Source organism: Quercus robur, chromosome 11 (assembly GCF_932294415.1).
Source record: "Quercus robur chromosome 11, dhQueRobu3.1, whole genome shotgun sequence".
In the NCBI taxonomy this organism is placed as follows: domain Eukaryota; kingdom Viridiplantae; phylum Streptophyta; class Magnoliopsida; order Fagales; family Fagaceae; genus Quercus; species Quercus robur.
The window spans coordinates 2,861,021-2,965,284 of record NC_065544.1 but is presented as its reverse complement, the minus strand read 5'-3'; the positions used below and the strand labels follow the sequence as shown (position 1 = coordinate 2,965,284).

At 33.3% G+C, this 104,264-nt stretch overlaps 5 protein-coding genes across 8 annotated transcripts; 3 read left to right on the top strand and 2 right to left on the bottom strand.

Annotated features, from left to right (window-relative positions):
• The first annotated feature begins 256 nt into the window (after positions 1–256).
• LOC126705971 (phosphoinositide phosphatase SAC3-like) lies at positions 257–19,881 on the top strand. The gene is made up of 16 exons (XM_050405210.1): positions 257–1,154; positions 3,894–4,098; positions 4,183–4,348; positions 4,941–5,163; positions 5,748–5,824; positions 6,330–6,517; positions 6,592–6,689; positions 6,950–7,083; positions 7,209–7,337; positions 7,467–7,842; positions 9,382–9,503; positions 10,229–10,342; positions 11,231–11,422; positions 12,646–12,822; positions 13,661–13,772; positions 19,173–19,881. Exons 1-16 carry the CDS (start codon positions 1,029–1,031, stop codon positions 19,245–19,247), a joined length of 2,514 nt encoding a protein of 837 aa, XP_050261167.1. The 5' UTR covers positions 257–1,028; the 3' UTR covers positions 19,248–19,881.
• A 747-nt stretch (positions 19,882–20,628) lies between these two features.
• LOC126705973 (eukaryotic translation initiation factor 3 subunit K) lies at positions 20,629–23,867 on the bottom strand. Its single transcript, XM_050405211.1, has 8 exons — positions 23,539–23,867; positions 23,347–23,403; positions 23,137–23,187; positions 22,944–23,006; positions 22,557–22,607; positions 22,416–22,482; positions 21,516–21,598; positions 20,629–21,057 (listed from the first exon to the last, which is right to left on the bottom strand). The coding sequence occupies exons 1-8, from the start codon at positions 23,668–23,670 to the stop codon at positions 20,854–20,856; spliced, it is 708 nt and encodes a 235-aa protein (XP_050261168.1). The 5' UTR covers positions 23,671–23,867; the 3' UTR covers positions 20,629–20,853.
• A 2,584-nt stretch (positions 23,868–26,451) lies between these two features.
• LOC126705846 (kinesin-like protein NACK2) lies at positions 26,452–34,821 on the bottom strand. Of its 2 annotated transcripts, XM_050405064.1 has the most exons (16): positions 34,589–34,821; positions 33,900–34,151; positions 33,571–33,660; positions 33,381–33,481; positions 33,142–33,255; positions 32,955–33,039; positions 32,293–32,360; positions 31,696–31,755; positions 31,485–31,609; positions 30,838–31,036; positions 29,810–29,947; positions 29,176–29,265; positions 28,203–29,087; positions 27,105–27,409; positions 26,868–26,948; positions 26,664–26,824 (listed from the first exon to the last, which is right to left on the bottom strand). In XM_050405064.1, exons 2-16 carry the CDS (start codon positions 34,129–34,131, stop codon positions 26,812–26,814), a joined length of 2,586 nt encoding a protein of 861 aa, XP_050261021.1. In that variant the 5' UTR covers positions 34,132–34,151; positions 34,589–34,821; the 3' UTR covers positions 26,664–26,811. The 2 variants fall into 2 exon arrangements, with proteins under 2 accessions (XP_050261020.1, XP_050261021.1); XM_050405063.1 differs by having other exon boundaries at positions 26,452–26,948; positions 34,589–34,820.
• An 18,907-nt stretch (positions 34,822–53,728) lies between these two features.
• On the top strand, positions 53,729–60,499 carry LOC126706280 (sucrose synthase). 3 transcript variants are annotated; one of them, XM_050405682.1, is made up of 14 exons: positions 53,729–53,871; positions 56,106–56,238; positions 56,422–56,548; positions 56,675–56,826; positions 57,040–57,232; positions 57,378–57,713; positions 57,825–57,920; positions 58,023–58,196; positions 58,320–58,436; positions 58,549–58,715; positions 58,802–59,026; positions 59,117–59,680; positions 59,770–59,908; positions 60,229–60,499. In XM_050405682.1, the coding sequence occupies exons 2-14, from the start codon at positions 56,141–56,143 to the stop codon at positions 60,259–60,261; spliced, it is 2,421 nt and encodes an 806-aa protein (XP_050261639.1). In that variant the 5' UTR covers positions 53,729–53,871; positions 56,106–56,140; the 3' UTR covers positions 60,262–60,499. The 3 variants fall into 3 exon arrangements, with proteins under 3 accessions (XP_050261639.1, XP_050261640.1, XP_050261638.1); XM_050405681.1 differs by lacking the exon at positions 53,729–53,871 and adding an exon at positions 55,181–55,300; XM_050405683.1 differs by lacking the exons at positions 53,729–53,871; positions 59,770–59,908; positions 60,229–60,499 and adding an exon at positions 55,180–55,300 and having other exon boundaries at positions 59,117–59,684.
• A 13,833-nt stretch (positions 60,500–74,332) lies between these two features.
• Positions 74,333–81,269, top strand: LOC126705374 (sucrose synthase-like). Its single transcript, XM_050404351.1, has 14 exons — positions 74,333–74,464; positions 74,605–74,686; positions 74,782–74,893; positions 75,434–75,591; positions 75,690–75,879; positions 77,980–78,315; positions 78,423–78,518; positions 78,698–78,871; positions 78,968–79,084; positions 79,197–79,360; positions 79,447–79,671; positions 79,926–80,489; positions 80,709–80,841; positions 81,004–81,269. Exons 2-14 carry the CDS (start codon positions 74,625–74,627, stop codon positions 81,034–81,036), a joined length of 2,364 nt encoding a protein of 787 aa, XP_050260308.1. The 5' UTR covers positions 74,333–74,464; positions 74,605–74,624; the 3' UTR covers positions 81,037–81,269.
• The last annotated feature ends 22,995 nt before the right edge of the window (positions 81,270–104,264 follow it).

The window sequence follows — 104,264 nt, the reverse complement described above, 5'->3', positions numbered from 1 at the left end:
GAAAATAAAGAGTTATTATCATAAGTAAATGCCATAAGTTGAAGCTTTTTAATAAAATTATCTAAGTGTGGCCTTTTATTTTATTTTATTTTTTCATAAGTAAATATATATATATATATATATATTTGAATAATTACATATACTATTATAAAAAGGTACTAATATTTATTGATATTAATAAATAAATAAAAACGAATATTATTATATGTGGATGGAGCGGTGACCGAAGTTGTGGTTTTGATTTGATTACTACGGACTACACTCTCTCTCTACATCTTCTGGATCTAGAGCTTCTTCTTTTCTCTGTTTGTCTCTGTTATCTTTGAAAAACAACAACAACACAAACACAGACTCCTTATATATAAAAATTAACATCACCAATTATTAGCTTTCTTTCCTCTCTCTCATTTCTCTGGTTTCAAACTCTCTCTCCTCTCTCGAACCTCCCAAAGCCATCAATTTGTTGCTCGATCTTTCTCTTCCAAAAAAAAAAGCTTCAATTTCCAAACCTCTCTTCCTCCTCTCTGATCTGTAAAATAATAACAACAATATTCGATCTCTCAATTCAAGTTTTTCCTTTTTTTTTTTTTTTTTTTTTTTTTTTTTAAATATTCGATCAGAAAGCTCTCTCTTGCTTGCTTTGTGTCTCAACAAAACCAGATAGAATAGAAGAAGCATTTGGCTGTGAATGGAAAAAGAGAAAAAGTTTGTTATATTGAAATTATTATTATAGTTTGTGGTAATAGTAATAATAATTTCAATATTTTTCCAAAAATATACAAACAAAAAAAGAAAAAAGAAAAAGAGTGAAGGTCACGGACCATGTTGTATTTGAAGCAACCAAGCTCCATTGTATGCAAAGGAATCTCGAAGCTCAAGCTGTGGTTATTTCTAGAAGACTGTTAATCGTTATCATCATATTCGGAGAAGATTGAATGCAATTACGATACTAATCCCTGAGCTCGACTCAGCTCAGGGTTTTTGAAGTTTAATTTTTTGTCTCTCTCTCTTTCTCTGTATCCGTATCAATGGCGGCGTGGTGCTTAGAGAACAACGGAGTCTCTTCTTCACAGTCCTCCATCACTGAAGAGCCTCTCGCCGCTCCTTCCTTCAATGCTTGTATGCAGAAATTCAGGCTCTACGAGACTCGATCGGTAATCGCATTTCTTTCATTTCTCATTTTTCTATATATATAAGATCTCTTCGTTTTTCCCGCAATTTCAATTCATGACTTTCGCTCAAAATTGAGTCGATTTAGATCAGTGTGTCCTCAGCTTCGCTTTCTGTGTTCTAGTTCAATTGCCAAGTTTCACTTTCACTACGCAAGATCACAAAAAATGAACTAATTCAAGTTGTGCATTTGAGTCACTTGTACTTGCTGCACAACTGTATTTTTTTTTTCTTGGTTATAGAATGCTTCTATTTATACTAGAACAAGTTTTAGAGGTCTAGCTGGTTAAAGCATTTGGAGTCTATGGCCGAGTTTACGCTTCGCCTACTGATTTATTTATTTATTTTTTAAACTCCTTTTGCAAGCTATGTTCTATGAAATACAAGTTGCCACACATGTTTCATTTAACTGAAAGAATGAGGAGCACTTGTCAGGGTGCAGTCTTGTGGTTGGAGGCTTGAGATGAGCTGTAGACCCAGAAATCTTGGGTTCGATCCCCACTAGGAGTTCCTCGGGATTACTTGATACACGGTTCTGGCAGTTGGGATCGTGTATCTGTGGTTTACTCTCCAGGGGCGAGTCCAAAGGGCCCTGCCTTCGTGAGGTTCCACATCATCAAAAAAAAAAGAAAAAAAGAAAAGAATGAGGAGCACCCTAACTGCTCTTGTTAGATTGAACAAAGTGTTGAGATTGCCGTGTAAATGTTATAGGTCTCTCTCACTCCTTTTGGTATTTTTATGCTATAGCAGAAGCTCCAATACCAATTAGTGGGATAGCGGAGGCTCCTGTAAGTCTTCTTCTTAGATAACTAAATTAACAAGCATGCACACTGGAACTTGGGAATTTACATGGCTCAGCAAATAGTTAATGAGGATTACAGCACTCTATCTCTCTTACATAGCTCTCACTTGTGGGTATCCTTTGCAACCCTAAAGAGCTATCAAACTACTCTTCTTCTAGGAGTTTTCTCCTCGATCAAGAGAATTCTTCTTGTAAGAGTTCTCTGCTCTCTTAAGAGAAATCTTCTTCTAAGAGTATTTCCTTCTCTTAGGATAACTCATGTGAGAGGACCCTTGGGTCAAAGCCACCAAAAACCTTCACAGTACTATCTATGTATAAGCCTTCAAATCCTATTCCTTGGTGTACAAGAAAAATTGATTTTTTTTTTTTTTTGTTGTTGTTGGGATAGGTAAAATAATTTTATTGAAAGGAGACTATTTCTTGAAAATAGACATGAAGTAGCCTAAAGAATTATAATTGGAAAAATATCTACAAATGAGAGTCTCTATGAAGGAATAAATACAGTAACTATCAGTGAGACCCGAAACAAAAGGCCATTCATAAAGAGAACTAATGAAGGATGCTTGAATTTGAGCTGACGTGTACTTCACATCTTCAAACTGCACTGGTTTCTCTCCCTCCATATATTCCACATCAAACATAAAGGAATAAGATTCCAAATATTTGAATTAGGACCCCTACACTGCCACCCACATAATAAATCAAGAACCTTCTTCGGTAATACCCATTGAACCCCAAGCAACCTGAATATCAAACTTCACAACTCAAAGGCCACACTACAATAAATCAAGATGTGGTCCACGGTCTCCTCACTACAACGGCACATACACACCAACTCACCATTGTGTAATCCCCCTTGATGAGGTTCTCACAAGGAATATAAATTCTTTTCTGGGTTTGAGGGATACCTCAGTGGTTCCAGCACCTCTTGTGGAGCATTGGTAGTAGGGCCCTCTAGCCCCTTCCCCTATTTACCTCGCAAAAAAGAAAAAAGAAAAAGAAGAATGGTCATTCCTTTCGCACAAAAAAAAACCCCAAAAAAGTAACCAAATCAAATTTCCTTCGTCACCATATAGAGCCAAATACTTAACCAAGTCCAAATAGAGATTTGAGGCAATTTCCAACAAATCTCTATCTTGACTTAAATTTCTTCAAGCAATCTTCTTCTCAAGTAGGATGATTATTGTTAGCACAGCCAAAGACAAACTTGCACGGGCTTATATAAAATAATTGCAAACTTGTACAAAATATTCCCCCAAACTATACTTGGACTAAGCAGGGAATTTGATACCATTTTTTATGCAATAGTGGAAGGTCTAATACCAATTATTGAAATAGCAAAAGCTCTTAAATCCCTTGTGTGATAACACCTTACAGATTTGAACAAATAACAGTAAAGAAAAATAAGAATACAAATGTTTACGTGTTTTCGCAAAATGCCTACCTCCATGGAGAGGGAGGTCAAATCTATTATGCTCAATGAGGATTACAACACACAACCTCTCGTACATAGCTCTTGTCCTTTTGACCCCAAAAGAACTATTAAACAACTCTTCTTCTAAGAGTTTTTACCTTCTCTTAAGAGAGCTCTTCTTTTAAGAGTTTTCTCCTCTCCCCATATGGGATCCAAATAGCTAACAAAGTCAACTGTCCTTTCTCACCCAGAAAAGCCAAATAGGTAACCACTTCCAAATGGGAACTTGAGGAAATTTCCAACAGATATTAATGGATTTTATATTGTAACTTGCTTTTTGTTATAAATAGTTATTTATCAGCAACCTATTTCTATCTTGGCATATTAAAATTGTGAATTATTTGGTTCATATGAAAGTTCGTCCTTTAATTGGTATATTGTGTTTAGCAGTAAATTTTCTGTAGACAAACCAACTTAAGCAAAAATCTACTATGTTTTATGCTGCAGAATTTTTACATGATAGGGAGGGACAAGGGTAGAACATATTGGAGAGTGCTAAAGATTGATCGGCTAGACCCTTGCGAGTTAAACATTCGTGAAGATTCTACCACATATACAGAAAGGGAATGCTCTGACCTTTTGAGGCGGATACATGAAGGAAACAAGTCCACGGGTGGACTAAAGTTTGTCACTACTTGTTATGGAATTGTTGGTATGCAGGGCCTTAGTGTGCATTCTTATTTCTTAATAAACCAACAACATTATGATGGTACTCATATTGGTTTGCTGTTTTCAGGATTCATCAAATTTTTGGGGCCTTATTATATGCTGCTTATCACAAAAAGAAGACAGATTGGTGCAATATGCGGTCATACTGTATATGCTGTCTCCAAGAGTGAGCTGATTCCGTTTCTGAATTCTACTGATGGGTCCAGTATCGCTAATTCTAGGAATGAGAACAGGTCATTAATCCATTCTGCATGTAAATATATTTTGTCCATGGTACTTGTGAAGGGAACCATGAATGTTACTCAGCTTTGTATCTGTCTTTTGTGAAAATTAATGTTTCTGATGTGATTCTTCCAGTCTTTCTTTCTTTTTAACCTGGAATGAACATGCAATCTGACTTTGGACCATATTCTTTCTTTCATTTTTATGCACTTCAAAGTTATAAGTTAGAGCATAATAAATTTGTGAATACAAGAATATGTTTTGACCATCTTAAATGAATATTATATAGTCTATACTGACAGAATTATTTCACTTCTCCCCACTTTTAATCCTTCTTAGAGATACCATTAATTGTATTGGTAATTGTCATATTAAGTTCAGAGCTTCTGCTTTGATTGGTTACAAATGAAGCGTGATTCATTTTTTAGTTAGTGCATAACACAAACACACACATGCCTAACCAAGTGTGTGGGGAATCTTTTTTATTGTCTCGACAGTTCCTTATTTAAACATATATCTTATTCTATTTTTCCAATTATTCTTGCTCTAAACATGATCATTATTGTCGCTAACTTTTTATTCTTTGTTGAGTTGATATCTTAGATACAAGAAGCTCCTATGCATGGTGGATCTAACAAAGGACTTCTTTTTTAGCTACTCATATCATGTTATGCGTAGTCTTCAAAAGAACTTAAGTAATAACGAGACTGGCCATGTTCTCTACGAAACCATGTTTGTTTGGAATGAGTTCTTGACTCGGGAAATCCGGAATCACCTCCAGAATACTCTTTGGACAGTTGCTTTGGTTTATGGCTTTTTTAAGCAGGTAAGGAATGAATGATGTTTTTGATGATCTAACAATAACTAATTAAATTAGTATGGGGGATGTTGATGTTAATATAACTTTCACATCATTCTGTTATAGCTGTTGCACGATTTCTTTTCTGTTCAGAAGATTCTTGGAACTTTCTGGACTCATTTGTGAATCCTAGTTTGCTGAAACATTACCATCATTGTTCAAATCATTTGAAATTTTATTGTACCAGCTTCTGACTCTGTTCATGTGCAATTTCATGTATTAATTGATGCCCTTCTCTTTGGAATGAGATTATTTAGTTCCTTCCTCTGTATTCTCTATGTCTTTGTACTTGTTTCGTATATGTACTTAAATCTTTGGAGTTAGTCTTATGAAGTGAGTATAATGCAGATACATAATATTTCTTTGGGAAATTATCATTCCTACTGAATGTTGTTATTGCTGGTTTACTACATTCGCTAAAATTTGTTGACGTGCTATTTTTAAATATTGTCTGCCCAACTATACAGATAATTATTTTGTTCTTTTTTTAATGTTTTTTTATTATTTATTTATTCTTTTATCTCTGATGGATTCATGCTACTCAAATCTAGGCAACACTCTCTGTGTCTGGACGAGAGTTCAAAGTGGCCCTCATTGCTAGACGTTCTCGTCACTATGCAGGCACCAGGTAAGAGTTCATACAGATTTGTCTTTTTCCTGGTTACACCACGTGCTTAGTATGGGGATGGATACACATACATGAGAAAATTACTTTTGAGTCATGTGGTTTATCAATGGTATTAAATTCAAATATAACCTTTTGAGAAACATGGATCAATCTTTTCCATATGTTATTTGGAATGCATTGTTCTAATGCTTCCTGGATTCAAACTGCTTATATGGCTTTATAACCTTTCAATAAATATAATCTCTATACTGTTCATGCTATCATTGGATTAACCCAAATGAATAATTGACATAGTTCACCAGAAACTTATTTTTTTGTGGATTGATTTTGACATGACTCTCACTTGGTTGTGCAACATGAATTGGGTTCTGGGTTCTCTGGTTGCCATTGTTATAGAATAAAGATTATATGATATGGTTAAGATTGAGTATTTATTTACATCCTAAGTGTATATTTACCTCATGTGGCATATGAGGGCCTCACTTATTGTTTACTTCTAATTTAGGTATCTAAAACGAGGTGTAAATGAGAAAGGTAGAGTTGCTAATGATGTTGAGACAGAACAGATTGTGTTTGAAGATGTTCCAGAAGGGCTTCCCATGCAAATAAGCTCTGTTGTCCAGAACCGAGGCTCAATCCCTCTTTTTTGGTCACAGGAAACTTCACGCTTGAATCTTAAACCAGACATTATATGTATGTCCTTGCATAAGTAGTGGCAGTTAAGTGTATGCCGTTTATTTTTGTAACTAACTTCTGTCCTTTTCCAGTGTCAAAGAAGGACCAAAATTATGAAGCTACCAGACTTCATTTTGAAAATCTTGTCAAGAGATATGGAAACCCCATAATTATTTTGAATTTAATTAAGGTCAGTTTCTTTATTGATTGATGGGTTTAGTAATTTTTGTCATCGTTATTCATTATCTTTTTATCATCACTATCATATTTTCTTTCTATTCATTTATTTATTCTTCTTTATATATTGTTAAAAATTTCCTCAAGGAGAGAGCTTTACACTATGAAAGAGTCTTACTGACACTCTGAATATTAAAACACTTGATCTATATTTCATGTAACTTTTATTTTAACATACATTGTGATTGATTTTTGAAATTTGGCAATTGATAGACACGTGAGAAGAAGCCTCGAGAGTCCATTCTTCGTGCAGAGTTTGCTAATGCAATTGAGTTCATTAATAAAGATTTATCTGAGGAGAGCCGTCTTAGATTTCTTCATTGGGATCTACATAAACATTCTCGGAGGTATACATGTGCTCAATTCTTCACCCCCCCCCCCCCCCTCTTATTTCTTTCATATAATTCTATATTTTCTTGAGAATTTGATTTTTATTGCAAAATTGTTTCTTACTCTTCCCCTGCAATTCCAGCAAAGCTACAAATGTTTTGCTACTTCTTGGCAAAGTGGCTGCATATGCACTTACGATTACTGGGTTCTTCTATTGCCAAGTAACACCAGCCTTGAGGCGTGAAGGGAGTCTAAGATGGCATTCCTCTGAGTAAGGTTTTTTTTTGGTCTGGTTTCTATGGTCATCTCATCAAATTATAAAATTTAAGATTAACTAATTTACATGTTTTCTGTTTTCAGAATCTGATGATGTGTGGCTGGCATTTGAAATTTGATGCAGGAATATAGATAATGGGGACTTATCTCCTCAGAGGCACTACGACACTGATGATGTGGATGCTGATAACTTTGAGAGGAAACTCAACGGTGGAAAGCATGGTGCTAGTAATGTTGCTAACGGGAATCATTCTGTCAAGGAACCCATGTTCCAAAGGGGAGTGCTCAGGACCAATTGTATAGATTGCCTGGATCGCACAAATGTTGCACAATATGCTTATGGATTAGCAGCTCTTGGACACCAACTTCATGCTCTGGGTGTTATAGACAAGCCAAAGATAGATCTTGATGCTCCTTTAGCAGACAATTTGATGGGATTTTATGAGAGAATGGGTGACACTCTTGCTCACCAATATGGTGGCTCAGCTGCTCACAACAAGGTGTGATACTCTTTCAAAGTGCTTAGTATTTACTGCTTTCAAACTATAAAGTGTGTTGATGAAATTATGTATGCTTTCCTTTTTTTTTTTTTTCTTTTTTTTTTTTGCCCTTCCTAAACTGATCATACCGAATTACTGGGTTAGAATTTTGCTTTTAAAATTGTTTTATTGGTGTAGGGTCTGTCTATGGATCTGATTTTGATTTACTACAATATTTTTTTTGGGGTGGTGGGGGGGTGTCTTATGTATTAATCCATTAAGAAGCTGAATGTGCTTAATTTTCAACTGACTAATTAAACTCTTATAAAAGATAATCTGGTCTGATAGTATTATGATCTGATTGATTACTAGTATGTTTTTAAATACTAAATAATATCCACCATTATATTACCCAAGACTTGATGGCGGATGCAAGTTCTGTATATGGCATTAGATAAGATTGTTTCCTTTTCAAAGAAGATACATATGATACCTTCACTAGGCAATTAGAAATATGGCACGTTCATTGTCTCTGACTCACTGTCACTTGTTCATTCGTAGGTTCTGTCCATCTCTCTGGTTGCATTTCTATTATTTATAACTTTCCTGATCTTGTTTTTAAATTATTATTTTTATTATTATTTATAAGTAAATAAACCTTAAATAAAATTTGCACAAAAGAGGCACTCAACCCTAATACAGCAGGATGTATAGAAGAGATAACACCCCAAAAGAAAGAAAGAAAGAAAATCCAAAAAATGTAGCAAAGAAGAGAAGGTAAGCAGCAGGAAGAATCCATCCAAGCATAAAGTATTTACAGGAACAGCAACTTTAACTCCAGTAATGATGGCTCATGACCCTCAAATTTCCTAGAATTCTTCTCCCTGCAAAGACACTACGTTAGGCCTTCCATCTGTCTTACTACTACTATGCCTACCAAATTGCCATCCAACTGGCAAACATGTTGACCTCCAACTTGGACATTTCCCAATCTATCCCAATTGAACTAAACACAAGCAACCAAAACTCTCTAGCCAAACTGCATTGGAGTAAAAGATGGTCCACGGTCAAACTCTCCCAATCTTACTTTGCATCACTCATTACTTTCTAAACATCTTTCATCTCTGAGCTCCTTTTATATATCTTTCTTAATTGAGTCAAATTTTCTGGATAACATTGATTAATCTTCTCATCTCTGAGCTCCTTTTATGCATTCTCTCATCCATCTGCAATGTTATTAGACTGAATGTTGTTTCCTTGTTAAATCGGATCATGATATATGGAATATACCCTGATTAGTCTGAGTCCAATTCGTTCATGGGCCTAGTTAGCTGGAAATGCATCCTTCTAAGTTTTTTGGCGTGAGAATATAGCTTTTATGACAGTTAAGAGGTGGACGGGCTGCAAAAACTGTATATGGATACTATAGTTTGCTTTGGATATCTGTTCTGTGGATCAACTGTAACACTCTTACAAGTATTCATTATGTTTCCTAAGTAATTATCTTAATCTTTATCAATCTGCTTCATTTGTTAACCTTTTCAACTTCTGGTGCCATAGATATTCTCTGAGAGAAGGGGTCAGTGGAAAGCAGCAACTCAGTCCCAAGAATTCTTCAGAACTCTTCAACGGTATTACAGCAATGCTTATATGGATGCAGAGAAACAAGATGCAATTAATGTGTAAGTCTTGCATTTGAAATCTTGTATTAATTTTTTGTAGAAAGAAAGGTCTATTTCTGGTTAAATCTTCTGGTGTCTGCCAGTTGTACACTGTTCTACAAGTTGAATATACATGTTGATTAATTGTTCTCTAGTCAGGGCATTTGTTTTTTGTGTCTTGGAATTTTTTTGGCTCAAATAATATAACTTATCCTCTTGCCTTTTCTAACTAAAGACGGGGGTGGCAGTGAGATGAGGTTTAGAGTGTGGTTTTACAGCAGTTTTATCAGGTACTGGGCTTCATAGCCAACCAGTATCCCTCCTCCTTCATTAGGGGTCCAGTGTTTGTATAGATGTAATGGGTACCAGAATATTCTTGCTGAGGTATGGAGGACATCAACTGCTGCAATGGTTGGAAGTCATGAATGGCTTTCAGCTGCTGCTGCTCAAGATTCTCTCCTGAAATTTTAGCTTAATCTGAAAATCCTAGACCAGGAGAAAAAACAACTTTCACAAAGCAACTACCCTACCCCTGGATGCTGACTGCGTCCTTGTGGTAATCTCTTAGTTTCTATGCAGTGGAGACAATGAGGTTGGTCCATTAATTTTCTTCCTCTTGCTGCATTTTGCTCAAAAGGGTTGAAGGGAGATAGTGCATTAAATTTTTTGCAATGGCTAACTTGATCCTAAAGTATAAGTGCTTGCAGTTTTGTATTGCAATTTTATTTTTCAAATAATTTGTGCAGATTTCTGGGGCACTTTCGGCCACAACAGGGCAAACCTGCACTTTGGGAACTGGGTTCAGACCAGCACTATGATGCTGTGAGGAATGGACAAGCAAATGTTGATGAAGATGGAAGGTAAGAAGCTGGCTAAATGAAGCCTTGAACTTCATCAGTTAATTGCACCTGGTGGATAAAAGATATATTCTAGGCAAAAATAGATATATGCCCTCAAATGTTATCTGCCTTTCTTAATTTCAAGTTTCACTGGATCTCTTTTCTTTCAAGAAATATTCTTGAACAGGCTTGGCTTAAAACTGAATGACTGCTAGGATATGTACTTGTGAAAAGTTAGCGGTTTAATACCAAATAGACTTTCTATCCATTAACAGCATGCAAAAATATCTTTTTCATCAATGGTATGTAGGATGTGTTTTTTACTGATGGCTTATTGTTTCAATGGTATGAGATAATTGCTGATAGACTTTGGGCCTAAGGCATTAATAAAACCAGGTGTGGCACTGAACTGATGCCTGAGTTTTATGGTGCCTTTTTGCCAACTATTTAGCTATGATGAAAATTTTTCTTCTTTGTATATAATTTTAAATCACAAAAATGATTTAATTGTTGAAATCAAAGTATACCATGTAAGATAGTAAATGTTATCCAAAGTTGCAAAGAATCATCTATGATGGGGGTTAAAATCCTACATACTTAAAAGGAAAGGCAATAAAGCAGCTTATTTGTTGAAAAAAATATGACAATGATATTAAAGAAAATAAGTTTGATATCATGATTTTCTGAGAATTTTTATGGGAAAAATCTAGTGGGTCAAGATCATGTCTACCTTAATTTTTCCTCTCAAACCAAAAAAAGAAAAAGAAAAAAGATTTTATAAATTACTAATGGTAATGCATACTTTATGGATTGCTGAATTTTTGTTGTGCTTACTTTAACCAAAATATCTGTTACAGCCATTGCTGCTTCAGCTTATTTGATAATTGTTGAAATTTTTTATTTTTCAAGGTCAATTTTCAAACGATCCTTATCAGATGGGAACCTTTGTCGTGATATCATCTCACCCATATCAGCCACAAATGTGAAGCAGGTGAAAATGTCTCACTCTGCTTTACCTGATCAATCACAAGGAGCAAGAAACTTTCTATCTGAGTCTTCACCAGAAATCTCAACTTGTGACAGTGATATAGCTTTTTCAAGGTTTGGTTACATTACTGTCATTGTTGGATTCCTTAAAGCCATTGTTCAAACTTCAATTGGTTTACCATCATTTTCCTTTTCTTGTTCTCTTGGTGAATACACTTTATGGATATAAATAAATATAAGATATGATTTTCTTTTTGGCTGTGCTCTATATTTTCTTTTCCTTTTTTTATTTTTTGGTTTTGTTTTTTGGGGTGGTGTTTACTGTGTTGGTTTGTAGCTATGCTTTGTAATCTGTTTTTAAATATTTTTTTTTTTTTTCTTTCGCTACCAGTTTGTAGTTTCTGTGGGTTTAGCAGTTGTTGGCTTTTGCCATTAACTGCATGTTAAAAGGATCATTGTGCTTAATAAAGTTTTTGCTCATTCATGGGGGAAGATTTTTTTGTGGGGGGGGGGGGGGGGGGGGGGTATAGAGAGAGAGAGAGAGAGAGAGAGAGTGGTTGGAAGGTGGTAGAGTAGGTTTAGGGTAAAAGATAAAGGCCTATGAACAAGTCCTCATTTATTTGTCCAAAACTAAAGTTAAAGAAAAAACATGTTTATATATTGGGTTGGACTGCATTGTCTGGCTTGACAGGCCTCAGATAATTGTACAAGACTGGCTAAATATGGGCCAAGTGTGTCAGGTTGGGTGGGCCACCTGGCCCATGATTGGGTCTAATACCAATTGTTCTAGAAGCTTAAACTGTTAAGAAATGATGAATTTAGATAATTTAATTTAAAACTCTCCCTTCATGTGTTGACCTAAATTGCCCTTATTAAGTGGGGCCCAACATGTGAGAAATTTTTTAAATGGGAGGTAAGGTGGAGATATGGTTTGAACCCAAGACTGCTCTGCTACTATGATAATTCCAAAAGTATAAGCTGTTAAGAAATTTTGAATTTAATCATTTAATCTAACAGGGTTCATGTGTTTCTGATTAGACACAGAAATTCTTGCTGGGTTGTTAGACCTGTTTGAAAGTTGCAAAATAGCTAGTTTGATTTGTGTCAATAAACTAGTTTCATATGATGTATTTTTGACATTTTCACTGTATTTCATTGCATAATTATGTATTTAGTTAGTCTTTGCTATCTCATTTCATTTATCAGCAATTAATTGAGTGGCACCACCATTTATTAAATTCATATAAGTGAATGCATTCATAACGATATGCAGCATGGTTTACTTTTGGGATACATAAAACTAATTTGGCCCCTCTCCTGTGGATGTCTTTATGTAGGTATACTCCTTCAATGCCTCGCAGGCAGCTTTTTGGAGATGTGCAAAGAGATCGATGCCCTGAGAGTGATCGCACTTACTATTGTGAATATGGTGATGCATCTACCTGCTCAAATTTTCTTGACCTAGACTGGTTATCTTCCTCTGGGAATTCATGTGAGGAAGACCAATCCGAGGGGTAATTTTTATTTAGCTCTAAGATGGTGATAATCTTGCTAGTTAATTTTGCAAAAGCCCAAACATAAAAAATAACCGTCTAAGCATGAAAAAGCTTAGAGCAAGAATCACAAACTTCTTTGTTGCAATGGTAAAAATCTAGCATGGTGAATAGAAAGTGTGTACATTTGATTGTTTAGAGTGACCACTTCACGGAAAATGTTTAAAATCAGGCTAACAAAGTATGAACACGGAAGGTTGGAGCAAGAATCACAAACTTCTTTGTTTCAATGGTAAAAATCTATGAGGGTGAATAGCAAGTGTGCATGTTTGATTGTTTAGAGTGGCCACTTCATGGAAAATGTTTAAAGTCAGGCTAAGAAGCATGGACACAGACATGACAAAACACGACATGAGACAACAATTCTTGAAAAGTTAGGACATTACATGGTGATGATACGAAAATTAATTAATTAATTAATATATATCTTTGGTTATAATTGATTTATTTTCAGGCATTTTTATGTTTATTTTAACTTTTCAAATATAAATAACTATAAAAATCTTTAAAAACATATCCAAAATCAAAGAAATATTTTTCAAATAATTTTTTTCCCCTCCCTACACATTGGAACATGCATGAAGGAGTGTTCCCAGCATGTCCATGCTTCTAAAAAATTAGGACCATATCCAGATAACCCCTCTCAGTATCCTACTCTTGTAGGATCATTACTGGGTAATGATCCTGCGAGAGTAGATTGTTTGTTGTTGGTGTGTTTCCTTGTAGCTTTTGTAACAAGGATGTTAACTCACATTTGAACTATATCTGAAGAAGTTCACCTCTCCAAATATGGCTGCAGGACATCAGTGCTCACAAATTCTTCACTTGCTGGGCTCTCATCAGAAAATGTTGTCAATGGAGTGATGGGAGAAACTACCCCATCCACAAGTGAATATGGATACAGCATGAAAGTAAGTACCTCCTTTGGATGTTAGTAGCAATGTAGCATTGATGTTATGAATGGACAGTACTTAGATAGAAGTTGTCTCAAATTATGTGGGAAGTATACATGCAATAGTTACTTGTATACCGAACTTGAAACATTAGTTGATACACTGAGATATCTCATTTGCAAACACCTTTTAATTGTTATATTTTTTTCTAATAAAATATAAAAAGATTAAGAAATTATATTTTGGGTAGTTGTTCTAGACAATTAGTTGTCATGTTTGTTATGAGTTAGTTGAGGTATTTAGTCAATTTTACAATTTATAGTTAGGATCAAGATCCTCTAGAGTTCTTGGAGAACTCTACAATATAGAGTTCTTTAAATCCTCACTTCTTTTTTTATACAATAAAGGGCCAAGATTATGCCACATCATTAATCCGCTGATATAACCCTAAAATAATGGTTTAAAAAAAATCATTCTTAGTCAATATGACAGTTAAACTAAACCATGTTTCTAAGGGGCAAAGAGCCCCAAAATTAAGACTGCCCAAGGTTAACCTGTCCACCTCCCTCCCCCTCTGATGGCTAGTTACCAGAATCATATTCTCACCTCAAGATGGAAGGTGGCAACCAAAATAAAAGCAGCCTATTGCTTAAGAGTTTGGATCAGGCTCCTAATAAGCCTGCAGTGGTGGGAACATTCCCCGATCTCTCTCTCCCATACTCTCTCATGTCATTCAATGATGGAAGTCTTAATCAAAATAAGAGATTCCTTTAAGTTCTCCCTTTCTCTTAGGCTTTCTAGCCTTTAGAACTAAAAAGACAAGACAATGCAATCCCATGATGTGCTCAGGAAAAAAAAAAAAAAAAAAAAAAAAAAAAAAAATTAAGGCCCTGTTTGGTTTGAGAGTGAGCCATATCTCATCACTCATCACCCAAAACTCATCATCTTATAACTCATTTTTTTAACTTGAAAACCCCCAAGACCCATCTCAACTCTGTTTGGCTCATAAATCCAGTAGAGTTTTCTTTCTAAAAGCTCAAATATTATCACTTTATGTGGGACCCATGGACTGATTGAGTTCAGACACTCTTCTTCTCCTTTCACTTCTCTCTCTCTAATCTCTCAGACTCTCTCTCTCTCTCTCTCTCTCTCTCTCTCTCTCTCTCTCTCTCTCTCTCTCTCTCTCTCTCTCTCTCTCTCTCTCTCTCTCTCTCTCTCTGTGTGGACCCAAGAAGCTCCTTCGAAGCTTCGTTCATGGCTGACCAACAAGGTCAGCCGCTCCCCTCTCCTCACTGGCCACTACAATTTGAGTGATGGAAACAAAAATTGAAAACAAATCCAAACAAGCTTCTTATGCGTGGGACCCACCATATTTGAGTGATGAGTGAGTGAAAACATGAAATCCAAACAGCCCCTAAACATTTCATGAACGTGTGTAAAATTTTCAATTTTAGATAAAAAGGAAGACAAGTGAGGCTGTTTCACAAATAAACCAGAACTTTTGATGGAGATAGACACCATAGTGATGTAATGGAAAGGCACATAGGTTTTGCTTGTGTGGCTCTTGGAAACATAAACGTTATAGTGATAAGAATTATTTTATTTTTCAAACCATTATTGTGATGAAGTTGAACAGAATTTGCTTTGATGGAGATGGACATCATAATGGTGTAATGGAAAGCTAAACAGATTTTTCTTGTGTGGCTCTTGGAAATGCAAACATCTTAGTGATAAGAATGATTTTTCTTTTAAACCATTATTATTTTAGGTTGGATGGATGATGTGGTATAATCTTGGCCCTTTTTAGGATCTTGATGCTACCATAAAATCTAGACTCATTAAAACACATACTTTTGTATGCTTACCATCTTTCCTCAAGAGAAATAGCATTACAAAGGTCTTAAATTAAAGTATTGTCCTTACAAATATACAACAAAATAGATACAGGTAGGTCTGGAGGCAATAGGAAATCTTTGGCACCATGCTTTTCAGCCCATTTGACTAGAGAGTATGCTAAGGCCATAGTCACGGATATGTTATCTTTACAAATATACAACAAAACCGTGAGTGTGCTACCTTATTTTTATCCAATCAAATTGAAACACAAAACCCCCCCTACTTGAAGCCAACTCACGGACATCATGCAGGACATACCCCACTTCCCATTTTGAGCCGCAGCACTTGCATTCTTGATTGTGACTATTACCACTTTAGCGTCACTTTTAATTATGAATTTCTCCCTTTCTCTAGAGCCACTTCAACTGTATCCCTCAAATTGTATTGTTGTCCATCTTTAAACCTCATCACCAATCACAACCTCAACAACTATTTGAGTCGTTTACCTTTTTACTTCAATAACTATTTGAGACATCAACCTTTTTACTATTGTACTAGCTATTTCTTGATATGCATGATAACTTTAAAAATTAATATATGTCAAAAAGAAAAACTCTTTATATGCACATAATAATTAAAAATATAAAAATAATCTTAAAAAATATTTGCTCTCTCTCTCTCTCTCTCTCTCTCTCTATATATATATATATATATATATATTTTTTTTTGGAGAGAGTTTCAACTTATTATGACGTCTACTTCTGATGATAGCTCTTTATCATCAGATAAAGACACCAATCAGCCTCAGATATATTATTCAACCATCAGAGATTTTACCAGTTGAGTTAATTGAAACCCACTATATATATAAATGTGGAATACATGTATTAGTAATTCAAAAGGAATAGTTATTCATCTCTAAGAGAGTTGTAATAGTTATTTCTTGATACATGTAATTAATATATGTCAAAAAGAAAAACTCTTTATATGCACATAATAATTAAAAATATAAAAATAATCTTAAAAAATATTCTCTCTCTCTCTCTCTCTCTCTCTCTCTCTCTATATATATATATATATATATATTTTGGAGAGAGTTTCAACTTATTATGGCGTCCACCTCTGATGATAACTCTTTATCATCGGATCAAGACACCAATCAACCTCAAATATTTTATTCAACTATCAGAGATTTTACTAGTTGAGTTAACTGAAACCCACTATATATATATATATATATATATATAAATGTGGAATACATGTAATAGTAATTCAAAAGGAATAGTTGTTCGTCTCTAAGAGAGTTGTAATAATTATATCTTGATACGTGTAATAACTTTAAAAATTAATATATGTAAATTTTTTTTCTACATGCACATAATCCTTAAAAAATAATCTCTCTCTCTCTCTCTCTCTCTCTGTCTCTCTCTCTCTCTCTATTATTTATTAAAAATGAGTTTATAGATTAAATAGTAAATAGCATTCGTTAGCACAAAATTTGGCATGCGTGTTAAGATTATATGTTTTTTTTTTTTAAAAAAATACTAAGTATTTTTAACACACATACGGGGAGAAGGGAGAAGGTTTTAAAGAAACCGATAGTGATGTATATCCAAAAGGGTCTAACTCTTGGATATACAGCACAGACTTTAAACCTCTTTAACTCATACTCATTTTCCAATGTGGGATTAACCCATAGTTTATATGTATATATAATCCAATGATGAGATTTTTATAATATTATTTTAATAAAAATTATTAAGTGGTGTACCATTTCTCAAAGTTGATCTTGACCCATATATTCTTATAAAAAATAAAAATATTTTTTTATCAGAATTTGAAAAATAGAAAATGAGCATAACTTTTCAAATATTTTATTTTCGGATAATTAAGTCCAATGTAAATATAAATATATAAGTAAGATATTTCGTAAATATAATTTATGAAAGAACAAAGTTTGGGTACAAATTTATTTATAATTAATAGCTACAACTATTAGTAAAAAAATTAACATGATTACATATTTTGAAAATCTAACTGTTGGATTGTTTGTTTTTTATGTTCTTAACACGCATATCAAATTTCATTCCAATCGGATGTTATTTACCATTTGATCCATAAACTTATTTTCTATGCATAATTTTAGACTACAAAGACTTGAAATTTAAACTTTTGATTGATGACATAGTTATTGATTTTTTATTTTCTGAAAATTTTGCAAGCATGAAAGATATAAGAAGAAAATGTAATCCAATTGTGGATTTGTCAATAAAATGGGAGCGTAGTTGTAGCCAAACTTTTTCCTTTGTGAAATACAAGCTTGGGTTTGTTCAAAATTTATAACCAAACATATGAATAGGATACAACATCTTCTGTTATCAATAAGACATAATTCCTATTCCTATTCCTAATGTAATTATCATCCAGAGTGTCAAAATGTGCCCTTGGTTTCACCCAGCCATCCGCTGTCTTTTCGCAAACCTCTCTAGAGACCCTTCCATCAGCACCCCTTTCCATTAGTATGTGGTGTCAACTTTAAACCTCCAACAAAACTGTAATACTTTCTGTGAATATTTCTCCCTAGTTCTTGTGTGTCCTCTCCTTATCTGTCAAAACAAACTCTGTTCCTAATTTACCATAGAGCATCCAATGTAAGTGCTCTATCAATAATATTTCCTCATCTTGTACATCTCCCTTTCTTAGCAGAGATTGGGGCAACGTATTACTTTAAAAGTTCTATTGCCAAGGTATCCTCACAACTTGGATATGATCAAATCTTGGATCCCATTGAGTACCAAACCAAGCTATCCTTACAACTTCACAATAAAGAAATAGATGTATTTTAGTTTTTCTTTCTTTACCACATAAAGGGCAAAGATCATTCTCCTTATTCAAGTACTTTGCCAATTTATGCTTCAATGGAAAGTCAGCAGTGTTTTCACTCTCCATGGAAGCATTTTTATCCATTCATGTTGTTCACTTTTCCAAATGCCTGCCCACAGCATTTTGCACCTCGTATTGAACCGGAGTATTTGATCTGCCCAATATTTCTTGACCAAGAACATCAGTTTTCTATCCTCAGGCCTCTCAATCTGATCTTCCCTCGGGCCTTGGCACAACAGAGAGGAATCATTATAATTGCCTGCACAGATTCATCCATAAACAGCTGCTATAATCTATGTTCATCACACTCCCATCCGTCTGACTTTTAGTAAATTTGAAATAACCAATGGCTGGTTCCTGGCTTATTCAGACCTCATGGTTGGCTTGAAGCCTTTTTTGATAATTCAACAATTGGGGGAGGAAGAGTTTGATCCCTAGATGATTTCTTTGGAAACATTAGGAGGTGCCAACCAAATGAGCTACAAGGCTCTTGGTGGTTGGCTTGAAGCCTTTGATCCAAGTTATGCAAGGATCAATTCAAACATCCACATTCTGACCTCTATTTAAGCTTCAATTGTTGGTTGGTCTGATGGTTTATACTATTACTTTCAGTATTTAGAGAATGCGTACTTAAGTTTTTATTCAACAGGTGATATCTGCTAATGCAACTTCTTTTCCTGTGTTATACGTATTGCACAGAATTCTGAGGTTCTTGAGGACTATTCAGCCTGCTTTGTGAATTGGGTGGACCAAGGAGAGATGCTGTGTCATTGAAGTTAGGCTCATTTCCTCCCCTAATTTAGTATATTCCCACTATCATTTCTTAGGCTTCTGCAACGATGCTGATCCACTAAGAAGAGACTAATGAGAGTATGCAGGCATAGCGGGAACAAGGGATGCAGGAAACAGTGAAACCGGGCATTCTGTATGACGTATTTCCAAGAAAGCAATCCATCTGGGCTCTACGACTTAAACCATTAATATCCATCGAAAAATCCCAGTCAGTACCCGATATCAGTAGAAGAGTAAATAGGCAACAGTTAAAATTCTTTTTGGAGCTCGTTGTTCACTTCATCCCGGTCATGTAAATATTATCACCCTGCTCATGGAAGCTCCACTTGTAGAATTGCAGGTCATTGATTCTTTTTAATTGCTTCATCTTTATCTGTGGTCAAGCTTGCTTGCGATCAGGTGTTTGGATGATATCCCTACCATTGTAGAGGAACTGCCGTTTGAGGTGTCTGGTCCTAGAGCCCGAAGATAAGTCCCTATGGACGTTTTGACGTGACTTTGGTTCATTGAAATTGACATTTCTTCATGCCAAGCTTGCAAGCTTGCTGGCAATTAGTGTATGGGAAATCTTTGTAACAAAATTGTAATAGAAAAATGTGCGGAATGTTCTTAACTAGCTTGATTAAGCTGCCATATGACATGCCTTGGTCAAGAGAGAGCTCGTTAAGTTTGTGAAAGCTAACTCATATGCACCGGCCGTTGCTATTTACAGCGCAAGTAATAAATGGAAGAAAAAAAAAATCGTAATATTTGCAAATTGCCCAATTGGACTCATCTTTTACTCAACAAAGTGGTTGCGTTTTGATCCCAAAAGATAGGACTGTCAAATATAGGGAAAAATGTGGATCAAAAACTGCCATGTAAAAAGTAAACAAACCTTTAATGAATTGCATCATTGTCACGTGACACTACCAGTATCTTTTTTTTTTGGTAAACGTGATACTACCAGTATCACTTTTAGAAAATGTCGTATTAAATACACAATGCTTGCATCTATCGGGTTTGGATGAAGTAGTTGGTAGCTAATCTTGTGCCCAATTAAAAATATCGTACCTAATGCACTAGACTCCACTTCTACGGGGTTAGAGAGGTCGTTGCAAAGCAACCCGCAAATTTTTTTTTCTTCTTATTCTTCGTTAAAGAGAGATTCACAGAAAATTTCATCAGCAATCAATTCAATAGTGGCCAACGAATGACATACATGATAAATGAGGAAATCGCCCTCTTGTGATGGTCATGATTCTAATGTTAAATCCACAATAAAAAACCCTTTTAAATCAATGTTAAAGTCAGGCCTCCAGGCCACCTCTTAAAAAATGCAATGCATCAATCATGTTGAGAATGTCTCTTGGAAACAACAAAATTTGTCCAAGACGCAAGATCATTAATACCTCAAGTATAGCAGCATAAAATATTTTTCTGAATAAATCCAAAATACAACAAAACAGAGTCACGGTGGTCTGCCCAAGTAGCATATCAAAAAATGAACTAGAGTGTGAGTAAAGCAGCAGAACTAGTCTTAGAATCCCAATACTTCAGCTCAGAACACAAGATAGAACCCAAAAACTCCTATTCTCCAGCGGAAAGGTCAACCAAGAATGGGAAAGATACGGGCTATGTGATCAAATGGAATGCCATCTGCATTGTTTTTCTTCAGCTCAGGATGGTTGAATTCACTGCGAGGTAGGACAATGAGTTGGCCTCTGCCATGACCTTTCTCAAGGATCCAACCACAATTTGCTACCTGGTGCTCAAGGAATTTGTCCAAGGACAGACCTTCGATGTTGATAGCCTGTATACCGATGGGAACATGAAGTTTTACATAGGAAGACAATTATATAAAGCAATAATAAAGAAATTCTAACAGCAAAAAAAAGCTAAATAAAAGAAAACCAAGACCACACTCAATGACTAATCAAATATAGGGAAAATTAGATAGATTATTGGACAGCAGAATAATAAAAATAAATTGCAAATAAATAAATAACCCATGACCCCTCTTCGAATCTCATCAGAAATTACTGGTGCTCACATTACACGACCCACACCACATTTTAGCATCACAAATCCTACTGAACATAACCTTGAAATGACTTTTTCAGTTACTACCGAGAAGTATCTTCTATATCAGCCTAGTATTGCCTCCCTAAATGACACAAGCCCTGTGCCAACCACTAATAGCTAGCCATCAAACAATATTCAAGAAATACAAAACACTCAATGAGGAAAGGACCAAATATCAAGGCATACCTCAGCAAGCACAGGTCTGGGAACTTTTTGATAAGTCAAGGAAAGGACATGAATTGCATAGGCTTGGATTGCTTGCTCAAAACCTGCATTTTATTTCCTTATAAGCAATAATGCTCACTTACACACAAACAAAGAGAGAACCATGTAGACAACAGAAGCAGGGGAGCGGAACAGGAATGACAGAAACAATATAAATTGAGCAGCAGACAAAGTCATTCTTACTACTTGTTTCTAGATCAGAAAAAAGAATGAGTCATCAGCCATTTTAGCATCAAACAGAAGACATCAAATGTTTAAGCAAAAGAACATTTTTTTTAAGTGGTAAATTTCACACACCCAGCGGGTCTAGGACCCATGACCTCAGCCTCCATCCCATGATTGTGGGAGAAGAAGTGTCAGTTGCTTTAGTAAACAATGTTATATTATGCCAAAATATGACAATGACGACACCACCACCACCACCAACAACAAAAACAACAGTTTTATATGCTTATGAACATATCATACATACAACTCTCATACTAGCAATTGGATCAAAATTATCGAGAAGTCAAAACCAACAAATAACCTAACAATAATATCAATAGTTATAATGTGTCCAAAGGAGAAATAATAAAGAGGGACGGACGCCATCAAATTATCCTAATCTATAAGCACATCAGGAATTTAATATATGGCCGTAAAAAAAAGTCTTCTCCAATGTGTCAAAGGCACTCGTTTGCGAGAATTATGCTCCTCCTTTTGTCTTGTCATAATTCCACGATCTATATGTATAAGTGATTATTCTACTAACAACATGAATCCATGATAAATGAAACAATTACATTTATTCAACTGGACAATAGAAATATCCAAATAATATATGTATGATGGACATACACTAACACAATTGATTACTACCTGGCACAGCTTCAACTATGTGACGACTCTTAGCTGCTTCATCCCAGAACTGACGGAATCTTCCTGTCTGCAAAGAAAGTAGGTGTTCAAATTTGATACATGTGTGCTGAGTTAAGATTAAGAAACACAGAAAAAACATACCTCCAAATAGTGTGAGAGCACTATCAAGGTCTTGAACTGCTCCTCCATTTGCTGATAATCAGATGAAAGGAAGGAAAATTTTCATCAACAATGGCTACGAGGAAGCTTGTTAAAACCCAAAAAGTGGAAGTAAAAGAACATCTATCAACTAAATTTAACCATCTATTAATTTATAAGGTCATGAAACTGAAGAATCTGAATGCCATGTGCTGCTGCTGTCTAAGAAAACTTAAAGAACCCAGTGCATAATTTCTCTCAAAGTGTATATCTATATATTTTACTATCTATTATGAATTTCTAGAACACATTCAACACACTTGAGGCAGATATGCATAACACTAACGAAAATTATGCAAAAAAAAAGAAAGTAGAGAAAGAGAATTATACCACTCTTTCTGGAATCAAAAAGAGACACAGGCTGAAATCTGGAGCTGGCATTGCCATGAGTGCCTAATCAACAAAAAATCAAAAACCCATTAAAAAAAAAAACATAATTTAGCAATAATATGTTGGTGTTAGGAAATAAATATGAAAATGTAAAAGTAAGGAAAAGGGCTAAGGCAGAATCAATTAAGCAGACCTTAACCAAAATGCGAGCCACAATTTGAGTACTCATTCGCTCTGGTTCAAACTGTAACAAACACACATACACCCACAAATCAATTTTCCACTAATAGCTTACTACTGCTACTAACAAGCCTAACAATTAAAAAAAAACACACAAACAACTCAGACCCACCAATTGTTTGTATTACAAACAGCAGTTACACACAGAATGAGAGAAAGCTACCTGATAAAGGCGAAGAAGGCAGAGATTTGCATCAAGGCTGTATGTTTGTGAAGACACCTACAATTATTATAAAAATAAAAAAAAATCAACATCTTTCATTATCAGATTCTCAAAGTCCACACTATTAACACTCTTATAACTATTTTTAACAAAAATTTATTAAAAAAAAAAATAGAGATGATGAAGTAGTACCTGTTCGTTAACGTAGTTTTCGAGATCAGGAAGGATGTCTGGATTGTACGGATTCACGGCCACCAGCTGCTCCACCGTATACGGCACCGTTTGTTGTTGTTGTTGTGGTGGCTGAACAACCTCTCTCCCCATTCTTAACTTTTTTTTTTTTTTTGCTTAAAAAACAATATTATTATTACTATCTCTCACAAAACCTTAAATTCTGTGTCTATAACACAAACTCAACTATAGTTTAGAGACAGATTTTCAGAGAGATAGATAGGCAGACACACACAAACGCAGAGAGACAGAACACAAAGGGACTCAACTCACGCACGAACAAGGGTTTTTACTTTTCGTTTCGCTAAGCCTGTTAACCTTAATATATTAAAATTACCTTTATGTCCCCTCCTTACTTATTACAACGAAAACGTCTTTGTTTCTATCATTCTTTTCGTGACGACTTCCACATTTTCGTTACAATTCATATTTACTACCTCAGGACTAGAGTGTGTCGTGTTAAAAATCAAATATTGATTTTTTATTAAATAAATTTCCTTATATCTTAACAATTTTTTAATGATTTAATGGTTTAGATTGTATCATATCAGCATTTCACTAACAATAATTTTAATTGTTTTATTTGTAACATTATTTTATTATTTTAAGAATATTATCGGTAGAATGCTAACATGGCATAATTTAGACCATTAAATTATTAAAAAAAATGTTAGGATTTAAGGAAATCTATTGATAAAGTACCCTAAGAAATTTAGAGAATTTGAATCCAAAATTTTTTCCTTTTGGTTAGTAATCTCTCATATTAATATTGAAGTGTCATTACTTTCTTTCTTTTTTTAATAAATAATAACTAATACATAGATATGGAACAAGGAATGGTCCTAGACTCCTAGCCCATCTCAATCTTTAGGAGAAAATATCCAAGAAGGAAGAAATGAGATGGAAACGAGCGGGGCTAAATTGTGTGGAAGATAATTAATATCTCTAGATATAAAGAAAACTCGAACAAGATAGCGAATTAAGGGCTAACTTCAAATCTCAGGGATGTGTAGAGTGCAGATTTTGCAAAGCATCAATTACACCTTTGGAGTCCCCCTCGAACATAACATAGAAAGATTGTGGGAGACATCAAATTTGATAGCTTGAAGGGTTGTTTGAGTTTTTCCTAGGGTCGGGTTGGGTCTAATGGAGGAAATACACTTGAATGAGCAAAAATGATATCCCCTAACTCATTTCTTCCCGTCGCAACAACTAGAAATTTTTGTTTGGAGGGCCAAGTTACTACACTAATATATTTATCAAGACAACTCCCACATACATATATATATATATATATATACACACGTTTTTTTATTATATATACACACCTAGCAAAAAAAAAAATAGAGTTTAATATTTTCAATCAAAATTATGTTTGATGGTGATCTTTCATAAAATAAAATTCATTTTTTTCATTTTCATAGTGAAATTCTTAGAAAATTTCATTTTAAATACAAATTATCAAATTTTATACTAAAGTAAGTAAAAAATATTTTAATTGAACTAATGAAATTTTCAAAAATATGAATGATCCAAAATTTGTAGGAATAAATAAGTCTCAAAACATATTTGAAACTATCTTACTCTAACTTATTATGTGGCAACTAAAAACACATTTCATGTATAGTTTTAATGACAATTTTTTTTTAATAAGTCAATAACTTGTAAATCGTCACATAATGGGTTAAAAAAGATAGATTCAAACATGTTTAATGCTAAACTTTATCAAATATTTAACAAATTTAAGAACACATTTTACAATAAAAAATAAAATTACAAAAAATAAAGTTATATTTTTATTACTATTAGACCAATTATTTTTTTTAAGAATATCATTGGATTAATTCAAATATTGGGGGAACCAACTCTTGTTTTTATAGACTAAATTTTGAAAACATTAAAATAATTATATATATTTAAAATTTTTTCAAATTTTGGGGGTGCCATGGCCTCCCCACCCTTCAACACAGCTGCGCCCTGCATGAGGTCTAATAGATACATCAAAATTTATCATGATCCAGCTTTATTGAGGAGTGGACCATGTGGACTTTGGATTTGATGAGAGAGACTTCCACGCATTTAAGTGCTTGACATAGGCCTTATTTATTACTTTAACATCTTTGTTGGGATCCAGCTTGTGATTGGAAAGATGACTTGATTTCTTAGCCTCCAAATTAAAGACAAAACTACGACAACCAAGGGGTGTGGGAGCAATGGCCCCCCAAATTTTTTTTTTTTTTTTTAATCCTTTATAATATTTATAACTATAAACATTTTTTAAGATATAGCCTACAAAATAGGAGTTGACCCTCCCAAGCAAATAATGTGAGGTTGGGACCTTCCTCTAATGAAACCTAAAAATGGTGATGAGGGAAAATTGTGTCTCTCAATATCACTTGAAGTGCCACTACATTGCACTACATATTCCTTAAAATAGTGATTTTACGGTCTCAAAAAAAAAAAAAAAAAAAAAAAAAAAAAAAAAAAAAACCAAGTTTGATCTTAGTTTCATCTCTATTAAGAATTAATTAGTTTTTCAAATTCAAGCAAACTTTCCACTCATGCCAGTTTTTAAAACGTTGTCAACTTGTAGGGTAATAAAATAGATTAACAGCCAAAGGCTTTGTAGCTGAATTGACACTTCCCTATGTATAAAGTGCTTGGGAGTCTAGGGGGAAAGGGTTCGAGCTGCGGGATTAGCAGCATGTTGTAATTATTTCTCAAAAAAAAAAAAAAAACTCCATGTTGCACCCGGCATCACTAATATATAGTCTATAATAGTAGAATAGAATGCCTACAAAAGATCAAAACGTTGTCGACTTATAGGAGAAGAAATATTTTGAGAGTCTAATATTACCACTACTACTAAATGAGTATGACAACAATTATAATTTTCATTACTATTATCGCAAGTTAATTACAAGGCACCAGAAACAAACATTTACTCACCTATCTAGGTACATATCATGCACAGCTTGCATGGCAAAATTTGTTTCCAGATCAATGTAACAGAGAATTTAAATGTAGTAGAACTACAAGTATTTTGTTATAGATTTAACAGATTCGATATCAAATTCCAGCCCATCCATGACTTCTTATCTGAAGGGTTTGCAAAGCTTAGCTCAAACATCTCCTTACTCTGTTCACCGGATTCGCAGAAGCCAACCAATTTTGCAACTATTTCAGCACTCTCTTTAATGTGCTCCATGTCATAAGGGTTTGTCCACAACTTGTTCACCAATTGTAATCTCCTTTGTTTTCCGCACGAATGAATTTCCCATTTTGAGTAAAGGGATTCTATCTCATCTGCTGTTAGTTTAGAACTCACCCTCTTAGCTAGATATTCCCTTTCTTGCTTAAGAGCCTTGACACTGCACATTCAACACCAACAAACATAATTATTAACACAAGTCATGAGAAATTAATTGTGTTAACATGATGTTGCCTACTTGTATCAATCATAGGTTGGTCTAAATCAATGTTATTGTGAAACAAAATACTGTTGGTACTACAAATGCATAGAATACCTTGCTGAAACAGTGCCTGCAGGTTCATCACCTAAAAGTGCAGGACTTGCATTGCCAAGCTCTGCAAAGTGCTGCTCCAACCATGTCAACCTTCTGAGTTCAACCTCCATATATATCTCATCAGCAGGGTCTCCCTTGAATAATAGAAAAAATTGAGTGCGGTGAATAAGTGAGACATGGCACAAATGCCACAACATTACAATTTGCTTCCTCTCATCCTCAAACTTTAACTTCCATGGCTTTGATGGACTCTGATCAATTATGTTGGGCTCATCGGTTCCAGCCACAGTCTCTAGCTCCAATACCTAAATCAATAAATGAAATGAAAGTGAATTAAAGTGAAGATACCAGCAGTCTTTGTGTTGTTCAACATAATAGAAAAATTACAACTTAAATTTCACATTCCAGTATTGAAAATTGATTTGAAATACTAATAAAAATTACTGTATTGGTATTCTATATTCCATTGATAGACATAAAAAAGTGATCAGCAAAAATCAATTATTGTTAATGCTTTAAGCAATTGTTTTATTTTTTAGTTTTTGTTGAGAAGATGCTTTAAGCAATTGTATATGTTCTACTCTCCATGCAGGCACAAGACAACTACCCCTGAAGGAGGACGAAATAGTGATTGAATATCTTTAATATTCATTACACATAAACACTGGAAGCAAAACCCAATCATCCATGGGGAAGATTGGGGTGATGATGTTAAATTCATCTTCATGCACTTGAAGCTATAAGGTATCAGAAGTCAGAACACAAGTCTGATGGTGTCTAGCATGGATTACCATCCATGCAGGTTTTGGGACATGGAATTATAATGCATAGATTATTTGAAGAGGCAATTTCCTTTAAAAGAAAATAAGGGGGACAAGACAAGAAAATAAGGTGGACAAGCCAAGCCAAGCCAAGAAAAATAAACATTTCCATAATTTTCTTAAAAACCAGCACTGAATGCCTAATTGATAAAATGGTAAGTAGCATAGCTCAATTACTCTTAATCCATGAAATAGAAACTAGACCATGCTGGTCGAATAAGAAGTTAAATTGTGAAGAAAGATACAAGGAACTTTGGGCCATATAAATGTTTCTTACCTGGCAAACGAGAAGCTGCTTTTGGTATTGAAGCTTTGCTACCCGCTCTTTTAACTCAGTAACATAGGCTCTAATGCTCCGTATGTTCTCCTCAGCAGCATTCTTAAACATCCTCTGCATTTTCTTCACGTTAACTGAATTTGATTGCTGTGAAGCAGGAGGTCTGTCCTTTACTGGAGTTGCTTGAAATGGCCTGGGCAATGTATCACTACTGGGCAAAGCATCTTTATTCTCAGGGACTTTGTTCTCCAACTCGTATTCCATTTTACGAGAAGTGGACAAAGGTGAGCAAGGGGATCGAATTATATTTTGCATGTTTGCATTGTTGCTGACAGCAAAAGGAAGAAATTTTTTCTTTTTGGATTGGGTCTTGCACTCGGGAGTCTCCTTGCTACTTGCGAAAGATGAAACCAGCTGATCTATAGATTCCTGAACACTCTCAAGCTTCTTTTCTAAAGATTCAATGGTGCTTCCTTGAGTCTTCAATCGGGTTATTTCTTCCATCAGGTTGGTCTTATCTCCAATAACAATTTCTTCAGAAATGAAGCTAATTGCTTGCATGTCCTTTATTTCAGACAACAGCTTCGCAATAGTGTCACCAGTTTCTTGACTCCCTATTCTATGGGAAGAAACCTCCTTATGCAGTACTTCAAGCGCCCGATTTGCTTCCTCACCAAGCTGCCTCTGCCGTTGCTCAAGCTTTCTTATTTCATGCACAAGCATGGATGGATCCGTTGAAGTAGCAGATTGCCTCACCATTGCCTGCCTTCCAACTGCATTTCTTGGTCTAGTTACTGGTGTAGTTTTACCAGAAGCCGATTGATCTTCATCAGGAAAAGAAAGACACCTAACAACTTGACAAGAAGGCCCACATTGGTCCAAACCCTGAAAGTGTTACATGATTTAGGCAAACACTTAAATGAGTCAAAGACAAAAATATAACCATAAACATTTAATAGTGATCGCCATGGACCTTTTGTGCCTTGTGTGATTTTCTCTCTTCTTCAAGTTGGTACTCTACAAGGTCTCTCTGTCGCTTTAGCTCTTCCATCTCCCTCTCCATCTACAGAACAGATTTTTCTTCACGGTTAAACATACATAGAGATTGAGAAAATGCCCCTCACCCAACCCCTTCCCTTTTTCATTTTTCAAATGATGCAAACAACTTTGCCTCTTTTTTCTTGTCTTTTTGCTTGATAAAAAAAATAATAGCATCTACTACATATTGATCAAGTAGATGCCTAAAAACCAAAGTCATTAGGCCCAAGCCCAACTCAACAGCAACAATGTAAATAACACAATGCCGTAAACATTAAGCTGTCGAATATCTTAGTGCATATCAAATTTATATGTAGCCAAGGGTTTAAAGGGGAAAGAGGATGCAAGTAGCTGTAGCCCTTGAGTAAGTTCATTGGAATTGCATTTTTATGAAGCCATTTACCAGAAGGTAAGACTCGCACAAAATCTCAGTGGCTAAAAAATACCACAATTTAGCCGTGTCATTTAAGACATACGTATATAGTGATTGACTGGAAATGTATTTAACTTAAAATAAATTTATGGTTATGGAAGTTCCAAATTGTTAATTAGTCAAGAAACAAGCATACCTGCTGTATTTTTAGGTCCTTCTCCAATAGTAAGGACTTCAAACATGAAGATGAAGAAGACTCAGGACTTTGTAGCTTTGCTTCAAGCCTAGCCACTTCCTTCTGCAAATCCTTCAGGAGTCGCTTATCCGAAACAACCTAAACAGAAAATCCAGTAGCAACTTGAGCTGTATTTATTGTTTCAGGTACTTTGTAAGTCATGCATACAACGTATCAACACAATCACATGACAAAATAGAAAGATCTACAATTACATATACACGTGCATAAATGCATAAAAAAAGATATATAAAACATCCTTGTGTTTCTTTTTATATCAACATTTAGGTGAATAAGATTAGTATAGCCTTACATTGTTATGGTTTCATTATAAGCAAACTTAAAAAAAAGGAATCCCATTGCACACAGGTTATGCATCTGACATGACATTAAATTAGTCATTACTTGGGTATCTCATGGTAAGTGATTCCTTGGAAAAGAAGGAGCCTCAGAGGTCACAAAAAAAAAAAAAATTGCAATCTTTTTTTTTTTTTCCTTCTCAGTATAATTAGTGCAAAATTATTCATGATGGGCTGAAAAGAAACAGGAACACGTTGTCCACAGTGACTGCAATAAATGCCCAAAAAGTAACTATTGATGAATGTGCACCTACATATAAATGGACACACATGCACATGCATATTAAAAAAAGAAGTCCCCCTAAGTGCCCCTCCTTGAATGCAAAATTTGAGCTTAATTGCTTTAATTCCTATAGACTAAAAGATCCTACCTTCTAGAAAAGTATATCAGCCTGAATTATAGTTTCTAACAAATTTATCAGCATTAAACTTAGATCAATACAAAAGCAATGAAGAGCTTCTGCTGGCTTTTATAGAAAAGCACTCCCTTATGACAATATTAGTATAAAACATTTAACCGCTAGACATTCAGGACAGAGAAGTATTTACTATAATTGATATCACTGAATATTGTGTGCTTGAGACGAATATAATATAATTTTCACCAACTAAAATATTGGATTATCATACCATGTTTACTTGGGCATTATTGGTAACTTCCTTTGCACTAGTTGCAAATGAGAGTGTATTCCTTGTTTGCTCCACATGACTTAAAGCAGGACTCATGGTACAAATAATGGCTGTACGAGCATTTCCCCCAAGTGAAGACTGCAGTATTCGTGTAAGCTTTGAATCCCTGTATGGTATGTGACCACTCCTTTTGCCTTCGCTGAAAAAAAAAACCATAAGATAAATAATAAAAGGCAGTTCATTTACAGTTCCAACATTTTCCATCTGTCAAGATGAATACTTTTTTCTTATTGTTTAGATACACACAACCATTAGGTTTTGAAACCCTTAACCTCACCCCCCACACCACCTTACTCTTACAAGAGAGGAGGAGATGTGATATGAGCTAGAGCTCATTGAAGAAGACAAATATTATGATACTTATATATAAAATTTACTTAAAATCTCATTTTACAAAGCCTGTATAGATTCATTCATCAGAACCTGCTACTAAGTCATTCATTTGAACAGATTTTCAACCATCTCTAGTTTAATTACCAATAATTTTATATTGGGAATGTGACAATATAGCACTAAAACAAACTTAGAAAATTGCAAGTTCCAGATGCATTAAATGGTGGTGCTCTTCAGCATTTGCAGTTGCTTACCTTAGCTTCCTGATCACTTTTGTCAGTGTCAACAAGCTACGGTTGATGTGACTGCCTTCCTTCAATCTTGTGCCATCTGCATTTGTTTGGGAGGCCCGTTCACTTCCAGCAAGATCCACAAGATTCTGTATAGTTTCAGAACTCCAATCAACATAACAGAACAATTCTTTACTAACAGGAAGCCAAAATGAGGGGAAGCAGACATACATACCAAACTTGCTATGAAAGACTTTACACATCCAGAACTTTCCCGAAGGCTACTCTGTACAGTCTGAAAGCCAAAAAATGAAAATTCCAGCCTTATGCATGAACATGTAAACCGTCACAATAGTGCATCATCATAAACGCAAATAAGAAGATGATGGATTGTATCTGTAACCTAAGAAAGCGAGAAGGATATATCTAAACTTGATACTCATATAAATATAATCCTGATAAAGAACAAAAGAATGGGGGAACAACCTACTCCATCACAAGAAAACTAGAAAATTGAGAGAAGCCAAATAAGGTAAGAAAATCCAAGTCAAAATAATGCCTACTACACTACTGATTAGCATATGTGAAGTTTAAAATTAAGGCTAAAAAACAAAAATAGAGAAAAAACAGAGTTAGCACCCCCTCAATCCCCCCTCCCCCCTTCCCCCTTCCCCAACCCCTTCACCCCCAACCCCTTCACCCCCAAAAAAAGGAGGTAAAGAAAATTGATGATTAAGGTATTGTCATTTTGTACTTAAAAGTTTAACAACATATGCAGGATAATTTATATCGGGAAAAAAAATCATACAAGGAATTAATTAACTCTATATACCAGCCTTATTATCTGATGTGATCTTGAGCTTTTATCATTTAGAGCAGTTTCTCCCACCTGCCTTTGAGCTGCACCAACAAATTTTTCTTACCATGAGAGCACATAGAACATTAAAGAAGATGCAACTACTATCTTATTTGTTAATATAATGGCTAAATATTTAAACTTACCATTTCTTAATAGTTTAACCTTTTGAAACAAGTGGTAATTTATAATAGTATCAAAGCAGGTGATCTTAAGTTTGAACCCTATCTCTACTCTAACTCCCATTTATTTTATTTTAAAAAAAAAAATTCAAACGTGTTGGGTCCCACTTATTAAGAAGGCAAGGGGAGTGCTAGAATAATGATTAAATGATTATTCACCATTTCCTAATAGCTTTAAGATGTTGGGATAAGTGGTAATTTATCATTATTAAATGTAGTAGGCTTTATCTTTCTTTACACATTTAGATTCATTTAATATGTATATAAGGAGATAAAAAAGCTAGTTGATATTATACACTTTAAGTAAGTAGTTTTGTTAGCTAACAAAGCAAGATTCAAATTATTCAATTCCAGTAAATATTTAAGTTTTCATTTTAAAATACAAAAACAAACTAAAATCATATTATCCCTCCTAAAAATCTTATAGCATATAATTTGCTTAGATTCATAGATTACCTTCACAAATTCGAATTATATGCTGCAGATGTTGGCCATCCTTAACAACCTCTTCAACAAGTTTTTCCACAATAGTACCTTTCTTCTGTGTTTTAGAAAATGAAAAACAAAAAAAAAAAAGACAGAAATTAAGGGTTACAGCAAACACATAATGAATCTATCTAAAAACTTCTTCATGGACAGGTACCTCATGATCATCCAAAAGCCGAAGGGAACCAGATTCACGATTCAAAAGGTCAACAACAGTCTCATTGTAGATCTCTAAAGCAGAAACCCTCACAACAAAATCCCTCTCCTGGTGCTGCGAGATTGAAATAATTTTACACATAAGATAGTATAAGATTCTAGATAATAGTAAGCTTGATTTACAAGTGTGTAATTATTTATGATATTTTTCAATGAAAAGGGGGTCCCAGAAGAACTTACATTTCTGATATGCTCATAGATATCCTTAATGGCATTTTCTGTGATTCCTCTCATGGTATAAGTCTTGCCACTGCTAGTCTGCCCATATGCGAAAATTGTTGCTGAAAAAAAGTTGGGGAAGTACTTAAAATCGTCCAAAAGAACCAGTTATCACTCGAGAAACATAATTAAAATTACAAGTTGCAGCTACCATTAATTCCAGTAAGTGCAGATAGAGCCACATCCTTAGCACCCTCTTCATAAACCTTCTGAGTCGAGCACGTAGGACTAAAAACTTTATCTGTCACATTTGAATAACAGAAAGCTTACAAAAATCCCATTTCATTTATCAATCCCCCAATAAATAAATAAGCAAACACTGTGTTAAGTGTGGACAACGCATGTGAAATTATGGACACTATGTGTACAAGTGTACATTAACGAGCGTGTAAGAATATTTCCTAGTCAACAAAATTCAACAAGAACATTTAAAAAAAAATTAGTCAATTTAGATATAACAGCATATATATATATATATACCAAAGGTGTATGTGGTTGCAGGGCGCTCGTGATTGGGGTTGTTGAACACAATACTATGCTCATCCACGCAATCCCACGCAATGAGATCATACATAGCTTGTTCCTTTCGGCTCAGCGGCCTCATCCTCACAGTGACTAATATTTTCTCCTCCCGAAATTTTGAACCGCCCGGGGTGGACGAAAGTGTCCTTCGAATCTTAGTCAGTGGAGTGACTGCAGATGTTCGAATCATCTTCGCCTTCACTATATCCACTGTGCAACAAAAAAAAAAAAAAAAAAAAAAAAACAAACAGCTAGTTTCTTGAAATCAATAGAAAGAACTAATTGCAAGAATAAAACCTAGTTTCTTGAAATCAATTTCTCTCTAATGAATTCTAAATTCTTGAAATTTAGTTTCTTGAAATCAGTTTCTTGCGCATTGATTCAACAAATTTTTTTTTTTTTGTTCCAGAAATCATAAAATCAGATTCAAATTCCTAATACAAGATGAAATTTGTTATAAAATTTCCAATATCCTAAATCCAATGGATCGCTATTTACAAAAATAGAAAGTGAAAAAAGGAAAACTGATTTCTTGTATTTAACTATCGCAACAAAAAATCACCTGGAATTGAAAAACCGAACGGAAAACATTTTCAAGAAAAAGAAAAGCAAGATTTAGAGTAAAGAGAGAAATGAGATATACTCACCACGGAGAAATCTTGAGTCCTTCAAAAGTTGTTGAAAGAGCGCCTGAGAGAATCAAGAACCACCAGCGGAGTAGAAAACGACAGCGTTTTTGAGTGAGAGAGAGAGAGAGAGAGAACGAGAACGAGTGTGCTCTGTTCTTCTGTCAGTGCTTCGTGAAAACTATTTTTGAAAAATCAGTGACAATAGTGAGAGTTGAAGCAGAGAGAGAGAGAGAGAATAATGTAACGGCTTTTTTTTTTTTTTTTTGGTTTTGGAGTTTGTTTCTTTAATTTTGTTTTGTACCGTTCACGTTCTGTTTACGCGCTCCTGAAACAAAATAATAATATAGTAAGTTTGAATTTTGTGGGGCCCACATCCATTTTTCCAATTAAATATGTACACGTGTGTATGGAGATCATATCCCGACGATGATATCTAAGCAAATCGGGTTGGGGCCCAAATTTCCCTCTTGGGCCCTTTATGCCTAATTGGGTCTGATACCTTACAAGGTGGCCCAGTACTAATGGGTTAGAGCTCAATGGCCTTTGTTCCGATAGAGCTATGAAACTAATTTTTTTATTAATCAATAGTTTGTGCAATGTACAGAAAAATTTAATATATATATATATATATATATGATATTTATTATGAAAGTAAAAAAATCTGTCTTTTGTAAATCTTTTGAGTGTTTGTAATTTTTGTATAGAAATTATAATCTTTTTGTTAAAAAAATAGTATTTTCTTAATAGTTTAAAAATGTATAATCAAATTAGGATCATATATCATGATCTAAAACGTAAACCCTTCCAAAATTCTATTGAATTTTAAAACTGAACTAGTTCCATACTTATTTAACTGATCGTAAACTGTCAAAAGTCTCATAACTCAATTGACATTTTTTAATATTTTCAATAAAGATTTCCAAGATTCAAGTCTCCCTCTTCCATTGAAACTATCAAATTTGAAAAAAAAAAAAAAAAAAAAAAAAAAACTAATCTAATTGATCATGATATTTTAAGTAGGGAAAGCCTGCCAAACCCAATCCACTATCAGCCCTACATATCATTTCTCTATCATTTATTTTCTTGAAGTGTCTCTCACAGACCACAGTGCACACTAATTGGACTTGGAGTGAATCCATGTATCTTGTGTCTTGTTTAGAAGTTTGCTTGGGCCTTATAAAGCCCATAAATTACAACCAACTTTCTTTCTTTTTTTTTTTTAAACTGAAAAATCACAATCAACTATTGTGATAAGGATTGAATAGACACGTGGGCAATGTAATTAATTGTCAAAACATTGTAACTAATAATCACATTATTCAACAACCCCCAAAAAATTTGCAATCAATCATTAATATGCATGTTAGGTGGTTGGGAAGACCCCAGCAATGCTAATTGGAGCCCACCCTTGTTCTCAACACAGTGCAAGTACCTTAAAATCAAATATAATTAACCCTGGACCAAAACCCATCTGTTCTCTCTCTCCTTAAAATCCTACTTTGGATTTTTATAATTATACAATTATTATGGTTTGCAGCAACCACACCAACATTGAACATACACTCCCCTCCTTAGTCTCTTTTTATTGAAAGCGGTATTCAGACACACACTAAATAGTAAAAAAAAATTGCTTTTTACTGTCAATACCCAACACAACTAAGGAATAAAAAAACTTGTCACTCGCGTCAAATCTGAACACAAATTCAAATACAAACTTACAAAACAACCAATATGTTTGTTGTTGGAAGAAATTTTCTTTAGTTGGTTGTTGAGGGTTTAAAAAACTAGAACAAGAAGAAGTAAAAGAAGAAAAATGAAAGAAAGGTTAAAAAAACTTGTATAGAAGTCAAATTCCAAAAGTGGTTGACAGATAATGAGATAACCTTATCTTAATTACGTGGCATGAGGCCAGAAAAAAAAAACGTGTCCCACGCCACCAGGGCTATGGCCTAGGGGGGGTTATCAGAGAGAAAAGCTCACCAATTTATCAAAACCAATTCAAAGTGGAATTATAAGAGAGAAAGTCGCAACCCTTCACATCAGCATTTCTTACGCCACCAGGTTATCAATAAGAAAAGCTCACTAATCTATCAAACTAATAAGATGTGGGATTTACCTATCAAACTTAATCCACGTGGAATTTACATTATGACATAGTGGCATCTGACCCGTTCTTATTGGGTTAATTCAGAGTTCAATCTCTCACAACTTCACTTGGTAATTAATAATAATAATAATGTGAGATTATAAGATAATAGTAATTTATGATTTTATGTAATGTTCAAGTTAATTGCTAAGTCAATGTTACAAAAGAGACAAAATAAATTTTTTTATAAAATATAAAATTACATTGAGCTACGCAAGACATTTTTTTTAAGAGAGTTTCAATTTATGGCGTCTACTTTTAATGATAGTTCTTTATCATCAAACCAAGATGTCAGATCTCTTATTCAAACATCAAAGACTTTACCGGTTGAGCTAATTGGAATCCACTACATGAAGACATTTAGCATGTATGTATTAAACCATATTATGTAAACATGTTCTATATAAATTTTAACATACTACATTCCATAAAAAGTTGTGGTCCATATTGGTTAGGGTCTTAGTATGGGGTCGGTTTTGAATTCAATTAATAGCTTTTTATTACCTGAAAGTCACGATGTTCTAATTAGACCTAAGGTCAAGTTATAATTCAATCTACCTCATAGAGTGCATGTGTCTTGCACCATCGCATTTGTCTTTTTTTTTTTTTTTGAGAAACAAATACACACAAGGGAAAGGGAAAGGGGTTCTAACACAAAGGCACACCACAACTCCACTCAAAAGTCATGATAAATTTTAAGGGAGAGTGGGACAAGTTATACTATACACAACACACTCTCTTAAGCAATGTGGGACAATTACCCATTCTTTTTTTTTGAGAAACAAACACACACACACACAAGGGAGAGGGAAAGGGGTTCGATCGCATTTGTCTTGGTTAGTCTATGTTGAAGGAAAATGGATAAAACAATTAATGTTGAGTGCACCACATTATGTTTTAGCGTGTTTATAGAGAAAACCAAAAGTAAGTAGGACCTCACAGAGGGAAAATAACAGCTAATAGGGAGATTTACATATTGCTTGAGCAAAGAGAGAAAAACCAAGTAGTGTATGACTAGCTCTCCTGTTAGTGTCTTTGTCACTCTTTATATGAAAAATTTCACTTCCCTTTTTTTAGAGGTGTAAAGGGGATTATGGAACAAAAACATATTTGAATCTTATTGGCTAGTAACCCAATACATAGCAGGACAAAATCCCTAATGAGGTACTGTTACAATGGGTGATTGTTGGGTATACAAGTGTGCATGAAATTTCACATAAAATAAAAATTAGAAGAGTAGTGAATGGTTAATATAACATATTTTCAATCTTCCCCTCATATATAAGTATTTTCCCTTTTGTACGTGGACTTCCTAACTTCTATTTGGGCCAATGAACATGTCCTACTAGCTCCTATTGCCTAGGGGATATATTGACATGTGATTTCCATGGATGACGTACGAGAGGCCCATAGATGACACTATAGTGAAGGAAGAGCTCATTGGCAAGAGGGAGCGAGTAGGAACTATTCGTTGGCCGAAATAAAAAGTTAGAGATACAAAGACTCACACGTGAGACAGTGGCGAGCTAGCGGTCCAATATTTCTTTTCAGGGGGTTCATTAAAAAACTTAAGTTAAACAAAATTAAATAAAAAGAGAACTTAAAAATATCAAGTTATAGATGAAAAAAAAAAGTCACACAAAAATATATGAAATTTTACAATTTTCTTTTACAAGTCTTCATATTTTGTTAAGTTTGTATAACATTTTTATTTTTATGCAATTGTTATTATCCATTTGTCATTGTTTTTATAAAAATATTTTAAACCGAATGACAAAACTGAACCCACATGCATTGAATTATTTATTAACCCAAAGAGCTACATTCATCTATATATATAATACACTATGTGTCTACTTAATCAATCAAATGTTTGAACAATCACTAATTTTACTTTTTTTTCTTTTTTAAATCACTTACTTTATAATAAAATGTTATTATAATATGATAACAATACACACATGTAACAAACCCTATATATTTACTAATTATTATATTATATTATATTTATATTATACACGCACACATTCATACAAATAACATTATAACAAAATATAAATAAATAGATAATGCACACAATCTATATTCGATACACACTCACAAATAATATATAAATTTATAATAAAAAGTGAACTCACAAACATTCACTCTTTACTCTTCGAGTCGGAGATATTGATAGTTAGATAGAAAAAAGAAATTCATGAGAGAGAGAGAGAGAGAGAGAGAGAGAGATTTGTGATCTATATTGTTGGTTGGTTTTGGGATGGGTAGATTTGTATTATTGTTATATATATTTATTTATTTATTAATTCATCAAGTCAAGGGTTCATTTGAACCCTTTGAAGAACAAGTAACGTCGTCCCTAACGTGAGAGGGGGATTCTTAGGTATACATGTGTGAGCAAAATCCAACACAAAATAATAATGAAAAGATGAAATGATTAATGTATCATAGTTGGATCCAAACTTATAAGTTTAACCTTTTGGGTTAAGTAGTGTCACTATAATATGTTATATAAACCCCACAACTAGAGGCTCTCAAGTTGTTATGGGCCTGCTTGGCAATGTTGTTTTAGTAACGTTGTTTAAGTGTTGTGAAAATAAGTGTGGGTGAGTGTTGTGAAAATACATTTTGTTTTGTTTAAACAATGAAAACTGTTGTTTAAGCAACACAACCAAACATATCCTATATGCCTATCACTTATAGGTAACTCACGAGAGCAAAGTTCCTTGACTTTGACTTGAAAGAAGATGATAGAGGAGGAGGAAAATATAGTTGTGTGAGTGAGAAGAAAACAATAGATTGGATTTGGAAAAAATTTAAAAAAACAATTAGAAAAATTAGAGAAAGGATATAAAATCTATTTGGAGACTGCATTTGGAAAATGAACAAGCTAATAGATAGATTTTATATTAAAAAATTCCAACGACAACTTCTTCTTTTTTGCTGAATTCCAACGACAACTTGAATGTAAACTTGCCCACATTGTTGGAGATGTTTTAAGAGCCGATCCTAAACTTAAAAAGCCCAACAGTCGTATAACACAACAACAAAACATAAGCATAATCTGAATGTGTGTTGGGTCAGGTTCCGCGCAAGTTTGCAACCACTTCTGAATCCAAAATAAACCAAACACATGCCACTGTGGCTTGGTAGCCCCTTTCAAATTTCAAGTCATTACAATTTACACAAACAGCAAGGACAGTTGAGGAAGCAAGCAATTGGGTGTTGATCCATTTTATACTCCAAACAAAGGAGACACCACACGGAGTGTGGTTTGACGGAAGGAGTTTTTGTTCCAGCACCCAAAAAAGAGCAGTTTGAACGATAATCTCAATAAGACCTGTGTGGTATACATGGTATTATTCATTGTCGTCACGTGACGTGAGGTTGATGAGCTCACACCGGAGACCTCCATTTTTGAAAACAAAACAAAAACAAAAACAAAACAAAGGAGACAGCATGGCATGATACCTTTGATTCAAACTCATGTAGAATTGCATTTCTTGATAGAATGTTTTTGCGGGGTGGACCATCCAACTCATGACTAGAAAATAAATAAAAAGTAGTATATAATTTTACACTACCAATAATGACCTATTATTGACGCTTAGAGATAGAGTAGAGTGAAAGAAAAGTCATGCTCACAACTAACAAATTGAAAAGCGATTAATTATTTGGAATTGGTGCCCACTAACCTACCAAACTGCCCACTGTTTTTCTTTCTAGTAATAGCACTTAATCTTATGGGGTTAGTGCCGGTGCAAGTAAAGGACTTTTTAATGTCTCTGTATCATCACCCATTAACAGAATATCATCATAAAAAAACTGTCATTACCTATAATAATATTGATTAGTGATACCGTGATTAGTTCATACTGTCCTTAAAATTTCATTTTGGAGTCTATATGGACCTTTAAAACCTTCAATTCTAACACATTCCCGAAAACTGAGGCTATAAATGGCCCCAGCACTTGAGGCACGAGTAAATGGGTTGCCTTTTGTTGGTTCTATTTTCTCTTGAAATCAATCATTTAGTTAGGTTCACACACACCATTCTTTTGACTTTGAGTCCTCATTGTAAGTTGTAACTTAATTTTTTTTTTTTTTTTGGTAAACATAACTTAAATTTTAAGACACTAGTTTCGGCAGTGGATAGAGAAAAAAAAAAGTAATTTGGTGAAATGAAGGGAACAGAATATTTTTTTTTTTTTTTTAGAGATAATTACAACATGCTGCTAATTAATCCCGTAATTCGAACCCTTTCTCCCCTAGACCCCAAGCACTTTTTATGTATTCTAGTCTATCTTTTTTTTTTTTTTTTTTTTTTTTGAGAAAAAGTATTCTAGTCTATCTAAGAATAGAAGCAAATAGGTTAGTTTGATGCAATATTAGCACATTCCCGAAAACTGAGGCTATAAATGGCACCAGCACTTGAGGCAAGAATAAATGGGTTGCCTTTTGTTGGTTCTATTTTCTCTTGAAATCAATCATTTAGTTAGGTTCACACACACCATTCTTTTGACTTTGAGTCCTCATTGTAAGTTGTAACTTAAATTTTAAGACAATAGTTTTGGCGATGGATAAAAAAAAAAAAGAAAAAAGAAAAAGAAAAAGAAAAGAAGTCATTTGGTGAAATGAAGGAACAGAATAACTTTGTATGTATTCTAGTCTATCTTTTCTTTTTTTTTTTTGAGAAAAAGTATTCAAGTCTATCTAAGAATAGAAGCAAATAGGTTAGTTTGATGCAATATTAGCACATTCCCTCTGCAGTTAAAATGTAGTCATAGTGTAGCAAACACGAAAAATTAATGAGCTGTAATGACGTACTTTACAAATTAATGTCCTATATTTTCTTAGGTAGACTTTTTTTCAAAGTCTCAAGTCTTTTTAGGTACAATTCATGTGTGGAATAATTAATTTTCCTTAAAAAAATATATTGGTTAAAAATTAGGAGGGCTCAAAAACACAATAGACTCGTAAAAGTCTTATAAGACTCAACCCGAGTTGTTTTGAACTATTTTAACTAAAAAATATAATTATCAAGAGTCTTGTAACTTAATAAGCACCTCTCCAAGTACTCTAGAAAGGATTTAAGTTGCAGGATTATTAGTATATTGTAATTATCTTTAAAAAAAATGTTAAAAATATAATTATATATAGAAAAATAAAAAAGTTTTTAAAACATTGCATCACTTAACACACATTTAGTAAAATTTAGTTAATCTAAAACACAAGCTTAGTCAAATTCAATTTATTTTTATCTCACACATATACTAATATATATTGAAAGAGGTTAAGAGCTTTGTAATTTAGTAATATAACCTAGTCTCTTTCATAAAGAGAAATAGAGTTCAAATCTTCTCTTTTTACTTGTAACAATTGAATTATGGACTTGGGTCTAATGTTCCTATGTACTGAATCAGCCAAGATCATGAAACGTAATCAAAATTGAATATGTTCCATAATTGTGACTAGTCCAATGCACAGGAGTATTAATTGAATTACTGGACCTAATCTTTGCTATAGAATTATTTGTATATATACCCACCAAATTTCACTCTTAAAAAAATAAAAATAAAAACAAATTATTTATACATGCATATTTGCCTCCACCAAATTAACTTTAGGAATAGTCCATGGAATGAGTCACGTGAAAGGTATACGAATGACCGGTAAGTATATGAAGACCTTTGCCAATGACCTTTGTAACGGTCTATCGATCAGCAATTCCAAATCTGCATGGATTCCAAATTTTCCAATATATGTACTGTTTTGTGGGAGAAGTAGACTTGACTTTACGTTAAAGGTGTGTTAGGCAAACCGAACTACTACCATCCGTTGCCCATTGCGAATAAAAGAGAAAACAATCCAATGACACTACTTGGGCCCCCCCCCCCTAGGCCTATCCATACGTCACTTCACTTTCTAACTTATATTATTAATTTATTATTATTGCTTTTTATTTTCTATTTTGTGTCCTACACCAAATTCTTGCTGTCACGGTTTTTTTTTTTTGGATAAACCGGATGCATTTAAGAAAAGCTAAGAGTTTGACCGAGGCACATGGTACATACCGCTAATCAAATACAGCAGCATTGAAATTTCTAAAGTAAGAATCAAAAATAGAAAAGCCTTCCATATTGATGGCTCCAAACTTTGCGAGGGGGGTTGGCACATTGGTTGGTCTCTCTAAAGTAGTGCTTGATCTTCATTTGTGGCAGCTGATTGAGAAAGTAATTGCGGCCCGCAATAAGAGAAGAATGAGAGTAATGCCACGCCTCATATTAATAAGAGTAATGCTAGATATATTAGATAAAAAATGGGTATTTGTACCTAATTTAAAATTTATGTAGGAAAAGGCCTATGTTTTGAAATTATTTGGCAAAATATCTCTGTCTTTGAAACTCGATGATAATAAAATCGAGTTACCGAGTTATAGGTGAAACTCGACATCAACAATGTTGAGTTTTATACATATGTTGCCGCTTAGATTTTAAAAAAAAAAATAAAAAAATAAGTGGAATTCGACATTAGCAATGACGAGTTGCACTTAAAAATATACATAGAACTTGATTTTGGGAATTGTGGGGGCCATTTTATGAGGAAGTATTGTTAAAAGCAGTATTAACTGGGCCTATGGCCCTATCCGAGGATGTTAGACCATCCGAGGAGGCCCAAATAAGGTTATGAGTAGAATAAAGTTAAGAGAGCAGTAGAGGCAATGTGAGATGGGTCCAATAAGTGTCTGAGGACAAAAGTATTCTTGGCAGCATGTGTCCGAGATGAATCTGAGTGCCTTATCATAACGAACTTACTTCGGGGCTACGTCACAACTGAGGGTAGGACATTGGACCAGGGATAAGGATAAAAAGGCAAACAAATATCTTCAAAGGCTGCGACCTCTGCATTAATTGCCTCTCAACCAACTCTCTGGCCGCATTAATGTGGAAGTGATGCCTGAACAGTGATCAAGCAGGCTTACAGCTACTAGTTGATGGTTCCAGGAAGTGTTAGATGGGACAGGAAGGAATCCCCCTAATCTAGCATACACGTGTGTGGTAAGGATGACACGAAGATTGCAGTATATAACCTGGAAGAATGCACTGAAAGAAAAAAACGGGGATACCATTTTTGTCTTGAAGAAAACCACATAAAATAAAAAACTTAATTTGTTCCAAGTACAAATTTGATAATCTTATTTGTGTCAAACTATCTTGAATCGTTAAGTTTAGCCGTTTTTCTTCTGGGATAAATTTAGTTCTTCAATCCACGCTCTACAAATTTACTGTTTGGGCCGTTAGAGTTTGAGCCCAATCCGGTTTTGGGATCAATACAATTTCAGTCCCTACAGGAATATTAAGTTTTACACCGAACTCGATTTCGTTAAAATCGAGTTTCAAAATAAGGACATTTTGCTAAATAGTTTCACAAACAAGAGTATTTTGCTGCATAATTTGTAAATTAGGGACAAATACTTATTTTTCCTAGATGCTAGAGTATTTGTACTTTTGTCAATTAGTGTCGTCAAGACCTAATAATTCACTTTGTGTCAGTATTTGTTTGGGAAATTTTGGTGGCTTATTGCATGGTATTTGTTAAAAGTTATAATTTTTTTTTTTTTTGTTTAACTTTTATGTTAAATGTGTTATAAGAAGTTAAAAGTTACTATTAATAGTTAAAAGTTAAAATATTGACAAAAAAGTTGAGACAAAAAATTAAAGTAAATTTTTTTTTTCGGACAATTCCCAAACGCATATTCAATTTGGTTTGTTGGAGCGGAAAAATTACCATAATAATGGCTCATTTCTTATATGTAAATAAGAAGAAAGCAGCCTGGCAAAGCTTGATTTACTAGAGTTTATAGTACTTGAAAAAAAAAAAAAACACTTATTAGATTTGCTAGGTGGATGGAAAATAAATGAACAAATAATCTGATAATTTTTTGTTTTTGAGAAAGAAAAAAAAAAGATAATTGAATATATATATATATATATATATCAAAGAAAGAATCTCTTATATCTTATAAAAAAAAAAAAGAATCTCTTATATATTAGTACTTTCCCATACAACATCAACAGCACCGTTAGCTCTTTTCTCTCTCTTCCCGAATTTGTACTTACATTGAAAAAGTACATAGCTTAAAGGTCAGTTTGGTTGAAGAAGTGAAAAAGTAGGGGGATGAAAAATTAGTGAGAGAATAGAAAATGAGATGATGGAAAATATTTGGTTTTCCTTCATGTGTGTTTGGTTGGAGGAATGGAAAAGTGGGAGGATGGAAAACTTTTTTGTTTGGTTGGAGAGAAAAATGAGAGGATGGAAAATGTAGTTTACATAAATTGACTATTATGTCTCTACTATATAATATAAAAATTAACACAAATACATATACATTTATATTACTTTTTTTTATTATTATATATAATTTAAAATTTATGGGCAACAAAAATTGATTATACTTGGAAGATATTTTCAAAAAAAAAAAAAACTTTATCCTCGTGATCATTGTTACGTAAACTGGGAAGATATTTTCCCAAAAAAAAACCTTTATTCACATGATCATTGTTATGTAAACTGGGAGGACGTTTTCAAAATTAAAAAAACTTTATCCACTTGCCTTCTCAATAAAAAGGCTAGTGGGCGACTGGGCAACTGGGCAAACCTGACAAAACATCCTTCACCTGACAGCAGTTCAACTAGTTTTTAACACATCCTTCACCTAGCAGCAAAACACAATTCAACAAATATTTAAATTTTCTTCCCCTGGGCAACAAAACTCACTATTCAATAAATATTTATAAGTTCTTTACATGTCTCAAACTAAATTTATCAACACACTATATATATACATTCTTCCACTTCGTGGTCAAAGCAATAATGTTGAAGATGAAATGGTATTAATTTCATTCATTCATAGCACAATGCAAGTTAAAATATTACATTATCTTCTAGTGTCTTAATCGAAATACAAAGTCATCAAAAAATCAACAAGAAACAATAGATTAATGAGGAATATAATGAGGACAAGAAACAATAGAATGAAGAATATAACAAGGACAAGGTGAAAAAAAAAAAAAAAAAAAAAAAAAAAAAAAAAAAAACCTGGAGTTCACGTTGTTGTGCAGTGAAGATGCTAAGAAAGAGATAAGAATGAAGAAACAAAAGGTTAATAAAGTCATAGGTAGTGGGAAAATGAGAGGGATAGGTGAGTGCAATAAAAGTTGGGATATTCGTGTATTTTATTACCCATATCATATTTTCTCTCTAGTTTTCCTCTCAAATTGGGAGGACAAAATTACGTGGGCTCAGAGGGATTATTTTCCACCCCATTTTATTTTTCTATTGTTTTATTTCCTGAACCAAATAAGAGAAAATTTCATTTTTCACCCTATTTTTCTCTCATTTTTTTCCATTTTCATGTTTTCACCCCAACCAAACATATCCTAAGTTTATACATAAGTAACATAATGCATCCATCCACGTTCTTGAGAGAGCTACTTCAATAAACTTCAAAAGTTTTATCTTTGCGACCTGTTATAGTTCATCCAATTTTTTCTCCCTTTGAGAAGATTCGCCTATTTATAGCACACTACCTTTGCGCAATAGGAGGCATAATTGTCCAATTTTATTAAGTGGTTGTGTGACTCATATCAAACAAATGGTACGTATATCCTATACCCTTTATACACCAGTTGTAGGTAAAGCACCTAAGATTTTTAGTTTGAAGTGAGTGGTGAAATTGGGTAAACAGTGATGCTACTTTCATAAAAAATTTCACAACATATTTCATACTAGTTGAATTGACAAACTTTTATTGATTCTTAACTGCATCCACTTATTTCATCCAATTTTTTCTCCCTTTGAGAAGATTCACCTATTTATAGCACACTACCTTTGTGCAACATGAGGCATAATTGTCCAATTTTATTAAGTGGTTGTGTGAATCATATCAAACAAATGGTACGTAGTATCCTATGCCTTTTATACACTAGTTGTAGGAAAAGCACCTAAGATTTTTAGTTTGAAGTGATTGGTGAAATTGGGTAACTAGTGATGCTACTTTAATAAATTTCACAACATATTTCATACCAGTTGAATTGACAAACTTTTATTGATTCTTAACTGCATCCACTTATTTCATCAAATTTTTTCTCCCTTTGAGAAGATTCGCCTATTTATAGCACACTACCTTTGCGTAACAGGAGGCATAATTGTCCAATTTTATTAAGTAGTTGTGTGACTCATATCAAACTAATGGTAAGTAGTATCCTATACCCTGTATACACTAATTGTAGGTAAAGCACCTAAGATTTTTAGTTTGAAATGATTGGTGAAATTGGGTAACCAGTGATACTACTTTCATAAAAAATTTCACAACATATTTCATACCAGTTGAATTGACAAACTTTTATTGATTCTTAACTGCGTCCACTACTAACCTCATATTTTTATCTACAACTAACAATATGCCATATCAATATTTGTTAAATTTGTTGTCAAATATTTTGTGTCTATAAACTCTTTATAGGGTAACTAATTTTGCTTAATTAATTTTGGGTTCCAAATAATATTATCAACAATATTAGCAATTTAAAATAATAATCACACAGAAGAACACAAATATTTACGTGGAAAACCCTTTCCCTTTGAAGGGAAAAACCACGGGATAAACTCTAAATAGTTTCACTATTATCAAATCAGTTACAATAATAAAGAAAAATCTCTTTTATTTTTCTTTGCTCTCTCTCTCTTTCACACACACACACAGGATAAACTCTAAATAGTTTCACTATTATCAAATCAGCTACAATAATAAAGAAAAATCTCTCTTATTTTTCTTTGCTCTCTCTCTCTTTCACACACACACACACACAAATTATCGCTTTTAAAGGCAACAACAGTTTTCTCTCTCCTCCTTTGTTATCTTCTCAAATGCAGCAACTCTTTACTCTCTCCTTCCTCTTGCGTTCCTCCCAAGCGAAAATCCATTTTCTCTCTCTTGGTTTCATGCTCTATTTTCCCTCTCCCCACAGGGATGACCTTTGGGGCAAAACCATCAAATTCTTTATAGCATTGTCTATTTATAAGACTCTTTTACTATTCCCTCTTAGATTAATAATTCATTACCTCTTTAACAAGGAATAGACTTCCTTCCACATCAAGGAATAGTCTTTCATTCTATAACAAGGAAACCTAAATTAATTTTTCATTCTTCAACTAGGAAACTTAATTGACTTTCTAAGTCACAATTGGAATTTGAGACAATTTCCCAACAATTAAGTCAATAGTTAGTAGATTATGTGGTCTATTATTAGGAGTGATTTTAGTACCAAAAAAAAAGGTCATTGCCACTATCATGCATCGTGATTTTACTTATCACTTTCACATAGACTTACATTTTTATCTATTATTTTACAATTTGCCACATGGATAATTGTAGCAAAAATTGTGATTTTTTATATGACCCAGAATTTTTGCATTATTAGAGCATTAACATTAGTCTGTTTATAATAAAAAAAAAGTGTAGAATTTACACAGTTTTGCCTAGAAATGACTTACATCAGTTTATATATAATTGTGTAAATTTACAAATTTATTATAATAACTATGTAAATTTATACTGAAACTATTCATTTTTTATTTAATTAATTAATTATTTTACTTATTTTGAAAATAAAAAAAGAGAATGGATGGAGATTGTTTGAGTAAAAAATAAAAATAATTAAAAAAATAATTTAATAAAATACAATATAAAATAGATAATTTATAGGAAAGTATTTTAAAAGACATTTAAAATAATAAAAAAAGTAAATTTTTATATAAAAATAAATAAGAATTTTTGCGGTGATAAAAGGTTGGTTACATACTTCTAAAATGTAATCATTCTGCTGTAAGAATGCATGCCAGACATTGCATACGTAGTGACATGACATTGGTCTCAAAAGTAGAGCTCATATATATTGCAAGGTAGTGACAAGTAAAAGAGTGCACTCACAGGCAACGGCAGGGGCAATGCGGTTAGATATCATATTTTTAATTGAAAGTGTACAAAAAACATTTGTTTTCGTTTGAAGATTATAGAATGACGGCACTTTTTTAAAACCACGTTTTTAAAATACAAGTTTAGGTGAGACAGCTATTGGTTAATATCTTGAATAGATAATAAAGAGCTGTTACCAGATATTGACGTTATAAATTGAAATTAAAAAAAAAAAAAAAAAAAAAAACTACTGTTTTAACATACAAGTTACACTTTTTTTTTTTTTTTTAGTACATACAAGTTACACTTTTAAATTACTTCAAATTAAGCTGATAATTTCACATATGACATAGTTTTGTCCATATAGATAGGATAAATATATTTACATATTGAAGATGAAATTTCATATGAATAGTTTAAATCTATTTCTTTTTTAGTGAAATTTTATCTTTAAGAAATGTGAAATTGCATATTCAAGATGCAATTTGGCCATCTTCTAAGGTTTAAGATTTAAGTACAAACCCACCTACCCCATGGCTGAAAATAAGTTTTCAACGGTTGGTTGAAGCCAAAATTGCAGCTAGTTTGGCATGATTGGACAGAAGGGGTATAAAGGTTTTTCGAAATCACTAATGCTGCAATGCGGGGTTGGAAGATAGAAAGGGAGATATACATTTCAATCATACAAAAAGTTGAAGTTGCACCTAAAAAAAACAAGTAAAATACTAAAGTTGCATAGTAAAGAATAAAGATAAGATTTTATTCAGCCAAAAAAAAAAAAAAAGATAAGATTTCATGATCTGATTTTATAAAAATGTGAAATAACTAAAGTGAAAATGTACCTTGAATGTACCATTTAAAAAAAAAAAAAAAGTAAAATTACATATTAAAAAAAATAGGGTTTCAAAAAGGGTGAAATAACAAAAAGTAAATTGCATTTTCAAGATCGATTTCAACTCTTCTTGCAATTTTATATCCAATATGTGATATCATCCTATTTACAAAAACAACACTATCATGTGTGTCATTGCCAACTCAACATAAATTAATCCCATTATTATTAAGATGTGATTTCACTTGAATTGGCATTTTGAAAATACAAGTTAAAAAGAAAGTGTTTCTCAAGGTAAGTTTCACCTAACAAGTTTTTTTTTTTTTTTTTTAATACACTTTTTAGATTAAAATTATTACTTCATGCCATGTCATTCTACAACTACATTTCACAATTTTTATAGTCCTCTCAAGTTTGAATATGAAAGCTTCCAAAACAGAGGAAAATAGAATAAAATTCTAGGTTCAACTTAAATTTGGACAATACCTAACTTAATGACGAATTGAAAATGGGCCCAAGAAATAGTAATCAATCAACCTGTCCGAATTGGACTTCTCCCAAACCTTGATGACAAGACTAAAAAATTATCCTGTGCAAGACAGGTCAGCATGGTCCCTAGCCCCTCAAAGCAACGAATACTATAGGCAGCCCCACAGCCACAACAATGGGCTTACTCTCTGTCCCCATTTTTGATGTGGCGGTTGACATTCTTGGTCAAGAAGGGCACCATGCCAAACTTAATTAACATATAATTTTTGTTAGTAAGACCCATTTTTGAAAGCCGCAGTCCAAGCACAGAGCACATGATTATGCATCTAAAATCTGTGTCCTGTGTCCCAAAAACCACAAATGCAAATTCTAGGATCTAGCCAATGGATTTTGAAGTAGCAGCTGGTCTCTGATCACTCAGTTTGAATCAAAAAGAAGGCTGCAGCCAAGTTAATGAGTTCACGTTACGGTTGCATTCGAGGTAAGCTTATATTGGGTGGCTTTTTCTTTTACTATTTTTTTTTTTTTTTTTTTTTTGATAGGTTTCTTTTACTATTTAGCGTGCGTTTGCATACCGTAATTTCAGTGTTTGCGTTTGTGTTTGGCTGATCCTAGGGCACTGGTCATGGACTAGTCAAATTACACAAAATGTGTGAATAGTATTTTGTTTGTTTAAAAAATATTTTGCTATAGTGTTTTCAGTAATAAGTTTTTAATTTTTTTGTAAATAAGCAGTATCTAAACCGATTCTTAGTTTATTTTTACTACTGTTCATAAGTCTCATTACACTTTTTAGTACTATTTATGTGTCATACAGTACTATTTCAATTAATTTTTAACTTTATCTAATTTAAGTAAAACTTTTTTACTTATTTAAGTTAAATACGTTTATAATTTCTTACACTCAAACCCAAGACAATTAAAAGTTGTTTAGTCTTAATAGTCTTTAATACTCTTTCTGTCGGTGGCATTAACCACTTGCAATGTCAAACATCCAGAACATTATTTCTGCAAGGAAATATACTAGAATACAATGAATATTCGTATAGATAAACCTTGCTGAGCTGTACTCAACTATTGTTTTCATGGGTCCCACAATCTACGTGTATAAGTAGGGACATACAAACAATATCTAAAAGTCCTGCTCAGAAAGACTCAGCTCAGCTCCCACGGTTACCTCACCATCCAATCGTATTAAGCCACGTCATCATACAGAAAAAGGAGATCTGATAATTTGTTCTGTTTCACTTTCCCAACATAATGACCCCCCAACCGTACGTACCTCTACTGTTGCGGTGTGACTTTCAATCACAGAGCCACAGATATTTCCATTGCATAAAGAAAAAAATAATAAAAAAATTAAATATCTTAATTACTATTTTTAAAGTAAAATCAGTAGCATTTAAAATGGCACTATTTGTGCCGTCATACATGAAGACGCACTTCTTTTACTCACAACCCGCCATTTTATATGATCTTAGTATTATTTTTATTTTTATATCTTTAACAAAAATAAAACATTATTACTTTTTATATTGTAAAAATCAATTTCAGGTAGAATGGTATTGTTGTTCTTTATAATCGTATTGATACACTAATAATTTTTTTTTATTTTTTTTTATTTAATGAATGTGGGATTGGAACTTTAAGGGCATGTTTGGTAGACTGTAATAGACACTATAATGTAATAGATATTCCTATGGCATAACTATTCGGTTGTTTGGTTATGTTTTTATTACAATGAATAGTTATTTCTTATGAATAACTATTCTTCAAAATGAGGAATAATTATTCCTTATCAAAAGTACTGAATATCTATTCCTTCAGCTTATGTAATAACTTTTAAAATTTTTTTCCTAAAAAGCCATTAGTTGTCACATCTTCAAAAGAAAAGAAAATAAATTTTCCTCTTGTTTATTATTAGCACTATTTTGAACATCCTAAAATAAGTGTATTTTAGGAAATTTGACTTAAAAATGATTTAATTACACCTTCTTTTTATACTCTACTAAATTGTGGATGCATATTTAGGATTCTATTCTTAAATGGTCACCAAACTAATGAATAGTAATACTTATTACATTCTAATTTAATGTATTCCTTATAATACTTATTCCTATTCCCATGTAATAATCATTACAGTGTACCAAACGTGCCCTAAGTTTTTCATTTAGTGAACAAGAGACTTTATCAATAGAACTAACTAAAACTCATTAAAAATTCAAGTGTAAATTTCACTAACTTAGAAGTTTTGACTAAAGCCAAATATGTACTCTATTTCAAAATTGACTTATTTAGTCCTTAAACCCGACTTTGTCTTTAAGACAAAAAAAGAAAATAAATAACCGATTTAACAGTATTTAGAGATGGCTTCAAAAAAAAAAAAATCAATTTCAGGTAGAATGGTATTGTTGTTCTTTATAATCGTATTGATAAACTAATCAATTTTTTTTTTTTTTTTTTAATGAATGTGGGATTGGAACTTTAAGTTTTTTATTTAGTGAATAAGAGACTTTATCAATAGAACTAACTAAAACTTATTAAAAATTCAAGTGTAAATTTCACTAACTTAGAAGTTTTGACTAAAGCCAAATGTGTACTCTATTTCAAAATTGACTTATTTAGTCCTTAAACCTGACTTTGTTTTTAAGACAAAAAAAGAAAATAAATAACCGACTTAGCAGTATTTAGAGATGGCTTCAAAAAAAAAAAAAAAAAAAAAAAAGTATTTAGAGATTAATGTTGTGTTTGGTATTAGCTTAAAAGGTTTTTTTTTTTTTTTTTTTTACTATTTAACTTATTTTTGCTATTATTTATGAAACTTATTGTACTTTTTAATACTATTAATGAGTTCCACTATACTATTTTTTTTAAAATTAGATGCTTTTAACAAAAAAAATTTCAATTAAATAAGTTTTTCTCAAAATGACTCTAAGTTGACTTTATCGACTAAATTAATTAGTTTTAAAATGTCTTGATCTAATTAACATTAACCCTAGTTTTTATATATTTCTAAATGACAGAAATGACCTTGTAAATAATGACGTTGCTTACGATAACAGCGTCACTTTTTGGAAAAACGCAATTCCTTGTCCTTTACCTTGTATGCTTCACCAATTATGCATTACAAAATATAATTAATAGGCTCAAAAACCAGTTATCAGTTCGTCACCTAGGAAAGGAAAAAAAAAAAACCCGAAAGAAGCAAAGCAAACTATGGTTAAGTCAAAAGACAACAGGAGCCAAACCAAGGTGCACCTTAAAAAAAATGCATGTGCCTCGTAATTGATAAAAAAAGTATGGGACGGTTTAATAACGTTGCTGTAACAATGTTATTTATATTTTTTTAAGATGCGTGTGGATAAAAAATTATAAAAATACATATTTATTTATTTTTATTTTTCAGCGTACAAAAATATTACTATTTTTTATGTATAAAAACTAATAAGAAAATGATTTAGTAAATGACAAAGGGAATTAATTAAAAAAAATAAAAGTAATGAGTACGTTGAAGGAAGTGGATAGGAAAAAGCTTTTTCACATGGAAAAAAGTTGGGTTAGTGAAAAGCGGTATTGTGATACTAACAATGCAACCACAGGAAGGTATAGCGGTAATAATGGCTTTTTTACACGAAAACAGAGGTGGTACAGCTCTAGAAAACACCAAACAGGTCCCTCAATTTTTTAGTATATAAGGATGTCTAGGCCTCACACTTTAATCACCACCCTCCGTGCTTTCCTTTCATTCTTTGCATTCTTGCGTTTGCTTCATCTTTTGAAGTTTTGAAGCTCTGTCTTCATTTTCTCTCTTTTTTTTTTCATTCTCATTGTGGCATTGTTGGCATTGTCCCAAGGTAAAATCTTGTTGCTTTACATACTGTATATTTTATTGTTAGTGTTAGATCCATATGCTACAAGATTTTATTTTAATGACTTTGATACACTATATGTTTGTTTATAATATCTAAGTCCGTCCAAGGCTAAAAATGTTCAAATTAGGTAGCATATTCGTCATGGATAAAGGACCTTCTAAATTTATTTACTTATATTATGAATTGTGATTGTGATTTTTGTTTTTTATTATAATGTTTATCATGATTCAAGACTCCAACGTGTTTGTATTTTTTATTTTTAAGACTCTACTCTATACATGTCCCTACGCATAAAGTAAAAGGTGCAAAATAAAATGGTATTTGTACAATGCCGATTTGAGAGGGTCAGATTTTAACCTTGGCTACCGCGTGAATCCATAGGCTGGGGTCTAAAAATTCTAGCTTGTGATCATCACCTTTTAGACATTTCACCAATCACGTAAAATCACACAAACACCAAACGAGAGAGAAACTAGGCCCCACCACATTTTCTTTTGTAGCTTCTGGGTTCCTTCATGGGCCACCCACTGCCAAATTACCGTAAATTGTTTTCCAATTACAATTAAATTTTCCTTGACTGAAAAAAATATTTTCCTGTCCTGGCTTGGGGTCCAAGGATCTGTCAAAATGACAATTTTTTTGACCCTCACGCCTCCCATTCCCACAGATATTTCTCTTTTTAACTTTTATCTTTACGTAATCTTAGCTCATAAATTACACGTAATCTTCGGTGGATTACAAAGATAAATAAAATGGTTTAGGCTCTGTTTGATATCACTCAGACACATATTTTTAATTTTTAAATAATATTATATATATTTTTTTGTTCACATTTATTTTTTCAAATAATAATTTTCAATTTTTAAATACATGCACTAACATCCCCTTAATTTTAAAAAAAAAAAAAAAAATCTTATTTAGTACTATTAATATAGAAGAGTAGATACTTTATTTTACATTTATTTTTTAATCAAATCTAGGAATACTTACTGGTTTTTGAAGTAAAACCAGTCAATGACAAAAATGTAATTGTGGTAAAACTAAAACCTGTCATAAATATTTTTACAGATAAGCACCGCTCTCAAAAAAAAACGCAACTCCGTCTGTGTATAACTGTATAGTATATACCTTCCATTTCGTTTGACCTGTGAAATTTATTTTATGTCAGTATTTTTACCAAAATACCCTTATCCCCCGAATCAACGGTTGAATGTCCTATGTCCCCACCTTTGGAGAATTTAGACAAAAGTGAAAGGGAATATATCTTTTTTTTTTTTTTTTTTTTTTTTACCGTATCAGATGGTTTTTGTTACTTTTTACCATCTTTATTTCGCGCTCCATTGTCTATAAATGTAGCCAAAAACACTCTTATTGCACCACCACCCTTTCATTTCTCCTCTCTGTTTTTCGGGTACTGTTATTCTCTTTGATTTTTCTTCTTTCTTCTTTCTTTTTCTCTTTGTTGTTTCCAGTTATACTTTTCAAATGTTTTTGATTTTTGTTTTCAATGAGAGAAAATTTTTTCTTTTCTTTTCTGGGAAAAAAACTCTTTTCTTAGTATTTTGTTTTTGTGAGCTTGCTAGTTTTTGATCTAGTGTCTTTATCACGCTTCTCTTCAAGCTAAAGAAGCTCCGTCTGATCTTTTCTTTTTATAGACATGCATATGCTTATTTTAGTCTCCCTAAGCGAAAATGTTTACAATGGATCTGCTCTGCACTTTTGTTATCTGGCAAACCCTACTCCTATGGCCATGGACATGGATGGTTGTGAATTTTTTTGGTGATCTAAGCGAAGTTTAGCACATAATAATAAAATCAATTAATAAATTAATTAAGAGAGTGGTCACGCTCTTAAAAGCCACTAGAGAAAGATCGTACTGTGCATAGATAGATTCATACGAATCAACTCTCTGAGAACTGGTTTTAGACGGCAAATATAGTTGAACAATAAACCTCTATGTTTAATATTTTTCTATGTAGTTGGTGGGGATGTTAGGTTTTGAAATCTACTAGCCTCACAGGATTAATATATATAATTTTTTTTTTTTGCTTTTCGGAGTTTGCGTCTTTGACTTTGTTTATGAGGTTTATCCATCTTCTTCTTAATTTAATTATATTGTCTTAAATTTTTTGGATAAAGTTGGATCTGTGCTGAATATTACTTAACACAATCTTTGTTTATTGTTTATGTTTGTGTCTCTGTCTCTGATCTAGCAGTTTAAGGTTTTTGTAAGAATTTTAAGAAGTTGGCCATGGCCGGAAGTGCTCTGACCAGAGTCCATAGCCTCCGTGAGCGCTTGGATGAGACCCTCTCTGCTAACCGTAACGAAATTGTCGCACTGCTTTCAAGGTACTTCATGATCTAAGTCTTTTTCCATTTTGTTTTAGTATAGGTTGTGAATTTTGTGATCATTATCATACGAGGTGTCTCAAGAAAAAAAAATGGTGACAATTTTAGAAATCAGAGAAAAATAAAGTTTGACAGAGTGTTTGGTTAAATTATTGAACATTATTATTACATGTGGTGTTGTAGGATTGAAGGCAAGGGAAAAGGAATTTTGCAACACCATCAATTGATTGCTGAGGTAGAAGCAATCCCTGAAGCTAACAGGAAGACACTTTTGGATGGGCCCTTCGGTGAAGTTTTGAGAGCCGCTCAGGTTGGTAACAGTAACACAGAATAATAGATCACATTCTGTTTTGGCTTGTGCTAATTTTAGTATAGTTTTGTTAGTTTCATGCTGAATTTTGCTGTACTTAAAAACTTTTTTTGTGGTAATATATAGGAAGCCATTGTTCTGCCTCCATGGGTTGCCATGGCTGTTCGTCCAAGGCCTGGTGTTTGGGAATACATAAGAGTGAATGTCCATGCTCTTGTTGTTGAGGAGTTGCGTGTGCCCGAGTACTTGCACTTCAAAGAGGAACTCGTCGATGGAAGGTGACTTTACTTGCTTTTCTTGTGTTGTTTAGGTTCTGTTCTGTATTTTGCTTATTACATGTGGCCGACATGACTAATTTGTTGAGGATTTATACTAGACCCAAAAATTTAGGGACCTAAAAGGATCTTTTGTTGTTGACTCGTTGTTAATTATTTGGGTATCTAAAATCTTTGCTATATATGTTTATTGATGTCAATAATTTGAATATGCAGTACCAATGGGAACTTTGTGCTTGAGTTGGATTTTGAACCCTTCACTGCATCATTTCCCCACCCCACTCTTTCAAAGTCCATTGGAAATGGCGTGGAGTTTCTTAACCGTCACCTTTCTGCAAAGCTCTTCCATGACAAGGAGAGCATGCACCCACTGCTTGAATTTCTCAGAGTTCACTGCTACAAGGGCAAGGTCTGTTTCAACATATTCTGTCTTTGATCCACATTGTTGAAAATAATAAGTCATATAATCTATATATGTATGCAAATTATAGCAATAATTACTTGGAAAACCTTTTGAAACTGAATTGTATTGCTTCGATGCTGTTTCTCTGCAGACCATGATGCTGAATGACAGAATTCATAACGTAGATTCCCTCCAGTATGTACTTAGGAAGGCAGAGGAGTATCTGACTACACTTGCCCCTGAAACACCTTATTCCACGTTTGAGCACAAGTTCCAGGAGATTGGTTTGGAGAGAGGCTGGGGTGACACCGCTGAGCGCGTACTAGAAATGATCCAACTTCTTTTGGATCTTCTTGAAGCTCCTGACCCGTGCACCCTTGAGACATTTCTCGGCAAGATCCCTATGGTCTTTAACGTTGTAATCATGTCTCCCCATGGTTATTTCGCCCAGGATAATGTGTTGGGATACCCTGACACTGGTGGCCAGGTTAGACTTACAAGCCTAATCTGTCATGTCTAACTTCAAATTGGTTGTGTTGTGTCAATTTGTTTAGGTTGAGACTAACTTGGGCTTGGACTATTTTTGTTTCACATCTAGGTTGTGTATATCTTGGATCAAGTTCGGGCCTTGGAGAGTGAGATGCTTAAGCGTATCAAGCATCAAGGCTTGGATATCACCCCCCGAATCCTCATTGTAAGTCTCGCTTAGGTTTTGTGTAAGAATTTTAGCTCATAAATTCGTATAACTTTGTGACTATTTACTCTATTTAATGCTTAATTTTATTTCTATACGCAGGTCACCCGACTCCTCCCTGATGCAGTAGGAACCACATGTGGTCAGCGTCTTGAGAAAGTATTTGGGTGTGAGCATGCAAATATTCTTCGAGTTCCTTTTAGAGATGAGAAGGGAATGGTCCGCAAATGGATCTCAAGATTCGAAGTTTGGCCATATCTAGAGAATTACACCGAGGTAGACTTTAATTGTAGTGCTTTTTGGGGCGTATTGCTTTTTTACTTAAATTTAATGGTATCATTGTGTCTTTGTGGCCTTTGTCTATGAGATCTAAAGTTGAACAATTTATTTTATTATTAGGATGTTGCACAAGAACTTAACAAAGAGTTGCAAGGAAAGCCAGATTTGATCATTGGAAATTACAGTGATGGAAACATTGTTGCCTCATTGTTGGCCCATAAATTTGGTGTTACACAGGTTTGTCAGGACATCCTTCTTATCTCTTGTGATTTTTACTGCATGTGATCATCAGTTTTGCTTTGCAACCTAAAATGTTGAATAAGCTCTCATTTTTTCCTGTCTTTTTCAGTGCACCATTGCTCATGCCCTTGAGAAGACAAAGTATCCTGAATCTGACATTTACTGGAAAAAATTTGAGGAGAAGTACCACTTCTCTTGCCAATTTACTGCTGATCTTATTGCCATGAATCATACCGATTTCATTATCACCAGTACTTTCCAAGAAATTGCTGGAAGGTGAGACACTCCTCTTATTTATGGTATTTATTCTTATCATCAATCATTGCTTTGAGGCTAACATTGTTACCCTTTCATGGTTTTAGCAAAGACACCGTTGGTCAATATGAGAGTCACACTTCTTTCACCCTTCCCGGACTTTATCGTGTTGTTCATGGGATAAATGTGTTTGATCCTAAATTCAACATCGTCTCCCCTGGAGCAGATATGGATATTTACTTCCCCTACACTGAGGAAAAGAAAAGGTTGACAGCTTTCCACCCCGAAATTGAAGAGCTCCTTTACTCCTCTGTGGAGAATGAAGAACACTTGTGAGTTTTTGGCTATTTTGCCTTTCCTTCTATTTCCACTTTCTATTTCTAAGTGAACAAATTTTTATTCATATATTGCTGTCTTAACAGGTGTGTATTGAAAGACAAGAACAAGCCTATAATCTTTACAATGGCAAGGCTAGATCGTGTGAAGAACATAACCGGACTTGTTGAGTGGTATGGCAAGAATAAACGTCTTAGGGAGTTGGTTAACCTTGTTGTTGTTGCTGGGGATCGGCGAAAGGAGTCTAAGGACTTGGAAGAGCAAGCTGAGATGAAGAAAATGCATGCTCTTATTGAAACCTACAAGTTGAATGGCCAGTTTAGATGGATTTCTTCCCAGATGAACCGAGTGAGGAATGGTGAACTCTATCGGTATATTGCTGATACAAAGGGAGCCTTTGTGCAGCCTGCCGTATATGAAGCTTTTGGGTTGACAGTTGTTGAGGCCATGACTTGTGGATTGCCAACATTTGCTACTTGTAATGGTGGCCCAGCTGAGATTATTGTACATGGTAAATCAGGCTTCCACATTGATCCTTATCATGGTGAACAAGCAGCCGAGCTCCTCGTTGGCTTCTTTGAGAAGTGTCAGAAAGACCCTTCTCACTGGGACCAAATCTCTCAGGGAGGATTGAAGCGGATCTATGAGAAGTAAGTGAAACTGACTTTCCCCTTCACACTTGTACTATTGTTTGGTACTGTTTATAATCAAATATCTGATTCTTTGCTTTGTTCCATAGGTACACATGGCAGATTTATTCCGAGAGGTTGTTGACCCTTACTGGGGTTTATGGCTTTTGGAAGCACGTGTCTAATCTGGATCGCCGTGAGAGCCGTCGTTATCTTGAGATGTTCTATGCTCTCAAGTACCGTAAGCTGGTAAATTTCTTTCTAGTATGAATAATTTCACTTTTGTGTTATTAATCTACCAAGGTAATTCTTGAGGTGGATTTGAAAATTTTAGCTCACCATGGTTAATCTACTAGTTTATATGAGCATACACTTGCACCGCATATATTTCTTACTAGAAATGTGTCCTTCAATCTTCATTCGCATGTTAGTAATAGTCTTGATTTCCTCTCCTTATAAAAGAACAACATTGATGAACCATTCCTTGGTTCTTTTCTCACATTCCTGCTTTCATAAATGAGATATTTGTTGTTCTAGTTTTGATTCAATTTTCTTGTTTAACATTTCAGGCTGAGTCCGTCCCTCCTGCCGTCGATAATTGAAATTGAAATTTGAAGGGTAAATAAAAAGAGGCAGCATTGGGCTTGAACAAGTTGAGTTTTTTTCTGAATTCTGAGGAAATAATGGCCATGGTTTTCGAGATATGTGATTAAAAATAGGATTAAGCTTTTTATTTTTTTTTTGGTTCTTTTTTGCTTGATGCTTGCTGGGAATGTTTGAACTTGGTATTAAGCCACATCCATTTTCCATTCAATTTAAAGTTGTGATGTTTGAATTTTCTATCTGCTGTAAAATGTATTTGTTTTCTTAGTTTCAATTATTTCCTTGTTATGGAAATGAATCAAAGATCATTTTTTCCTCTGCTTCTATGTTAATTTAAATGGAAAATAATGCATAAATGGAAGACTTGAAGGTTCTGGAGGAATTTAAAAGCATGGTCCATTGCTTTAGTGTTGCCAACAGAGCTTGTGTACTAGAATAGTATAATAAAGAAAAATCAACTATTAGCTTTGTACCATTGTCAATTTTATCATCCACCCAACCATGTGGATTCGAGCTTAAACCATTAATTGTTTGTCTCTTACCTTCGTGTGTACATGGTTCACAAAAATCTAGCCTTCCTTTTGGCAAAAGTCGAGTCTCTCAACCTGTGTGATTGGTTCACAAATACAAATGCTCCTTTTTCTGGCAAAAGGAGTAATTGATTTTGTTTACTTTTTTTAGAGAATGGTCGGAGCCTCGGAGGTTGTTGTACATGAGTGTGGTCCACAATCTATCCATTTCTCTCTTAAACGCAGAGAGACAACCTTCCAGATTTTCAACCTACTACCTAACATTCTTGTTAGCGACCTTCCAGATTTTCAACCTGTTACCTAACATTAATGTTTTTCACCAAGTTTAGGGGTAACGATTTTTATAATTTGTTCATAATTATTGAATTATCGAGTTGTGACACTTGTATCTTAGTCAATACAACCAAACGTGTGTACACATACATACACATATATATAAGAAAATAGTATTTTGTGTTGTTTGAAAATGAGAGAAAAGATAAAAAATAGTATTTCACTCTATGTAGGTCTTGCTTAGACTCTCTCTCTCTGAGAATGAAAGTATTTTTCTCGTGTATTTTGAACTCTTTAGTCTTCCCATTGTGAATTCTATTCCCATATTTTAGAAATTAATTGTGTACATCAAGAATACTTGTAATTGACAAAGCCTTGAGTGTTTTTCACGCCCACAATAATATATATTATATTATATTATATATAATAATAAAGGAAAATAATATATCGAGTACAAAGAGATAATAATTAATATATTATATTATATTATATCATATATCAATGTTATTTTTATTTATAATAATTAATATTTTTTTCTTATCTAATAAGTACAAAGAAATTCTATTTTAAATATTATGTACTGAGGGCATAAGAATAAATTTATATAAACTACATTTTCTATTCTTTCACTTATCTAATCAACTAAACAAAAAAGATTTCCATCTCTCAATTTTTTCATCCCTTCAATCAAACATAGGTTGGAAGAAAACTAAATATATATATATATATATATATATATTTATATTTTTATCTTTTTACAATTTTCTATCCTTGATCCCACTACCACTAATCATAATATATATATATATATATATATATATATTTTAATGAGTCATTCACTTGTTTAATAGCCACATAATGGGATAAAAAGATAGATTCAAACATGTTTGATGTCAAATTTTATTGAAAATTTAATAGATATAAAAGAGCACATTGTACAATGAAAAATGAAATTATTACACCAATTGTTTTTTATAGAGCGTTATTGTGGACTAAATCAAATATTTGGGAATAACTCCTTTTAAAATAACTAGCTTGTAACCATATGTATATGCATGGATATATTTAAAATATATACATTAAGATGCATAGTATAATTCTTACATATATAATTTAAATATTATTGATAGTCATTCTTATATATATTTTTTAACTCTTTAAAAAGTCTTGTAAGAATATTTTTAAGTAGAAAATGTAAATTGTCCATTTTTAAATTTTTATTTTTTTTATGTTTATTAATTCTAGATTCTTTGATTTTTGTACGCAATAACTTATTTGGATAGATATTTATGATGTGGTCTCATATTTGACTCCAAAATCTATATATATTAATAGGCAAAATTTAGAGAAAATCCAATTAGATTATACAATTGAAGTTCAATTTTGCGCCATGTGTCTTAAATTATTAATTTTTAGAGAGTGTTTTATTTCTTAATTTTGGAATTAAATGTGAGACCGCATCATAAATATCCATCCAAGTAAGTTTTTGCATACAAAAACCAAAAAGTCTAGTTTTAATGAACATAAAAAAATAAAAAAAATAGACAATTTACATTTTCTACCAAATAATAATATTCTTACAAGAATTTTTAAAAAAGTTAAAAAAATATAAAAATGACTATCAATAATATTTAAATTATATATGTAAGAATTATACTATGCATTTCAATGTATATCTTTTAATTATATCCCTGCATATGCATGGGGTTACAAGATAGTTAAGAAATAAAACTCTCTCGGGCACTCACCTGTGTAGCTCCGCCCCTCACCATTCAGCGCCTCCCAATTGCAATAGGAAATAAACTAGGCTAAAATACCAACAAGAGCCCCACTTAGGATAAATTATAAGGTCCACATGGTGGATAAGTGACGTGGTCCACCATTCTATTAAAAAATTCACACCTGTTTAAAATTGCTGAGTTAAAATTTTTTTTTAAACAAAAACTGATTACTGACTCAGAAATTTTAAATAAGTGGAGGTTTTTTAGTAGAATGGTAGACAAATAACGTGGTCCACCAGAGGACTGTATAATTTCTCCTGACTTAGCTAGCCCGTCCGCTGCCTAATTACAGTTATCTTGGACTCTATTATTATGTCTCTCCAATCTCCTCTATGATATTGATAATGTATGTCAATTCAAAGAACTTCACTTTGGAAGCTACACTCTCCATCGCTAGTTTCACTTTCACATCCCCATCCAAAAGTAATTTTCTCAGTTGTATCAGTACTTTGAGCACCGAATAGTTTTTCAAATCTGACTAGACATGAGCATTCAGCATTATCTAGCATTTGATTAAAAAACTGAGCTTGAAAATGAAGTACAAGCTTTTGTTGTTAAACTATTCTTTTCCCATTTCTTTTTATTATTTTAGAGAATCTCCAGAATAATGACTTCATTCAAGAAAATCTCCAGAATTATTATCCTATTGGGGCTAGAAGAAAAGTGCTTGATTGGTGAGCTATTACGCACCCCTATTTATTTATTTTTTTCAACCGAATCTACTAGTATTTCTAAGCTTATCTCATAGTATTGTTCGAGAGAAAAATTGGTTGAGAATTAATCAGGTCCCATTGGGGTAATAATTCTTGAGATTCTCTTGGACTATGTCATCTTCCTGGAGATTCTCTAAAACAATAAAAAGAATTGGAAATTAATTTTACCGACAAAATAAGCTTGGTACTTCATTTTCATGCTCAATTTTTTAGTTGACCACAAATCATCCATTTATTTGCGTTTACGATTTTAATTTTTTATTCTGCCTTCAGTTAAAGGACCAGGCCTTTAGCAGCATGGGGCGCGGTAGCCATGGTCCAGGGGGTTCAAATGAATCCCCTGACTTGGCAAGAAAGAATATATAATATATAAAATATTTATTTTATTTTGACTCTTTAAAATAAAATTTTGAATACTTTAACCTTAATCTTTTTTAATCACAACTAAAATAACCTTAAATATAATATTTTTACCAATATTTTGGCATTTTTAAACCAAAAAAAGGGTCCAACAACAAGCTAATTTAATCTAAAACCTTAAAAAGAAAAATTAGTAACTAAATCTGAAGTGCATATAATTTATTATTTGTTGAATAGGGATTAGGAGAGTGGGACAGGCCAAGAGTGATTGAATGAAGACAAAAACAAATGTTAACACAACAAAAATTTTCTTAACATTTATTTGTGAATAGTTTATCTAACTTTTTGATTAAAGTATAAAATAAGTAGGAAATCATATGAGACTGCAAATAGTAGGAAATAAGATGAAGTAATAAGTTGGTTTATAATCATAACCCAAACACACTTAATACAGTTACAAAGATCAATAGTTGTCAAAGTTGAGTTGAATTGTTAAATACAAGAATTGTAAAGAGTTAAAACAGACTAATAGATAGAAGTATTCTGAGCAATGATAATTAAAGTTCACTTAGCAATAATAATTAATAATTTTATTGCATTTGAAAATTATGGATGATTTTCAAAATTTCATCTTAGCAATAATAATGATTATGTTTATTGTATTATGATACTATATGCCAAATGAACTAATAGTTTATATTTTATTTTCTTGCTAGAATTATGGACAAATTTGTAATAAACAAACATTGTAGACCACAAGATTCATTTTCTATCTAAGATTTATCTTCTTATTGAACCCCTTAGAAAAAAATCCTGGAGCCATCACTGTTTAGTAGCACTTTAGGAATTGAAATAGAAGCTCTCTAGAACCCCAAGCATGTGAATGCGACTCATATAGGGATAAAAAAAAATTCCTCATTTGGCTTGACCTACCCTGCCTCATGCAAGTTTTCCCTACTTTGAAGAAGTGACACGGGTTTTACTTACCTTGTACCATTTTATTTCACCCTACCCCAGTGGCGGCTCTGGGATCTCTTTTAATGCTTCATAAAAAAACTTAAGTTAAACAAAATTTAATAAAAAGGTAAATATATTGAGTTATCAACCAAAAAAAAAAAAGTCACACGCAAATATATGAAGTTTTACAATTTTCTTCTATAAGTTTTCATATTTTAAAATCTTTACATTATAATTCACTAGCTTGTAACCCCATGCATGTGCATGGATATAATTAAAATATAAACATTAAGATGTATAGTATAATTCTTACATATATAATTTAAATATTATTGATAGCCATTTTTTTAAAAAATTATAAAACTAGTCTTTAAAAAGTCTTGTAAGAATATTATTAGGTAGAAAATATAAATTGTCTATTTTTTTATTCATTAATTTTAAACTCTTTAGTTTTTTACGCAATAACTCACTTGAATAGATATTTATGGTGTGTTACTGTCCCACATTTGACTTCAAAATTAAGAAATAAAATTCTCTTTAAAAATAAATAATTTAGGACACATGACGCAAAATTGGACTTCAATTGTAGAATTTAATTGGATTTTCTCTAAGTTTTACATATATATATATATAGATTATGAGTTGTCATTATCTATTGTCAATGTAGGTAGATGTAACCATTTTATTTAGTTAAATTTGTATAGCATTTTTATTTTTATGCAATTTTCATTATCTATTTGTCATTGTTTTTATAAAAATGTTTTAAACTGAATGACAAAACTCAACCCATAGGCATTGAATTAATTATTAAATTAAAAAAACTACATCCATCCATACATACATATGTAAATAATTAATTATGTGTTTACTTAATCAATCAAATACTTAAACAATCACTAACTTTACTTTATTTCTTTTTTAAATCACTAACTTTATAACAAAATGTTATTATAACATGATAATAATACACACCTGTAATAAACCCTCTATATTTACTAATTATTAAATTATATATATTTATATTATACATGTACACATTCACTCAAATAACATAATAACAAAATAATAATAATAATAATAATAATAATAATAATAATAATAATCATACAATCAGTATTGTGCACTCACTCACCCAAATAATATATAGATTCATAATAAAAAGAGAACTTACAAATACTTACTTTTTACTTTTAGAGTTGGAGATACTGATAGTCAAATAGAAAAAAAGATTCATGAGAGAGAGAGAGAGAGAGAGAGAGAGAGAGAGAGAGAGAGAGGTTTGTGATCTATATTGTTGGTTGGTTTTGGGATGGGTTAATTTGTATTATTGTTTGGTTTTGGGTTAGAGTGATCTGTGTTAGAGTGTGCAAAATTTAAATCAGGGTGTGCAAAAATATTTTCAAAGGTAAATTAAACTAAATTTTTGTTATATATAAATATATATTTTTTTACCAAGTTAGGGGGTTCATTTGAACTCCCTAAAGAATAAGTAAAGCCACCTTGCCCTACCCAGGCCCTGTCCTGTCTCGAATGTTTATGTGTATCATTTATATTTATAATTTAATCTTTTTAATACATATCTTATTTATAATTTATTTATTTTTGTTTATATTTTATTACAACACACCAAATTATTGTTTTTTTCTCTATCCCTCTATTACCCCATTTTCTATTTCATCTTTATCTTATTAATGTTGAAATCACTTCATTATAGATGAAAAAATATCTCAAAATTTCCCCAAACCCAACCTACTTGCTCAAGTTTTTCCCATGCTGAAGAGAGGATGGGGGAATTCCTAATCTGACCTTTCTCCACCCTGTTGCCATCTTCAACACTAATCAGAACAAGAAGAACCCCTCAATCTAGGCCCTCCCCAACCTCAACAATTCCACACTAACCTCTAGTGAAGATTTACTTGTTTTTTTTTTTTTTTTGGGTATTGACAACATATTAATTTGTAAATATTATGTAATTGTAAAAAAAAAAAAAAAATTTATAGAGGTTAAGTAGCATCCTAATGTCACTCATTCATAATTTCTCACATTTATTTTATAATTTCACCAAACAGTAAATAGAACTCTTTGCAAACATCCGCCTATTACGGGTCTCGCATTAAAGACAATTCTAAATAAGAATGATGTGCTACTATTTGGTATGTTAATAATTAAGACCCAATAATCTATACTCCAAATCCTCATGAAAAATATTAGAGCCCCGTGTGCACAACTTAGAATTCAAATTCTCTAGATTTTCTAAGGTACTCTACCAAATAAATTTTCTTAAATCTAATTATTCTTTAATGATTTAATGGTTTAGATTTTGCCATGTCAGCATCTCACTAACAATAATCTTAAATGTTTTATTTGCAACATTATTTTATTATGGGAAATACTAATGAGTGCCCTAAGGACACTCATTAATAATCCATTTAAAGAAAGTTTTTATGGGAAATGAAAAAAAAGTAACTAATATTTTGACAATTTTTTTCATTTCCCATAAAAGTGGTATCAAAACTTTCCTAAAATAGATTATTGTTAGCATAACTTTTATTATTTTAAGAATATTGTTAATGGAATGCAGACATAGCAGAATCAAGACCATTAAATCATTAATGAGTAGTTAGAATTTAAGAAAATCTATGGGTAGAATACTCTAGGAAATTTAGAGGATCTGAATCCCACAATTTACTAAACAATTAATACATAAAATAGGAACACATACGTACAAGGAAGAACTTTGCATATACTCCACAAAAATCTTTGATTCCTACCTATTCTGTGATCTTCCCCAGAATTACTGGCTTTGCTTATTAATGGAAATAGTTTCCATTTGGGTTTCAAAAATCATTTTCATTTCGAGAATAAATCTTGCATATCTCTGTATATTCAATTTTCAAGGCCTTAACTCAAAGCATTTTCCCCTATTGATTCCTTCTGTCTTCTACCAAACTATTTTCTCTTTCCACTGATCAATCTCTGCTTGGGGTTTTGAGTGTTCTTGAAGTTCTTTTCAATAGAAGCCAACTGCGTTCTTGGTCCGGTATTTTTCGACTCACACAATTTGTTATTGCTCTATTCACCACTCTTTAATTTAGTTATATTTTGTAAAACTCATACATATACATATATATATATATATATATTTTTTTTTTTTGAGAAAAAAGACATCCAAACTTTTATTAAGGAAAAATCAGCTAGATTAGCCTAAAATTCAAAAAAAAATTGTGGTGGAACAATCTCCATTCACACAATGTATTCTAAGATACGTAAAACATACTTAGTTAGACTATGAGCAATCTTATTACCCTCTCTTTTAGTACGAAAGTAAAGTAATTCATTAAAAAAACCGGAAAAGCGACACACATCTGTGATCAACAGACCACTGGTCGAAAATTAATTAATAGTTGCAAGATGCAAAAGGATATCTAATATATTCCTCTTTTATTTTTTTTTTCCCTACTTTCTAATTTTCACACCTCTTGTTCAACAGGATATCCATTACGATGGTGATGGTTCTGATTCTGATTCTGATTCTTGTTTTGATGATGGTGTGGTACACGATGAAACCGCCTGTAAGAGAACCATATAGGTATCAAGAGTATCGGTATCGAGTAGGTATGTACGAGAGGCCGCCGCCACGATCACCAGCTGCTTATTATGATTATCATGGACCAATGGTGCCACCACCACAACGGTCGCCACCACCGCCTGCTTATGATCCGTACTATTAATCGCGGGATCAACCAGTTGGGCAACTCTTTCTTTAACTATTTTAGTGACGATAGCATTTTGTTTATGAGTTGTTGCTACTGTTGCAGAGAGTGTTGCTTGTCTTTTGGCTTTCTCTACAAAGAGACTACACTACATTCTCTACCTATTTGGCCCTTGAATTTTATTTGGCCTTTTCCTTAAGGACTTTTTTTTTTTTTTTTTTTTTTCAACTTTTTTATTACTTCAGAACATTTGGGATGAAGCTTGCTATGGTATACAAATTATGAAGTGATTATTTATTACAACCTTCATAATTAAGTTTTCTCTCTGTTTCTTGACTCACACTCTCTTATTCTTTAGCTACAAAATACAAATCATTTTTACCATTTTTTGCTTGATATATGAAAAAATTGAAACAATGGAAGAAATTAAAGACTTGTCTTTAGTCATGCTTGTTCAAGTGCGTGAAGAGAACCCAAACTTGGAGAGAAAATAGTTTACGTCTTTGGCACCTTTATCCATGACAACCTTCCTTTGGAATTGTTAATTAATCGTCAATTAACTCAATTATGTGATCACAATTTTAATGATATAAAGCACGAAAATAGCAACTCACCAAATCTAAAAGCAAAACAATAAACAGAATAAATGCAAAAGACAATTATAATATGATATGATGACTGCATAGTTAGTAAAATACGGTATGTGTTTGATAACAGGTATTATTTTGACATATTTTAAAAAAGAATGTTTCAAAAATTCGACATAAAAATATGGAAACGGTAAAAAATAGTACATATATAGAACGAATATAATACGTTTGGTTTTTAAAAAATACATAACAAAAATATAAAAATATATACCATATACTTTTTTTTAAGACAAATATAATAATTTTTGCATCATAGCATTTTTTTATTTTATTTTATTTTTTTACAAGGTAGAAATTCTACTCTAACCTAATCTAAGTGTATATGTATGTAAAACTCCCTCTTGGAAACTTAAACCCCGTCCCTTACTCCCCACACCCCACAAACATTTATTTTTAATAAAGTAAAATATACATTAATGATTAAACTATGACTATGTGTTAATGAGATTTTATTTTTAATAATTTACTCACTGTTTAAAAAAAAGGACTGGACTGGCCGGTTCGACAGGCTAAACCGGGAGCAGAACATGTAACCGGTCCGACAAAAAACAAGGAAAACCAAAAAAAAAAAAAATTGGAAACCAGATCTTTTTTTGGTTCTTTAACCATTCCGATTTTAAAACCATGGGCTTACCTCTTGTTCAGTGTTTGACACCATAAATATTCCTTTTTCTTTGATAAACATGCCATAAGGATTCATAATTCACTTAACCACGTTTTTGATTTTTTGAAACCAGCGTATTTAGCAAGCCGTGTTTTATATCTAACGTAACAAATGGCTATTAAACTTTTAGATTAAAAAAAAAAAAACGCATTTAGTTTCGTACAGTTGGAATCAAAATAGGAGATGAAAGTTGTTGTTGTTGTTATATTTTTTATTTTTTATTTATTTATTTATTTATTTATTTTAGTTTGAGATGCATGTATGCCTACTGCATTTTTACTAACTAGGGGTGACGAAATTAAAAATTGATGGAGAACTTCTCCAAGGGAAAAACCATTATCGAGGTAACGAGTCTTAAACAAAGTAACCCACTAGATGTGAATGATTTTACAATCAAGAAAAAAAATCTTTAATTTATTACCTAGACTTTACGACTCAGTAGATAACTCACTGTTTGCGACCGACAATAGCTTTAAAATTCTGAATTTCTTGTACATGAATCCCTTTATGAATGACCAGTTTGTATCAAAGAATCTGAACCTTGACCTACTCCGAGGTGTCTCCTTGAAGTTTTGATCTACACTCGTATGAAATATTTGTGGTTTCAAGCTTTGATCAAAAGTATGGCAATTAATTAAATAGGTATAGATCTCTCATGGGAGCACAAGAGATTGGTGCAAATGTCCTACCTTTCTAAGGTCGGTAAAATCATGCTAAAGTTGTGGTAAATAGATTTTTAAGTAGAGTTACAAGTTTGTTGAAAACAGAGTTCAAAACATAGTAGGCATTTGGTTTCTTGCTCGATTAAGCCTTGGTCTCCACTTGAGGGAGGTTCTCGCTTGAAGGAGTATTGATCTTTGTTTGAGCTAGCTTCTTCCATTTACACATAATTTAACCCATTTTACATCAAATGAAATACACCAAGAATTATATTTGATTGGATGAAAATGTCGTGGAATGGGCCAAGACTAAAACTTAACATGAAAGATATTGACTTTGTAAACAGTATTCATTTGCAATCCTCCAAGAAAAACATTTTAAGTTTGTTTGAATGTTGCATTTCTCCAAATAGCTTTCCACCTTCTAGGTGGTAGGAGTGGGTAACCACCTATCCCATTCATGATTTGACTGTAATCGCATACCATCCTCCACCTACTATTGCTGCCGTACGTTGGATTATCCTTGTAGTCTCATGTATACTTCTCTAGGCATAAGAATTTAAGACTTGTGCCCCACCTTTGCCTTCATGAAAAGAATTGTTTGGAGAGTTAGCTTTCAAAACTCTTTTAAATGATTTTACAACATTTTTAGAAATGATTAGTATGAAAAATTTTTATTGGTCCTTTTTTAAAATCCACAACTAATATCATTTTTTTACTTATCAATAATTACTCACTATATTAGCAATTTATAAAAAAATTTATAAAATAATTTGTGTTTTTAACATTTTTAAAAACATTTTTTTTTTAGAAAAAAACATACACAAAAGAGTGAAATGAGAAAAATGATTCTAACACAAACACATTTTCAAAACTTTATACACTAGTGACTGATGATGAACCTACGTGAGTTTCCATCTTTTACTTAATTAGGAGTGCGAGGTTGTAAGCCCCTAAATAAGAAAAGCACAGTCCTACCTGTGATTTAAATTGATACAACCTCTCCCATCTTATCCAATGTCTACCCCCACCAAAACGTGCTTGCCAATGAATTCAGTTCCCCACATAGAGGGACAGGTAGTTTGAAGACACCTGTAGTGCACGAGGGATTGCGTGCATTATTGATTTGATAATGATCTCTCTCTCAGTTTTTTACATGAGTTTTTTTTAGAGCTTTTCTATCAATCCTTGAATACTCTTCCACACCCACTCCTTGAATACTCTTTCACAAGCAATGCACAATAAAGTTTAATAAAATATGATTTTTTTTCATCTTCTTTTTCTTTAGTTAAATATAAAATATAATAATTATGATAATTATTCATAGTTATTATTATTTTTTGTTTAAATATGAAAATTGATAATTATGGTATTAATTAATTATCTAGATATGAAATTTGATAATTATGATAGTTATTAATATATTTTTTTTTAATTAGAGTAATGCTATAAATACAAACTATTTTACAACATTTTTACAAACTATTGATGTGACAAACTATTTTACAACATTTTTACAAACTATTGAAGACGCCTGTAGTGCACAAGAAATTGCGTGCATTATTGATTTGATAATGATCTCTCTCCCAGTTTTTTACATGAGGTTTTTTTAGAGCTTTTCTATCAATCCTTGAATACTCTTCCACACCCACTCCTTGAATACTCTTTCACAAGCAATGCACAATAAAGTTTAATAAAATATGATTTTTTTTCATCTTCTTTTTCTTTAGTTAAATATAAAATATAATAATTATGATAATTATTCATAGTTATTATTATTTTTTGTTTAAATATGAAAATTGATAATTATGGTATTAATTAATTATCTAGATATGAAATTTGATAATTATGATAGTTATTAATATATTTTTTTTAATTAGAGTAATGCTATAGATACAAACTATTGATGTGACAAACTATTTTACAACATTTTTACAAACTATTGAAGACACCTGTAGTGCACGAGGGATTGCGTGCATTATTGATTTGATAATGATCTCTCTCCCAGTTTTTTACATGAGTTTTTTTTAGAGCTTTTCTATCAATCCTTGAATACTCTTCCACACCCACTCCTTGAATACTCTTTCACAAGCAATGCACAATAAAGTTTAATAAAATATGATTTTTTTTCATCTTCTTTTTCTTTAGTTAAATATAAAATATAATAATTATGATAATTATTCATAGTTATTATTATTTTTTGTTTAAATATGAAAATTGATAATTATGGTATTAATTAATTATCTAGATATGAAATTTGATAATTATGATAGTTATTAATATATTTTTTGTAATTAGAGTAATGCTATAGATACAAACTATTTTACAACATTTTTACAAACTATTGATGTGACAAACTATTTTACAACATTTTTACAAACTATTGAAGACACCTGTAGTGCACGAGGGATTGCGTGCATTATTGATTTGATAATGATCTCTCTCCCAGTTTTTTACATGAGTTTTTTTTAGAGCTTTTCTATCAATCCTTGAATACTCTTCCACACCCACTCCTTGAATACTCTTTCACAAGCAATGCACAATAAAGTTTAATAAAATATGATTTTTTTTTCATCTTCTTTTTCTTTAGTTAAATATAAAATATAATAATTATGATAATTATTCATAGTTATTATTATTTTTTGTTTAAATATGAAAATTGATAATTATGGTATTAATTAATTATCTAGATATGAAATTTGATAATTATGATAGTTATTAATATATTTTTTTTAATTAGAGTAATGCTATAGATACAAACTATTTTACAACATTTTTACAAACTATTGATGTGACAAATTCTTACTAGTTTTAATATGAGTCTATCACTAATATCACATTTTTACTTACAATATTATTTGGAAAATGCTAAAGTCACCTACAGTTTGTAAAAATGTTATAAAATAGTTTGTGTCTTCCATTTGGAAAATGCTAAAACCACCTCAGCAATTTGTAAAAATGTTGTAAAATAATTTGTGTCTGTAACATTGCTCCTTTAATTATGTCAAAATTATAATGGAGGGTTTAACTATTGGATTTAAATAGATCCTATGGTAAAAAAAAAAAAAAAAAGATACTCATTAATGCTTATATTTTGATTAGGATCTTATTTAATATCCATTTTTATGACATTCTATTTCTCTCTATATATCTATTAGAATAATGAGGTGTAAAATTATGAGATTCCAGAACTTTTTTTTTTTTTTTGAGAAGAAGATTTCAAAAACTTATAACGCAAAATATTATGATGTCAACCGAATTTCAAATGTTTTTCAATTATATATATATATATATATATATATGTTATAAATTATAAATCATAGATTGATCCAAGATGCTTTTTAAGACCTTGGCTATTTCAAAAAAGAATTTGATAAAATATTTCTTAAAATAACACAAGTTATACATATTTTAGTTAAAAGAAAATCTTTCTAAAAAAAAAGTTAAAAGAAAATCTAAAAACACAACTTTTACCATAACTTTTATGTGATCGATTGTTAGAGATGGAGAAAAAATGGTGGTTAATATGAATGTGGTTATTTATTCATCAATTATGGCAAGTTAGGAAAAATTGTGGCAAATTGTATAGAAGACATAATGCAATTAATATAGAGAAATTCAAATACCCACGTGAATAAGATAAGGAGAAAGGGTATGAATAAAAAAAGCCCATTGGGCTCAACCAAACTTGTCATTAGTATTGGACTAAATCTATTGTTACGTTACCGCATGCATGAAAATGGCAAAGATTTTGTTTTCCATCTTTATTGATTCTCTCCATTCTGAGCTCGCGTTTAGGTTTTGCTTGGACATCACTCCATATATTTTCTATATAAACTCACTCAAGCAAGGCCAACTCACTCATTGTGTCTCGTTTCTTCTCTAAAACTCTGTTTTCTCTAGTGAGTTCTCTGGTTTTTCTCTATCTCTTTGCAGACCATTCTGATTGTTTATCAGTCTTTTTTTCTTTCTCTTTACTATTTTCTCAGGGCTACTTCTTCAGATTTAATCTATATTCTTATTTTCTTGTTGATGCTTAAAGGTTTATTACACACAGAAGCCATGGAATTGATCAATGGAACCATCAGTGCTCACCGAGAGGAATTGCTAGGCTTCCTTTCAAGGTATGATGCGGTTAGATCTGATAAGTACCTTCCATATATACAAAATCTCACTTCTGAATGGTGTGATTCTGACCTGGGATTTTTGGATGTTATAGGCTTGGAGGCAAGCCTAAAGGAATCTACAAGACCAAACAACTTGTGGAAGAGTTTGAAGGACTTTCGAATGGGACTTATGCTGGATTCTCTGGTGTTTTGAAATGCACCCAGGTAAGAAATCACCAGGGCGGCGCCAAGGCCAGGGTGGTCGGTACCACCCTGACCTGAAATTTTTTTTTTTAATTTATATATATAATAATAATTTAAAATTTTTTATTTGCCTAGCCTTCAAACAAAATTTGGACTTCAATTTTTTTTTTTTTTTTTAATGTCAATAAAATTAAATTTTACTTTATAATTTGTTCTACAATTAGTGGATGAATAACTTTTTGATTATTTATATTGAAAGAGACATATATAACTTGTAATATTGATAATAAAACTATTATGTAACGATTTTATAATATGAAAATTTGTAAAAAATAATTATAAACTTAATATATTTATGTATTTTTTTATTATTATTGTTGTGAATATATGAATTTTTTTTATATTAAATTGTATAATTTATATTTTTTAAATAACACTGAAAAAGTTCCTGTTGGCCACTGAAAATCACAATTACTATGGTCAAAGTTCGAACCTTTCGGCTTTTCTGGAATATGTTTTTGAATTCTGACCATCTTTTTTTGTGCGGTTTTTCTTATATAGGAAGCGTTAGTATTGGCTGATTCAATCGCACTTGCTATTCGTCCCAGGCCAGGTGTCTGGGAATATGTGAGTGTGGCAATGAGTCAGAGTGGACCTAAGGTTCAGACAATAACTCCATCTCAGTATTTGCAGTACAAGGAAGAAGTTGTTGGGTCAAGGTAATTGTAGTCAATTTCTAGATTTCTTACTTTGTTTGCTGCGTTGTGTTCTTTTTTTTTTTTAATATATTGCTTCCAATAAATTACTGTATTTGCAGTGGTGGAGATGGAATCTTTGAGTTGGATTTTGAACCATTCTCTGAGTTTTCAACACCCCCAACTCTTTCAAAGTACATCGGGAATGGCTTGGAATTCCTCAATCGACACCTTTCTACAAGTTTTGTACATGAAAAAGAGAAGATGCAGCCTCTTCTTGACTTTCTCAGACTCCATGAGTACAACGGCAAGGTATAATAATCGTCCCAGATGCATATACTTTTTTTTGTGTGGTGTTGTGTCAAACTTTTCTTTTTGATAAACGTGTGTCTACTTTTATTTCAAGCCTATCTCAATTAACAAATGGTTGTTTATTACATGTGTTTAAATAATGTTATCAAAAAATATGAACAATGTTATTAAAACAACTGTCTCTAAGTTTTCAAAATTTTAAATATTTCTATAATTAAAATTCTATTATCAAAAGGCTAAGAAACTTAAATGTAAAATTTATATGCTTATTTTTAATTATTTGGATAATTTATTACAATTTTACATTTTACTTTATACTTTTAGGACACTGTTAACAAAATTATTTTAAATATGACAATTAAAACCGAATCTGTCAAGTCAAACTTGAAATGGTCCAACATGTGAAGACACAGTTTTGTCATAAATTTTCTGTGGATAAATTAATAAGAAGGTAGTGGAAGCTTCCCGTTTCCTCTGCTTCTTCTGCTTCTTTTTATTTATTTATTTTTTTAAAAAATAATAGTTAGAAGTGATATGGCTGTAATAAGAGTCTGTTGGGATAGAACTTAACTAAAAACTGCAAATAATATAGTAAAATAATTTTTAAATATATAAATAATATTGTGGAATTTATTTTTAAAAAAAATGACTGAAAAGTGAAATTTGTGGGTTCGTAAATAGTGCATCCTTGATCAAATAGTGCGGCTGGAACCAAAAAAACAATAGAAAAAAAGTCAAAAAACGCAAACGTAATCACTTATAATTCGAATCCAAACTCCCTCTAAGTTGCATTAGTCTTGTGGTACGATTTACTATTTGAGATTTTTTTTTTATTGAGTATAGTTTGCCTTTATAGTATACAATTAAAACACACAATTTGTTAAATTTTATTGCATAATTGATAATAGAATTAACTGTTTGTTGAATATATATATTTTTTGATAATCAACTGTTTGTTGAATATATTGTAACAAAAAATACGTAACGTATATTTTTTAGTGAAGTGTTTGCTTGTCATACGACACACATACATAATATATTGATAACTAGATGAAAGATAAAAGACAAAAAACTCACAAATCGTAACGACACAAAATGCACGGTTTCAATTAAAAAGACTGAAAAAAACACACATAAATCATTAAAAAAATTCCTTAAAAAACAATTAAAAACAAAACACTCCCAATTATATGGGTACAATTAAAAAAACAATACACACACACATCATATACACATATTTGAAGTTAATAAATTTGAATTATTTTTAATGAGACAAAAAAATGACATTAAAAAGCAAAATCTTTCAATAGAATTGAATTTTTTATTAGACATCTCATATTTTGTATTGAATTAACTCAATTGTCATAAAAATTAAAAGAACTTATATGGACGTAGACATGACATGTGGTACAAAATTTGACTCGAATTGAAATCTAAATTATAATAATTGTTGCTCATTTGTGTCACTTATCCTATTTAATTTTTTTTTTAATTTTTATGTCAAGTCAATTATTGGATACAAAAATTGAAGAGTATATAAATTATAATTGTTGCTCATTTGCATCACATATTCTATTTAATTTTTAAAATTTTTTTTATTTCAAGTCAATCATTGGATACAAAAATTGAAGAGTGTAAATTATAATTGTCGCTCATTTGTGTCACGTATCCTATTTAATTTTTTTAAAATTTTTATGTCAAGTCAATTATTGGATACAAAAATTGAAGAGTACAAATCCAATTAGATTTCAATTGGAGTTCAATTTTACGCCACTATCCTAACTAATTTTGTAATTTTTGTGGTTAGTAAATTATTTGGTGCAAAAACCAAAAAGTCTGAATCCAATTAGATTCTAAATTATATATATACACACATATTTATATATATATATATATATATATGAGAAACATTTACATATTTTAAAAATATATGATTTAAAAAATGTGCAAATTGTATCTCTTACACTAAGTATAATTTTTACTCATATATGTTGTGATTGTTTTTAATTTTACCATATATGTGCGTAGGGTTGTACATTAGTTACAATAGTTGCAGTGAACTTGATGATTCTAATTGTAATATATGGTGTTGTTTTGCAGGCTATGATGCTGAATGAGAGAATCAAGAGCCTAGATGCTCTCCAGACTGTTCTGAGGAAGGCAGTGGATTACCTATCTGCCATTGCACCTGAAACTCCATATTCAGAGTTTGAGCACAAGCTCCAGGAGATTGGTTTGGAGAGAGGGTGGGGTAATAATGCTGAACGAGTTTCAGAAATGATTCATCTTCTTTTGGATCTCCTTGAAGCTCCTGAACCAAGAACCCTTGAGACATTCCTTGGGAGAATTCCTATGGTTTTTAATGTTGTAATCATGTCTCCCCATGGCTATTTTGCCCAGGATAATGTCTTGGGATACCCTGACACTGGTGGCCAGGTTAGTGAACATGACAAGCCTAATTTGTCATATATGTTTAACTTCAAATTGGCTGTGTTTTGTCAATTTATCTAACTTGGGATTGGACTATTTGGTTTCACATCTAGGTTGTTTATATCTTGGATCAAGTTCGGGCCTTGGAGAGTGAGATGCTTCTTCGTATCAAGCATCAAGGCTTGGATATCATCCCTCGTATCCTCATTGTAAGCTCTGCTAGCTGATGCTTTTTTTGCATGAACTTCAAATAATATGTACAACAATGCTACGTACTGACATATACAACACATTTCATAACTTCTTGTGTTAGTTAATGTTATTTACTGTGTTAAACTTATAATAATGTGATGCTTAAATAATTTCCTTATTAATTTGTTGTACCCAGGTCACAAGACTTCTACCTGATGCAGTAGGAACCACATGTGGTGAGCGTCTTGAAAAGGTGTATGGGACCGAACATTCATTTATTCTTCGAGTTCCATTCCGATCAGAGAAGGGAATTGTCCGTAAATGGATCTCCAGATTTGAAGTGTGGCCCTATCTTGAGACTTATGCTGAGGTAAACTTAAGATATTAATTGTTATGCTACTTCATGTAGCCTGAGCTAGCTCCCACTTGATTCTAAGATTGAATAAATTAATTTTCCTGTTATTAGGATGTTGCAAATGAACTTTCTATAGAGTTCAAAGGGAAGCCAGATCTGATCGTTGGAAACTACAGTGATGGAAACATTGTTGCCACTTTGTTAGCAAGTAAATTTGGGGTTCCACAGGTTTGTCATGAGATTTTACTTGGTTTAAACACATCCATAGTTGTCTCTAGTGATTCTTACCATAGCTATAAGCTATTATTGCAACATAACAATAACATGCTATCTTCTACAGTGCACCATAGCACATGCCCTTGAGAAGACAAAGTACCCCGATTCTGACGTAAATTGGAAGAAATTTGACAAGTATAACTTTTCTTGCCAATTTTCTGCTGATCTTATAGCAATGAATCAAACTGATTTCATTATCACCAGCACTTTCCAAGAGATTGCTGGAAGGTGAATCATTTAATCACACTATTCTCTTATTATGCATCAATCCTTATTGAAAAATGTACTTACCATTATTTAATGCATGGTTTCAGCAAGGACACCCTTGGACAGTATGAGAGTCACTCTGCTTTTACCATGCCTGGACTCTACCGCGTGGTTCATGGGATAGATTCCTTCGATCCTAGGTTCAACATTGTGTCTCCTGGAGCAGATACTGACATCTACTTCCCCTATACTGAGGAGAAACGAAGGTTGACATCCTTCCACCCTGAAATTGAAGAGCTTCTTTTCTCATCTGTGGAGAACAAAGAACACTTGTGAGCCTCTCTCTCTTTTTGCAATTTCTTATATCTATTGTGAAGAGTTGTTATAGCCCAGGATATCTAAACAGTAGGCTCAATTACCTGTGTGAAGTAAAGTAACTCTAATGTTAAATTAGGATTAGCTATTATATAAACGTTACATTTGTAACATGTACATTTCAATATAAAAGCTTTTCACTATGGATGTAGGTTGTCAAATTGAATCACATTAATTCTTGTTTCACGTATTCTTTGTTTACTTTATACAGATGCGTATTGAAAGACCGGAACAAGCCTATAATCTTTACAATGGCAAGGCTAGATCGTGTGAAGAACATAACCGGACTTGTTGAGTGGTATGGCAAGAATAAACGTCTTAGGGAGTTGGTTAACCTTGTTGTTGTTGCTGGGGATCGTAGAAAGGAGTCTAAGGACTTAGAAGAGCAAGCTGAGATGAAGAAAATGTATGGTCTTATTGAGACCTATAATTTGAATGGACAGTTCAGATGGATTTCTTCCCAAATGAACCGAGTCAGGAACGGTGAACTCTATCGTTACATTGCTGATACAAAGGGAGCCTTTGTGCAGCCTGCTGTATATGAAGCTTTTGGCTTGACAGTTGTTGAGGCCATGACTTGTGGATTGCCAACATTTGCTACTTGTAATGGTGGTCCAGCTGAGATTATTGTGAATGGTAAATCAGGCTTCCATATTGACCCCTATCAAGGTGATCTAGTGTCTCAGCTCCTTGTTGATTTCTTTGAAAAGTGTAAGGTAGACCCTAGTCATTGGGACAAAATCTCTTACGGAGGCCTAAAGCGCATTGAAGAGAAGTAAGTACAAAGCAAAAGAACACTGCAAATTTTATTACAAAGCTTTTACAAACTGATGTTTATTATGTTCTGAAATTCTCTAATCAAATCTATTGTCGTGTTATAAACCTTATATAGTAAAATTTTTAGCACCTTTAGCATTTTACTTCCTATTGACATTCTAGATTGCTATATACTATTTGTATTTTGGTTTTTTAATTATTCTTTGCAATTCAACAGGTATACATGGCAGATTTACTCCGAGAGGCTACTAACCTTGACTGGAGTTTATGGCTTTTGGAAGCGTGTTTCTAATAACACAGAGAAGCGTCGCTACCTTGAAATGTTTTATGCCCTCATGTATCGTAAGCTGGTAAGCTAGCTTATATTGCCCGATACCCTTTTGCTTGTGCTTGAATATTTCTTTCTTAGATCTTAATTAGCTTTGTGTAACAACTATACACATGTGCTTGTAAGATCATTAGATATTCGCTCTTATTTTTATTGATACTTTTTTATTGGTGTAACCTTTCAGGCCAATTCAGTTCCTCTTGCTGTTGAAGAGTAAATAAAAGCTTATGGATTAATAAAATGCCGAAGCATTGGGCTGGCTTTGATGGTGTCCTTTTGAGTTCAAGGAGCAATGGAAATTGTGTTTGAGATTTTTTATCAAATTAGGCAAAAGGCTTTTTATTTTGTTCTTTTTTTTTTTTTTTCCAATCCTTCAAGGGATTATTTGAACATGGGTGTTTTATAGCCCATCATTTCGATATAAATTCATGAATTTTGGTTTACCATCCATTTTGTTGTCTAATGGTTATATTTTTAATAATTTATAATAATCTTGGGATGAATATATATATATATATATATATATATATATATATTTATAGGTAAAATTTAGATAAAATCCAATTAGATTCTACAATTGAAGTCCAATATCTCACCATGTGAGAATGACTATCAATAATATTTAAATTATAAAAATGATTATCAATAAGAATAACTATCCATGCCTATCAATAATATTTAATTTATATATGTAAGAATTATACTATGCATCTTAATGTATATATTTTAAATATATCCATGCATATGGGGTTACAAGCTAATCTATATATCTATATATATAATAATATGTGAAATTGAGAGAAAATCAAATTAGAATTTCAAATTAGAATTCCAATTTTGCGCTATGTGTCATAAATTATTTATTCTTAAAGAGTTTTATTTCTTAATTTTGCGCTATGTGTCATAAATTTTGATTTCTTAATTTAAGGTTTGTATTGTCTCAAGTGTTTATAGGTTATTTTGATTTTCAATATAATGATAATGATGAAAAACTATACTATACAACTAAGCATCTTTGTATAAACCTTTTTGTTTGGTTGACATTTGGTAATATATAATTTTATATATTACTTCAACACATAATATTAAACCTACTCAATTAAACGGGTAATGTTTTGTATTGTCCCAAGTGTTTATAGGTCATTTTGATTTTTAATATAATGATGATAATAAAGAACTATACTATACTATAGTACTATACTATACTATACTATAGTGTAGTACTATATTATACTACTAATCCTCTTTGTATAAACCTTTTTGTTTTGTTGACATTGGGTAGTATATAATTGTAATTTATGTATTACTTTAACGCATAATATTAAACCTATGAGTTATGCTTTGTATTGTTTTAAGGGTTTATAGGTCATTTTGATTTTTGATGTAATGATGATGATGAAGACCTATACTATAATATAGTACTACACTATACTATAAGGGTGACCAAACAAAGCTGAGCCAGTATAAAAGTATAAAAGTTTGCTTTGTAAAAGATAAAAGATTTATGTGCCAGTGTTTGGTAATCTAAAAAGAAACTGCATCGACTTAGTTAGTTTGCTTTATTCATGGAAAGTATAAAAGATATTTGGGTCTGAAATGTGGAGATTTAGTTAGTTTTAAGGCAAGATTCTGATTTTTCTCTAAGGAATTCAACCCAAGTGTATCTTGAGTAGTCGTCCACAATGACCATAATGTATCTTTTTCCCCCTAGGCTTTCAGTTCTGGTGGGCCCCATCAGATCAACATGAAGTAACTCCAAACACCGAGAGGTGGCTATCACATTTACCTTGTGATGACTTGCCTTAGTTTGCTTCCCCATTTGACATGCACCACAAATGGTCTTCTTCACTTTTCCAAACTTAGGAAGTCCCTCGACTGCTTCAAGTTTGGAGACTTTTGCTACTTGTTTGAAGTTGGCATGCCCAAATCTGTGATGCCACAGCTCCAACATATCCACCCGAGCACTTCTACACGATATTGGTGCCGTGGGAACTATTCCATAACAATTATCCGTAGTCCGATTTCCTTCCAAAACCTGAATCCCCTCTTCATTGATGATCAAACATCCTTTCTTAGAGAATTGTACCAGGAAATCGTCATCACAAATTTGAGTGATGCTCAGCAAATTTGCCTTCAGCCCTTTTATGAACAGCACATCTTTCAACAGAGGCAAACCGGGTATCTCAATGGTTCCTTTGCCTAGGACTTGAGCATGGCTTCCATCCCCAAAGGTCACATAGTCACCAACCTTTTCTTTGAGTGACTTAAACAGTGACTTATCCCCTGTCATATGGCGAGAACACCCACTGTCAAGATACCACAAACATGCATTAAACACCTTTAATGAGGTATGCACAAATAGGTTCACATGTGACAGACATTCTTGACCTTCAAACACAAACTCATCATCAGGTTTCATGCTTCTTTTAGATTGATTTTTCATTTTCAGATTCTCAATCATCTCACACAACATTCTATTCTTTCTTTTATATTTCTTAATCAATGATTTAGATTCAGATACGCTACTGTGTAAGACAAGATTCTGATTTTCAAGATATTCCAGCATGTGAACAAAAACTCTAGCATGTTTCTTAGTTTTTAATAACTCTACAAGATCATCAGTAAGACACCTTTCAGACATATGCATAGAGACATTTTCACAAACACTTGAGCTACAATTCAGCATGGTATAAACGAAAACAACAATCACAACTCAGGGGTCTAGGATCACACTTAGGTAATAAAACCAACAGCAGTGTACCCGCTCTGATACCAATTGAAAGTTCAAAAAACGTGTACCAATACACTTTTGAACGTTTAGACCCCCAAAAATTAACTTAACCAACACAAGCAATATGTCAAACAACTAGTGTGCGGAAACTTAACACATGCTATAATATGAAATTGGTTAAACAACTATCTAAGCCATCACAAAATAAAACCACAGCAGATAAAATAAAGGCAAAGATAGAGAGGAAGGAAGATGCAAACACAAAGACAACACGCGATGTGTTATCGAAGAGGAAACCGAAGTCCTCGGCGAAAAACCTCTCCGCCACCCTCCAAGCGGTAATCAATCCACTAGAAAATACAGTTGGGATACAAGGACAGCAATAGACCCTCCAAGCTTCTTGCTCCAACGAGGTTGCGCCGAACCTTTTTCTTTTCTAGCTTCCCGGATTCCGCTACTAGACCGTAGCATCAACCAATGAAGATTGGCTCCTTCCTAACTGCTTCCCAGAACTCCAAACGACTGTCTCACAGAGATGATAATGGTGAGAACCAGGTTTGGTATAATGCCTCTCAAGGATTTGACAATGGAGAGGAAGAGAGTAAGGGAATTTGAAGAGACTCTAAGGTATAGATTGTGGGTGAAACAATCTGATTTTTCTTTAGGGTTTCTCTCTCAAAATTCTCTCTGGAAGCTCTCTTTCAATCGTGGGTTAAAGGGGTATTTATACTGGAGTGGAGAGGAATGTGAAACGTCAGGTTTTGGCAAAACAGGGGTGGCTCGCGGCTTGACCTCGCGGCTTGACCAAGTCGCGAGATCCAGTCGCGAGTTAACCGTATGGCCAGTTGTCCTGTTTTGTCCTGTAGTGCTCCAGCTAGCATGACTGTTCATCTTCCAGCATGCTTGGCACGTGTGCAGCTTCTGGTGGCTTGCAGCCGCGAGTCCACCCGCGAGTCCCAGCCGCGACACTCTGTTTTCTTGCACACTCTTGAGCAATCTTCACTCTATCTCACTCACTACCCTTACAACAAACCCACCTAAATACAGGGTTACTAAATGCTGAATTACAAGCAAATTTGGCACGGAATAAAGCCAATTAGATGGTTGAATAAATTCAACCTTACAATCTCCCCCTTTGGCTATTCCGTGACAAAACCCTAAAACAGACTCTAGACTTAACATGTGAGTTGGGAACAGTTGAACAAAACTCACTCACACCTAACTCTAGAAGCTGTGAAGCACTTGAATCATATGAACATAAACTCCTGAAACACAACAATACACCATGATCATTGTAAGCAGAAAATTATAAATGCATATGAAACAGGCAATATGAGATCAAGCAAAGATGGAGTTAATAAACGAACCATGGCTTGATCAACCAAGTGAACACCACAAGGTAGTGATCACAGTGCTCATTCACACTTGGAATGAACACAAGGACATACAAGTTAACAAGCACAAGGCAAGACACTTGTATGCTCAACACTCAACCAATGCATAGCACACAAGGCATATGCATCTAGGAACAATCCTACAAGGGCACAAGAGTGACAGTACATAAACCAAAATGCAGAACATTTAGATTAAAGTACTGATTTCAACATAGCATAAAGGCTGCACTTAAGCAAGGTACATACCATAAAGCCTACAAACTATGCATAAAACATTAACCCTAAAAGCTTACAAAAGCACATGGGTACAAACCAAAAAAAAACATCCTGAATAACAGTTTTACAAAACACAATATATCGACTTAAAGAGAAAATAGAAACTAAAAAAGATAAAGACACTCCCCCTTAGATAATGACACTCCCCCTCTGATTATGCCTATCACTCCCCCTTTTTGTCATGGAATAGGCTAGTCATCTTCTTCTAGCTTTCTCTGAATTTGATCCAATTGAGTTTGAAGAGAAGTAAACTTCATATCCCATCGGTTGCTTTGATGGTGTAGAGAAGCAGTGAGTCTAGACATCTTTGTATTCAACTCGTGGACAGAGGAGACAATGCGATCAAGTTTCTCATCGAGGGAGAGATTGCTGAAATGAGAGTCACTGTGAGATGCAGAAGTTTCTGGTTTGGCTCTCTTCCGACTATGTCCAACACTTGCATTGTATGTACGCATGTTGATTGGACTTGGTTTGGGGATAGAAGACTCATCAGCCGTTGGATAAATTCCCTTGAGCTTCAAGATCCGGGAAATAAGACTGCAGAAAGGAATGCATATCCGAGACTCACTTCGAAGAACCGTTTTGCGCAGAACATGAAAGATATGAGCACAAATGTCGATTTCTTCATCAAAGATTAGATCATGAAGAAACAAAGCACGTCCGAGGTTCATATACCCAGTACTTGATAAAGGGTACAAATTGTGAAACATCACAATTGTAAGCACTCTCAGTTTCGGAGAAAGGGAGGAAACACTGATGGATTTGCCATTGGGTGAGAACTCCAAGTCTTGACCAAGACTCTGTTTGAGAAGCTCCTCATCAGGACATAGATCATCATAGACCGGTGAATGACGAAAAATGGGTCTGTTGATGTGAAGAATTTCTGCCAGGTATGTAGGAGAGACAGAAAAGCTCCTTTGCCGAACCCAGCACTTAAGTTCATCCCCTTCCACAATTGCGTTAGCATAAAATTCTTTAACCAACTCTTCATACACGATATCCGGATCAGAGAGAAGGTAATTCCAATCCTTGTGAGCAAACCATTTCGGAATGTCAGTGTTATGAAGTGAGGACAGATCCACAGCTCTTTCTAGTAATGGAGTGGCATGAAGAAAGAAATTCTCATATGACTGATAGGCTGCATATGATCTGAACTTATTGGGATCGAGTCACTGTGATGAAGAGCAAGTCACTTTTGGGAGAGGTGTGTCTTCATCAACATCAATTACGGGTTCCTTCCCTTTGGAAGAACCTCCTTTCACAGCAACCTTTTTGAATGGAGACATGACCAGTCTGCATTATAAACAAGGGAAAGGACAGAACACAATCCAACAGACTATATCAGCAGTGGGTTAGTGAAAATTTAGGGACAATGAAGAAATCCTAACAGCTGGATGAAAATGGTCAGACAATAACAATGAGAGACACACATGGCCCAAATTGAACTGCACAGAAGAGGGAGGCCAAAAATGACCACATAATCAGCTGGAAAAGGACCCACATTCAACAATACAACAATGAATTACCACACAGGATCATAGTGGAACATGATATCAACAGCAGATCAGACAAAAATTAGCTTACCCTAGCTAAGCACATGATGAAGAACACAACCACCAACATAAACAAGCTCAAACACAGAAACACAAGCATCCAAGCGAAGCTAGAACACAGAATAATAGTTGAGCTAAAACCCATCACAAAATCACAATCAACTGTGAATGAACCAGAGGGAAAACCATAACAACAAGTAAAATAGAGTGCAGGACAGAAAACCATACCTGTTAGATGATGATTTTGAGCTGAAATGAGACAAGTATGGGAGATCGAAAATGGAGGCACGGTGACACAGTGTAAGAGCAGATGAGAAAGACAATGAACAGTCACAAAAGATCGAGGGAAAAAAAAAAGTTTAAAAAACTGTCCCTGTTTACCCAAAACACGCGATTTTCGCAACTGGAACGAGTCACCAAAAAGTCGCCAGATCAAGCCGCCAAAACACTGAAGGACAAAAAGTTGAAAAATTTTTCTAAGTGTTTTTCGCGATTGGAAGGTCTACCCGCGAGTGAGTCGCGAGCTGAGCCGCGAAAATCTCTGAGTGAACCTCGCGACTGGACCTTCCACTCGCGAACAAGTTGCCAAAAATGACCAGCGAAGATGCGACTGAGGCTCGCGACTTGACATACCCGCGACTGAGCCGCCAAAACAGGGCAAAACTGTATTTTTGAAATTTTCAGATTTTTCAAACAAAATACTTTCCAAAAACACCAAAAACACTCAAAAAAATTTTTGTGCTTGAATTAACAAAGATTGAGTATGTGAAAACACATTTTATCAAGTACAATCACACAAATGAATATGGCATTTATTGAACATAAACTTGTGTGTTGTGTGTGGATATCAACAATGAGATAGTCCTTTGTCTAATGTGAAGCTTCAATGATCAATTCAACCAAGGCATACACAATTAGCACTAGATCATGTGACCCATCTCAATTATAGAAATATGTATATATGACCTCCCACACAATTTGATAAACATAACTTGGAGCTTTTCATTTGACTCCACTTTCAATCATAACATTTGATCTTTTTGATCTTTTGATGCAATCATCTCTCATTGTGAGAGGGATATATAACATTTCACTTTGAAGAACAGGCCTTTGGCCTTTTTGAATGAACATTCACTTTTAATATAAGGTCGCTTACCCTTTTTCCTAGTCAAATATTAGAATGTGCGACAGGCTTTTGCAGCTCAATATCTCTTTTCATTTGGAGATTTACATTTGGTGAGCTCTTTTTAGCAAAACAAAAATAAAAAGTGGGAAGATATATAGACACAAGTCTATGCATGTCTCAAGATCAATATAACCATTCACTAAACATTCATGACAAGTTTGAAGATCTATTTACAACAATCACATAGATTTCAAGATTTTTCCCACAGTGATATGAGTGCATGAAAACAAGCAATGCTCGAAAATGCACAAAGCCATTAGCACAAAGGTACAAGGCAAAACAAGTTTTGAGACAAAACTCAACAAAGTCAATCAAGCTTTTTGATTTTCTAATTTTTATGTGATTTTTGGATTTTTGACACAAGAAACAAAAATGATTGAACAAACATAAAAATAACCAGCAGTATTCACAAAAGGACAAACAAACAAGAAACATGTTGCACATAAAGGCTAAAAAAAAAAAAAAAAAAAAAAGAAGGTGTGTGCCCCAACACAGACAGATTTAACATATTATAAAAATGTGAAGCACACAACACACAAGAGAGTCAAGGAATTGTACCGACACCAATGGTCTTACGGAGTGATTCAAACCGTGGACCATCGAGAGGCTTGGTGAAGATATCCGCCTTTTGATTGTCGGTGTGTATGAACTCAAGACACACAACTCTTTCCTCTACCAAATCCCGAATGAAATGGTAACGTATCTCTATGTGTTTGGATTTTGAATGCCGAACAGGATTTTTGGAAAGATTGATGGCACTGGTGTTGTCACAGAAAACACACATCGTTTATTGAGGAATTCCATAGTCATGAAGTAATTTCTTCATCCAAAGAAGCTGAGTGCAGCAACTTCCAGCAGCGATGTATTCTGCTTCTGCAGTAGATAGAGGCACTGAATTCTGCTTCTTGCTCATCCACGAAACAAGATTGTTACCAAGATAAAAACAGCCGCCTGAAGTGCTTTTCCGATCGTTTACACTGCCAGCCCAGTCAGCATCTGAATACCCAGCAAGACACGCATTTGAGTCTTTTGAATACCACAGACCATAGTTTGCAGTACCGTTCACATATCGAATGATTCGCTTAGCAGCAGTCAGATGAGATTCCTTCGGATTAGCTTGGTACCTGGCACACACGCCCACACTGAAAGCAATGTCCGGTTTACTTGCTGTAAGGTAGAGCAAGCTTCCTATGATGCTCCTATACAATGTAGGACTTACTTCAACTCCTGATGAATCCACATTCAGTTTAGTGGAAGAGCTCATGGGAGTGGAGGCATGTTTTTTGGAGTCTAGGCCAAACTTCTTGACAATGTTTCTGGCATACTTCTCTTGAGATACAAATATACCCTCCTTCTGTTGTTTGACTTGAAGACCCAAAAAGAATGTGAGCTCCCCCACCATGCTCATCTCAAACTCCTTCTTCATCTCCTCAGAAAATTCAGTAGCACGATCTTCGATAGTTGCTCCAAACACTATGTCATCAACATAGACTTGTGCCACAAGGAGATAATCTTCATCATTTTTGACAAACAGAGTTCGATCGGCGTACCCTCTCTTGAAACCTCTATCGAGAAGATAATGTGTAAGACGATCGTCTTGACCTTCAAACACAAACTCATCATCAGGTTTCATGCTTCTTTTAGATTGATTTTTCATTTTCAGATTCTCAATCATCTCACACAACATTCTATTCTTTCTTTTATATTTCTTAATCAATGATTTAGATTCAGATACGCTACTGTGTAAGACAAGATTCTGATTTTCAAGATATTCCAGCATGTGAACAAAAACTCTAGCATGTTTCTTAGTTTTTAATAACTCTACAAGATCATCAGTAAGACACCTTTCAGACATATGCATAGAGACATTTTCACAAACACTTGAGCTACAATTCAGCATGGTATAAACGAAAACAACAATCACAACTCAGGGGTCTAGGATCACACTTAGGTAATAAAACCAACAGCAGTGTACCCGCTCTGATACCAATTGAAAGTTCAAAAAACGTGTACCAATACACTTTTGAACGTTTAGACCCCCAAAAATTAACTTAACCAACACAAGCAATATGTCAAACAACTAGTGTGCGGAAACTTAACACATGCTATAATATGAAATTGGTTAAACAACTATCTAAGCCATCACAAAATAAAACCACAGCAGATAAAATAAAGGCAAAGATAGAGAGGAAGGAAGATGCAAACACAAAGACAACACGCGATGTGTTATCGAAGAGGAAACCGAAGTCCTCGGCGAAAAACCTCTCCGCCGCCCTCCAAGCGGTAATCAATCCACTAGAAAATACAGTTGGGATACAAGGACAGCAATAGACCCTCCAAGCTTCTTGCTCCAACGAGGTTGCGCCGAACCTTTTTCTTTTCTAGCTTCCCGGATTCCGCTACTAGACCGTAGCATCAACCAATGAAGATTGGCTCCTTCCTAACTGCTTCCCAGAACTCCAAACGACTGTCTCACAGAGATGATAATGGTGAGAACCAGGTTTGGTATAATGCCTCTCAAGGATTTGACAATGGAGAGGAAGAGAGTAAGGGAATTTGAAGAGACTCTAAGGTATAGATTGTGGATGAAACAATCTGATTTTTCTTTAGGGTTTCTCTCTCAAAATTCTCTCTGGAAGCTCTCTTTCAATCGTGGGTTAAAGGGGTATTTATACTGGAGTGGAGAGGAATGTGAAACGTCAGGTTTTGGCAAAACAGGGGTGGCTCGCGGCTTGACCTCGCGGCTTGACCAAGTCGCGAGATCCAGTCGCGAGTTAACCGTATGGCCAGTTGTCCTGTTTTGTCCTGTAGTGCTCCAGCTAGCATGACTGTTCATCTTCCAGCATGCTTGGCACGTGTGCAGCTTCTGGCGGCTTGCAGCCGCGAGTCCACCCGCGAGTCCCAGCCGCGACACTCTGTTTTCTTGCACACTCTTGAGCAATCTTCACTCTATCTCCCTCACTACCCTTACAACAAACCCACCTAAATACAGGGTTACTAAATGCTGAATTACAAGCAAATTTGGCACGGAATAAAACCAATTAGATGGTTGAATAAATTCAACCTTACAGTAGCTTGCAATACAAATAGAAAGGTCAGTTTATGTACATTGCAATTGTAACAAAATAAAACAATTTTGTTGCAATTGCAACAAAATTCTAATATGAATGTATTTCTTTTTTGCTATTGCAATACCAAAAAAGAAATACATTCATACATACTCTATTTTTGCCATGGAAATGCTCATGCAGATTCCTCAAATACTCTGGAAGATAGCTAACATTGTTCTGATATTTTTTTTTGTCATGATCATATGCTTCACGTAGAGGACCAGAAATGGAAATGTGAGCACACCAGTCATGTAGTCCATACGTTGAACAATGTAAATAGGTAGTACAATAGAAAAAATTTTGACCTCTTGCCTTTAGATCAAATGACAGCGTTTAGAAATCTCATGCGGTCGTCAGAATTGTAAAATATTAGATGCATAAGTTGCATATTTGAATGATCTAAAACTGCATGCTAAGTGAAAATGGCAGAAAAGAATAACTTGAAACTGTCTGGCATGAAACCAATATAACTACCCTTGTTCCTAATTTTTTTTTTTTTTTTTGGTTAAACGTTTTTGGGATTCTTGAACTTTGTTATTGAGAGACTAAAAGAAATGGAGAAGAAAGAAGGTTGTGGGGGAGAATGGCTACAGCTTGAAGTGAGAGAGAAGAGAAAGAAGGTTGTGAGCGAGAACAACTACAGGTTGAAGTGAGAGAGAAGAGATAAAACTTAGGATTAGTAGGGTTATATACGTAGTTTCATTAAAATAAGGAGAGAATAAATAAAACTGCATTTACTATAGGTCAAACCTGAGTTAAAAAAGTGAAAACGTGTGTCCTTGCCACTAGGATACTAGGATCTTTCTTGATATTATTTGTACAAATTAATATTTAATATATTTCGGTTTGGTTTTGGTCGGGTCGGTGTATTTTTGTGGGACATCGAAACTGAAACCAAAATTTTTGGTTTTTATAAAATGAAAATCGAAACAAAACTGAACTGAAACCAAATTGAAATTTTTGCAATAGTTTGGTCGGTTTGAAGTGGCTTTTTCGATTCCTCGATTTTTTGCACAACCCTAGAAATAGGTCTTCACTAGCTTAGCCACAATATACCTTATGTTGGATATATTTAAACAAATTACTTTTGTGATTAAGAAAATACTAACAACATACATATCTAATTATAAGCAATAATGCAAAAAAGATGTGATAGACAAAAACACTAAATAGATGTTGTATATATAAGAAGAAATTTGCAAAGAATAAGGGTAGTTATGAAACTCACGAAGGATTGCATCAAGCAATTTTGAACAAAATTTTGGAAACAAGCTATTCATATCTTTGTCGACATCTCAGTGCACTGCAACCTGCAATACAAATAAAAAAGTCAATTTATGCACATTATAATTGTAACAAAATAAAACAATTGTTTTCTTTTGTTGCAATTGCAATTGCAATGAAATTCTGATTTGAATGTATTTCTTTTTTGGTATTGCAATACCAAAAAAGAAATACATTCATATCATATTTTATTTTTGATATGGAAATGCTTATGCAAATTCCTTAAATACTCTGGAAGATTGTAAACATTGTTATGATATTGGTTCCTATTATAATCATATACTTCACGTAGAGGACCAGAAATGGGAATGCGAGCATGCCAGTCATGTAGTCCATACATTGAACAATGTAGATATGTATTACAATAGAAAAAATTTCGACTTCTTGCCTTTAGATCAATGACAACGTTTAGAAATCTCATTCAGTTGTCAGAACTATAAAATATTGGATGCATAAGTTGCATATTTGAATGATCTAAAATTGCATGCTGAGTGAAAATGGCAGAAAAGAACAGCTTGAAGCTGTTTGGTATGAAACCAACATAACAACCCTTGTTCCCAATTTGTTTTTTGAAATAGGTCTTCACCAGCTTAGCCACAATGTACCTATGTTGGATATATTTAAACAAATTACTTTTGAGATTAAGAAAGTAGTAACATACATATCTAATTATAAGCAATAATACAAAAAAGAAGTGATAGAAAAAAACAATAATTAGATGTTGTACATATAAGAAGAAATCTGCAAAGAATAAGGGTAGTTATGAAGCCCATGGAGGATTGCATCAAATAATTTTAAACAAAATTCTGGAAACAAGCTATTCATATCTTTGTCAACATCTCGGTGTATTGCAGCTTGCAATACAAACTGAAAAGTCAATTTATGTACATTGCAATTGCAACAAAATAGAAAAGTCAGTTTTGTTGCAATTGCAATCGCAACAAAATTCTGATATGAATGTATTTCTTTTTAGGTATTGCAATACCAAAAAAGAAATACATTCATATCATACTCTATTTTTGCCATGGAAATGCTCATGCAGATTCCTCAAATACTCTAGAAGATTGTTAACATTGCTTTGATATTTGTTCCTATCATGATCATATACTTCACGTAGGAGACCATAAATAGGAATGCAAGCACGCCAATCATGTAGTCCATACGTTGAGCAATGTAGATAGGTATTACAATAGCAAAAATTTCGACCTCTTACCTTTAGATCAATGACAGCGTTTAGAAATCTCATGCGGTCGTCAGAACTGTAAAATATTGAATGCATAAATTGCAAATTTGAATGATCTAAAACTGCATGCTGAGTGAAAATGGTAGAAAAGAACAGCTTGAAGTTGTCTAGCATAAAACCAACATAACTACCCTTGTTCCCAATTTGTTTTCTGAAATAGGTCTTCACCAGCTTAGCGACCATGTACCTTACATTGGATATATTTAAATAAATTACTTTTGTGATTAAGAAAATAGTAACAACATACATATCTAATTATAAGCAATAACACAAAAAAGATATGATAGACAAAAAAATAAATAGATGTTGTATATATAAGAAGAAATCTGCAAAGAATAAGGGTAGTTATGAAGCCCATGGAAGATTGCATTAAGTAATTTTGAACAAAATTTTGAAAACAAGCCATTCATTTCTTTGTCATATCTCAGTGCACTGTAGCTTGCAATACAAATAGAAAAGTCAGTTTATGTTCATTGCAATTGCAATGGTTTTATTTTGTTGCGATTGCAACATAATAAAAAAGTCAGTTTTGTTGCAATTGCAATTGCAACAAAACTCTGATATGAATGTATTTCTTTTTTGGTATTGCAATACCAAAAAAAATATATATATATATATATATATTTATATCATACTCTATTTTTGCCATGGAAATGCTCATGCAGATTCCTCAAGTACTCCGGAAGATTGTTTACATTGTTTTGATATTTGTTCTTATCATGATCATATACTTCACGTAAAGGACCAGAAATGGGAATGTGAGCATGCCAGTCATGTAGTACATAAGTTAAATAATGTATCCTGATGTATACTATGCATTTTAATGTATATCTTTGAAATATATCCACGCATATGCCCATTTCATGAAAACCCTTCTCACGAGCTACTTATGAGCCAAAAATGGTATATTTGGTCTTCCAGTATGCAACTGGAAGAACCAAAAATGGCCGCTGCTTCCTATATAAAAAGGAAGCAGCACCACGAGTTCTCAACACCTCGTTCTCCTTCCGATCTCTCAAGTTCTCCTTCCGATCTCTCAAGTTCACACATATACAAGTTCGGGAATCTTCGCCCTTGTATATTACCTTGAAGTAACAAAACAATTAACAAACTTCTTGGTTTTTACTTGATTAAATAATTTGTAGCAATCTTGCTTCCCTTCTATTCCATAATTACCATTACAATCACATGCATTATCCGCAATACCAAAATGATAGAATTGCCACAATAATAATTGTTTTGGAATGAAAAACATTAATTGTTTTTTTGTTTTTCTCATCCTTAATTAATGAAATTTTAATATTCTTCTTGCAGATGGAAGATATATTTGTTACACGGCCTATCAAGCCTAATCCTGGTGTTTGGCATAACCATTTTAATGCCACCTTTATGACCACCATTTGCATTTTGATGCTTACAACTTTGGTGATATATGTGGCATATCTATACCGTTGTACTAGGCTTCCTGTGGGCGTTCGAACAGTAATTTTCCATGATATTACAGATATCCCGTATAACGCGGAAATATGTTCTATTTTATTATGCGATTTTACTGTTGGAGATCGATTAGCTACTATCCAACCGTGTAAGCATGTGTATCACCAAAGGTATGGTAATAAAAAGGGTTTTGCAGTGGTTAAAACAACATCTAGAAAGAACACTTGCAAATAATAAGGGTAGTTATGAAGCCCAAGGAGGATTGCATTAAGCAATTTTGAACAAAATTTCGGAAACAAGCTATTCATATTTTTTTCATATCTCAGTGCACTGTAGCTTGTAATACAAATAGAAAAGTCAATTTATGTACATTGCAATTGCAATTGTTTTATTTTGTTGCGATTGCAACATAATAAAAAAGTCAATTCTGTTGCAATTGCAATTGCAACGAAATTCTGATATGAATGTATTTCTTTTTTGGAATTGCTATACCAAAAAAAAAAAAAAATTTATATCATACTCTATTTTTTCCATGTAAATGCTCATGCAGATTCCTCAAGTACTCTGGAAGATTGTTTACATTGTTCTGATATTTGTTCTTATTATGATCATCTACTTCACGTAGACGACCAGAAATGGGAATGTGAGCACGCCAGTCATGTAGTCCATACGTTAAATAATGTATCTTGATTTATACTATGCATTTTAATGTATATCTTTGAAATATATCCACGCATATGCCCTTTTCGTGGAAACTCTTCTCACGAGCTACTTACGAGCCAATCGCAAAACTGCACTGATTCTTCATTTCATGCTCGATTCTTCACCAACTTAATACTAAACCCAATATAATAAAGCACGTTAAGGCATTCAAAGATCTTGAAAATTCCTGCTGATTTCCACATAGAGTATCATTCTTCTTCAATGGCCTGTAACTCAGTGCATTCAAGTTGTATATACAGAGATTTTCTTGCTTAGACTTGACTGAAATCACATTTGACGTTGTCTTCAAAACTAATACGTTGCAGGCTACAGATGAGTTCCTTATTAAGCTTACTTGGCATAATGTTGTTACTGCTAATCCTTCTACACAGTTTACCCCATCAACAGTTGGTATTTCCAAGTTATATACTCCATGCCTATTTGTTGTTCTGTTGACTGAGAATGTGATCCGTTCTGTGATCTGGAAATGGTATATTTGGTCTTCCAGTATGCAACTGGAAGAATAAAAAATGGTCGTTGCATCCTATATAAAAAGGAAGCAGCACCACGAGTTCTCAACACCTCGTTCTACCTTCGATGTCTCAAGTTCTCCTTCCGATCTCTCAAGTTCGCACATATACAAGCTCGTTAATCTTCGCCCTTGTATATTACGTTGAGCTAACAAAACAATTAACAAACTTCTTGGTTTTTATTTGATTAAATAATTTGTAGCAATCTTGCTTCCCTTCTATTCCATAATTATCATTACAATCACATGCATTATCCGCAATACCAAAATGATAGAATTGCCATAATAATAATTGTTTTGGGATGAAAAACATTAATTGTTTTTTGCTTTTCGCTTCCTTAATTAATGAAATTGTAATATTCTTTTTGCAGATGGAGGATGTCTATGTTACACGGCCTATCATGCCTAATCCTGGTGTTTGGCATAACCATTTTAATGGAACCTTTATGACCACCATTTGCATTTTGATGCTTACGACTTTGGTGATATATGTGGCATGTCTATACCGTCGTACTAGGCTTCCTGTGGGCGTTCAGACAGTAATTTTTCATGATATTACAGATATCCCGTATAACGCGGAAATATGATCTATTTGTTTATGCGATTTTACTGTTGGAGATCGATTAGCTACTATCCAACCGTGTAAGCATGTGTATCACCAAAGGTATGGTAATGAAAAGGGTTTTGCAGTGGTTAAAAAAACATCTAGAAAGAACAGCTGCAAGGAATAAGGGTTGTGATGAAGCCCATGTAGGATTGCATTAAGCAATTTTGAACAAAATTTCGGAAACAAGCCATTCATATTTTTGTCATATCTCAGTGCACTGTGGCTTGCGATACAAATAGAAAAGTCAATTTATGTACACTGCAATTGCAATTTTTTTATTTTGTTGCGATTGCAACATAATAAAAAAGTCAGATTTGTTGCAATTGCAATTGCATCGAAATTCTGATATGAACGTATTTCTTTTTTGGTATTGCAATACAAAAAAAAAAAATATTTATATCATACTCAATTTTTGCTATGGAAATGCTAATGTAGATTCCTCAAGTACTCTGGAAGATTGTTTACATTGTTCTGATATTTGTTCTTATTATGATCGTATACTTCACGTAGAGGACCAAAAATGGGAATGTGAGCACACCAGTCATGTAGTCCATACATTAAATAATGTATCTTGATGTATACTATGCATTTTAATGTATATTTTTGAAATATATCCATGCATATGCCCTTTTCATGGAAACCCTTCTCACGAGCTACTTATGAGCCAAAAATGGTATATTTGGTCTTCCAGTATGCAACTAGAAGAACCAAAAATGGCCGCTGCTTCCTATATAAAAAGAAAGCAGAACCACGATTTCTCTACACCTCGTTCTCCTTCCGATCTCTCAAGTTCTCCTTCCGATCTCTCAAGTTCACACATATAAAAGTTCGGGAATCTTCGCCCTTGTATATTACCTTGAAGTAACAAAACAATTAACAAACTTCTTGGTTTTTACTTGATTAAATAATTTGTAGTAATCTTGCTTCCATTCTATTCCATAATTACCATTACAATCACATGCATTATCCGCAATACCAAAATGAGAGAATTGCCATAATAATAATTGTTTTGGAATGAAAAACATTAATTGTTTTTTTGTTTTTCTCATCCTTAATTAATGAAATTGTAATATTCATTTTGAAGATGGATGATGTCTTTGTTACACGGCCTATCAAGCCTAATCCTGGTGTTTGGCATAACCATTTTAATGCCACCTTTATGACCACCATTTGCATTTTGATGCTTACGACTTTGGTGATATATGTGGCATATCTATACCGTCGTACTAGGCTTCCTGTGGGCGTTCAGACAGTAATTTTCCAAGATATTATAGATATCCCGTATAACGCGGAAATATGTTCTATTTGTTTATGCGATTTTACTGTTGGAGAACGATTAGCTACAATCCAACCGTGTAAGCATCTGTATCACCAAAGGTAAGGTAATAAAAAGGGTTTTGCAGTTGTTAAAAAAACATCTAGAAAGAACATCAGCAAAGAATAAGGGTTGTCATGAAGCCCATGGAGGATTGCATTAAGCAATTTTGAACAAAACTTCGGAAACAAGCCATTCATATTTTTGTCATATCTCAATGCACTGTGGCTTGCGATACAAATAGAAAAGTCAATTTATGTACATTGCAATTGCAATTGTTTTATTTTGTTGCGATTGCAACATAATAAAAAAGTCAGTTTTGTTGCAATTGCAATTGCAACGAAATTCTGATATGAATGTATTTGTTTTTTGGAATTGCAATACAAAAAAAAATATATATATATATATTGATATCATACTCTATTTTTGCCATGGAAATGCTCATGCAGATTCCTCACGTACTCTGGAGGATTGTTTACATTGTTCTGATACTTGTTCTTATTATGATCATATACTTCACGTAGAGGACCAGAAATGGGAATGTGAGCACGCCAGTCATGTAGTCCACACGTTAAATAATGTATCTTGATGTATACTATGCATTTTAATGTATATCTTTGAAATATATCCACGCATATGCCATTTCCATGGAAACCCTTCTCACGAGCTACTTATGAGCCAAAAATGGTATATTTGGTCTTCCAGTATGCAACTGGAAGACCAAAAAAGGCCGCTGCTTCCTATATAAAAAGGAAGCAGCACCATGAGTTCTCAACACCTTGTTCTCCTTCTGATCTCTCAAGTTCACACATATACAAGTTCGGGAATCTTCGCCCTTGTATATTACCTTGAAGTAACAAAACAATTAACAAACTTCTTGGTTTTTACTTGATTAAATAATTTGTAGCAATCTTGCTTCCATTCTATTCCATAATTACCATTACAATCACATGCATTATCCGCAATACCAATATGATAGAATTGCCACAATAATAAGTTTTTGGAATGAAAAACATAATTTTTTTTTTTTTGTTTTTCTCATCCTTAATTAATGAAATTGTAATATTCTTCTTGCAGATGGATGATGTATTTGTTACACGGCCTATCAAGCCCAATCCTAGTGTTTGGCATAACCATTTTAATGCCACCTTTATGACCACCATTTGCATTTTGATGCTTACGACTTTGGTGATATATGTGGCATATCTATACCGTCGTACTAGGCTTCCTGTGGGCGTTCGAACAGTAATTTTCCATGATATTACAGATATCCCGTATAACGCGGAAATATGTTCTATTTGTTTATGCGATTTTACTGTTGGAGATCGATTAGCTACTATCCAACCGTGTAAGCATGTGTATCACCAAAGGTATTTTAATGAAAAGGGTTTTGCAGTGGTTAAAAAAACATCTAGAAAGAACAGCTGCAAGGAATAAGGGTAGTTATGAAGCCCATGGAGGATTGCATTAAGCAATTTTGAACAAAATTTCGGAAACAAGCCATTCATATTTTTGTCATATCTCAGTGCACTGTAGCTTGCAATACAAATAGAAAAGTCAATTTATGTACATTGCAATTGCAATTGTTTTATTTTGTTACGATTGTAACATAATAAAAAAGTCAGTTTTGTTGCAATTGCAATTGCAACAAAATTCTGATATGAATGTATTTCTTTTTTGGTATTGCAATACAAAAAAAAAAAAATTATATCATACTCTATTTTTGCCATGGAAATGCTCATGCAGATTCCTTAAGTACTCTGGAAGATTGTTTACATTGTTCTGATATTTATTCTTATCATGATCATCTACTTCATGTAGATGACCAGAAATGGGAATGTGAGCACGCTAGTCATGTAGTCCATACGTTAAATAATGTATCTTGATTTATACTATGCATTTCAATGTACATCTTTGAAATATATCCACGCATATGCCCTTTTCGTGGAAACTCTTCTCACGAGGTACTTACGAGCCAATCGCAAAACTGCATTGATTCTTCATTTCATGCTCGATTCTTCACCAACTTAATACTAAACCCAATATAATAAAGCACGTTGAGGCATTCAAAGATCTTGAGAATTCCTGCTGATTTCCACATAGAGTATCATTCTTCTTCAATGGACTGTAACTACGTGCATTCAAGTTGTATATACAGAGATTGTCTTGCTTAGACTTGACCGAAATCACATTTTACGTTTTCTTCAAAACTGATACGTTGCAGGCTACAGATGAGTTCCTTATTAAGCTTACTTGGCATAATGTTGTTATTGCTAATCCTTCTACACAGTTTACCCCATCAACAGTTGGCATTTCCACGTTATATACTCCATGCCTATTTGTTGTTCTGTTGACTGAGAATGTGATCCGTTCTGTGATTTGGAAATGGTATATTTGGTTTTCCAGTATGCAACTGGAAGAATAAAAAATGGCCGCTGCTTCCTATATAAAAAGGAAGCAGCACCACGAGTTCTCAATATCTCGTTTTCCTTCCGATCTCTCAAGTTCTCCTTCCGATCTCTCAATTTCGCACATATACAAGTTCGTCAATCTTCGCCCCTGTATATTACCTTGAAGTAACAAAACAATTAACAAACTTCTTGGTTTTTATTTGATTAAATAATTTGTAGCAATCTTGCTTCCCTTCTATTCCATAATTACCATTACAATCACATGCATTATCCGTAATACCAAAATGATAGAATTGCCATAATAATAATTGTTTTGGGATGAAAAACAATAATTGTTTTTTTGTTTTTCTCTTCCTTAATTAATGAAATTGTAATATTCTTTTTGCAGATGGATGATGTCTATCTTCCACGGCCTATCAAGCCTAATCCTGGTGTTTGGCATAACCATTTTAATGCCACCTTTATGACCACCATTTGCATTTTGATGCTTACGACTTTGGTGATATATGTGGCATATCTATACCGTCGTACTAGGCTTCCTGTGGGCGTTCAGATAGTAATTTTCCAAGATATTACAGATGTCCCGTATAACGCGGAAATATGTTCTATTTGTTTATACGATTTTACTGTTGGAGAACGATTAGCTACTATCCAACTGTGTAAGCATTTGTATCACCAAAGGTATGGTGATAAAAAGAGTTTTGCAGTGGTTAAAAAAACATCTAGAAAGAACATCTGCAAAGAATAAGGGTTGTCATGAAGCCCATGGAGGATTGCATTAAGCAATTTTGAACAAAATTTCGGAAACAAGCCATTCATATTTTTGTCACATCTCAGTGCACTGTTGCTTGCGATACAAATGGAAAAGTCAATTTATGTACATTGCAATTGCAATTGTTTTATTTTGTTGCGATTGCAACATAATAAAAAAGTCAGTTTTGTTGCAATTGCAATTGCAACGAAATTCTGATATGAATCTATTTCTTTTTTGATATTGCAATACAAAAAAAAAAAAATATATTTATATCATACTCTATTTTTACTATGGAAATGCAAATGCAGATTCCTCAAGTACTCTGGAAGATTGTTTACATTGTTCTGATATTTGTTCTTATTATGATCATCTACTTCACGTAGACGCCCAGAAATGGGAATGTGAGCACGCCAGTCATATTGTCCATGCGTTAAATAATGTATCTTGATCTATACTATGCATTTTAGTGTATATCTTTGAAATATATGCACGCATATGCCCTTTTCGTGGAAACTCTTCTCACGAGCTACTTACGAGCTAATCGCAAAACTGCACCGATTCTTCATTTCATGCTCGATTCTTCACCAACTTAATACTAAACCCAATATAATAAAGCATGTTGAGGCATTCAAAGATCTTAAAAATTCCTGCTGATTTCCACATAGAGTATCATTCTTCTTCAATGGCCTGTAACTCAGTGCATTCAAGTTGTATATACAGAGATTTTCTTGCTTAGACTTGACTGAAATCACATTTGACGTTGTCTTCAAAACTAATACGTTGCAGGATACAGATGAGTTCCTTATTAAGCTTACTTGGCATAATGTTGTTACTGCTAATCCTTCTACACAGTTTACCCCATCAACAGTTGGTATTTCCAGGTTATATACTCCATGCCTATTTGTTGTTCTGTTGACTGAGAATGTGATCCGTTCTGTGATCCGGAAATGGTATATTTGGTCTTCCAGTATGCAATTGGAAGAATCAAAAATGGCCGCTGCTTCCTATATAAAAAGGAAGCAGCACCACGAATTCTCAACACCTCGTTCTCCTTCCGATGTCTCAAGTTCTCCATCCGATCTCTCAAGTTCGCACATATACAAGCTCGTTAATCTTCGCCCTTGTATATTACCTTGAAGTAACAAAACAATTAACAAACTTCTTGGTTTTTATTTGATTAAATAATTTGTAGCAATCTTGCTTCCCTTCTATTCCACAATTACCATTACAATCACATGCATTATCCGCAATACCAAAATGATTGAATTGCCATAATAATAATTGTTTTGGGATGAAAAACATTAATTGTTTTTATGTTTTTCGCTTCCTTAATTAATGAAATTGTAATATTCTTTTTGCAGATGGAGGATGTCTATGTTACACGGCCTATCATGCCTAATCCTGGTGTTTGGCATAACCATTTTAATGCCACCTTTATGACCACCATTTGCATTTTGATGCTTACAACTTTGGTGATATATGTGGCATATCTATACCGTCGTACTAGGCTTCCTGTGGGCGTTCAGACAGTAATTTTCCACGATATTACAGATATCCCGAATAACGCGGAAATATGTTCTATTTGTTTATGCGATTTTACTGTTGGAGAACGATTAGCTACTATCCAATCGTGTAAGCATCTGTATCACCAAAGATATGGTAATAAAAAGGGTTTTGCAGTGGTTAAAAAAACATCTAGAAAGAACATCTGCAAAGAATAAGGGTTGTCATGAAGCCCATGGAGGATTGCATTAAGCAATTTTGAACAAAATTTCGGAAACAAGCCATTCATATTTTTGTCATATCTCAATGCACTGTGGCTTGCGATACAAATAGAAAAGTCAATTTATGTACACTGCAATTGCAATTGTTTTATTTTGTTGCGATTGCAACATAATAAAAAAGTCAGATTTGTTGCAATTGCAATTGCAACGAAATTCTGATATGAACGTATTTCTTTTTTCGTATTGCAATACAAAAAAAAAAAAAAAAAATTTATATCATACTCTATTTTTGCTATGGAAATGCTAATGCAGATTCCTCAAGTACTCTGGAAGATTGTTTACATTGTTCTGATATTTGTTCTTATTATGATCATATACTTCATGTAGAGGACTAGAAATGGGAATGTGAGCACGCCAGTCATGTAGTCCATACGTTAAATAATGTATCTTGATGCATACTATGCATTTTAATGTATATCTTTGAAATATATGCACGCATATGCCCTTTTCATGGAAACCCTTCTCACGAGCTACTTATGAGCCAAAAATGGTATATTTGGTCTTCCAGTATGCAACTGGAAGAACCAAAAATGGCCGCTGCTTCCTATATAAAAAGGAAGCAGCACCACGATTTCTCAACACCTCGTTCTCCTTCCGATCTCTCAAGTTCTCCTTCCGATCTCTCAAGTTCACACATATACAAGTTCGGGAATCTTCGCCCTTGTATATTACCTTGAAGTAACAAAACAATTAACAAACTTCTTGGTTTTTACTTGATTAAATAATTTGGAGCAATCTTGCTTCCATTCTATTCCATAATTACCATTACAATCACATGCATTATCCGCAATACCAAAATGATAGAATTGCCATAATAATAATTTTTTTGGAATGAAAAACATTAATTGTTTTTTTGTTTTTCTCATCCTTAATTAATGAAATTGTAATATTCATTTTGAAGATGGATGATGTCTTTGTTACACGGCCTATGAAGCCTAATCCTGGTGTTTGGCATAACCATTTTAATGCCACTTTTATGACCACCATTTGCATTTTGATGCTTACGACTTTGGTGATATATGTGGCATATCTATACCGTCGTACTAGGCTTCCTGTGGGCGTTCAGACAGTAATTTTCCAAGATATTATAGATATCCCGTATAACGCGGAAATATGTTCTATTTGTTTA

What these genes read in the sequence shown, in the direction of transcription:
- LOC126706280 (XM_050405682.1), top strand. Translation starts at nt 56,141, where the DNA reads ATGGCCGGAAGTGCTCTGACCAGAGTCCATAGCCTCCGTGAGCGCTTG. An exon ending in TTGAAGCGGATCTATGAGAA is followed by an intron (nt 59,681 to 59,769) that starts GTAAGTGAAACT and finishes TTTGTTCCATAG; the next exon opens with GTACACATGGCAGATTTATT. An exon ending in CTCTCAAGTACCGTAAGCTG is followed by an intron (nt 59,909 to 60,228) that starts GTAAATTTCTTT and finishes TTAACATTTCAG; the next exon opens with GCTGAGTCCGTCCCTCCTGC.
- LOC126705374 (XM_050404351.1), top strand. Translation starts at nt 74,625, where the DNA reads ATGGAATTGATCAATGGAACCATCAGTGCTCACCGAGAGGAATTGCTA. An exon ending in GTGTTTTGAAATGCACCCAG is followed by an intron (nt 74,894 to 75,433) that starts GTAAGAAATCAC and finishes TTTCTTATATAG; the next exon opens with GAAGCGTTAGTATTGGCTGA. An exon ending in GTGGAGAACAAAGAACACTT is followed by an intron (nt 79,672 to 79,925) that starts GTGAGCCTCTCT and finishes TACTTTATACAG; the next exon opens with ATGCGTATTGAAAGACCGGA.
- LOC126705973 (XM_050405211.1), bottom strand. Translation starts at nt 23,670, where the DNA reads ATGGGGAGAGAGGTTGTTCAGCCACCACAACAACAACAACAAACGGTG. An exon ending in TTTTGATTCCAGAAAGAGTG is followed by an intron (nt 22,608 to 22,943) that starts GTATAATTCTCT and finishes TCTGATTATCAG; the next exon opens with CAAATGGAGGAGCAGTTCAA. An exon ending in CATAGTTGAAGCTGTGCCAG is followed by an intron (nt 21,599 to 22,415) that starts GTAGTAATCAAT and finishes AATAAAATGCAG; the next exon opens with GTTTTGAGCAAGCAATCCAA.
- LOC126705971 (XM_050405210.1), top strand. Translation starts at nt 1,029, where the DNA reads ATGGCGGCGTGGTGCTTAGAGAACAACGGAGTCTCTTCTTCACAGTCC. An exon ending in GGCTCTACGAGACTCGATCG is followed by an intron (nt 1,155 to 3,893) that starts GTAATCGCATTT and finishes TTTATGCTGCAG; the next exon opens with AATTTTTACATGATAGGGAG. An exon ending in GCTCAGCTGCTCACAACAAG is followed by an intron (nt 7,843 to 9,381) that starts GTGTGATACTCT and finishes CTGGTGCCATAG; the next exon opens with ATATTCTCTGAGAGAAGGGG.
- LOC126705846 (XM_050405063.1), bottom strand. Translation starts at nt 34,131, where the DNA reads ATGATTCGAACATCTGCAGTCACTCCACTGACTAAGATTCGAAGGACA. An exon ending in TGCAACCACATACACCTTTG is followed by an intron (nt 33,661 to 33,899) that starts GTATATATATAT and finishes CAAATGTGACAG; the next exon opens with ATAAAGTTTTTAGTCCTACG. An exon ending in AAAGTGATCAGGAAGCTAAG is followed by an intron (nt 31,037 to 31,484) that starts GTAAGCAACTGC and finishes TTTTTTTTTCAG; the next exon opens with CGAAGGCAAAAGGAGTGGTC.